General features: G+C 42.9%; 10 protein-coding genes across 24 annotated transcripts in view; 4 read left to right on the top strand and 6 right to left on the bottom strand.

Annotated features, from left to right (window-relative positions):
• Positions 1-3674, bottom strand: part of slc66a1 (solute carrier family 66 member 1) — a 5529-nt gene extending 1855 nt beyond the window's left edge. The window contains exons 1-7 of one of the 6 annotated variants that reach the window (XM_056422972.1): positions 3604-3626; positions 2569-2625; positions 1874-2067; positions 1653-1782; positions 1260-1347; positions 752-906; positions 551-643 (exon numbers count right to left, since the gene is read on the bottom strand). In XM_056422972.1, the coding sequence (XP_056278947.1) occupies positions 551-643; positions 752-906; positions 1260-1347; positions 1653-1782; positions 1874-2067; positions 2569-2586 (678 nt within the window). In that variant the 5' untranslated portion in view covers positions 2587-2625; positions 3604-3626. Of the gene's footprint in view, positions 1-550; positions 644-751; positions 907-1259; positions 1348-1652; positions 1783-1873; positions 2071-2375; positions 2626-3603 lie in introns of those variants that run through there. The other 5 variants (XM_056422975.1, XM_056422976.1, XM_056422973.1 and 2 more) reach the window with 5 other exon arrangements.
• Positions 3675-4022: 348 nt separating this feature from the next.
• On the bottom strand, positions 4023-32606 carry trim33 (tripartite motif containing 33). Of its 4 annotated transcripts, XM_056422852.1 has the most exons (21): positions 31944-32606; positions 27495-27613; positions 26570-26723; positions 26134-26266; positions 24458-24574; positions 24201-24315; positions 23227-23373; positions 22404-22521; positions 21635-22089; positions 20033-20227; positions 17784-17840; positions 17357-17557; positions 16808-16940; positions 16443-16506; positions 15694-15847; positions 11873-12297; positions 10356-10467; positions 10188-10262; positions 8265-8417; positions 6323-6373; positions 4023-4822 (listed from the first exon to the last, which is right to left on the bottom strand). In XM_056422852.1, exons 1-21 carry the CDS (start codon positions 32569-32571, stop codon positions 4598-4600), a joined length of 3831 nt encoding a protein of 1276 aa, XP_056278827.1. In that variant the 5' UTR covers positions 32572-32606; the 3' UTR covers positions 4023-4597. The 4 variants fall into 4 exon arrangements, with proteins under 4 accessions (XP_056278827.1, XP_056278828.1, XP_056278829.1 ...); XM_056422853.1 differs by lacking the exon at positions 6323-6373; XM_056422854.1 differs by lacking the exon at positions 17784-17840 and having other exon boundaries at positions 31944-32605.
• Positions 32607-33339: 733 nt separating this feature from the next.
• Positions 33340-38522, top strand: bcas2 (BCAS2 pre-mRNA processing factor). The gene is made up of 7 exons (XM_056423114.1): positions 33340-33510; positions 34531-34623; positions 34721-34791; positions 37141-37302; positions 37395-37445; positions 37545-37625; positions 37728-38522. The coding sequence occupies exons 1-7, from the start codon at positions 33418-33420 to the stop codon at positions 37852-37854; spliced, it is 678 nt and encodes a 225-aa protein (XP_056279089.1). The 5' UTR covers positions 33340-33417; the 3' UTR covers positions 37855-38522.
• A 16804-nt stretch (positions 38523-55326) lies between these two features.
• otud3 (OTU deubiquitinase 3) lies at positions 55327-61432 on the bottom strand. 2 transcript variants are annotated; one of them, XM_056423029.1, is made up of 8 exons: positions 61305-61432; positions 60201-60497; positions 59445-59593; positions 58431-58543; positions 58201-58323; positions 57908-58040; positions 57088-57275; positions 55327-55914 (listed from the first exon to the last, which is right to left on the bottom strand). In XM_056423029.1, the coding sequence occupies exons 2-8, from the start codon at positions 60404-60406 to the stop codon at positions 55738-55740; spliced, it is 1089 nt and encodes a 362-aa protein (XP_056279004.1). In that variant the 5' UTR covers positions 60407-60497; positions 61305-61432; the 3' UTR covers positions 55327-55737. The 2 variants fall into 2 exon arrangements, with proteins under 2 accessions (XP_056279004.1, XP_056279005.1); XM_056423030.1 differs by having other exon boundaries at positions 55327-55896.
• A 2577-nt stretch (positions 61433-64009) lies between these two features.
• tmem240a (transmembrane protein 240a) lies at positions 64010-76594 on the top strand. Of its 3 annotated transcripts, none has more exons than XM_056422876.1 (4): positions 64010-64379; positions 65168-65274; positions 68955-69163; positions 75261-76594. In XM_056422876.1, the coding sequence occupies exons 2-4, from the start codon at positions 65183-65185 to the stop codon at positions 75413-75415; spliced, it is 456 nt and encodes a 151-aa protein (XP_056278851.1). In that variant the 5' UTR covers positions 64010-64379; positions 65168-65182; the 3' UTR covers positions 75416-76594. The 3 variants fall into 3 exon arrangements, with proteins under 3 accessions (XP_056278851.1, XP_056278850.1, XP_056278848.1); XM_056422875.1 differs by lacking the exon at positions 64010-64379 and adding an exon at positions 64575-64766; XM_056422873.1 differs by lacking the exons at positions 64010-64379; positions 65168-65274 and having other exon boundaries at positions 67291-69163.
• A 1012-nt stretch (positions 76595-77606) lies between these two features.
• On the bottom strand, positions 77607-89519 carry LOC130199406 (ATPase family AAA domain-containing protein 3-A-like). The gene is made up of 16 exons (XM_056422872.1): positions 89248-89519; positions 87410-87486; positions 87195-87296; positions 87013-87072; positions 86861-86930; positions 81168-81333; positions 80946-81015; positions 80639-80794; positions 79963-80019; positions 79703-79828; positions 79394-79518; positions 79168-79219; positions 79005-79075; positions 78733-78900; positions 78352-78460; positions 77607-78244 (listed from the first exon to the last, which is right to left on the bottom strand). Exons 1-16 carry the CDS (start codon positions 89438-89440, stop codon positions 77780-77782), a joined length of 2067 nt encoding a protein of 688 aa, XP_056278847.1. The 5' UTR covers positions 89441-89519; the 3' UTR covers positions 77607-77779.
• Positions 89520-91164: 1645 nt separating this feature from the next.
• Positions 91165-94210, top strand: LOC130199713 (succinate dehydrogenase [ubiquinone] iron-sulfur subunit, mitochondrial-like). Its single transcript, XM_056423433.1, has 8 exons — positions 91165-91323; positions 92322-92455; positions 92537-92622; positions 92704-92840; positions 92964-93080; positions 93337-93438; positions 93638-93760; positions 93853-94210. Exons 1-8 carry the CDS (start codon positions 91258-91260, stop codon positions 93931-93933), a joined length of 846 nt encoding a protein of 281 aa, XP_056279408.1. The 5' UTR covers positions 91165-91257; the 3' UTR covers positions 93934-94210.
• Positions 94211-95476: 1266 nt separating this feature from the next.
• Positions 95477-110703, top strand: atp13a2 (ATPase cation transporting 13A2). 2 transcript variants are annotated; one of them, XM_056423430.1, is made up of 30 exons: positions 95481-95595; positions 95997-98211; positions 99434-99510; positions 99656-99823; positions 100500-100558; positions 100659-100725; positions 100821-100900; positions 101234-101311; positions 101391-101460; positions 101577-101711; positions 101824-101890; positions 102465-102596; positions 103434-103586; positions 103675-103785; positions 103957-104003; positions 104109-104297; positions 104385-104591; positions 104949-105044; positions 105354-105510; positions 105918-106029; positions 106135-106259; positions 106380-106552; positions 107232-107312; positions 107400-107479; positions 107761-107913; positions 108036-108132; positions 109119-109342; positions 109488-109639; positions 109800-109972; positions 110394-110703. In XM_056423430.1, exons 3-30 carry the CDS (start codon positions 99508-99510, stop codon positions 110559-110561), a joined length of 3357 nt encoding a protein of 1118 aa, XP_056279405.1. In that variant the 5' UTR covers positions 95481-95595; positions 95997-98211; positions 99434-99507; the 3' UTR covers positions 110562-110703. The 2 variants fall into 2 exon arrangements, with proteins under 2 accessions (XP_056279404.1, XP_056279405.1); XM_056423429.1 differs by lacking the exon at positions 95997-98211 and having other exon boundaries at positions 95477-95595.
• A 335-nt stretch (positions 110704-111038) lies between these two features.
• Positions 111039-116445, bottom strand: szrd1 (SUZ RNA binding domain containing 1). Of its 3 annotated transcripts, XM_056423434.1 has the most exons (5): positions 116357-116445; positions 115896-116081; positions 114607-114656; positions 113812-114081; positions 111039-112951 (listed from the first exon to the last, which is right to left on the bottom strand). In XM_056423434.1, exons 2-5 carry the CDS (start codon positions 115941-115943, stop codon positions 112840-112842), a joined length of 480 nt encoding a protein of 159 aa, XP_056279409.1. In that variant the 5' UTR covers positions 115944-116081; positions 116357-116445; the 3' UTR covers positions 111039-112839. The 3 variants fall into 3 exon arrangements, with proteins under 3 accessions (XP_056279409.1, XP_056279412.1, XP_056279410.1); XM_056423437.1 differs by lacking the exon at positions 114607-114656; XM_056423435.1 differs by lacking the exon at positions 116357-116445 and having other exon boundaries at positions 115896-116285.
• A 6151-nt stretch (positions 116446-122596) lies between these two features.
• On the bottom strand, positions 122597-132499 carry LOC130199846 (rho guanine nucleotide exchange factor 7-like). The gene is made up of 10 exons (XM_056423657.1): positions 132405-132499; positions 130904-130980; positions 129549-129718; positions 126022-126109; positions 125812-125948; positions 125573-125719; positions 124878-124964; positions 124410-124485; positions 124199-124275; positions 122597-123095 (listed from the first exon to the last, which is right to left on the bottom strand). Exons 1-10 carry the CDS (start codon positions 132497-132499, stop codon positions 122964-122966), a joined length of 1086 nt encoding a protein of 361 aa, XP_056279632.1. The 3' UTR covers positions 122597-122963.
• Between the last annotated feature and the right edge of the window lie 9147 nt (positions 132500-141646).

Below are 141646 nucleotides of genomic sequence, written 5' to 3'. Positions count from 1 at the left end.
TTTGAATGCTACTTATTGGGTACACGTGGATACCCGAGCCAATATGGGACCTCTGAATTGTATCGTTTGGAACTTGTTGCATTGAAAGCACTTTAACCAACAATAGTGCAATACAAAAATATGTGAAATATAAACTGTAAAAATTAAAAATCAGAAAATTCACAATAAACAGTGATGCTGAAGTAATATTATCAGGATACTTATTCTGATAATAATTCATTTAATTAATATCGTGCTTTTAAAAAAGGTACTCAAAGACACTTTACATGTTTCATTCATACACCCGTCTACAGGGAGGAATTCAGGGTTAAGTGTCTTGCTCAAGGACACATCATCTAGGGCGGGGATTGAACCACTAAGCCCTTCATTAAAAGATGTACTGGCTAAGCACTGAACCACAGCCGCCCAATTTGAATTAGCCATGTGTTATTGGTGTTAGTATAAGTATCAGCAAACGACAATAGATAGATAGATGATAGATGTATACTTTATTGATCCCGCAAGCGGGAAATTACAGTACAAAGGAAAGGAGCCAGTCTGACATACTCACATTAGTGTGCATCTGTGGAAGTCTGGAGGAGAGGTAGAGAACTGACGACACCGAGCCGATGGAGAAACCAATCATTGCTCTCGTGGTAAAAGCCTGAAGCGACAAAGAGGCAGACGACAACGTTACACCAGCAAAACAAAAAGCCAGACGATGGGTGTTCACCGCCCTCACGACGGGAACAAACCCACGAATATGACTCGCCTTGATGGGACTGAGATCAGCAGTTGAGAGCAAGGCACGACCTCTGAACCCAGGAAGAACCTCTTCGTGTTGGGTGCCTAATCCGGGGAGGCGGGCGAGGCTTGTGGTGAAGCCCAGGACACAGGCGACACCCACCACGTGCAAAACCCTGCTTCCTGGGAAGGACAACACCTGGGTTCAGCACCAATACCAGGAAAGACATCCAAGCACATTCCTCCAGACAAGGGTCACCGGGTCAGAGGTCACCAGTCGTGAAACAAACTCGGCACCATGAGGCATGTTAGACATCACAACAGGCAACAGCGATAACTCTCGTCCTCCATCTGGACAAGTGTTGGATGATTATCCATCGGCACTGATAAGAGAAGCTTTTTCTTTAAGCAGCCAAGTCGGATCAAACTGATCTTAGAAAAAAAAGCAGCGCCGTTAGTGGTGGCTGAATCAATAAATTAACATGGTACTTATTGTGCATTTGTAAAATTGAGGAGTAACAAAATAAATAACTCACTTTCTAACATCTTGTTCGATATCTTGTAGTACATGTACATGCTCAGCATCAACAGGTCAGCAAACATATAATAAACGGCTGTATATGTCTGGATGACAAGGAGAAAGACACATGCAACAGGTCACAAATAAAGAATTTAAATAACCAATTATTCATGAAAGTCCCTGATCAATGCACACATAATAATTAGCTGATAATAGCTAAAAATTTGACAATTGTGTTTTTTGCAACACCATTATTAAATAAAAACACACTTTTGTTCCTTAAATAAATAATTGAGATTTTCTTTTTGTTTCTGACTTTCAGAACTTCTAATGATAATTTGCTTTTGACATTGTATCCACCAAATGACTGATCACAATGATTTAGAGACATGGAAACATCTCAGGTCACCTGAAGCGGAAGCTGGTCGGCCAAGAAGGAGCCCACCAGGTTGCAGGTGTCCCCTGCCAACCACAGCAGCAGGAACCAAATGGAGATGGCCCGGTCCATGTTGCCCGTTTTACACGAGCTGTAGTACTGTCTGCAGTGAGAAGGACACGTTATGTAACCACAGCATTACGACTGGATGACAGAGCTCTTCCTCCGAGGGGCACAACACACACAATGCTTACGGAAGAGAAGACACCATGAAGAAGACGATGGACAGGAGGCCGAGGTAAACGCTGGCCATGTCCCTCGCGTCCTGCGCGCACTCCCCGAGTCCTTCCCAAACCCAAATGGACCCGTTGGGACAAAGGGAAGTGAGGTTTCCTTGAGTGGACCACCCGAAGGAAACCCGTGCGAGGACTCCGTCTGTCCTCATCGTCTGCTGGAGCAAGAAAAGGGGGACAAATTAAAGATGAAAGTCCTTATTCTACGACTCCTTTGGACTTCAGACACTAATTAATCGATGCTTCCCAGGTGTGGAGTTTTCCGGAGCTTCAACACACATTTGAACCCGCCAGACGATAAAGTACAAAGAGAGCAACACTACGCGGGTTAAAGGCCGTTAAACAAATAAATACAGACCGTTTCTTTCACAATTGTTTTCTGTTACGCCGGTTCGAGCAATACAAAAAAGTGTTGGTGTGTGTGTGTCTTCATTTATACATTCCTCAGCTATAAATAACCCACTTGTTGTTGTTGTTGTTGTTTCACACTGAAGTCACAGAATCACGTTCAAACTAATCGTTAGTTAGCCACTTAGCTAACGTTAGCTAGCAACTTTACCCGCCGACTAACGGTTGGTTGTTCCCTGAGAGGGTCGAAATATAAAAAAAAAGAAATGTACCACACTGGAAATGAGTAAAACAAATGTGTGTCTCGCCTGTGTGGCCGCTGACATGCCGACAGAGTCCCTCGCTGAACAGAAACCTCTCCGACACTGCGGCAAAAAACACAGAGGCAGGCTAGTAAACAAGCCGGGCCCGTGTCCGCGCGCTGATTGGTCGTTGGGGTTGACGCGTCACCGCAGGCTGGTCGGAACTGGGGCACGTGACTTGCGCCTCTACTCTGCCTTTATTAATAATACATCTAAAATTGGCTTCGGGAAATGTAGATTTCGTCAATTTAATAAGTTATGTATCGTACTTTTTTTTTTCAAACGTTGTGATTTTGAGAAGCATTAAAAAGGGAATATTAAAAAAGAGAACAATTTAGTTTTTACGTTTTTTTGCATTATTGATTATTCTAATGACGCCATGGTGATTATACAATGAGGTCTATATGTCTGTAATTGATCTTGGAGATTCATCTCTTTGATAATTCGTTATGATTGGAAGGCCGATGAAAGAAAAAAAACGTATTCTGATTCAAGTTAAAGTCGAGACTGTTAAATAGACGATTTGGACCGTGAACACATGTGTTACGACCGCGGAACAAGCTTTCGTGTGATCGTCATACATCTGTAGAACTGGGAGAGCCGGTGAGATGTTCCAGCAGGGCTCACACACTTCACACCCTCTCAACACATATCTACAAGCCTCGTTAAATTACATTATTTCACAGTAATCTGGTCATTAGTCCCCGGCGGTCATTAGCCCGAGGCCTCCCGCCATTATATAACTAACTTTGCATTTTAGTATGTGGCTGCGAAAAACAATACAGCTATAAGTGATTATACAACACCAGGTAAAGCGGACCTCTATGCAAATTGTCCCACTAAGTGACCGTTGGAGAGGTCGCGATACGCTTTATGCACACATCATTTTTATCAGTGCTTTTCTCTCGTTCAATATTAAGATAATGATGGATAATTATCCTTACAACAAAGGCAGTACGTTTAAATCGAAACTATGTCCCCAGTTATCTTATCTAAGATGGGCAAGCAGTTATCAACAGAAGAAAAGAAAAAACATCCTACCACGAAGAGGCGATCAGATCCGATGTGACTTCTAAGAGCTACTTCCCGACTTATTTTGGAGGCATGAGGCAAAAACTAAACGCAGTCAGCTGACCGTGAGTCAGACTGACCGACTCAGCGCCTTTCTGTAGTCGTCACGTGCTTCTTATGAAGCGACTCCGACCTCTTGCGTAGTTTAATAGGTCAAAAATGTTCCTTTGGAGGTACTAAAAGTTGCAGTGCGTCGGCGATATGTTTTATGAAGTCAGTGATGACTTCCTCTTGGCAGAGTTTACTGCACCATTTAAAGTCCATTTAAATCACTTTAAATTGAACCAGAATTATCTGAGATACCAAGAATATGTGGAAATGTGTGTTGTTGCTCTTGGCCAACTGCTACTTCTCAGAGGCTCCAACTTACTCGACGCCACAATCTCTGGTATATTTTCAAGAACAGGTTTTTTTATTGATGATGCAACCAAACATCTATTACCGTAGGATTACCTTCAGTGGGCTAGATTCTCTTATTTACACAATGCTTCCACAAAGTAATACAAATACTTGGTTTCATTTCAAAGTATAGCTATAATACATTAAGAACTGCGAACCGAGGAATTGAATGGTTTATAAAGCAACGGTCACAACAAATCTACAAATGAAAAAAAATAAAAGAACGACGATAGAAAAAGAAAATGAGCACTCATTTAACTTTACTGCAAAAACAAGTCCTACTTCGAAACAAATATGTACAGGCAGGTTTATTTTTGAGTGTCCGTGAAATAAGGAGGAAATGCAGCTCTTCTACGTTTCTGGCCTCGAGAGTTCTGTCAAAGGCAGACGTCTTAATGTGGTCCACGGGAATTCCTTCCGGGGCGAGGAGGAGACGACCCGGAGCAGTTTGTACAGTGACTCTTGTCCTTTTCCCTTTCGTCCGCTGCCTCAAACAAAGTGTGGAGACACGAGGAAGACAGTTTCTTTTCCACTTCTCGTTTCCTTTTTTTCCGCCAAAGGGTCCTCACTTGATGTGGAGCACCTTCTCGTCAGTTTTTAACCGTTTGCGTCTGGGCTGTACGAAGTCCTCGTCGGAGTCGTCCGTTTCGCCGTCGTCCATCCTCTCCTTCGTCTCCGGGCACTCGGTTACCGGCGTTTCCGGGAAGCTATGCCCTGGGAACATCTCCTGCAACTTCTCCTCAAAGTACAGGCTTACGGCCTTGCCGGATATCGCCATCTCCGATTCCACCTGGAGGAGGCGGAGGAGGAAGAGGAGGAAGAGCAGGAAGAGAGAGGGGGTGGGAGAAGAAGAGGGTAAAGAGTGATATATGGTGGCAGCAGGTGGTGGGGGCACGATTGGAGCAGGATCAATAAATGGGTTGAAACGGGGAGGGAGGAGGAGGGGGATGAGGAGACAAATTAGATCTGGTTAGGACTCCTCGTGGCAGGGTGGCCCCGGCTCAACGTGGCTGTACAGAGCAGACACATCCGACCGCCCCGTCCCACTGTGGCTCCATGAAGCATTTCCACATCATAGGGAAGTGTCACAATATAATTTAGGCTAGCTTCAAATATTTCCGTACACTTAAAAAGGGTCAAACCAGTGGGGCACAAAGTCAATATTTTCTTTTCAAAAAGGTTGTTACATACACACTAAATAAAAATGAAGAGATTGTGTTAACACCAGGACACACACGTCTATTTATTTATATATATATGTTTACTTATATATATATAAATACATATTTAAATATATACATATATACACACACACATATATATATATATATAGACACACGTATATAAATATATATACACACATATTTATAGACACACACATATATATATATATACATACAAACGTATATAAATATATATATACACAAAACATTTTATATATATATATACACACACACAAAACATTATGAATTTAAATTAATCAAATACTATTGAGTAGTATTATACTCTGACATAACCATTTATTCTAAGTCTTACAAACATATATTCCCGTTCTATTAAAAAATGTTCACCATACGATATGCAGTGCATTAATAACTCAGCGCGCGTCTCTACACCACGCAGCAAGCCTGTCCACGCATTGTGATGTACGCAAGTCTCTCCGCTGCACGCCGCGCCGCACCGTGCTCATACAGGCAGCTGCAGACGGTAATGCTTTCCCACTGCGTTGTGACGGAAGCAGAGCCCCCCCCCCCCCCCACCTGTTCCCCACCAGGTAAACCCCGCTGGCTCTGCTGCCATTGTTTGTGCTGCGTGACCCGTTCAGCAGGCTCAGCCGTCCCCACGTCGAGAGCCGCGCGGAGACGATAGATGTCTAGTGATCGGTAAGAGTTTGCGGTTGGTATATAGCGTGTCGGTTTCGGAAAGATACGGGAAATGTGTTCACACAGACGCCGAATCCAACAAGTATTTTTGCCCCTTAAATAAACTGGTTTCAAGACCTTCGCCGCAAATAGCATAATGAATATAATAAACTTGTTTCAAGACCTCCAGAACCTGTAATCTCAATACAGTTCTTACCACCTCTCCTTAGCATAACATGGAAATAGATGAAATTGATTTCTCAGTCGATCTATGCACAATTTCTGTCTGCATTCTGAAACTATACGAGTGTCTGAGTCTGCTGCGCGGGAATATTTTCTCAACGCTAAGATGAACGAACGGCAGAAACATTTCTTGGAGCTTCAGTGGGAGGAGAACGGACATCTGCCCTCGGTTTGAAACGGCTTACCTGCGTATTAATCTGTTTCTCCTCATCATAAACCTGGATTATTCGAGACATCTAAAAAGGGGCAATAACGTTACAACAAACACAGTGAAGCAGCAGGGGGGGGAAGAAAAGAGTTCACAGCACAGGCAGGTTAATTAAGAACAGATCAGAAATCTGTTTACGGCCTGGAGGTGTGCGTCACCAAGTGGATTCAGCAGAAATTAACAGCAAGTAAAGTCTGCACTCTGTCTGCCTTATACGAGTCCTCCACAGGGAACTACAGGCAACGTGGGGTCACTACATCTCGAGTTTCTAATTCTGCCTAGCGACATCAGCATCTCATGGTGATGCACTTCTTTATGATTATACAACATTCTTGAAATGCCATCAACATATATATATATCCTTAAGGAATGTAGTCATTTACACAGTGGTAAAGAAACAGACTGAACGGTGTCTGAAAAAAATTAATATATATAAAAAATATATATACAATTCTTTATATAATATAAGTTAAATATAAAATATATAAAGAAGATAAATATATTGTTAAAGAAAATATATAAAAATAAATAAATATATATATATCATTTTATATAACCTACATCACTTAAGGTTATGCATGTTGATAGTATTTCAAGATCACAGATTATGTGAAGCCATCAAAGTCTTCAATTAACCAGCGTCAAAGCTCTTCATATTAACTTCTGATGACGTTTATGTTATTATGTCAATGAATTGGTACAGAGGCAACTTTAGGACCAATTCATCAGAACTTGTTTTAATGCTAATGCCTGTGAATATTAGCTTTTTGTTTCAGCGTAAACAGGCTCTCATAACCAACTGCTCGACCAACACTGACCCATTGTACGACAGACACACTAAGCCACTATTCATGAGTTAAAAAGAAACACTTCGACTTAAGAAATTAAATCGGTTGCAATAAGAATTGCGCGACAAGTTTTAAAGCCATCAGCTCTGCAAGATGTCACGATAAAAAACAGTCAACCCATCCGGAAAATCTAGACCGTGACATATGTTACCTGAAGAATTACATTAGTAAATAATGACTTAGTCAAACCCTTAAGAATTTATAAATCTAATAACAAGATGTCTTTCTACAAAATAGGTTTCCTTCAGTGAGAACCCTGCTTGCTGTTAATTTGTGAGACATAATGATGTCATATGAACAATGTAGTTGTGCTGCAGCTCAGCGGCATCGAGATCAACACTGGCCCAATAAAGTGAGGTCTCGGGTTTATTCTTATATCGTCGACTTCTTGACAAAAAGAAGCTTCCTCTAGTGGTAGGAAGGTGAAACACATGATCACATACACAGTGTCCTTTACAGCAGATCCCCCGAGGCCACATATCAAGCAAGATGTAAGTACACACGGCGGTTTAATGCGATCATAAGTAATTAGTTACCCACAACAAAAAGGATCAGACACAAATAATGAAACCCACAATACGGTTCCCCCCCCCTCACCACCCCAATGGCAGAATCAAGTAAGCGTGGTGACCCATTGATGAAAACCATACTTGTGATTTGTCGTTGTGATGCAGACAGTGTTACCAGGGTTCAGACCGTGTGATGGAAGCACAGTGACGACACTGTACTCCACCCCCCACCCCCCAACAGCCAATGTTAGTAGTTGTACAAAACTGGACGCACATTGCAGGCCGTAAGCACCCATTCCCACTGTATTCTCCAATGCCAGACTGTATCTCCACATCAGATTAAAATCATATATCTAAGGCCATATATTTGACCTAAAAGCAATAATTCGTTGGGGCCTTAAAACCGGTCAAATGATTCAGTCCACGCTATTCAATTAGCTGGTGGCAATTTAAACTCCGACTCGTAGATCAGTCTAACCCGTGTCTGCATGCACACACGCACACACACACACACAAGTGGATGCCATTCTCCAAAAGCAGGCTCAAGATTCATGCCGCTCACCTCGTTGAAATTTGCACAGTTTGTGAAGACCAGACGCATATCGGACACAAACTCCTGGATGGCGCGGTAGTACTGGGAGCTCCGCAGCTGCAGCCTCCGCTTCACCTTCTTCAGGTCCATGGGCTGCTTGATGATCTTGTAGTAGTTCGGCACCTGGTTAAAAACAAAACCGCGTCAGACGATATTTATGACCGCAGCGGAGGACGTCGAGGGAGTTTGCGTTTGGCTCGTGAGCGACGGAGGGAGGGGAGGAACAAATGGGGCTGGATTCTGAGGACAGCTGGGGTTTAGATGTTGGCAAAGCCGCTCCGAGATACCACACGGAGAATCAGGCCAAGATAATGAAGTGGCGGGAAAACAAACTTTTTGGAGGGTTATCTCGATGCCATGCCGAGTTGGTGTCCCATGAAAATAGGACTAAATGCCTTTTATTTTTATTGCATTCCGAGCTTCAATTGAGGTATTCCAATAAATCGTTGGATATCTGGCATCATATTGTATGATGTCATCTCCCCAGAAACACAAACACGCGCAAACAAAAACCTCAGAGTGATTCATCGGATAAATGCGTGGAGTCTCTTTTGATGGAATCTACTTTCCTAAAAAGAATATAACTCGCCAGTTTTGTTAACACAAATTAATGTAGGTGTGGACCGAGCACACGCTCACTCTCTCGGTGTGTGTGTGAGAGAGTGTGAGAGTGTAAGAGTGTGAGAGTGTAAGACTGTAAGAGAGTGTGAGAGTGTGAGAGTGTGAGAGTGTGAGAGTGTTTGAGTGTGAGAGTGTGAGAGTGTGAGAGTGTAAGAGTGTGAGTGTGTGAGAGTGTGAGAGTGTGAGAGTGAGAGTGTGAGAGTGTGAGAGTGTGAGAGTGTGAGAGTGTGAGAGTGTGAGAGTGTGAGAGTGTGAGAGTGTGAGAGTGTGAGAGTGTGAGAGTGTAAGAGTGTGAGAGTGTGAGAGTGTGAGAGTGTGAGAGTGTGAGAGTGTAAGAGTGTAAGAGTGTTTGAGTGTGAGAGAGTGTGAGAGTGTGAGAGTGTAAGAGTGTTTGAGTGTTTGAGTGTGTGAGAGTGTGAGAGTGTGAGAGTGTAAGAGTGTTTGAGTGTGAGAGAGACCGGGGAGTATCACATGCAAAGTTTCTGCCAGTGATTAATACACACCAAAGCTGTGAGTCATCACTACTACGCAGCCACTGACGCAAAAAACCCTGCAAATAGTCAAATCCTATTACTATTATATGAAACGTTGTTGAATCGATGCAACAAGTGTGTAACTGACACACACCACATATCATAAAAAGCTCTCAAATGTTCCATAAGGCTTTTTTCAGTGTGATAGTTGTAGCTGGAGAGATGACCCAAGCAGTAGCAAGAAGGCTCTTAGCACCTACAGTGCTATAATAACCCCTTAATAGCGATCTTTTTCTAAGACGTGTTTTTGTTCCATTTTTGCCCTTTAATTGATCGCTTTGCAAAATAGAGAGACAGGAAGGGAAGAAGGAAAGCGTACAAAAACGCCCAAGTCATAATTGAACCAGGGACGCCGCGGGCCACAGAGCACGTACCCCTGAACCCCAGGTTACAGGAGACCCTCTCCAACTGTCATCAAAAGTAGGGCTGGATGAAATGTTAATTTTTACAGCTCTTCAACAAGTCCTCTCACAACAGATTTTACGAGTTCATACGATAATGACCCTACCGAGAGCTAACCAGTCAACTATAAACCTCGGAACACAACAAGGATAGACTGCAGTATGCAATAAAACAAATGTAATAATACAAATTTAAAAAAAGTTCAACTTTGAAAAATGAACCTTTCACTTCTGCATAAGAAACAAAAAAGGAAAGAAACAGGACTGAAGACACCATGGCCATCAGGAAGCAGAACAGTGTGTGTGTGTGTGTGTGTGTATCATATGGAGCTACTTACAGAGCTAGAAACAGGTGCCCTGAAGCCCCCACTGAGCACATGACAGAAGATGTGCAGCAGCAGGCGTTCACATTTCTGCAGAGAGAGAGAGGGAAAAAAAAGAAGAGATTATTCGTTGCCTTATATGAATCCCGAGGAGGCCTTTGAAGGTGTGCTGGCTGTACTGACCCTTTGGTCCTCTGGACTCAGGTCCTGCTCTCCTTTGACTTTCTTGCTGTCGTCACAGAACTCTATCTCGGGGGCGGTCAGACTCCGACAGAACGTGCAAAGAAAGTCACCCCTGAGACGAAAAAGAAAATCACACAGGACATTATGTTAACGTTACCTTCAATGACCTGCACGGTCACTTCACTGCAAGCTTAAGCCAAGCGATGAACAGTGCGCCAAGATACTACGCCGGGGCAAGAATGAGCCCGGAACTACAACTTGTTCCTCTGTTGCATCCCATCTGTTCTGCATACAGGATTCCCACCTTCAAAATGTCCCCAGGACTTTCCCACTTTCGGTGATGATCGAGCTGGTGACAGGCGGGACCATTTTTTTATCGATTATATTAACCATTGCTGCCTGAATTTAAATAACTGAAAGTCTGAAAACCAATCAGAAAATTCGGCGCCTACAATTTAGCTCGAATGATGAATCTAGATTGAACTTTTCATACTTTAAGATCAGTTTATCACCAAACTTTTGCCCCTTTTCTGATTATATCAAGTGGAGTCTTTGACGAGGATAATCACACCCACTGTGAGCTACAAAAAGGGAAACATTTCATGTCATTTTACCAAAACAATGCAGCGTTGTGTTTTAAGAGACAATGCCAGCAATGGGAAGAAAAAAAGATTACAATTAGGGGCCGATCACATTAGACGCTTCTTGTCAAAGCCGCCTTTTTGCCAGTAGAGCGGGCCTGCGCACGCAACCGGACGATAAAACTTCGTTTAAAAAAATGGATTCAAGCGGACGTCGCGCTCTTGCCCTCGCTGTGTGTGTGGGATGAGGAGGAGGAAAAATCCCCGGAGGTTTTTGGTTCACGATATATTTATAAGAAAAAGGAAAGAATACCACCATCTATTCCTCGATGACGAGCGCTTTGAGTTGTACTTCCGGCTGAGCAGGAGTCAGTTGGTGTCGTGTTTCGATTTAGAATTATAAAGCTCTTCGTAATGAAATACCGCTGATATTAGTGTCTCGTCGGAGTTTGCCATTTTCTTTTGAATTTCCCGCTGTTCATGCCACACGAAAACAGGAAGGGAGTGGTAAAGTAATAAAGCCCGCCTCTTGCTTGATCTGATTGGCTGCCTTGGACGAGTGACATTGATGCGCTTAACATTTTTGAATATTTGAACTTTGATGCGCGCCTAAAAACGCGACGCGCGGCATTTAAAAGGCGCGCATTAAAGGCGTAGCGTAGGAGAACATTGGTTTTGCTAGCGACGGTGTGTTAAGCTTCCCATTCATCATCATCATCATCATCATCCAACCTACATGTGCAACAAAGTGATTCGAGTTGGGTTCTTCCAAGGTTTCCCTGCGCATGTTATCTTTCCAATCTTTGTGGTTCTTCTTGTGTGCATGTGCATGGTTCCGTATGACATGTTGTGGCAGTGTGCAACAGCAGTTAAATTGTTCTTTTAAAAAAAAAAAAATGCGGCACCAAGACTAATTGAGCGAGACGGATCACTTACGTTGGGAAGATCTTTATGGTGGGCACATGGCATTTCATGTGGAACACCTTGGGGCAGCGGTCGCAGCACAGCAGGTCACCGCCGTTGTTACAAACGGCACACCAGTCTTCATTCGGGTCGTCCTCTTTCCCACCAGAACTGCCCGTTCCGGTCGGTACCCCTTTGGCGTTCGTCCCTTGGTTGGAGTTTCCATTAGTGAGGGGAGTGTCCACCGTGCTGCTGCCGCCGCCGTTCCCGAAGAGTAATGAGGTAGAGGAGGTGGCATTCAAAGAAGAGGTGGCGGCGGCATTGGAGCCGTTTAGTCCAAAACAAGGAGTTTCGGATTGGGGTTCTGTTTTGATGAGCTCCCCTAAAGCCCTGAGAGCGTCTAGACCAGCAGATACAACTCCCATTACAGGAAGGGAGCTGTTCTCCTGACTGCTCATCTGGGGGGGGGGGAAAGAAGAAAAAAGCACAGACCCACACACAAATACATGAGTTGGTTTTAAGCCAAGATAGACAGATAGAGATTTTATATATATATATATACATATGTATAGATACACATATACATATATATACATACATATAAATATATCGATTTTAATGCAAAGTAGCGTGAATATGTGTGAATAAACTTGATTTACAAGCATAGTCTTGTTTTGGAGTAAATTGATTCGTGTGTTTTTCTGTTTTTGCTGTTTGTCCTGGCGATTCGAGAATCGCCATCCCACCCACCCGACTCTGAATCTCAGAGCCAACCCTGTCACAGGTCAGGGCAGCTCTGTGTGAGATGCACAGAGTAAATTCCTGCTGGAAATCACTCTATACAGGACTGTCTCAGAAAATTAGAATATTGTGATAAAGTTCTTTATTTTCTGTAATGCAATTAAAAAAACAAAAATGTCATGCATTCTGGATTCATTATAAATCAACTGAAATATTGCAAGCCTTTTATTCTTTTAATATTGCTGATTATGGCTTACAGCTTAAGAAAACTCTAAAATCCTATCTCATAAAATTTTAATATTTCCTCAGACCAAGTTAAAAAAAAGATTTATAACAGCTGAGTGTTTGTCAAGGCTCAGGAAACCCTTGCAGGTGTTTCGAGTTAATTAGACAATTCAAGTGATTTGTTTAATACCCTACTAGTATACTTTTTCATGATATTCTAATATTTAGAGATAGGATATTTGAGTTTTCTTAAGCTGTAAGCCATAATCAGCAATATTAAAAGAATAAAAGGCTTGCAATATTTCAGTTGATTTGTAATGAATCCAGAATGCATGACATTTTTGTTTTTTTAATTGCATTACAGAAAATAAAGAACTTCATCACAATATTCTAATTTTCTGAGACAGTCCTGTATACAGTCTCTGTTTCGGCGCTCCGTGACGTCACAGCACAGAACCGGAAACAATCGAACGCTAGCACGCTATCAGCATCTGCTAGCTAAACAGCGCATTAACTGTCTTCTCTTTAACTACTACACACTTTATAACTATCAAAATATATCACCGCCAAAGCGAGCGAACACAACACTATTTTATATATGGAGCTTGTGTACGTTTCTCACCTGTAAACACCAAGACAGACTCACTCACATTAATATCTGCGTCACAGTCTGTGATATGCTGGTCTAACTTGTTTGTTTAAGACAAAAATTACGGCGCCAGTCATGGCAAAACTCGCTACTGCCACCTAATGGCGAACACATGTATCGCCCTGCAGCTACTTCAGGTGAAAGCAGGTGAGTTTTAAGTGAACACAAAGCATTTAAAATAATAATAACAAGAAAATAAGGATGATGGGGGCAAGGTACTAACACACGACAATACAATAACAATTCTGACAACAATATTTGCCCTTAAAATGTCCAGGGTGCCACATATGTATGTATATATATATATATACACATATATATGTATTTACATATATATACAGGACTGTCTCAGAAAATTAGAATATTGTGATAAAGTTCTTTATTTTCTGTAATGCAATTAAAAAAACAAAAATGTCATGCATTCTGGATTCATTACAAATCAACTGAAATATTGCAAGCCTTTTATTCTTTTAATATTGCTTATTATGGCTTACAGCTTAAGAAAACTCTAAAATCCTATCTCATAAAATTTTAATATTTCCTCAGACCAAGTTAAAAAAAAGATTTATAACAGCTGAGTGTTTGTCAAGGCTCAGGAAACCCTTGCAGGTGTTTCGAGTTAATTAGACAATTCAAGTGATTTGTTTAATACCCTACTAGTATACTTTTTCATGATATTCTAATATTTAGAGATAGGATATTTGAGTTTTCTTAAGCTGTAAGCCATAATCAGCAATATTAAAAGAATAAAAGGCTTGCAATATTTCAGTTGATTTGTAATGAATCCAGAATGCATGACATTTTTGTTTTTTGAATTGCATTACAGAAAATAAAGAACTTCATCACAATATTCTAATTTTCTGAGACAGTCCTGTATATGTATATATACATATGTATATATTATATACACACATACATGGGTGGATGACATGACACATGATTTTTCTGTAATTAAGTGTGAATGTTTATTTAGATGCATTTTACCACTTAAACAACACATGGTAGTGAAGCATATTATGGTACTTTGTTTTACAATTATGATTTTGTATGAAATATGTTATTTTTTGATTATATTTTATGGTGAATATGCTAAATGTCCTGCGGTGTGACCGTAACAAAAGGTGAAGCATTAAACTTACACATGAACAAAATAAACCAGAAATATCTTGAGCAGCTAATAACTGCCGTGGCATTATATTGTATATACATTATTGATATTAGGTTTTAATATGCGCAAAACTAGTAAATTAGTATTTACAGCAAAATAACTTTCGGAACGCAAATGCTGTCCTGTGGCGTGACATGGAAAATCAGATTTTTAAACGGCAGTTACATGGACAACTATAGGGGTCCTTAGTCAACCCCCCCTACCAGGAAGCCCCCCAGATGTTGGAATGAACAGTGAATGTTGAAAGATGAGTGTTTACCTCTGATTAATTTCACTGTTTCTGTCAGACAATGAATGTGTCATTTTTTGAGTCCTGTAGTGTGACAGCTGTATTTAAAATTTGTAAAAAATATTTTTCTTAAATTAAACATGAGATGAAAGTGAATAATCAAATAAAAAAACAGCTGTGAAAAATAATCATATGCAGAATTTTAATGAACATTCTGAAAGAGTACTTCTTAAACTTTAAACATACCTAATTTGTACTTGAAATCGATAATAGTAAAATATTTAAATTTGTGTCATAATGACATGTCACACCGCAGGACAAATTGTATAAGAAAAGCTTCAAAAATAATGAAATTATACAAAAAAATCAACGGAACACTAGCAGTTTAAAAAAATTCAGCATTTGAACATTATAATTTCATTCAACTATAATCCTCATGAGAACTTTATTTAAAAAAATACTGTTTCACCCTTATTTATCAACTACCCACATATATATATGTATATATATATATATATGTATATGATAGATAGATATTAAGAAGCACACATCTGAATATGCCCACGGCAAATATTAATAGCTTCTGTCATGCACAAATCCTAGTGCAGAGTGGCTGAAAAGGTTATCACAACTCAAAAGCAATATTTACGACTATTTATGTTGTTAGAAGGGTCCAATGTAAACAGTTATCGGGCATATACATTTTTTGCATATTTTACCACGGGCATTTGTCGGCTTTGGGTAAGATAATAAATAACAACATTGTTGTCAACAATGTAAGCGTATCTTACTATTATACTTGTATCGCACTTTTAAAAACGAGTGGGACTACGTATTCATACCATGCAGGCACTCCTCCCAGAATCTTTGTCCCGCTCCACCTTCAGAGACGAGACCGGACAGCTGTAGCTGTCATCTGTGCTGGGCTCTTGCTTCACCCTCACCTGCTCCACCAAAGCTCCACCTCCTGGCCCCGCCCTCCCCGCAGAGCTACAGCTGGAAAAAGAAAAAAAACAAGACATAAACGGAACATGCAGAAAAGATTATCGCAACCGTTTGAACTAATTACAAACCAATAAATGACTAACTGTGACTAATTGCTACGTTCACAGGGATCATAACCGTCGAGCAGTCTTTTTTTTCTTCATTTGGCCCTTTGAAGTTTGATAGTCTGTAAAGTTAGGCAACTAAAACGTCTTTCCTCAGGGGAGAATGTGCATATTTTTAAAATCATATCTCCATCTATTCGAGTTCCGTAGATGGGGTGAAAAACGCCTGCAGATTTTTGCAGATGTTCTCCCCGTTTCTGGGTGGGGCAGTTGCAAAAATCTGTTGCTCTACTGCTGCTTAAAATGCAACACAGACCTCGTCTCCATCCTGCAACATTGGCTCATGCCGTTTCAGAGCCTTTTGAGAGAGTCTCGTCTGCTCGATATTCACTCGCTCCAAATCGCATCGTTCTGACAACTGAACCAAAGTGTGGTCTTTGGTTCAGTTATTGAATCAGCGAACTTGAACTCTGGCCTGTTTATATGTTTTACACAATTTAAACAGGGTGTTTTGTCACTGTAATAACTCCACATCTTCTTACCTGCCCCTACTACCCGTGCTGGACGTGCTAGAAGGTCGTGCTGGCGTGTGGGCATTCGACAAACCTGCAGACGGAAATAAGATGAGAAACAAAAGACGCAGGTGACAATGAAGCAGCAGTGACCAAGACTTATTGTACAAGTCTCATTTAATTACAGGATCTAGGAAAGAGATGCAGGGTAAGACTCTAACACTAAAGACTTCCATGATGATGCTCTGGAAATTAAAAGGGAAATGACTTCTACATCAAAAGATGACATAGCTTTCATTAAATCCAGTGTATAACATCTGTGTAAAAAGTCACACAACATGTGACGGTATTTTACAGAGGTTAATGGGAGTCCATCTCCCTGAGTGTGTGGGTACCTGAAGATCCAGGCGAGTGTGTGGACAGTGCAGGTGAGGAGTTCATGTCCAAGGAGCCCAGAAGATGCTGCGTGCTGGCTGTGATGTAGCGAGACAGGAGGTGTCCAAGGTTGCTGGAACCGGCGTCCTCCAGCTAGGGGAGCACAGAAGCGGGGGCACAAACAAACGGACAAAAACAAATTGTTTTTGTTAATGAAATTTTTTATGGAAACTAGACTCTCAACCAGGGGAAATATTGGAAAACATCTACTCATTCACCACATCAGATGTTGTAGTTGTGCTTCTACACACTTTTACAAGTCAATGGTACCTTTTATAAGTGTATATAAAATCACAACATTTTACAGTATTTCTAACTCAATTCTTCGCGAAACACGTTCAGCCGTTCATCATAATTGGAATCGTGAGATACTTTCAATAGATGTATTTAAACGACTTTTTGTTCTTGAGCATTGTAGACATTTTTATTTTAAGTCTGAAAAGCAAAATCGAAGAAAAAGTGCCAGCTCCAAAAAAAAAAATCAAATACATGGTTAGAACGTGGCGCACCTGAATGGGCGGGATCTCAGGTAGGCAGGGCAGGTTCTCGGGATTGGTGACGGAGGGGATGAGCTCGATGGGACCTATGATGGGGCTGGCGGGGCCGCAGTGAGCATGGGCACCTGCCATACTGGCGCTGGTCGGACTTGTGGGGTTGGCATTATGAAGGGACGCCACCGGGAAAGGGGCCGCGTGGCCTGGGTTGGAATGCTGCGTAGAAAGAGAGAGAGAGACGGAGAAGGAAAAGAAGATCATAGGGAGGAGGGAAGGACGACAGGAGGTGGGGAGGGGGGATAGGAACAAGGACATTGGTCATTTGCCGAGTTTGATCACAAACATTTTGTTGTAGAAAAACGACATGGTTGCATGAACATGCATTTGGGTGACACATGCTGCACAAGACACAAATGTCAAAGTAGGAAAAAAGGTGCCAAACCCCTGATTGTAGTAAGAAACGAAACCTTTGGTGGCTCATCTCAGATTCTATAGACATCTGGACACAAAGAAAAGGAGGCTGGATATAGTGGAGGAGTCTCTTATCTAGTATTGCATGCAGGCAGTACATGTTCATTCTGTACACATATTCAGATGTATATGTATAGATCATTGGCAAAGCATTGCAAAAATAAAAAGGACAGAATGAGGATACAGTACATTTGCACCCTTTTCTGAAAACTCATTTTTTTTTTACATTTTGATTGTGCCGTCGTCTGCGCTCAAGTGTTGGCAATATTTAAATTGTTATTTTATTTGTGCGCACAAAACCTTTTTTCCCCCCCATGTTTGAAAGGTGGCATTACTGCCAAAATCTAAATCTAAAGTATTCAATGCAAAAGTATAATCCTGCTGGTTTTATTCACATTAAAAGACAATTTGCTACTTGAGGAGCATTAGAATTTTTGTAGCACCATGGAGATGTATTTCTGAGTGGGTCCCCGTTTTGTTTCTGGCACACACACAAGGAAACAGTCCTACTGATGGTGTCACACCTGCTAAAGATCAACAGTGCGCAATAACGAAGCCATTATGCTACAATGCGCCAAGGAAGACGTGGAAGAAGACGACTGCAAGCCGGTAAACATGGACGTAAATATAAGGAGGGAAATGCACAACTTTTTTTCTGGAATCTGGGTCGTTACCCAACAATAGGGGCTTCGGTTTCGTCATCGTCATTCTGCTATTAAAGACGAGTTACCCAAACTGAATTCTATGTTACTGCAAATTAAAATGCAGAGTCCCCTTTGCACACAGAATTACAATTTGTCATTTGTCAATGAATTTTAACTTTAATTTGGTCATATTGCAATCAGTCTTCAAACGTGAAAACGGAAAAACAGACATTTTAATGTGTTATTTAATTAAGTAAATTCTTCCATTTCAATACTGGCAGCTCTGAACCTTGTACATGTTGTTGTTGTGTATATTTTTGTTGTGTATTTTTATTCAGTCAATCATTGCAATACAATATTATTATATATATAATATACAAAACAGAAAGACTGCTTATATATGGTTATATATATTCCTATCCTAAATTATTATTATCAAATAAATGAAATGACTCGAGACGGGCACGATTGTTTTAGGCTTATACAAATAGATATTTCACAAGTAGTCAGTCATTAATATCAGTTTGACTTCAGAATCTGCATAAATAATGATTGCTGACTGATAATGGTGTTTTCCATATTTATACACATTTTTACCAATATAGCTTCTTTTTTTTAAAGAATTGTGACCAGTAAACAAATATGTATATAGGAGTGGAACATTTAACAGTTCTGGAGGACACGTACTGGCCTCACCCATTATTTTCAAACATTCTGACATTCCAACATTTCGAAACATACTCTAAAGATTAAAACCCACAATGCAACACACAAACAATCTTGAGAAACTTGCTGGACTCTTACGCTCCAACTGGCCCTAAAATTCTACAGACTTGGTGCAAAAAAGGAAACCTCACTTAACCCTTCTGTTGCCTTAGGGTCATTTTGACCCGAATCAATATTACACCCTCCCCCCGCCTTTGGGTCATTTTGACCCGATTCAATGTTTCATCCTCCTGTTACCTTTATATTTACTAACATATTTTACCCTTTGGGTTCAATTTGACACCAGCAATTAAAACCTCCAGAAAATTCTTAGAATTAATATTGTTTTCCAAGTTTAAGTGTGAGACACTTTATGTTTGTTTGTTGACTACCGAAAGAACACCGACATTAAACATTGAATGGGGTCAAATTAATCCTAAGGCGGGGGGAGGGTGTAATATTGATTCGGGTCAAAATGACCCTAAGGCAACACAAGGGTTAAATGTCTGTTAGTATCCCCAAATTATTTTGTTGCATTCGATAGAAAAGCATGCAAAAACAAATAGTGCAAATACAGTATATTTCTTTCTTAAGGAAGCCGTTTGGCTGCTTCAGGCCAGCCTAACGTTTATGCATGTGCATACATACATACATACATACATACATACGGTTAGGCTGGTCTGCAGGCCAAAATATCTCAAGGACAAAAAAATATATATGTATATATTCTGGGTTAAACAACATTTACATATCAAATAATTTACAGCAACAGCTGTGTTGAGACAAAAAAAAGAAAATCACATATAAAATCCCAAAACATTTCACCCATTCATCCATTTCATAGTGAAACTAAGAGTGTGTTTGCACTGACCTGTCTCTGCAGCTGAGGTTGCATCATGGCAGGATACTGCTGCCCGTTAAGTCTCGGCTGAGCCGTGGGCATTCGAGTCTGCAGTGGACCCGGGAGACGCATATGGTGGGAGGAGGGGTACATGGGGGGGCCCGGCCCACCATTCATGCCCCCGGGCCCTCTCGGTAGCTGCTGCATACTGATGAGCCTCGGAGGCTGTCAAAACCATACAGATAGACAGACTTGGTGAAAAGCAGGTCATTGGACGAACACAACCACGGCAATCTATGCAAACGGCAGGTGGCGGTCATGGTCACCCAATTACAGGAACAAAGCGTATAGGTAATGATGCACATGATGGTTGAATTAAATCGATTCCTTGATCTACGGAAAACAATTAACAATTCAGGCATGAATCCTTTAAAAATACTAAATATTCACTTGTGACTCTCAAACTATACGATTTGCTGGTTTTTCCTTGTTACATCCAGTTCAGTGCAGAAATATAAATAAACTCTCAACAGCATGTTCCCGACAGACGAGTTCTCTATCGCAGACGAACAGTTCATTTCTTTTGATAATAATCGACAAATATTAAATTTCAAGCACTACATCCATGCATGCTCTCTTTAATTGATGTTACGACAGCACAACATATGCATGCCATGTTTTTTGCAGCTTGAATTGAATGATGTCCCTTTAACTGACCGTAGTTCACAAATGAATGACCACACAACGTACAACAAAACTAAGTTAATGAGCTGTTCATCTCCATCTCAGTCCAGTTCAAAGTCTCCGACGGTTTATTTTCCCATTTAAAAATTAATGCTTTAGGAAAATATCTCCATCTGTTTAAGATCTCCGGCGGTCTGGAGAGATATAAGGCAGTGATGAAAAAATAAATAACTAGAACGGGCACTCGGTAGAGCGCATACCTTCGCATATCACAAGATTGGGCATTGAATTATGAACATGTTGGCATTAGTTGCCAATTGGATAGAAATTGACCGCGCTATGGTAAAAAGAAGATTTTGACCTTTTCATGACCTTGGACCCGATCGATCGCAAAATCTAATCAAATGGTCCCCGGATAATAACCAATCATCCAACCAAATTTCATGCGATTCAAGAAGATTGACCTTTTTCATGACCTTGACCTTTGACCCGATCGATCCCAAAATCTAATCAAATGGTCCCCGGATAATAACCAATCATCCAACCAAATTTCATGCGATTCAAGAAGATTGACCTTTTTCATGACCTTGACCTTTGACCAGATCGATCCCAAAATCTAATCAAATGGTCCCCGGATAATAACCAATCATCCCACCAAATTTCATGCGATTCGGTTTAATACTTTTTGACTTATGCGAATAACACGCACGCACGCACGCATACAAACATTACCTTCCGCATTTTCAATGCGAAGTTAATGAATGCTTTAGGAAAATATCCCCATCTGTTTAAGATCTCCGGCGGTCTGGAGAGATATAAGGCAGTGACAAAAAATAAAAATAATAATAGCACTAAGAATAAAAAAAGGTAGAAGTAAGCTCCTAATATCTTAGCGAGCCTCCCGGGTGATCCACTGGATCACACGCCTTCATTGAATGTTTTCCATACCTGCTGCGGACCCATGGGCTGCCCGGCCTGTCTGGCGTGCTGCTGCTGGGACATTTGGGAGGCGATGCGCATCTGTTGCTGGATCTGCTGCTGTTGTTGTTGGTGTTGGTGCTGCTGCTGCTGCTGCTGTTGTTGTTGTTGTTGCTGCTGCTGCTGTTGTTGTTGCTGCTGCTGTTGTTGTTGCTGCTGCTGTTGTTGTTGCTGTTGCTGCTGTTGTTGTTGCTGCTGCTGTGGGTGCGGGTGCGGTTGCGGTTGCGGTTGCTGATGCGGGTGCTGGAGCGGGTGCTTCTGCTGTGCATAGGCTGCCTGCTGCATGTGCTGCAGCCGGAGCTGGGCCAGGTTGATCTGTCCCGGGTGTTTGCCGTGGTGACCGTGGCCTGGAGAAATCGGTGGTCCTCCAATCATCACGCCGGGCTGTTGCACAGGTGGCGGTGGCTTCTCGATAACCAAATTACCTACGAGAAGAGGGATAACAGTAAGCCTAATTTATTGAAATGCAAATGCCCTGGACGGGTGTGAAATAGTCCTTCATTGTATCTAATTCTTACTGCTGTTCATGTCATCTGTAACCCCTATACAAAATATAAGGTACGAATTAATCTGGTCAGTGATGAATATCATGCAGGAATGATGAAGACACACCTTTTAATGGCAAATTCAGACTAATCTTGATTAGAATAAAATCAATAAGAGACTAAAAGTCAATATAAACAGAATTACTGACCGATGAGGTATAATAATAATACATTTTTTTAAAGGCTCCTCTCACCTAGATTCACTACGTTTTTGGCCCAGAAGGTGGGGTCACAGAAGAAGCGTACAACACCGTTGGCCTGGGGCGCTGGCTCCAGTCTAGCCTTGAAAAGCTGGCGGAGCTGGAACAGAATCTATACACACACACACACACACACAGAAAAAAAACATCCTTTGGTTATTGAGCCTGGCTTTAGTGGAGGAACAAATGCCCCATTTGTCAAAATGCCTTTTGGGAGCATTATTCCCACAAAAAAAAAGATAACAATAAAGTTACCCAATTATCCAAGTTGCTGACTGTCTTGTGGTAGAAAGTCAAACACATACAGCACAAGGCAAAACAATAAATATCCTTCCAATACATTTTAGGGGAAAAAAGATGGTTTCGCAAACAGTTATCTTGAAAAAGGCTGATACAGAAGTATACTCCAAACAAAATACCATGTAAACAGATTTCAAGGACGAACAAGAAAATTTACAGAATACTAGCTGCAACCTTACATCTATTCAATTCAGTTTATTTTATATAGCCCAATATCACAAATTTGCCTCAGAGGGCTTTACAATCAGAAGCAAGAGATGTCATGTGTACAGAATGAACAGCTGATTATTGCTGTTCACGCCAGATAGGCCGATGACAAAAGTTATATCGGAACTCAAATGTCCCTCAAAACTAAAAGGCACTAAAAGTAGAGCAATTCTCAGCGGGGACCTGCATCCGAGTGCGACGCTTCATCGTGAAAACAAACGAGCCGCGGTGTGACTTCAGTTTTGTTCGGAGCATCAGAGCTCGAGCAGCTCGACTGCTGAACGTCCACGGCTCAAACGAGGAAACGTACCAGCCTCTTGCTGTAGAGCAGCGCCGTGCTGCTGCCCGTCGTGATGGCCCACTGGCAGAAGCCGAGCACATGGTGGATCTGCTGGGACAGCTGGGTGGTGTCCTTGTGCTGAGACATGAGCCTCAAGCTGCGCTCTTTGGTCACAGTCTGGAACAGAAGAGAGAGAGAGAGAGAGAGAGAGAGAGAGAGAGAGAGAGAGAGAGAGAGAGAGAGAGAGAGAGAGAGAGAGAGAGAGAGAGAGAGAGAGAGAGAGAGAGAGAGAGAGAGATCTGGTTACGGGACTTCTAAAAAATAGCTCGAACATACAAGACAAGTTAATGTTATTACAAAATGTTAGCATGTGCAGAGCGATGGATTCGATGATTAGATTTGATGAGATGAAAATTGAATGATCCCCGCGGGGAGCTTGGGTTATCATAGCCATCGATAATGGAATGCCGCAAAATCAATTTTTAGTAAATAAGCACACAGCAAATGGGGAAGTAGTCCCAAAGTGCATAACAAACCAGATGATGATTGAACTAATAACTCATAAAAAAAGTCAATGTGTGGAAACCAAGAGTCACGGCAAGGCTTTTATAAACAGCTAAGCATGAGGAGGACCACATTGTCATTCTTAATGTGTGGTAACACATTCAGTAACAACAACAAAAATGCATCAAAAGTTCAAGATACTCAATATATATGATCAATAAGAATGGTGCGAGTACACAATGGTAAAAAAAAATAAAGAAATCTGTTGTTGGATGTCCCATCATATTTGTATGGGCAGATAAGTGAAGCTTTTTGCAAACCACGAGGTCAATATGTGGTGTAATTACACCAAAGATGGTGTGTTCCAGTGGAGTTACAAGCCACAGAATTAGCCTGTATGAATGCATACAAAATCTATTGTTTCAAATCCATAACAATAAGTTTACTCATACATTTCTAATGGATTTTGCAGATCTTAGCCAAACTAAATATTCTCTTACCTCCAACTGCTGCAGCAGGGACTTGCCCTTCTTGTTGATCTCATTAATTAGAGTAAATACTGCGATTTTGATCTCGTGCTCCACCTTCTTGTGAGTCTCATTTAGCTCTTTTAACCTGGAAAAACAACAACACTTCATTTAGCCTGGCCACCAATAATAAACACTGGCTGCATGCGTCAGCCCACCGACATGGACATTCACGAGCGGTAAACACTCGCTCAATCTGGAGAAGAGACCGGTAATGACGAAACTCGCACCTGCTTTGCACCTGAGAGACAGAGTAATGGACATAGTTCTTCTTTTCCTGCAGTTTGGCCACGCTGGTCTCAATGATAACTTTCTGGTTCTGGAAAGCCTCCTCTAGAAACTGGTACCTGAGAATAGAGAGGGGGGGGGGGTAACACTCTTTAAGTCACCAACAACTAACAATGAACGGATTGACTGGGATTTTACTAATTACTAATAGGGATTTAAGAGAATCCGAGGACGGAATTCTTCCCTTTCCTTTGTGGTGGTAAGAGCAGTATTCGTTTTCTGTCTCGCTTTCGTTCACCTTGGGAAATGTGAATTAGCCTCCGATTAGATAACTAGTTTGACTTAGTTTATCCTCAGTGAAGCCAGAGTGAGCTTCATCATAACTTGACTTGACTCGTGCAATCTCGTGACTCGCCAAAAATATCTTGTTTATAAAAGCATTATTCACAAGAAGACCAATCAAATGCTAAAGGTTTACAAAATATATATCTTGATTGGAAGTGTGTGTGTGTATATAGAAAAAAAAATGTCATTCATCTCATTTCATTACAAATCAAACTGAATATTTGCAGCCTTTTATTCTTTTTAATATTATTGCTGATGATTGCACAAAGAAACTCAAATATATCCTATCTCAATATTTAGAATATCAGAAAAAAGTATACTAGTAGGGTATTAAACAAATCACAATTAACTCAAACACTGCAAGGGGTTTCCTGAGCCTTGACAATATATATATATACACACACACACACTCAAAAGTTTGGTGTCATTTAGTGCTTTTCTTTGTAAAATAAGGACATTTCTGTATTTTTCCAATGAAGATAACATTAAATTAATCATAAATACACTCTATACATTGTTAATGTGGTAAATGACTATTCTCTGGTTTTTAATGAAATCTCTACATAGGTGTATAGAGGCTCATCTCCAGTGTTCGAATGGTACATTGTGTTATCGCCTTGGAGGGTTAGAAAACCCGTGCAAACCATTTTATGTTAGCACAGCTGAAAACAGTTATGCTGGTGAGAGAAGCTATAAAACTGGCCTTCCTTTGAGCGACAAGTTTGAAGAACAAAATTAATATTTCAAATAAAAATCATTATTTTTTAACCTTGTCAATGTCTTGACTATATTTCCTATTTATTTTGCAATTCAGTTGATAAATAAAAGTGTGAGTTTTCATGGAAAACATGAAATTGTCTGGGTGACCCCAAACTTTTTAACGGTAGTGTGTATATGTATATATATATATATATGCTAGTGAAAACAAATGAGGCAATAAAGTAGTAAATAATAATGAATTTACAGATCATTAAAATTACTCTTCTGCATTGTGGAAGTCACTCTATTGCCTTTTGCGGCTTACACCTAAAGTCAAAGGGTTGGGCTCGCCGGCTTTTTTAATTCTTCACAGTTCATTTTGTTTGTACGCCTCTGGCATCTTGGAGAGGAAGACATCAAACAGCGGGTAGAGTATAAATGCCTCCGTCCATGCCTGGAGCTTGTGCGCCATCTGCGGAGGCTTGCGCTTGCGCTGCCAAGCACGAGTATGAACAGCAACCTCATTAATTGTCGGGATAACTCTTAATGATCACTAACGAGCTCTGGTTATTGGTAACAACACATTTTTGGAAGATTAGCATTCCCGGAGGGGTGTGTGGAGCTGTTGAGCTACCTGTGCTCCTTGTGCTCCAGCAGCTGGCAGTCCCTACAGGTCAAGGTGTCGCAAGTCTCACAGAAAAGCTTCAGTGGCTCCTGCTTGTGGATGGGACAGAAAACGGGCCTCTGTCCTGGCGTAGCAACAGACTCTAAAGACATAAAAGACAGAAGACAGACAAAAATAGACAACGTCAAAAAGACATTTTAGGTTTGCCAAACAAGACCGCAGAAAGCCTCAGAAGGCTCTGGTCAGAGCTTCAGGTTGTATGGTTTCCCCAGCTAGAGTTACGGTCCAAGCAACCAGACTCTGCAGCACTGTTACCATGGCAACAGCCTACCAGCGGAACCACATTCACTGCGCTTCAACTGGGGTTAGTCTTATTTGGGCTTTTGCAGTCTTAGCTTCAATAAAACACGGGTCGGCCCTGTGCGGGGAGGATCGGCCATCTTACCGGAGGCGGCGTCAGCATCCTCCTTCGTGTGGATCTTGTGGTCCTTGGTTATTTTGACCCTCTGGTGGGCCTCCACGCAGGTCTTACACAGCCATTCTCCGCACTCCACGCAAAAGCCGATGGTCCCTGCTTTGTCCTCGCAGCTTGTGCATACCTGGGTAAATTCACACCCAAAAAGCATGTCAAGAAGAATTGGTGCCGACCGAATGCGTGCTCAGATCCCGAAATGTTGTTGCCTCGATATAGACGCAGTAATTAAATGAAGCAAGCAAATGTTAAAGTGAAATGTTTCTTACTAAAGAAAAATGTCTGATGTACAATGGTATAGAGAACTCAATCTGGTATATTAAAGCCTAAACTACCCGTTTACATTTGTGTCTTCATGCTGCACACATTTTAAATGATGGAGAAACTAAACAAATGGTCATAGGTTCTGTAAAACCTGTTGGTACTTTAGAGCATTAGTGTAAAGTGTAGATGTTGTCTGAGTAATGGGTCAAGAGCTGCATGGTGCGTACGCATCAGTGGCAATAACGGAAAGCCAGTGCAATCAAAACAAAAGAAAAAAAGGCACATTCCTATGTTTGGAATAAAGCTTAATTCATGTATTTTACATATTACTTTCGCAAAATACCAGACAAACCTGTGAATATTATATCTTTGAAATACTCTTGGCAGTTACCAAGAAAAATACATTTAAAAAGGTTGCAGGGGAAGCTGGACTACATTTAATTGGTGCACAACCAGGTACACTTTGCTGAACTGTGGACAGAAGACGGTGCTTTGTTGTTGCTTTATTAGAAAATAAAACATCAGAATCCCTTATGTTATGCAGAGACCCCTCCAAACTCCTAAGTGGCCACGCATCGATGCAGAAACCCTCAAGTACCACTTGAAGGCCGCGAGGCCGACCGCGTTCACATACCTGCGCAGACTTCTCAGCCGACGCGCTGATGGCCTCCGAGGTATCTTTGACAAAGTAGTTGTCAATGATGTCGCTCTGTTTGTAGTCCTGGTGGCACACCGAACAGCGCATCACATTTACTAGAAAAGAGACAGAGAGCGAGGGGGACGCGATGTCAAACGAGGTCAAAAAGGTCAAACGCCCGGGGCCACACGGCCGACGCAAATGAACTCCCATCACCCGACGCCTCGTGGAGCCCCCTGAAACGCTGGCTAAAAATAGTCACGCTTCCAACAAATGAGGCTTAATAAGAAGCCCGTTGCACATTTCCTTGAGCTAAATTCCTGTTATTAGCACATTCTTGGCACCGCGGGACACCCAACGCCTATTCCTGGACGCTAATTGATTAAGCGCCCGTCTCCAGAAGATTCAATCTGGTCATCTTCGGCATGCTTATTAGAATATTAGATCACATACACAGACAACGAGGGCTGTTCCACTTAATTGCACTAGTTGGCTTTGTTAATGGGATTAGTTAAAGCACTGCTGTAATTATACATCCACAACAAATCATTTCTTCAGTGCATTAACTGTGCCAAATATTTTCACAAGTCTAATAATGTGCAAAATATTAAAACTTCACAGAAACAAATAAATAATTTAAATTGAGTCAGCATAATATATGTCACCCCTCCCCCTCCACCTCATAAACCCCCCCACCCCCCTTTCACCAGCTAGCTGAGGTAAAAACCGGATGAAGCCAGTTTGAACCAGTTTATACTGGCTTGAGCAGCACACAGCCGGTTTGTGTAAGCTCCAACGGCACGAGCCTCTGAGTGATGGGTTGTGAAAGCAGATGGACTATAGGGTTGTGTTGAGGAACCGACACAGGCCCTCACTACACACACACACACACACACACGTATCACACAGCTGTCACGAGACCATAGAAGCAGATTCACCCCCACTAACCGGTCGGTTTGACCAAACTGGGCTTTTGCTTAACCAAATGTGGATTAACCTAGTCGGTTTGCAAGTGCCGAAGCGTTAAGGCCAGAGATTTGTCAGTGAGCCGCGACCAAAGCTTACACTGGGATCAACGTGGAATAGCTTAAAATACAGAGACTTTTTTTTTTTATCTTAGGGGACATCTCTTATCTTGTAGATGTAACAGATATTTTCACATTTCAACTCTGCTTGGAGTCAGTGTTCAATTTCATTTAATCACAAGATGGAAACAGACCCAAATGTTGGTCCCACCAAAAAGAATATCTGAATCTTAAGTCACATCATTAAGCCTTTTTTTTTTTTTTTTTTTACAACTAAGCTAATATGTACTGCTACAACTATCAGCCCATTTATCTTTGGCATCAGATAAAGCATTCTTCAAGCACACCTGACCGGTACTTCAGGATATACAAAGGGTTGTATCAGGAGGAAGGTAAACAACATGTCCCATTACGAGCTGCTACCATGTCGGACAGAAGTCACCGCAAAAGAGAAGTAGAGTGGAAGGTTTAGTTCACGAGCAGCGGCGTCGTTTCTGAACGCGCCGTTCTCACCTTGCGTTTGCATTTCCTCGTTTAGAACTGCACGGCCTGACGTGCACATCATCATGAGGAGCCTTTGTTTTCTGACCGAGCACCGTGATGCCACCTTTCCTTTGTCAAGCACAGGGTTTAATATTATCAATGCGTAGCTTGGGGAAGTGTTGTCACCGGGGAGGGGTGACAGTTTGTAACCATGTCACTCAAATGCTATAAATCTAATGCGCTAACTTTTTGGAGGATTGGGCCAATATGCTGTGCAGTTCTGTATCATGTGACCCCCCAGTCAGAGTCAACGGTGGCCAAAACAATGTCCCACGTCAAATTCAAATTGCAGGGCCTAGTGCAGTCATCATAACCACATCATCTACTAAGTGCAAATATAAACACCCCCTGTGTATGTATGTATGTATGTATGGATATATGCATATATGCATGTATGTATATATATATGTATGTATGCATGGATATATGCATATATGTATATGTATGCATGCATATATGTATGTGTAATATATATATATATATATATGCATGTATATGTGTAACAGTTTCCTCGAGAAATGCAATGCCGGCTACGATACTGAATCCATCATGAAAACTGTATTTTAAAGCATGTGATTCTGTCCCGTCTGTTTGGTGTAAATCTGCATTTGTCTGATCAGTGTTGATGTGCGTTGTGTGCATCAGTGTTATATATGTGTTCTACACGTTTCTTTTGCTCATATGCCAATTGTGTCTGTCCATACGTCACTGTCTGTCCATCGATGCATCGCAGTTGCATTATGTTTTTGGACATTTTGTCATTTCAGGCTGCCTTCAAAAAATAAAGGCCAGGGATAGTGGATGAAAATAAGCCTCTCTGGCGAATCCTGGCTTACTTGTGCTGCGTTCACACCAAAAGCGTTGATAATATTCACAACGCGTTTGGTGTGAACGCAGCATTACAGTTTTACTGTTGATTGGTGTGCATTGTCCCCGTAAAAACAAACGATTGAAATAAATTATGTTATAACTCTCCCTGGGTGTAAAATATATATAGCTTGGTGGTAGGTACTGTGGGGAAGTAAAGTCGACACACAAAGCTAAAACCTGGAGATTAACAGGAGTAATTTGAGATGTCACCATGAGACAGAGCCCCATTCGTTAAACTTGAAATAGGACACAATTATTTTTTTGTAGACTGCCAGTGCTCAGGTCTGTTTTTAATAGATGTTGGAGTTACATCATCTGGATCACTGTTGCAATAATAAATATTTTTGTGGAGCGGTTCCATATAAACATGAAATGAGACCAGGCGCCTGCAAAACATCGTCCGACAAAAAGAAAGAAAGAAAAGAGTGAATAAGTAAATTAATGACGGTGAAAGTCTACCTTGAAGAGAGAAGCTATGTAAGGACATTTATGGATTTAAATTAAAAAGAGACAAGAAATAAAATAAATATGGTCTTTTTTCCTCAGAGGGGAAGTGAAAACCATGCAAACCATTTTTTATTTGCTTTAGTTTGCTAAGCTTGCTCACGGTGTAACGCTTTTGATACTCCAGTTGAGCTGTTGTTGACTGACTCTTGGGGCTTTTTGTGAAGTATCTGACAATCACGCTATCAAAAAACTGTATCGACAGGGCAGACACGTGCGCACCTTTTAAAAGCCCTAAAGGTGGCAAACACATTGACGAGACAAGTGCATGTACTTAAATGGCACTGTTAATTAGATTGCATTGAATTCAAGGCAACTCATTTTTGAAACCTTGTAATTATGCCTTTAATGGGCCATAGTTATGGTTATGACTACATCCTAAGACTTATGACCTAAGTTCAAGACAAATATGTAGTATAAATAGTATTTTATGCCACAGTCGTATTTTGAGACAACAATTGGATAACATATACATACATATGTATATTCAATTATATATTATATATATACACACACACACATGTATATATACACATACATATGTATATATGATATCTGATTTTTGAAATTTCCCCACTGTGGGACGAATATCATATATATATATACACATATGTATATATATATATCCATCCATTATCAATACCGCTTATATATATACACATACATATATACATATACATATGTATATACATTACATATATATACACACACACACATATGTATATACATATATAAACACACACACACACACACATGTATATATACACATGCATATGTAAATATATACACACACATATATATACAACATACTGTTTGTGTTAACAGGACATTTGGTTTCTAGAAATCCAGCAGAAGTTACTTTTCTACATTAAGTGGCTAGATATATTAATAGTATTGTCAACTCCAGTCCGGTGTCTTCACTGGAGATGAGCTCACTGCTCCTCATAGTTGTTATAACGAGTAGGTTGAGGTGTCTGATCGCCATCCAAATCGCGTCAGTGTCGTGCAACTGTTAATCAACTGACGAGCCACCACGCGTGTAAATCATTACAACAGTAGAAGTGCTCAACAACCGAGAAGGTTAGAAATGCATAACGTGAGTTTACCTCCGAGAGAGAGAGAGAGAGACAGAGAGACACTGTCTTGTCAGCACACACCTGTCAAATTACAAAATTGCCTCGTTGTTGACGATGACCACTATGAAGGGACAGAACGTGCACTGTGCATCTAGCGAGCCACAGACAGCTTCGTCTTCCTCTTCTTCTTCTTCCTCTTCCTCTTGTACTGCTATATACTGACATATACTGACATTCAATCAACTGACCGGTCCGCGTTAGTGTGTGTAACGTCAGGTGTTGAGTTCAGACCAACCCCCCATAGGCGTCAGGTTCAATAGACCGTGTCTAATTGTCGCCGAATATAACAAAATGAACTGTTGATGGCACAACTTTTGACAGACGGCGGTTTATCTTAACGGCGACTGTAATTAATAAATACAACTCACCGATGTGTGTGTCAGTCTGCCCGTGCAGTCCAGGTACCTGCACGCTGATCTGCCTGTCTGGTTGCGGGATACATTTGAGGCAAAAGGAGTGCAGACATGGCAGAAGTTTGGGTTCACAGTCTCGGCTCTGGAGACTTTGTTTACAAACTGCGCACGTATCCAAGAAATTGATGGGAGGCGATACCGGTGTCGCCGCCGGAACCGTCGGTGGGGGGGACATATCGGTGGTCAGTCCGCCAACCGGAGCCTCGGCGGCGGCCACGGTGACCATGGTTTCAGCCGCCGTCGGCTCTTCTGCATTGGTAGTAGCCGTTGGGCTGACGGCGTTGCTAACGCTAACGTCGATTTCCACCACTGCAGCAGTGGTAGCAGCATCCGAAGCAGCGACGGCCGCAGCGACGGCGGGGCTGTCGCTGCCGTCTCCGCCGTCGAGGGTGGGTGTCGGTGTCTCTTCGGCGGTATCGCGGGACTCTGTTTCTTCACCAACCTCCATATTCGATTCTATGACTATTACCGCATTTTCGGCTGTCGTCTCCGGTTGCTCGTTATCTTTCGCCGAGGGCGCCGAGGGCACCGAGTCCGAATTAGCAGACGGTTCCATATCCTCCTCGCCTTTGTTATCCGCCATCTTCCTTCCTCTTTGAACCGCTGCACGCCCTGCGTAACTTTTCGTACCATGGATACGTGTGATTACGTCATGACGTCGACCCGAGAGCTTATTTACTTGTCGTGTGGCAAGTTTACGCTACACGATTTACGTGTATCACTATGTATGTGTCAACTGTTTATGATGTGAGCCACAGGGTATGAATATCTGTAATAAAAAAATATCCGAACAGGGAGTGTGTGAATACTAAATAAATAAATGTGCACATAAGAAAAATATAGAAAGAAGCAAGCACAAACACAGACAATAATATATATAGCAACAACAACAAAACATAATTAGGGGAAAACATAACCTGTACTTTTTTTGCATCTAATTGTCCTCCAAATGTTTATGGGAGAATTACTACTTTGAACTCCTGCCACCTTAATTGTCTGATGTTACTATTTTCAAGTTACATAACAATAATAGGGTATGCACTCAGCATAATGTTGTTATACTATTTAGTGTATTTCATTAGTAATATAAATGTCCAATTTATTTGACAGACACAAAGAAACAAGTTATATATATATATTCTATGCTTTGGAGAAAAAAGCCTCAGAATTGACATCTACAGTAAATATGTTTAAAAAACAGGCCAAAACCTTTGCCAGAGTACAAAAACATACAACTTCTTACATCTTGTCTTCTCTAAGCAGCAGTACCACTCCACGCCACTAGGGGTCACAACAAGCTGCTGGTTGAGACCTTTATTTTGAAGGTTGCGACCGGAACCACTGGCTTTTAGTTAGCTGGGAAGATTGTACTTTTTTGTTGCTTCGAGGGGTATACAGCAAACAAACTCAACAATATAGACTGATTAAAATGGCTGGGACGGCGTCAGTAGCTGGCGAAGTGTTCGTCGATGCGTTGCCGTATTTTGACCAAGGTTACGATGCCGCAGGTGTCCGAGAAGCGGTGAGTGAAAGGGGAGCGAGTTAACCGCAGCGTGGCTGCTAACGTAACCATGCTTAACACGGCACTCGTTGCGATATTTAGACCCATTTTAATGTAAAGTTTGAGCCTTTTAGTTCGTGTACATTTGAGCATACTCGCGAGAGTTAAGTGAAACATTTAACTCACAGTATATCTCGTTAAAGTCCGTGTTTCAGTTGAACGGTAGCTTTGCTTCCTGCGGGGAGGAACTGTAGACCCCTCCTGCTTAGACAATGAAATAGACCCATAACTTTCCCACCATACGTGAGCTGTTCAGGGTGTTTATTAGCAGGCAGGTCATGTGAGGGCCTGGGGTGTATTCATATACTGTTGTTCTTACTTTTCACTCTTAATGTGTTATCGGCTTCTGTCAACACTTCAGTCCATTTCACAACAGTACAACAACGTGTGTGTGCGTGTGTGTGTGTGTGCGTGTGCGTGTGCGTGTGTGTGTGTGTGTGTGTGTGTGTGTGTGTGTGTGTGTGTGTGTGTGTGTGTGTGTGTGTGTGTGTGTGTGTGTGTGTGTGTGTGTGTGTGTGTGTGTGTGTGTGTGTGTGTGTGTGTGTGTGTGTGTGTGTGTGTGTGTGTGCACCCTATGATATCATCTGTATTTTGACCCCTGCATGGTTCGAATGTGCTTATTGGAAGTTGTTTTTGGGTCTGTCAAATGTAATGTACCGTGTAAGGTCTGCTGTAAAAAGGTATTTTCTCTTTTTACAAAATGCTAATTAGCATATTATTAATATCCATCTGTGCACCTAAAATGTACACATCATCGTACCCATAATTCGGTTTTGTGTTCCAGTCTCTCTGAAGCTCTGTTGAATTTTGTTTGTGATCAAATGTTTCAAATGCGTTTCTCCCTGCTTGAGTCCAACTTCCAGTCCAAAATATATAAGAAAACACCTGCACCGCTTGATTGTCAGGCCATTGTAAACACTGGAAAGATGTGTCTTTCTTGTTGGATGCTTTTAAAAGCCCGGATAATCTTTTGTTCTCTAGGCTGCAGCGTTGGTGGAGGAGGAGACCAGAAGATACCGACCTACCAAGAACTACCTGAGCTACTTGCAAACACCTGACTTCGCTACTTTTGAGGTGATGAACGCCCCCCACCCCAGACTTCTAAAACACCCCTTTTCACATCTTAAACAGTGGGACAGATGTAACGACATGTGTTTTTCTTGCCCATTAGACCGAAATCATGAGGAATGAATTTGAGCGTCTGTCTGCTCGGCAGCCCATGGATCTACTGAGCATGAAGAGGTACACACACACACACACACACACACACACACACACACACGCACACATTCATTTAATAGATACTGCTGCGTCCAACTGACTGATAAAGTTATGCCGTCTGCTTATTTGCCTCAGTTAAAGTTATACACGTCGATTTAAAATCAATTACCAAGTGAGGTACTGCAATGTTTACAGAGATGGAAGTCAACCTGCTTTTTAAAAAGGAAATCTAACCCTGTAACGGGCTAGTTAGCTAATTCAGTTTAGTGGAAATGTGCCACAGATTTACAAAATGACGCGCCACAAGCCTCTCGCATCACACTACTAAACGGAATGAAAGCGGCAACTTGTTATTTTAATTAGCGATTCATCCGACAATAATTTACTCGAGTTATATTTTGGTACAAAATGTCAGCAAAGGGAAACACATAATTTTTTTACTAATTGTCCGAAGACCCAAAGCTATTCAGTTTAATATCATTGCAAACCTTTAAAAATGTTGTACTTACTAATTATTAACAAACAAATAATTTTCTAAATATTGAAGAATGGATAATTTCATTAATTTGTTCAGCTCCTGTACGCTAATTGTATTTTTGTGTGGAGGGAATTAAAATGTGAACTATTTGAACACGCGCCTTGCTGCAATAAGAATAGTGAATGTTAATAAATAAGGCAGAGTTTCATGTTTTTAAAATTATTTTTTAAACGTGGTTAATTTGATAAGGGGTAGTCTACATCAATATAAACATTTCTGTAAATGTGCCAGAGTTATTAGCCAAGAGGCTATTTTTGATCCGTAGTCCAGAAAGGCAGACGTCACAAAACAAACCTAAAAGCATAAGATTACACATACAATGTTTCTACAATATTTACTAATGGGTGCACAAACAATTAATAGTGAGAATGGTGAATACTCTTAGCATACCTGCAAACTTGTCACCTTTCGGTGAAATTCACCGTTTTGAACTCAAAATAGGTCATCCACGTGAATCGTGGAGATCCGAAGAGTTTCTGTGTTTTTTGGGGGGGGGGGGGGGTCACCTGGCCCGCTGCCGTTGAGATTGCAGTGAGACGCAGAGAAAAGTGTGAAGTGTTGCTCTTCGCAATAAAACATCTTTGATGGACGTGTCGCGTCTCGGCCAATCAGCGTTCAGATGTCCACAGCGTTTGGGGGTTCAGGTTAGCTTGAATGTTAGCCCGCTACATCTACTCCTGTCACGCTGCACGGTGTAGCGATGCTAACAAAGTACCCGTACGTTAAACACGATGTGATTTAGCATATTTTTAGTATCGATACTTCATTAAGAGAGCGATCAGAGCGCATGCGCTGCTCCGTGTCGAGCTGTCTGCGCACACTGCGCTGCGCAGCTCACAGCGAGAGAAGTGGCGCAGCTTTAGAGACTTCGGCTTAAAAAATAAAAAGATGCCAGAAGTGAAATGTTTCAGTCTGTAAAGTTGTGTAACTCTCCAGCTGCTCATCCTGATGAACTGTGGATCATCTGGTCAGAGACTAACGGCCTCATAGTGATCATCAATGCTATGATGGAACCATGTAGTTTCATTCATATCTGGCTGTATTAATACTCATATTACTGTCATTTGTTAAGTGTTGAAAAAGTTGGTAAAAAGAACCATACAGATGTTTTATTTATTACTATTATAGATAAATATACCAGTCTCGTAATTATGGTACCATATTGTTTGTATGGTGTATTGAATTCTGGTATCGGGTATCATGATATTTATGGCAGGTATGTAATATGTATAGAAGTTATAATATGAGTATCGTGACAAACAGGTATAGACAGAACAGATTCAGGGAAAAGTCCATGAGGACTGTTCAGGCAAAACAAAAGGAAGTTGGTTCATGAATGACTTTAACCATATTATATATAATGACAATGTATATTTGTTATTACTATCATTATAGGGCTGAGTAAGAGCGGAGAACCTTTTGTTCTTAAACTGTTTATTATCATTATTTAGATTTGTGGTCAGAACAATAAAATGACTGTAGTTGTGGTTCTAAAAGCTGTGAGGCTTCAAACAACGTGGATGTGGTGTGGTGACAAAAAAAAAAAAAAGTCACCTGCACCCCCCCCCCCCCCCCCGTTGTCACCTTTTTCACCCCTCATGAGTTTGCAGGTATGTCTTAGACATTGTCAAGTACTAACAAGACATGCAACAAGAAGATTAACCAATTAGAAACAGATAACGCAAATAAGATACGTCGGCGCTCGTTTCTAAAAAGCCAAAGTGTAACGGATAACGCCAACAGTGTTGCTGCAGTTAACTTCACTTAACCGTTTTTAAAATGAAAGCCCGGGTGTTTTTTTTTTTAATGCATTTATTATTTCTCCTGTGCAGATATGAGCTGCCAGCCCCCTCGTCGGGACAGAAGAACGACATCACGGCGTGGCAGGAGTGCGTGAACAACTCGATGGCCCAGCTCGAGCACCAGGCCATCCGCATCGAGAACCTGGAGCTGATGTCGCAGTACGGGACCAACGCGTGGAAAGTCTACAACGAGTACGTGGTGGCGGCCGTTTCTCGCACACCTGAACCCTGTGCATTATCATGATTGAATGCTGCTCATGCGTTGCCTCGTCTTTCTCCTTCAGTAACTTGGCCTTCTTGATTGAGATGGCTCAAAAGGAACTCCAGAAGTTCAGGTGAGGCGGATCACTGGAACACCCCCCGCGGCAAATCAAAGTGTCTGGGAACAAATTTGAACCCACGTTAAATTATGTAACTTTTTTGTGGCCTCACAGGAAGCAAATTCAGGATTTAAACTGGCAGCGAAAGAACGACCAGTTAGCCGGAGGAGCCAAACTGCGAGAGCTGGAGTCAAAGTATGTTGTTATTGAGGAGTTTACAATCGCCGTGCACAGGAATGTGTTTGGCACGATCCCCCCCCCCTGAGTTGTAAACATCCGTGTGTGTCCCCTCCACAGCTGGGTGTCTCTGGTCAGTAAGAACTTTGAGATCGAGCGGGCCATCATCCAGCTGGAGAACGAAGTGACTCAGCTCAGGCAACAGCAGGGGGACGAGAACAAGGAGAACATACGCCAGGACTTCTAGAGCAGCAGACGTCGCCCTCGTAGCGCTGATCTTCAAACTGGTGATCCCTCAATCGGAGAGATGTCATCTTGTCTCCTTAACCTAACTGCACTAGGAAGCGACCGTGTGGAGGACATCATCCAATACCGTTGACGTTCAGAAGGAGTAGTCCAGAAACCTCAGCGACGACACATTTTACCCATGAAATGTGGCACAATGCAGCTTTTGTACTGTCCCTTTTTTTTCTTTCTTTTTTTAAAGGTAAAAGGTGTTTGAAGCCAGACTTTGTATGTTTTTTTTCAACACGATGCGGCATCTTGAAAATGGAGTTTCATTCATATCCAATAGATTACATATTTTACTTACCCAGTAGGCCTTGGTGACGATTGCTCGCGAAATAGAAATGGATTTCATGTCAACGTTACCAAGTTGGTTTATTGGCTTCAAGATGAACTTTCTTGTCGTGCTCCAGTCATACGAGCATTTAATGTCACGGGTGACATTATTCAGGAAAATTGTCATAATCTGGCTTTAAAGCGTAACTCGACACCAGCATGTAGGTTTCCGATCTAGAGTCGCGTGTACATAGGTTGTCAAGTCTGTCGGAAGACAACAATTATCTCAGTGAGCCCCGCCTTGACTTGCTGTCATTTTTTTATTATGTATTAATAAAATTAACATTTCTTGTATTTTCTAATGTGGATTGGATTTTTTTCTTGTCAGAAAATATATACATATATATATATATGTGTGTGTGTATATATACAGTGCATCCGGAAAGTATTCACAGCGCTTCATTTTTTTCCACATTTTGTTATGTTACAGCCTTATTCCAAAATGGATTAAATTCATTATTTTCCTCAACATTCTACACACAACCCATAATGACAAAGTGAAACCTGTTTTTTGCAAATCTGTTAATAAAGAACAAAAACATAACATGTACATACTGGTGTAACATAACAAAATGTGGAAAAAATGAAGCGTGAATACTTTCCGGATGCACTGTATATGTGTGTGTATATACATGTGTGTATGTGTATGTGTATATGTGTGTGTATATGTATATACAGTGGGGAAAAAAAGTATTTAGTCAGCCACCATTTGTGCAAGTTCTCCCACTTAAAAAGATGAGAGAGGCCTGTAATTTTCATCGTAGGTAAACCTCAACTATGAGAGACAAAATGAGGGGGGGAAATCCAGAAAATCACATTGTAGGATTTTTAAAGAAATTGTTTTGTAAATTCCTCGGTAAAATAAGTATTTGGTCACCTACAACTACAAACAAGCAAGATTTATGGCTCTCACAGACCTGTAACTTCTTCTTTAAGAGGCTCCTCTGTCCTCCACTCGTTACCTGTATTAATGGCACGTGTTTGAACTCGATATCAGTATAAAAGACACCTGTCCACAACCTCAAACAGTCACACTCCAAACTCCACAATGGCCAAGACCAAAGAGCTGTCAAAGGACACCAGAAACAAACTGTAGACCTGCACCAGGCTGGGAAGACTGAATCTGCAACAGGTAAGCAGCTTGGTGTGAAGAAATCAACTGGGATCAATTATTAGAAAATGGAAGACGTACAAGACCACTGAGAGTCTCCCTCGATCTGGTGCTCCACGCAAGATCTCACCCCGTGGGGTCAAAATGATCACAAGAACGGTGAACACAAATCCCAGAACCACACGGGGGGACCTAGTGAATGACCTGCAGAGAGCTGGGACCAACGTAACCACGGCTACCATCAGTTACACACTACGCCGCCAGGGACTCCAACCCTGCAGGGCCAGAGGGTCCCCCTGCTTGAGCCAGTACGTGTCCAGGCCCGTCGGAAGTTTGCTCGAGAGCATTTGGATGATCCAGAAGAGGATTGGGAGAGTGTCTTATGGTCAGATGAAACCAAAATATAACTTTTTGGTAAAAACTCAACTGTGTTTGGAGGAGAAAGAATGCCGAGCTGCATCCAAAGAACACCATACCTACAGTGAAGCATGGGGGTGGAAACATCAGGCTTTGGGGCTGTTTTTCTGCAAGGGGGACCAGGACGACTGATCCGTGTAAAGGAAAGAATGAATGGGGCCATGTATCGTGAGATTTTGAGTGAAACCCTCCTTCCATCAGCAAGGGCCTTGAAGATGAAACGTGGCTGGGTCTTTGTGGCAGCTGTCCCCAATCTGGCCTCGGCTGCTGGCTGGTTGACAATCAGTCAGCTGCTCTGACTGATTGGCAATCAGTCAGCAGCCGCTTGTATAAAAGGGCAGCAGAGCTGGAGGGAGAGGGAAAGGGAGCAGACGCGTATGTTTGGCGGTCTGCTCGGTGTGCGGTATTTTGCCAAATAAAAGATGTCTTCCGACAAAATCTCTTGCTGTCTGGTGGATCCTTGGTGCTGGTGGGGGAAACCCACGGGTGGCGGCCTCAGGCCTGCTACACTGGAGCCCAACATGGGGCCCCCTGGAACCCAGCGCCTGGAAAGGATGCGGCCAGATCCGGAGGTGGAGCTGATGGACAGCTTGGGCCAAATGCTGGCCAGAATTGAGGAGATGGGGCGGGCACAGGCGGAGGAGAACCGCCGGTTCCTCAAGGCCTTCCTGGACCCGCCGGCTCTGCGGCCGAACCCCGAGACCCAGCACGCGTCGGAGCTGCCGAGTCCCGGCTCCCCGTTCCCTGGCCCGGCGGGCTTCAGCTCCCCGTCCCGGATCCCAGAGCCCCCACGTCCCGAGCCCGGTCCCCCAGAGCCCCCACATCCCGAGCCCGGTCCCCCAGAGCCCCTCCTCCGCCCAAGCTCTCATGGGGGGGGAGGGGGAGTAGGTTAGGCCGGATGGAGCCCTGGCCTAAATCGGGTGGTGGGGATATGTGGCAGCTGTCCCCAATCTGGCCTTGGCTGCTGGCTGGTTGACAATCAGTCAGCAGCCGCTTGTATAAAAGGGCAGCAGAGCTGGAGGGAGAGGGAAAGGGAGCAGACGCGTATGTTTGGCGGTCTGCTCGGTGTGCGGTATTTTGCCAAATAAAAGATGTCTTCCGACAAAACCTCTTGCTGTCTGGCGGATCCTTGGTGCTGGTGGGGGAAACCCACGGGTGGCGGCCTCAGGCCTGCTACAGTCTTTCAGCATGATAATGATCCCAAACGCACCGCCCGGGCAGCGAAGGAGTGGCTTCGGAAGAAGCATCTCAAGGTCCTGGAGTGGCCTAGCCAGTCTCCAGATCTCAACCCCATAGACAATCTGTGGAGGGAGTTGAAAGTCCGTGTTGCCCAGCGACAGCCCCAAAACATCACGGCTCTGTGATTTTGTGGATTTCTTCCCCTCATTTTGTCTCTCATAGTTGAGGTTTACCTATGATAAAAATTACAGGCCTCATCTTTTTAAGTGGGAGAACTTGCACAATTGGTGGCTGACTAAATACTTTCCCCCCCCACTGTATATGTGTATATATATATATATATGTGTATGTATATCTATATGTATATATGTGTATATATGTATATATATATATATACACTACCGTTCAAAAGTTTGGGATCACCCAGACAATTTTGTGTCTTCCATGAAAAATCACACTTTTATTTATCAAATGAATATAAAATATAGTCAAGACATTGACAAGGTTAGAAATAATGATTAATATTTGAAGTATTAATTTTGTTCTACAAACTTCAAGCTCAAAGGAAGGCCAGTTGTATAGCTTATATCACCAGCATAACTGTTTTCAGCTCTGCTAACATAATTGCACGGGTTTTCTAATCAGACATTAGTCTTCTAAGGCGATTAGCAAACACAATGTACCATTAGAACACTGGAGTGATAGTTGATGGAAATGGGCCTCTATACACCTATGGAGACATTTCATTAGAAACCAGACGTTTCCACCTAGAATAGTCATTTACCACATTAACAATGTAGAGAGTGTATTTCTGATTCATTTAATGTTATCTTTATTGAAAAAACTGCTTTTCTTTGAAAAATAAAGTCATTTCTAAGTGATCCCAAACTTTTGAACGGTAGTGTATATATATATATATATGTGTGTATGTGTATCAACGGGACGATTAAAGTCTCCGTTTGATTCACTCTACAGGTTGGAAGCGACATGCCACGTTCAACGAGTCCAGAAGGCTGAGCCCTGTGTCCGGCTGCTGGGAGGCGAGGAGCTTCCAGACGGACTCTCCAGGAGCTGCTGGACGAGATGCTCATGTCTCCTGTCCTCAGCCTCCAGAGGACGTCATGCTGCTGCTCCTCCATGTTGTCTGTTCTTTGGTTTTGTTTCAATGTTCTCCATCCAGTTAGGAGTTTGGTATAAAAGCATCGTTTCATATACCGCCGGGGTCTGTTACTTACTTTCCTATTTTCTATTTTTGTCAATCAAAATCTTGTAAATATAAATGAGGCATTGCTTTCGTTGGATTATTTAGAGTGAAGATACTGTATGTGTTGGTATTTGATACTGATTGTTGCCAACTGACATGACATGTTGACGCTTTGCCATTTAGGATGTTTTATATTCAATAAAATATCGTTGTGGTCATTTAAGCTATTTTTGGCAAAACACAAAACAAAAATATAATTTTGGGTTTAATCGTTTACCCATTATGAAGATGAAAAATGAGCACTGGCGTAAACTAACAATATATTACTGACATTAATTATTAAGAATCAACACAATAAGTAAATATATAAACTATAACATTGTAGTGCATAAGTCTCAACCATTAAAGTTGATTTATAACCCAATATGAACATCATAACAGTGTTTGCTGACCCAGGAGTTTTAAATAAAAAGACACATTTAGATTTTGTTGGACATATATTCATTAAAATCAGGACAACAATCTAAATACTGTACACAGTTTACATGAACAGACAGGATTCCATGTGACAAATGAAATACTTCAACGTTTTGAGAATAATTATGTCTTGTTGTTCAGGCTGAGGCGTCCGTCTTCTTCTTCCTGGGTGGGCGGGGCGGGGTCCTGATTGTCCTTGTTCAGTGGTCTGCTGAGGGTGACGGGTTGGTTGACGTCCTCCCTCAGCTGGGAGAGAGACAGAGGAGTCCTGCCCTGTGAGACACAAACACCAGAGATGAATACGTTTGAACTGAACTACACAACCTTTACATTGTTGTGTTGAATCTGGCCTCCAATGATGGGATCGTATTACTGATACTTCTGTAGTCTGAGTGAGGGATTACTTACTCACGCCCACTAAAAGAAAGGCAACCGCCGCTCTTCATCTGGTCCTGTAGTCCTTCATCCTTCTCATGTGGTCCTCCCTCGTCATCTTCTTCGTCGTCGAAGTGGATTCCCCCGCCAGGCGCGAGGGAAGGCTGTCTGGCACTTTATCGGTCCTGCCGGGCAGTCGGGCTCCTCCTCTTCCTGCTCCTCCTGGGAGACTTCTGGTTTCTGGGGGGCTGGGGCCGGAGCTTCTTCAGGATGTTCCACAGCTAAAGAGAGGGTGAGAGGACAGGAATACCCAAGGCCAGATCTATCTATCTATCTATTGTCTCTCGGTCTGTCTGCCTATCTATCTATAGCTCTATCTCTCTATCTATCTATCCATCTATCTCTCTATCTATCTATCCATCTATCTATTGCAAAGTATGTTTTCACATACAAAGAATGTGTGGTGGTGCAACATTAGACAATAAAATTCAACAATCAACAATCAACAAAGTGCAAGAATTGTAACATATTACATTTACAGTTGAATATAAAATAAAGTGCACATACAAACCAATAACAGTACTTTAAACAGTGTAGTGTAAGTGTAAAGGGACATTTGTATTACTAACCTGATAACTTACCTGGGGGCCTGTCCGGGTCGGCCCCGTCGGAGTTGGACGCGGGCCATGCGTCGCCGGAGTCGGAGTCGGATGAGTCGGAGTCGGATGAGTCGCAGCTGGCCCTCATCTGGGGGGACACGCTCCAAGACAAGCAATAAAGCCACATACGCCATGTCAAAGTGAATGTCCGCAAGGTTACGTTCCAGGACAAACCTGATGGTCGCAGGGCGGCCGGGAGCTCCAAGGTAGTCTCCACCGGCTGGAGGGAAACATTTAAGGATTCGTCATGCCATGAAATATTTCTGGATTACATTGAGCAATAATAGATTCAGATTCCAGCTGCTAATCAATCAGTTAGCAGGTCAATGTACAACTGTTTAGACTCGTGAGCCACACCTTCCAGACTCGACAATGTTTCATATCTTCTCACTTTCCCCCTATATAAACCTTGAATTGTGCATTGCTCTGATTTCTTACCGCCGAAGTCCATTCCGAAGGCTGCCCCCGGGGGGAGGGGGGGCAGGCGGGGCGGGGGGGGAGGTGGAGCTCCAACGTTGTCGCCACCGGCTGCAGGGAAACATTCAAACAGGATTCGTCATGCCATGAAATATTTCTGGATTACATTGAGCAATAATAGTTTCAGATTCCAGCTGCTAATCAATCCGTTAGCAGGTCAATGTACAACTGTTTAGACTCGTGAGCCACACCTTCCAGACTAGACAATGTTTCATATCTCCTCACTTTGCCCTTTCTAAACCTTTAATTGTGCGACAGGAGGGTTAATTGTTAAATAAATCGTTTATGGGATAGTATTAAGTAAAAGGAGCAATAAAATAAAATAACAGTGTTTTCAATCCGCTACACTAATAGTTAACACATACCACAGATATCCAGCGACTTTTAAGACATTCCGGTCCTCAAATAATCATTTTACATGGAGAAACCTCCACCAAATATGTATGTTTCAAACAGGCCCCTTGACATTGTGAACTGTACAACTATAAACTCAAAAGGTTTCACTGATTTCACAACTGAGAACGTTTTAAATGGTTTTAAGGTAAGAAACAATCACAAAAATGCTAAATATAAATATAAAACTTACCTCCGGGCTCGCCAAACGGGAAGTAGTCCTCCATTCTCCGGCTTCTTCCGCGGAAGAGGAAGTCAGGAACTAGAACGAGATTCAAGGATAGGTTTCAGCTAGCGGTCAACAGCTCAAGGAGTTAGCTTCACAGCTCCGGTCAACAAGAGGGTTCAAGCTCGGGTTGAGGTCAAAGGGCAAACAACGCCGATTGCTGTCATAATACGCAGGCGAAACAACATATAACATAATAATAAATAAGACTAGAGGACGCACAGTGAAACATGGCGACACTGTAACCTCTCTCGTTCATAACTCATTGTTCTCCACTTCACGAGGTGCATCTCAGAGCGCGTGGAGGAGATGCTGGAGGCAGCGCGCGCTCGTGCACTCCCATCAGCAAACAAAGCACCGCGACAACGAGCACAGTGCATTTTAATATTAAATAAATCACTTTAATATGATAAAGTAAAAGGAGCAGATGTGTGTACAATAAGGCCCGTTTCAACGGTCACGACAGAGCAGCTCAGGGTCACGCGCAGGTCAGGTCAGGTGACCGCAGCGTTTCATATGGTTACCATGGTGCCGAGTTTATGCATTTTACAGAGTATATTTGAGAATTCTATAAAAATGCTTCAGGCGCCATCTTTTTTCTGTAATTTCAAAGTTACACTAAGACGTTTTGATGCCTTAAAACACAAATAAAAGAGGTTTCGAGGCTTTGCACTAATTGTTAACACATTCCGCACATCTCCCGACATTTTCAAGACATTCTGCAACTCAAATCTCATTTTACACGACGAATCATCGACTGAGGGTCACTTTTCACAAAATATGTTTTCCTGTCAACATTATAAACCTTTAAACTCAAAACGTTTCACTGATTTCTAAACTGAGAACACTTCTATGGATTTAAGGGGATACATTCATCATAAAAATGCTAAATTAAATGAAGAAATGGTCTTACCTGAAGTTATAGTCCAAGTCACAGCCCGGTCGCTTCAGCAGGGGCTCGTCCTCGGCTCTCGGTCGTCGGAGGGCCTTCCTCGGGGTCTCAGGTCTCTCGTAGTCCGGTTTCCTACAAAAAGACTCAAGCAGTGCAAAAGTCTCAGAGTTTCCTTCACAGGTTTGGGTTCACAGGAGGGTTCACAGGTGAGGTCCGCTCGCGTCAAAGTCCAAGGTGCAAAGGGGAGAATCAGAACGTCCGCGGCCTTAAATACCCTCGGTCCGGTTTCCATGGCATTGACGTGCGTGCGTGCGTGCGATTGAACAATACAGAAAGACATATTAATTATGTCCCCCATGTTTTTTAAATATATATTTGATTCATACGAGTTAATATCATTATTATTATTGTTTTTATTATTATTATTAGTAGTAGTAGTATTATTATTATTACATTACATTACATGTCATTTAGCAGACGCTTTTATCCAAACTGATTATATTATATTATATTATTATTATTTCTCAGTGATCTGTTGCTATTCAGTACAGCTGTATGAGCTGTAAAACCAAAATGGATGCTAAATGAAATATATTATATATTATTATCTTATTATTTAAGAGGGATTATTTACAGTTAAAACATAAATGTCACCATTTGATGCACTGCACCAGCTTGTAGTTTCAGCTATTTAGCATCTGTAGTCTCTTGACAGACCATAACACACATACAACAATAACAGTACAGGATGAGACACACTGCAACAGTATATGTAAAAAGAAAACAAAACAAATAATGTATTCTTTTATTTGGAAATATTGGCAGGTACATAACACATGCAGTAAACATGAACTGATACTTCCATTGTTTATCATCTTTTTGTTGAAATATCAGATAACAAACCCACTCCCCCCACCCCTCCCACTGTATACACCTAGAGTACAGGACATTAAATACATAAACAATATACAAAGATGTCACCTCATTTCGCCAAGCCAGACGTACAAAACACACACACACACACACACACACACACACACACACACACACACACACACACACACAGAAATAGGATATTGTAATTCTACCACTGGCAAATCTCCGGCTCAAGATTTATTTCCCAGGGACGTAGACACATTTTTTCTTGATTATTAAGTATTTAAGAATAAAACTTACTCTCTCTCTCTCTCTGTCATCAATTCCCCCCACATGTGTTTGGATATCTGTCAGGGCATTTATTTGAGTTCTTGTGATAATTTCCTCAAAAGCCCCCTTTTTTATGATGATCAACGCATCACAATGTGTCATGTATTACAATGAAGCCGGATGGTCAGCTCCACCTGAAGAGGCCATTGCAATGAACCACTTGATAACATAGGAGAGCGTTCAGTCCACCTCGTACATGTGCGTCCCCCCACGTGGCCACACGGGGGCGCTGCAGCGTTGAGCTTTCAGCCCAATGCACTGAACGGCTCAGTTTCAATACATCAACAGATTATAAATATGATATATGAACTATTTCTTTTCACCTTTCGTTCTATTATGGTCTGTTTAACACTACATAGGTTACCGTTTTAAATTATACAGAATGAGACTCGTCAGGTTAAAAGATAAGTCTGGTGAATGTGGATTAATCCATCCGTCTTCTGTTTCAGTGACGTCTGAGAAAGACTACAATGAAAATCCACTTTATTCAAGGCCGCTATTATTTGAGATTACCATATTCTGTATTAACAGATTGGCTTGGGGCTGAGGGCTATACAGACAGACTGGAGAAGTTGGTAAGTATTGAGAGACACTTCTCTTCTTTTTTTTACATTCAGACGTTTCAGATTTTGTTACTTTAATTACCGTTTCCCATGATCTAGTTTCAGGTTCATGGTATTGCGCATGGGGTGGGATTTTGGGACAATTTGGGGATAACAACAAAAATATAGACTATTGCGAAACAGAGAAAGTCTCGGAGGCCTGATGCAAACGTATACACGTTCTACCTGCCAAGGCCCTTTGGGGACAAACTGTTTCATTTCACTTCCTTTATGGATGTTTGTCGCCTACCTTTAGGATGGTTTTGATAAATCACACAAATCCTGCATGAATTACTCGATGCAAATCAAATCAAGGCCAATAAATCCCAAAACAGGCTTCTGGAAAACATTGTCATGGATTGCAAATGAAGAAAAAAATTAAGCAGGTTTACAATTTACAGACTGGTCTTTAAACGTGTTTTGCAGTATAATTACTTATTTTTTCTTTTCTCGAGCCTGGTCATGTCTGTGAGATTGTTTTTTTGGGGCTCACAAAATGTGACCAGTTGAAATTTTGGAGAGAAAAATAGGCAAAGATCTCCATGTCAATGTGCTAGCTACAGCTGCTTCAAGCAGGAGTGTTAAATTAGGTTGCAAGATATCAGGATTATTCATTGTGGAATATTTCCATGGGGATTAACAAGACTGGTTTAATTCTGGTAAAATAGGGGCTTGTGTGCAAACTGAGGGTTTAAAGCAGGGGTGTCACACTCATCTTCACCGAGGGCCTCATCAGCATCATGGCTGCCCTCAAAGGGCCGGTTGTAACTGTAACACGGTATAAACTACTCAAACACATTGTTAAATAACTCTCTTTGCATTTGATTCTTGTTTATTTGAGTGTAGACATATTATACATAAGAACATTTCTCTAATATTATAACATGAATCCATTTCATTTGAAACCTTCAAAATAAAAGCACAGGATGTTTGTCTTGAATTTCTTTAAGAAAAGGTAATCAAATGTCTTTCAAGTCATCAGGGGCCACATCAAATGATGTGGCGGGGCGGATTTGGCCCGCGGGCCTTGTGTTTGACACCTGTGGTTTTCTTTAAAGTGATCAACTAGTTTATGTGCGATATCCAACGACAGTAAAGTACAGTATATTACCAGGTCCCTTACATCTCTGGAGGCCTCTGAACGGGGCCTGGTGGTTGGATCTCAATGCAGGTTCTGAACAATAAAGCCCGGCACCCCCGCTGACTCGAACTCGTGCATCGCCAAGACAACCAAACCCTGTTTAACGCTTGTTTAACATACCTTGTTTATTTCTCATATTTGTTTTACTCTTATTATTTCTACTTACTAGAACTGCTCCTACCAATAAATCCAGTCCCCCATGTCCTCCTGCGACTGGGCTTCTGGGGGGAACTGGACTGCTGTCTCCGCTGCTCGGGAGCAGGGTTGCCAGGTCTGTGTGACCAAACCAGCCCAATGGCCAATCAAAACCAGCCCAATATCAGAACTCAAGATATGCCCGTGCCACTGCTTTTAAAGTGTGTGTATGTGGGCGTGTCCCATGTCCATGTGTGTAGTGCTGATCTGGAGTCAGTTGGTAGGATTTGGGTAGAAATAAATTATTTCATTTAAAATATGGATTTTTATTTAAAGATATTCATGTAATTTGCATGCAAAATAGGTCTACCCAAACCAGCGGACAACTAATTCAACTCGCGGCAACACTTCAAAAGTAGCCCAATTCCGCGGGAAAACCGCGGACCTGGCAACACTGGTCGTCTCTCACTCAAAGGGGAACATACGGGGTCTCTTTGCCTCGTGTCCAGGGGGGGGAAACAGCGCCCCCAAAGACTTGTGGCCAAAGATATATCGCATCGGAACTACCATAGAGACGTCTTTGAAGCGAGCATTGTGACGTCACTCAACCCACCAGTTCTAACTGGTTCTGTGCTTTGAAGTCGCCTGTGACGTCACGGAGCAGCGAATCAGACTATGTAATACTCGTGAATTCTAGCAGGCGGCACTGCTCCTTCTTCGGAAGGAGTGGGGCGGATCTGTGAGTCCGTAGGAGGCAGTAGGAGAAAGTTCTAGGGATTTGCCTGCCCTCCCCTGAGTGTCGGCCATTGCCGCCACACGGGGGGGGTTTGTAGGCAAATTTCCTAAACTTTCCCGGGTGTAGAATCGCCTACACCTTCTGCAGGTGTGGGGGGGGGGGTTCGGTTTGAGTCACCTCGTGTGTCTCTGCCATAAGAATCCCTCACACCCCCCCCCTGGGAAGGGAGGTTTGGCGAGATTCACAGAATGGCTTAATTCTAAAATGAAAAAAAGAAATAATATAAAACAAATGAAATTAATAAAAAACGAATTAAATACAGTATATATATGCATATATATATTATACTGTATATATATATACACATATATACACACACATATATATACACACACATATATATATACACATATATATATACACACACATATATATATATATATACACACATATACCTGTATATATATATACACACATATATGTACACACATATATGTATACATTATATATATACACACACATATATATATACACACATACAGTGCATCCGGAAAGTATTCACAGCGCTTCACTTTTTCCACATTTTGTTATGTTACAGCCTTATTCCAAAATGGATTAAATTCATAATTTTCCTCAACATTCTACACACAACAACCCATAATGTCAAAGTGAAAACAGTTTTTTGCTAATTTTTGCAAATCTGTTAAAAATAAAGAATGAAAACATAACATGTACATAAGTATTCACAGCCTTTGCCATGACACTCAAAATTTAGCTCAGGTGCCTCCGCGTGGCCCGGTCGGAGCCTCCCTCGCGCCCCGCCCACTGATGTGACTCCGCCCACGACACGGCGGCGACTTTGTGTCCGCGCACAGCATGTCCGCCGCGTCGTCCGCGTGCACGCGGGTCGAGCCACAGCTACACGCACACACACACTGAAATGGGGCGCGGCGGGAGCGCGCGGCGGGAGCGCGCAGCCGGACCGCAGCCGACGGAGCACCGAGGCGTGGAGGCACATCTGCATGTTCAGCCACTGCTGCATTAATTACGGCTGGAACACTGGCGGTGTGTCGCTGATCTAAGCCCCGCCCACACTTCCACTCGCATTACTCGCAATATCCAAAACCACTGACATCTTTCTGCCTGGCCGGGAGAAGGTTTCGTATATTTCTGTCGTGGAAGGCGGGTCGGGGGTTCCGGGCAATGGATTAAATAAAAGCATGGGTTGATTCTGCCTACTCGCTGGTTTCTTGTCATTGTTTCGGACGGGAGAACAAAGTGTGGGATGTGGTTCGCTGATTAAAAGAAACGTTTTTAAAAAATCATTCACTTTCCATCATTTGCATCGATCCCCTCAGTCGGCTTCGGCCACGGCGAGCTCTGTCTGCTCCTACCGACCTCTTACAGATGCATATTAAAATGCTTGTCCATTATCCGTGTGATAATATCAGTAGAACATCTTTTAGCCGTCGTGACTGAAGGACAAGAGCGTTAACTTCTACTGAGTCGTTCCTATGACTGAGGAAGAAAAGGCATTTACTTATTCACTTGTAATAACAGCTTCCACTAAAGGGACTAATGTGCTGCACTTCATTTTTGGACACAACTGCTTCTCAGCTCCGGCGGCCATGATGCACCTTGTTGTCATGTTCGCTCTGCAGCGGTTGTTGTCTTCGTTGTTTGGTTTATTGTGAAAGGATTTGATTGACGACCTCTGATCTGTTCCCTGTGTATAAGCTGCATCGTGGCCTCCGCACGGACCAGCAGGACCCTTCAGCTTCATCTGGGACCACACAGTGCAATGTGCATTGAAACATAAACTATGAACATACGTATTCATAAAGCTATTGTACATGTACTATATACTTGTTTTAATTGTCACTAGCCGTGGATGTCCTAGAAAGTGTAATAAAGAAATCCAGGAATGTGTTCTCGGGCCTTCCGGTGGCGTGGTGGCGAGAAACTGTCACCTCACGGCACGGCGGGCCAGACTTCCATCCCAGACCGTCTGTGTGGAGTTCAATTCAGTTTATTTGTATAGCCCAATTTCACAAATTTGCCTCAGAGGGCTTTACAATCTGTACACATAGACATCCCTGACCTTTGACCTCACATCGGATCAGGAAAAACTCCCAAACAACCCTTCAGGGGAAAAAAGGTAAGAACCCTTCAGGAGAGAACAGAGGAGGATCCCTCTCCAGGATGGACAGAACAATAGATGTCATGTGACCAGAAGGACAGATTTAGAGTTAAAACACATTCATAGATATGACAGAGTGTATGAATAGTTGGTAGTCGGCATATTCCACGATGGAGACCTCCACGATCCACCAGGCAGTGTTTGCACGTTCTCCCCGTGGCGGCGTGGTTCCCTCCGGTTCTCTGGTTTCCTCCCTCAGCCCAGACATGCAGCTCAGGTGAATTGGACTCAGGTAGGAATGTGTGAGTGACTGTTAGTCCGCCTCTGTGTCTAAATATAAATACGCCTCATTTATATACGTCACTGTGATAAACCCTGCAGGCCTCGGATCGGCTGCAGTTTGGATAAAGGAATGGAAGGAATATCTTCTCTGTGACGTGATCAATAAATCCCTCGTGGACCGGTCTGTGCAGGTTTATACACTTTGGTTTATAAAGCTGGAACATTTGTTTGTTTCTGATCTTTAACAGCAGCAGAACGTCTCCTTCCCCATTTTGTAATATTATATATTATTGTATCATTAATATAATTTATTATTGTATCATTAATATTGTAGCATTAATATTGTTAATGTAATATTATATATGATTGTATAAGTATACAATATTAGTTCCATAATTTTATAGAATGATCACACATTTAGTATGTTAAATTAAAAATCGTCAAAGAACTAGTAACTTTTAGACAAAGGTAAAAAATACAATATCCATCTCTGAATTATAATTATATATAATAATATATATACATATATATTAGGGCTGTCAATCGATTAAAAAAAATTAACTAATTAATCGCACATTTTGAAATTCATTAATCGCGACTGACGGGTTGCTAATGAGCCTTACCTGTGAGGTGGGAGGTCCTTTGTGATTTACTGAGTGTTCATTGGTTGTTTCTTTCGCTAAATGTTGACAGACAAACGGAGACTGTAGTAATTACCCATTCAAACTAATATTATTCATAAAGACAAGCCAATGAGTTCCTGTTGATGTTGACCACGTTACACACACAACAATATACATTAAATACGTCCCATTCAATACTAACATTACGGTGCTAACAACACACAGTGTTACAATGCTAACCAACACAAGTAAAGTAAACTATAGAAGCATTTGACCAACATATACAACTGAGAACCGTTCATTAAGTAACTTCATTGACAAAATGCGGCGTACTTTGTCCGGAAAAGAGCTGCGAAAAGACGCTGCGCGAGGCTCAGGTGTGTGTGCTGCTGCGGGTCGTCTCCAGGGTTGCCAGGTCTGTGTGACAAAACCAGCCCAAAACCAGCCCAATATCAGAACTCAAAATATGCCCGTGCCACTGCTTTTAAAGTGTGTGTATGTGGGCGTGTCCCATGTGTCCATGTGTGTACGTGCTGATCTGGAGTCAGTTTGGTAGGATTTGGGTATAAATAAATTATTTCATTTAAAATATGGATTTTTATTTAAAGATATTCATGTAATTTGCATGCAAAATAGGTCTACCCGAACCAGCGGACAAAAAATTCAACCCGCGGCAACACTTCAAAAGTCGCCCAATTCCGCGGGAAAACCGCGGACCTGGCAACACTGCTCAGGAGTCTCTATTGATTGGCTCCCACATTCTTCCCACTCTATTTGCATGTGCGCCATGTGTACCCTGTTGGTTTACTCACCAGGTGGGTGTACCACAAACAAGCAATACACTTGGAGTACCTTTATCTGGATTGCTATTATTGTCGCCCAGTTTCAGTAGTCCGGCAGGCACACACTCAGTCCGGGAGACAGAGTCAGTACCTAAGACCTTCCAGAAGACCAGACCTTCCTTGCTGAGTGAGTTTTAGCTGCAGCCCTTGATTTGCCTTGCCCCCTTTGAGCCAGGCTTATAGCTTAGGATGCACTGGTACCTATCCTCTCTTTTGCTCTCACTACTCATTCTCTTTTTTTCTCTAATCTTACTTTCTCTGCTTTCTCTCAATCCCACTCTTCACTTTTGAGTCGCGGCTCCTCGAAGTCTTCGAAGTCCTCAGACGGATGGATCCTATGGATTCTATGGATCTGATGGATCCTCTGCTGGGTCCTGGAATTCCTGCTTCCTGCCACTCACTCCTCCCACACTGACCACCCCCTCCCCCCACCCTCCTCCCTCCACCTCCTCCCTGGCGTGGAGGTGAATAATATGACTCGTAACTATGAACTATTCATATCATATTCATATTCATATTGATTCATTAAATCTGTCCTTCTGTACATTGCACATTACATCTATTGCATCTGTGTCCATCCTGTCCATCCTATCCTCCTCTGTCTCTCTCTTCCTTTTTTCTTTTTTTTTTGAAGGGTTTTTTTGTTTTGGGAGGTGGTCAGTTGAGGTTTTTGGAGGTTTTATGTGTATATGTACAGATTGTACACTCCGAGACAAATTTTTTTGTGTAATTTAATGCTATACAAATAAACTGAATTGAATTGAATTGGTAGTTGGGAAAATGTGTCTCCACGTCTCCTGGCTTAGTTGATAACCCCCCAAAAATGCTTCAAGCTGACAAACCTTTGAACGATACTCACGTAGCCAAATGGCTAAAATGAGACTTTTCTTCAACTCCATGTTACACACACAAAAAGAAATGAACGATTCATCCACTCTGTCATACTCATTGAATGGGTTGTAACTCTGTAATGATTCCCTCTAGTCACATGACATCTATTATTCTGTCGATCCTGGAGAGGGATCCTCCTCTGTTGCTCTCCTGAAGGGATCCTCCCTTTTTTACCCTTTTTTTGTGATCAAATATTTTATTGGTTTTCGAGATATGCATGTAAAAGAAAAGATGTACACATTGTATACACAAAGGTACTTAGACAAAAGCTATACAACAAATAAAATAAAGAATAAAGAATATATATATATATATATGTTCTGTTCTTTGGAGAAAAAAGCCTCAGAATTGACATCTACAGTAAATATGTTTTAAAAACAGGCCAAAACCTTTGCCAGCGCTCCTCTGTCTTTTATGCAACGAGGCGGTTTCTTTATTGCGTGATGGTCTATTTTCAGGCAGCCTGTGGGTCATGGACAGTAATGGCGCATATTATCAGGAGACTAATTTAAGGCCTTTTTTGTCTAGAAATCCAAGCTTTCATCTAGTGGATATTTGGAAACTTGCTGAGAGCTGAAGGCCCAATTAGCGGTCAGATAAAAGCTGCTAAACATTGCATGCTAAATCAGCAGGCAGAGCTATCAAAGGCTTTATTCTTTTTTTTAAAATTATCATTCATCTAACTGTTTAATAATTAGTACAAACAAACCGTTTGGTCACTCCTTACTAAATACAAGTTATCTGTATTTAGATTAACTTGGCTGTATACATTAACTTATGGCAAACATTCAACGTGTCCTCTGTAAAACATTGACGAAGCCACTTTGGTGATGTGGGGGTTAAATTCCCAAGAATTAATTTTCTTTTTCTTTTCTCTTGCTAAAATGTCTCATCTCTGGTAACATCCAATTTAAGCATATAAATCTTATTTTTAGCATGTTAATACGCCTTTTCTTTTTCACTGACATCTTAACGAGTCACAAGATGTCCGAAATGTAGTTGACTAATGTCCCTCTAATTTAAAAAAAAACACAAATCTCATCCCGGCATTCTATTTAAAATATTATCTAGTGTACAAAAACACAACAAATGATAATTTAATAGTATTTATTGCCACATTCCTTCCACAGTGTGCGTAACAAATCATTGATCATACGTCATTCTTTGCGAACCCAGCTGCACGAGATTGCCCACGCCGTTGTGATTTCAAGCGAGATGTCCGGCATAGAAAAATGGGAAAGGCCAAAACACGGTCAAAACACTGAAGGTCGTGCCCTTTCACTGTCTTTTGCAACTCTCTCTCTATCTCTCTCTCACACACACACACACACACACACACACACACACACACACGCAAGTTTGCAGGCACCGAAACTATAGGGTTCTCTTGAGGAAAAGTCATCCGCTGTGACCCAATGACTTTTTTTTTTAAAGATGTGCAAAAACAGCGCCAGCCACCGGTAGCTGGAGTAACAGTAGGTGGTTTTGGCCACGCCCCGGTCTATATGCTGAGAGTGTTGAGAGCTGGTACTAAAGTAACAGCCTCTGGTTGGTTCTGGTCCTGGCTCCCTTTAGTCTGGAGAAACTTCTGCCGATGCCTGTCCTCCTGACGCTTCTTCTTCTCCTGCCGCTGCTGCTCTTTCCTCTGCTTGTTCGATACCTGAGAGTGAGGATGGGAAAAAAAAAAGTGTTTCTATTTGTCATTTCCCCGTAATTGAGGAGCATTTTTGACCAGAGCCAATGCAGAAGTGCCCTAAACCTGCATACTTTCTAATGGACTCTGATTATGAAGACATCTATGAGAAAAGGACTCTACTTCTCTGTGAATTTATTCCCCTAATAAACATTGTAAACATGAGTTTATAGTCTCAATCACTAATTCCAATTCTTCCATGTTTATTTAGTAAAGTATGGTCCCATTTAGAGTCAAATACACCATCAAGCAGGATATGCTGTAGGGCGGGGCTACCTGGTGATTGACAGGTTACGTCCACAGGTATATCAAGGCAGTTTGTAAACCATTTGGCAGTAGGGCCGAGATCCCCCTAGCGACGCTGGCACTCAGTGGCACTTGCCAGTAGTTGCCACAGCTACTCAGTGGCACTTGCCAGCACTTGCCAGCAGATGCCACTACTAGTCAAAAAGTGCCACTACTAGTCAAAAAGTGCCACAGCTAGTCAAAAAGTGCCAGCAGACGGAGGGTCGGCCAGGCGTGTCTGCGGCATGTCTGCGCAGTGACGAGTCTGCGACGACTCAGTGACAAGCTCCATTAAAGTGCCCGGACAGCGGAAGAAATCACTTTCATGATCACAGAATGGAGGAGCTGCGGTTTAGCTAGATAGATAGCTAAAATAGCTAGATACACAGATGGATGTGTATATATATATATATATATATATATATACACATCTGTGTATCTAGCTGTGGCATCTGCTGGCAAGTGCTGGCAAGTGTCACTGAGTGCCAGTGCTTAAACTTTAGACTAACAGTGGCATCTCCTCAAAGTAGAATTTCATGGAGGTATAACAGTATGACATGGTAAAAAAATTTATTATATATATTTTTTTTATTAAAGAAAGGCGGGTACATTATACATATCATGGTATACAAGTGTTATATATTACGAAGTGAAACGTAGTAGTAGCAAAACAATATTCAATATAGTACAGCAGTATTGTACAGCAATATCGTATTGCATATTGTAAGTAAGTCTAAAAAAATACATTATCTATGCAAGTCTGTGGCACTTGCCACTGAGTTGTCGGTGCCAGTGATTGCACTCGCTCTCTCTCCCATTTGGTTGAATTGAAAATAAAAATGGACTTGGATTGCATTAACAGGAGAGTTCTACCTTTGGCGTGTGTTCGTTGCTGCCCTCTGCTGGCGGTTTGGGCTCTGTGCACTCCGTGGCTGAAGCTTGGCAGGCTGAGCAGAATCCGGAGGCGCTCTGGCCCTGGCAGGACTGGCAGAGCACGGCGCCGACGAGCCATTCCGCGTTGATGGTCGCCGCGCTCAGCTGCAGCAGGTTCTCCTCGTCAACTGGGCCGGGAAACACACATCGAACACATGAGTACGCACCGTCGGTGTGATCGGACCAAACCTGGCAACGTAAAGCAACCAATAGGAAACCTAATACATGATGATTATAAAGTCTGTAAAACATAAAAAATAAAAGTCCCTCTTAGTTTTTGTTATGCCCTGACAGTAAATGGTAACTGGACCTGTACTTGTACAGCACTATTCTAGTCTTCCGACCACACTAGATGACATCATTCACCCAGTCATATACTTATGGGAGGAGCTACGGTTCCATCTGCAGTAACTAACATTCACACACAGTAAGCACAGCTACAGGAGCAACCTTGGGGTGAAGCGTATTTCCCAAGGACACATATTACATTACATTACATGTCATTTAGCAGTCGCTTTTATCCAAAGCGACTTACAAAAAGTGCATTCAACCTAGAGTACAAACTAAGAACAACAAGAATACAGAAAGTAACATTTCCTCAACATAGTCGAACTACAAAAGTACCATAATAAGAGCCATTTAAGTGCCACTGAAGTACACATAGCTAGCGGAGCCGGGGATCGAACCCGCCGACCCTGTGATTGAAGGACGACCCCGCTCACCACTGAGCCACGGTCCAATTATTCAAGTGTGTTCTGACCGTGGATTCCTCGATTCCTGATGGAGCTCAGGATCACGTTGTCCTCCTCCGAGGCGGTGGGTGAAGGGTTTTTCCTTACGTCCCATTGGCCGACCCCAAACTCACGCTGCCGGGCTTGTGAATTCTGAAGATTCTGGGAACGGCAACAGCGAGGAACACATCTGTAAAGGTTGCCGCTTCAACAGGTGTAAACACGACAAGATGCACTTTTGAAATTTAAAAGAGGTGGACTTGGAATTTACTGAATTGGGGGTGTTTCCCCCAATAGCTTATGCATTGAATGCCCATTATACCTCTAGGCGGAGCTGAGCAGGACTCTCAGCGTTGTCCCCAGTCTGCCTCACGCTGTCATAATGGTCTCCGTAGCGGTAAGCGATGTGCAGCTCTCTGCATACCTCTTTCTCTGCGCCATTTATCTGCAATAACAACAGCACATGTGAACTGAGCGGCGTCGCGAAAGTGAGTTGGAATTCAGCGTTCCATTATGTGACAATCGTTTAAAAAGTCTTCGCTCCGTCCGTACCTCCCACAGTGCCGTGTTGAGCTGATGGATGACCACTTTCACCTGTTGACTGCGAGCAAAAGCCACAATAGCATCGTTTCCAGCGAAGGTCCCGGGCTGAGAGAGGTTGGACACTGGGCGGGAAGAAAGAAAGAGCAATTACTTGCGATATAATCTGTGATCAGACATCTTTTCTTTTTCTTCTTAAACTTACATTTGTTCTCCTCACTTGTTTTTTATTAGATTTTTCGAAATGGATTATAGATAGCAGTGGTCCTTAAAACAAAGCAATGTTTATGTGCATCCTTCAACAACAGTCACACACACGTCTACTCATTGTGACCAATTCAAGCAAAGAGTGACTTTCTTTGTGTTTTATTTTATTATTTACAAATTATTTTTTAATCCGTCAATTCACAATAAAACTAGAACGGGCACTCGGTAGAGCGCATACCTTCGCACATCACAAGATTGGGCATTGAATTATGAACATTTTGGCATTAGTTGCATGCCAATTGGATAGAAATTGACCGCGCTATGGTAAAAAGACGATGTTGACCTTTTCATGACCTTGACCCGATCGATCCCAAAATCTAATCAAATGGTTCCCGGATAATAACCAATCATCCCACCAAATTGCATGCAATTCGGTTTAATACTTTTTGACTTATGCGAATAACACGCACGCACGCATACAAATACACGGCGATCAAAACATCACCTTCTGCATTTTCAATGCGAAGGTAATAATTTGAAAAACAGCAAACAGAGGAATGTCAGGAAAATATCACAATTTTCTTCATTCCTTGGTATCGAACCCCCGGCTGGAAACCACTGACATTGCAAACAGAACAGAGCCACCGGGGGTCCCTGCATAGCTGCTGCTCAACATTGTCTCAACATTGGACTTAGCGTGTACACAAATATGACAGAATATGAGGCATTAGTAAAAGTATTCTATCTGATCCCAGAATTTTATTGTATTTACTTTGTTGATTCACTCCCCCCCCCCCCCCCAGTGGGTAATTTCCTTACAGTGTTGTGAAAAGGGAACGTCGTCCTCAACAAAGGGTTCAAAGTCTTGTCGATGGGACGTCATAAACTGGACGGTGTCCTGCCGGAGCCGCAGGTGACCCCGGGAGTGACCCTCTAACTGGTCGCCGAGCGCTCTGAACAGGCAGTTCCTGCAAGAAACAAAGGACAGCGAGTGACTGGTATGTCCTCACACGACTGCCTACAGTTAAATGACTCAGTGTCGAGATTCGTGGCCAGCATGAATGTTATGATGTGGTTAAGTAAAGGGCTTGTCTTCCACTTGTGCGTTCACTGGAGTTGGCATCAGCTGGCAAGAGAAAAACAATGACTCAAATCCTGAAGAACACAAGGCTCCCAGACCTTCTGCAGCATGACTGATAGATGCAAGAACAATTAAATTCCCATCTTTTTAAGAAGCTTCCCCTGGTTGTTTTCATATTGTAAATGACAAAATGCTGCCGTTATTATCAGCTGGGGAAGACGAATCATGCCTCAAGAAAGTGACATTTGCCTCTACTGTGCAGCCACCGCGCAACTACGAGCGCTTTGCAGTTTAATTGTTATTGAGTGTGGGCACAGAGGTTAAAATCATGTTTTTCCTCGTGATAAGACTGCTGTCTCCATCTTAAAGCGTTCTGTAGATAGTCAAATTAAGGAGACGCGTGTTGCAGTATCAGTGATGGCGGTGGTTAATACAGAGGGAAACAGAGCACACGTGGACCTCACAATCTTGTTTTGTTTTTTCGTGGCTCTTACCCATCTCCGGGGACTTCTCTCAGCCGGAGCCCCAGGGCCTGCAGCTGATTGGAGAAACTGACAAACTCCGCCGCTTCATCGCCATCCTGAGGCCGGTTCCTGCGGTCCTTCACGATGGCCCTGCGCGCCGCCCGTTCGTCCTTCTTGCGTTCCAGTTCACTCCTCTTGTTGCCGCGTCCAGGTTTTGCCGTCTGCTTCCGAGACATGTTTGCTATAGTCGTCTCTGCGGGCCCACAACTCCAAAATACGTCTTCTTACAGGAATGACCTGGCGCCCGCATCAACCGCTGCCAAACATCTGGAGACAATTTTAAAAAGACACAAAAACAGGAGTGAGGTTTTCAGAATATTTAAAAGAGAGGTCATGTTTTCTTAGGACATCATAATATACCAAGTTTGGTATTTAGTCGTCTCTGAAGCTGTGATTTGAAAGAGGTGAATTCATAATCTCTCCCTGATGTTAAGACAAACTTCTTTAAAGACTCTTGATACTTTAATGCTGGGATTCTTTGACTTATAGCTTGCTGCTGTATATCTTTGTCTGATTCTCTGGTGCATACTGACCAAAAAAATAACCCTTTATTATTAAGCCACAACTTGTAGCTTGGTTCACTTTGCTAAATGACGTTCTCCAAGACGTGTTTCGATGAAAAGCACATTGTCTGAGTAACAAGAAAGCGTAGGGAAGTGGTTTAGGTGTCGATGTTTAACTAATTAAATACTGCATTAAAAACAAAAGGAAAACACATCATTTATTGGAGTATTTCACACTTACGGGATGTTTTTATGTGTCATGTACTTTATCATTATTACTGAAGCTACGCTGAATGACAATAAGACGAGTTTCGCTGTAAAGCTATCAAACATTAACTACTAGTGAATAGTACTGTCGATAACTATTAAGCACGTTAGCTGTTAACTAACGAGTTCTGGCACTCGTTATAGCTAACGTGAAGTTCCACAGCTAAGCTAATGCTAGCAGTGAGCGTTAGCTCGCGAGCGTACAGCGGCTGGATGTTACGTAACACATCCCGTCTCGGAGCTTGTCGTGCTCAATCTGTCGTGAAAGACTAAAACACTTAACCGTTAATAGACGGGTGCTTACCTTCAACGAGCTGCGTTCTGCAAAAATATGACTATGTTTCGAAAATGTAATCTTTTGGCACAGGAGATGAATGTAGTGAGTGTAGTGTCGGTTTTTGTTTACAACCTAGTTTCCGCATACGTCTGTCTGTGTACGTCAAAACGTACGGAAAGGGGAATGGGCCAAACCGCGAAGGCAACTGCGTCTAACTACTACCCTAAATAATACACGTTTTGACACATCATTAAATCTATTTGTCTATCTATCTATCTATCTATCTGTATATCCATCATTATATCTAGCAGACACTTTTATCCAAAGCGACTTACAATAGGTGCATTTAACCATGAGTACAAACTCAGAATAACAAGAATCAAGAAAGTAGCATTTCTTCAAGAAAGCCAAACTTCAAAAATAACATGTTATGTTATTTTAAGTGCCACTGAAGTGCTTTTTTTTTTCAAGGTATAATGGGAAAAGTGTGTCTTTCTATCTATCATTATATCTATATATCTATCGAGCCACCCATCCATCCATCTATTCATCCATATACTTTACTATATTATATACTATAGTTATAGTCATCATATATTTCAGATGTGACTCAGGACAAAGTAGGAGGCTCAGTTACAAGTTTCAAAGAGATGTTGCTTCTGAAAAACCCCTCCACACTCGGCTCTCTTCGGCTCTTCGAAAATCTGCTCCTCCACTCACTCCTTCTGATGACTCCACACAGTTGGTGAACATAATGCGGGGGAGGAGTGGGCTGAGAAGCAATAAACAGAATATTTGCTCTGAAAAAAAGACATACTGAGACCAACAAAATAGCCTCAAGACATAAAATTGCACCAGAAAATCAAAGAAAACAGTAAGACTACTTCATAAACCAGAAAAAGTACAAATCAAATTATGAATGTATCCAACCAATCATCTGCCGTCACAACCGGACACATATTTGCAGACGTCAATAGGCGCATTTGTGCTTTGTGCATTTGTGCATTCAGCAATCAGCGTCAGTCACCTCGGTCCGCCGACACAATCCATCATTTTTACCGTCGGCCTTATGTTGTACCCTTATGTAAACTGATTTCACAATGTTATATTAATGACTGATGTCCTGGAGTCACTTAGAATCTTCACCTTCACCTTCACACCGTAGCAGTGTAACACAGTTGTCTTTAGCTTGAAAACAAATACAATCTTTCCAGTTTTTTGGGGTGGAAATATTGGTATTTTTAATGTAGGAGAGCAGGAGGTAGACAACACTTCTAGGGGGCTCTCTACATTTTCTGAATCAGTGCAGTGCACTATCTGCAAGAAGGTATAGTGACTAGTAATGTATCTTTTCCAGAAATGAGGTAATTTGATTCCTGGGGCTTTTGACATATTACAATGTTTTGCTTTTTTAATGCATGTTTGGTGACATTTATCTCGACTTTATTTGCTGTCGGTCTCATGCTTCAGTGATTGGAGGACCACTTTTAACAAAGAAAATGCTGACAGTCAACTCTAACTGTAAAGCTATATACACTTTCAAATTTGTGATTTGGTTTGAAGTCTTTTTCATAATCTTTACATTATCCCCCATTCTACCCCTTGTAGATTTTAATTAGAGGCTGATTTCTTCACTGGGGGGAGGTCGAAGGGAAGTAACACTGTGTGCCTGTGGGGATGACAGCAGATGCTTTCTGTATAAGGGAAGTTTTGTAAAGAATACCATCCGACTGTGTTGTTGATTATGGTGTCACAATGTTTTCATCTTAGTACAACAATCATGTAAAACGTTATGATTTTGAGAACAATTCAAAAGAAAAATGCATCCCACAGCAGCTGGCAAATGCCGGCTGCTGGGTAGTCGCTGACCATGGTGCTGAAACAAGGTCCATTACACACATGGACAGAAACATTTCTCTGTCGACGCCTTGTTTACCTTGTTTAGGCCAATTAGTTAGGTCTAATGGAATCCATGCATATGGACGAGGTTGGACCATCATTTATTTTTACATTTCTTCTGCAGCTTCAAATTTAAATGGATGCGTTTGGCCTGAATACATAAAGGTATACGTTGGTCAAGATATTCATTCTTTTAAGTTTTACGATGATATGTTTTGGGATTGAGGTTTAGAGTGTATATACTTTCATGTATATATAATTAATTTTTTATTTCATTAAACATGCATGGATAGCATATATAAGTAAACAGCGTGAATGGCGCAGAAACTGAAGAGCTGCAATAGAAGAGATGTAAAAACAAGGGCCTGTGTGTGTTTGCCTGCGCGCGCGCGTGTGTCATAGTGGCCGTATATACTGAGCCTCTATGGAGAGAGAAAAAAATGAGGTTGAATCCTCACTGAGAGTCACCATTCTTGAAGCCCTCCAATGCATCTGCAGGTATCCACTATCACATATTGAGATAGAGGCCGATGCCACAAAGGCAGTTTGCAGATTCCCCGTCTCACACCGCCCACTGCTCTCTCTCTCCCTCCCTCTCTCTTTCTCTCTCACGCTCACACACGCACGTGCACAGGCACCGCCGCGCACGCGCACTATAGAGGTGGGTGTGGAGATGCTGGTGTAGCCGCTGCTGGAAGGCAGGATGGGATAATCATGCGTGTCTGGCTGCGGGCTTGGTTGATGCTGCTGCTGCCGTTGCTGGATCCGGACTGGACTCGGGGCGCAGGGTGGGTCTAGTTCCCGACTGGAGCTGCATGCATGGACACCTCGTGCCGATGGTATCAAGCATTCTCAGAACGACGAGGCCGATGACCGTGAGAGGAGTCGGTGCAGCTCTTTGAGACATCCAGGCGAGAGAAATCGACCGTTTTCCTGCGGATGGAGGACGGCATTGGGCGGCATTAAAGCGCAGAAGCCCCGGCTTGGAATAACTTGGGAGGAGGAAGGATATCGAGGCACCCTGGAGAGGATCTTGTCGGGAGCCCATCGCTTTGGTTTCTTTATGTTCTTGTTCAACTGGGATAGAAATAGACACGCACCTGGAAGAACGGCTCACTTTTGCACGCGGTAATTAGGACAGGACTGCCTCCTTTGGAGCCGCGTCCGACCGACCGACTAACCGTGGTGGTGGAGGAGGAGGAGGTGTGTGTGTGTGAAGGGGGGTAATACTTGGATGGAGAGGGCGCAGTGAGGGGCTGTGAGAGCGGCTTGCCGTGTGTAGGAGGGTTCGGGGAGGGTGGAGGAGAGGAGGGCAGGGGGTGGAGGGGGGGGGGGTAAGGGGTGGGGGGGAGACCGGGCAGGGTTCTTTTTTTTTTTTGAAGGGACAGGGAGCCAAGAGAGGCGCGGCGGCTCCATGAGCGGCTCCTGTCAGGACAGAGCGCCCAGAGCCCAGCCGGAGCGTCTCCAGCGCCGCGGGTAGAAAACACCCGGGCAACAAACAAAAAGGAACGGCGGCCCAGTTTGCAAGTTTTGATGCATATGATCACAACCACCATGATTTTTATGATTCTTGGTGCTTCAGTTGTAATGGTAAGACATCTTCGCCCTCCCTCAGCCACGATACGTTTTTTTTCTTCTTCTTCTGTAGGCGAATAATTGATCCGATCGTTGCAAATGTGCCATTAAATGTATCACACTTGTGCCACCTCACAGCAAGCCTATACACCAATGACATGTGGAAGTAGGTTACCCTATACTTATCATTGCCTGCTGTCATAAATAAATAATCTAAGTCCGATTGGAGGTAAAGAGTCCCCCCTCTTAGAATCGGGAGGATCTGCCGAGGCTATATGTCCTCTCCTTTTTTCTCTCTCTTCGATCCGATCTGTTGTTGTTATGTATCTTGATGGAGAGAACACGTCGCTGTCTGTAGGAATAGCCCGTTGCCCATTGCTTGACATGTCCCAGCTGACTTGCATGCTTCTTTGCAGGCGATAGCCTGTTTAATGGACATGAACGCACTACTGGACCGCTTTCACAACTACATCTTACCGCATCTGCGAGGGGAGGATCGCGTCTGTCACTGCAACTGTGGAAGGTAAATGCCATCATCATTCTCGTTTTCGATATTTATTTTCCGGGGTAAATACGGCGGTGTGGGGGTATTTATTGTGTGTGTGTGTGCGTGTGTGTGTGTGTGTGTGTGTGACTCCGACCGTCAATTCTTAATTGTCGGAAGAGGCCTCGAAGATGTCTTATATCAGCGCGGCATATTTCCATTGACGTTTTAATATGTGCTCTAACAGACGCGGTTGGTCGCGGTGCTGCGTGTGTGTGCATGTGTGTGTGCGTGTTTTAAAATATATATATATATATATTTAAAGAAAACACATTATATGGAGCTTCTAAATAGAAGGGCTGCGATGATTTTCGGCTTTGCAGCATCCACGAAGGTGTGCGTCGGAGCCATAAATAGGTAATGGTCTCTGAGGCCGTTTAAAAACAATCTGAGCATCAAGTGCGCTGCGCGCTTCACACAGGCCCTCCATGGTGGAGACAACACACACCTGCTGGGTTTAATACGAGCATATGAGTGGAGTGGTTATAGGGGCTGAGGAAGAGCTATGTGTGCACGGGGCCGAGGGCACTATAACCCGGGCTACCTGCTGTTTGCTTTTCTCGGTGAGAGTATATAACAGCAGCAAGACACTCATTGATAAATTAATCCGGATTTAATCAGCAGTACTGTGTCTTTTCATACAGCATGCAGGCTCAGGCTCTGTGTGGATGAGCAGAGACACAAGTGGGCCTCTGTTTTTTCTTCTTCTTTCTTTTTGGTCTCAAGTCAGTGCCTGAGGGTATATGGCAACAGTGTTGTCAGCTGGCACGATTTTAAGTAAGAGTCCTTTCATCCAATAGATTCACACCTTTATTGTCCTCAGGTGTTAGATCCTTAGGTGTGATCCTCATTGACCCACGTCCTGCAGACAACCTGTTTAGCTAGTGTGTGTGTGTGTGTGGGGGGGGGGGGGGGGGGGGAAGGAAGAGAGAATGTCACCATGGTGTTGGTGCAGGCTGAACAGATGCACATTAAAATAAAACAGCAGTGTATGTGCATACTGCAGTGAGGGGTTGATGTAGTTGCAGTTTCACCAGCATTAGGAGGCCAGTTCCAGTGTGTGTATGTGTGTGTTTGTAGGGGTGTGTGTGTGTGTGTGTTTTTGATTTAGCCTGTAAATTCAGAAGTGGGTCATCCTCAGGTGTTCTCTCTGTGTGTGCCTGTCAGAGGGGGGGGGGGGGGGGGTCTGATGGAAAAGTTTGGAACGCCTCTCGGTGCACGCCGACGGATGGGATGTGATATATACAGACTGGCCAAGGCCAACGAATACGTTTGGAGCCAATATATGTGTCACAAGATGATGTATCACTGAGCGTCTTATTCTGTAATAGTTTGGCAATCCTTGCTAAACTGCTGAAGGGGGCGTGGTTATGTATGTAATGTGAGATATGTACATAATAAAACAAGTATAGGGCATTATCAGCAGCAATTAAGCACTGATTTCAATAATTATCATTTCTATTTGTATTTCTCCAACACAAGTTTTAAGCCAGGGCTCCAGGCGCTATACATGCAGTCCAATCGTTGGCCCTTCCTGTTAGTTTCCAGGTGACCGAACTCACACGGTGTCTTTTGCCTGACCTGGAAACGGAGAAAATCTGTGTTTTCACGCCTAACAGCAGAGAGAGCGGGGGCGACCCGAGCCTGTGGTGGTTTTTTCACTTGCCTGACCCCCCCCCCCCCCGTGGAGATGTCGTGACGCCCACAGCGATCACCTTATCAGGCTCCAGGACACGGCCGGGTGTCATTTGTGCTCTGACTCGCTGTAGCTCCTCTGACTGGCTCTGTGGAAGTCTGTTTTGGGTTGTTTTTTTATGCCCCCTCCCCTGATTGGTGTCATGCTGTTGTGAGGGGCTGCAGGGTATAGTTGTCCTAAGATGATCTAAGTCTGACAGAAAAAAACGGAATTGTTTAAATTATTTCGCTAGAAAGAGAAGACACACACACACACACACAGTGGTGGCAGGGTGCAGGTGAACAGGACTCAAGTCAGTTTCATGCAGGCAACATAACACCATCCTTTATTCTTCAGGGCAAGGAAAAGAAACCAGGAGAAACATTTTGGCTTATCTTTGCACATAGCTATGCTTTTATTTATTTGAATTTTTCATGTTTTGCCGTTTTTCCACCTCAGTGGCTGCCAGGTTTGAGTCATATGACTTTAACAGGAAGTGTGATTCCCTGTGTTTCCCCACTACTTCTTCTGTCAGACACGTGAGATGAGGTTTTCCCTCCCTGCGTTCAGTACCAAGGGCTGTGGGTGTTACTGCTCTGCACTTCCCAGAGATCATCTGCCAATGGAGGGTTTCCTGTTAAAAGAAGTTGCTTTCCCGTAGGGTGAAGATGTTTCACTTTACCGAAACATCGGGAAACTGTCAAAAAACACATCCAGTGCATCTTAGAACTTAAGCACAGCTAGCTTTCATCAATTACTTTTTATAGCATTCAGAGATAAGCAAAGCAGACATTTATTAAATACGGCATCCCTTCAAACCTATTATGGGTGTTCCCAAAGTGTGTGCGCAAAGGTGTGTCTTCCAGCAGTTGAATCTCTGCTTTTCACTCCCAGAGTGTGTCAGACACCTGCTTGGTTGTTGGATTGTATAATTGTAGTAAAAGTATATTGTCAGTGCTGGACAGTGAATGTGAGGGTCTGGATCAGTCGCTGTTGATATGCAGATTAACGGCGTCATCATGCATGTTGTCCCTAAACTGCGATGCAAGAGGGTGACACCTTTACGACAAACATCCGTTGTCTTTTTAATTTGCATTCCACCAGCGTGACATTTCCATCTCTCTTGTCCCGTGAGATGTGAACACCTGGTTATCCACAATCACACACCCTGTGGATTTGCGGATAACACAATTACAATTGGATTCATATCGAGTTCTTTAATGTCTCCAACTTTGAACACATTTGAAGTGGCCGTGTAGTAAGAAGCTTGTTATGTCGTTATTGCTCATTATGAGGTATCTCAAGACCCGTACTCGCGCAGTTAATGAGTTTTTGGATGATGTATTTGTCTTGGCCAAATTGAGTCAAATCACCCAGAAAGGATTTTAATGGGCATGTATTGCTATAATCTGTGAGGATATTGGAGTAAATGTCTTTCTTAAAAGCCCCATAACAGTAGTCTCGGAAGGAGATAGTGGAGTGTTTGCTTATTCTCATTTAAAGAATTTAAAGGCTGTGAGCAAAAGTCTCCTGAAACCTTTTCAGCCGCAGCTGCCCTAAAGTGCCCGGAGACACCCGAGGGTCCTTCAGAGGACTTCGGGGGGGAGTTCCGGTAAAATGTGGATTAGTGCAATTTGCTTAAAATTCATAAAAGAAAATCCCTGGATATCATCCACGTTAGGATGTGTATATAGAATATAAAAATACCATATAGACCGTTCTACCACCACAACATACTCAGTTACCAGATCTCTTTGGAGCACTCGTCACCATCATCATCAAACCACCAACAGAATATACAATATATGCCGAGCAGCATTGAAACCATGCTGGCAGCCCAGCAGCTTTTTCCTTTAATTCAACACCCATCTGTATGTGTCTATTTGACAGATAAGAAATGTCCATTTGAATCTTTCATTCATAAGATTATATGTTGGCTAATACTTCCCATTATCTATCTCTACCTGCCCGTTCTCCCCCCCAGGCATCATGTCCACTATGTAATCCCATATGATGGGGACCATTCCTTGGTGGACTCGTCGGAGAACTACTTTGTGAGCGAGAGTGTGACCAAGCAGGAGATGGACTTGATGCTGGGGCTGCTGCTGGGCTTCTGCATCAGCTGGCTGCTGCTGTGGCTGGACGGAGTCCTACACTGTGCCGTCAGGGCCTGGAGGGCGAGCCGCTACTACGGTAAGGCGGACGGACACGTGTCTGCTGCAGACACACATGAACGCAACTCAAACAAGAGCTCGGCGAACCCTACATCGTCATAACATCTTCATTTGACAGGTGAATTAACAAAGTATCTCTGGTTTAAAAGCAGGATGTGTGTGTCTGTATCTATCCGCCATGTATGTCTCCTATAACATTTAATTTTATACAAATACTGGATAGAGAATATTTTGACAAACAAAAATAATCAAACTGCTGACTTGCATTAAATTCCCTACAGATGTTTACTTGAATACGTCATTTTAAAGTTAATTTTAAATACTTACAGTAGCGTCATCGGCTCATCGCTGCACTACAGCGTATTGATTGCTATGCCCTAACAAATTAGTTTTTAGCCCGTTAGCTAAAATGTTGTGATAACATTGAACAAAACAGAATAGTTCATGTCCTTGTGGCAGCAAACTATATAACAATATCATTTTATTTATTATTAATAATACATTTTGTTGGATCACTTTTCAGCAAAGGTTTGGATTGAATATCTGTGTTTCTGTTCAGGTTGCGTGTACCGTAGTATTGTGCTCAGGTAAACCTCGGAAGGTCTCTTTGGGCCCACGGCAAGACGAAAATAGCAAAGCAATGCAGTCAAGTGAAATATATTATCAATAGTGGTGGAAATAATGATGATGATGCAGTCAAACCTCAATGAGAAGACCTAAAGAACGGCAAAATGGCAATTCCCTAAATTCATATTCGTGATGGGGGCATTAGTGGGAAGATAACTTGAAATTTGGAAGTTTATGTTGTGTTTATTTTTAACAATAAATAATACACTTTTGTTTTACAGCACTTTAAAAAGAATGATGGACTTGGTATTTAAATACAAAAATTATGGAAAGATATTGTGAATAAAAGATAGAAGAATGGGGAAGGATTTAAAAGGGGACATTAACCTATTCTACAGCGGACAGGCAGTCTGTGAAGGGTTTGGTAATGCGGTCACTCGTCTTGGAGAGCGTGATTAGCCTGGGAGCAGCGATCTGAGTGGTAGTGCACTGTAGCGCGTTGATATTTCTCCTGAAAAAAAACACAAGTGCGTCACCACAAACAAGCTTAGCGGTGATAACCTTCTCCAGGACTGCAAATTAAGGAAAAAATGAAATTGTCTTAATGGTTTACCCTAATTAAATAAAACACAAACACCACTTCTATTTTGCATGTATGATGCATGTACTTGAGGCACAGAACCTTCACTTTAAGGCGGCAGTTGCCATTCGAATGCCTAATCGAACCCCTATACCACACCCTACCGGCACAAACCAGTAGCGTGCCGATAAGGTGTATTAGTCCTACTCAACGAAGCCAACAGTAACTATTCGTACAATCCTGAAAAGAGAACCTAATCTGCCTAAAATCACTTGGACCACGGGCATGCAGGGCCTTTAATAACTCAACTAACGGTATCACTTCAAGGGTAACTGCACGTCAAGCGCGGCCATTGGGAACACTGGGTCTGCGCTGTGGTTCAGTGGTTAGCACTGTCATACCACATCACAGCGAGAGGGTCCCTTAACTCTCTGTATGGAGTTCAATTCAATTCAGTTTACTTTATATAGCCCAATATCACAAATTATCCTCAGAAGGATTTCCAATCGGTCCACATACGACATCCCTGTCCCAGGACCTTTCACGGGGTAGAAAAGGGAGGAACCCTTCAGGAGAGCAACAGAGATGGACAGAAGCAAAAAATGTCATGTGTACAGAATTAACAGCGTTACAGAGTTACAACACATTCAATGAATATGACAGAACGTATGAATAGTTGGTAGTCGGCATTGACCGCACGAGTTCCAGTACATGTGCGCTCATTGCAAGTTTGCAGGGGGATTTCCTGCTTTAGTCCGTGAGAATAAGAAGATAGCGTTCATTTATGATGCGTCACGTATGGATTATATTTCCGGGTTTGCTGAAAGCCCCAGATAGATATAGGTATATAAAGTGTCTCGGTGTGGATAAGTGCACAGCTTGTCAGTTCACGTTCCGCTGAAGCTAACGTGAATTAATGTGCAGTGCTTGATGAAAATGTGTTCCGTCATGAGAATAGCTGGCCAAGAAAATACATACAGGACTGTCTCAGAAAATTAGAATATTGTGATAAAGTTCTTTATTTTCTGTAATGCAATTAAAAAAACAAAAATGTCATGCATTCTAGATTCATTACAAATCAACTGAAATATTGCAAGCCTTTTATTCTTTTAATATTGCTGATTATGGCTTACAGCTTAAGAAAACTCTAAAATCCTATCTCATAAAATTTGAATATTTCCTCAGACCAAGTAAAAAAAAAAGATTTATAACAGCAAAACAAAATCAAACATTTGAAAATGTGTTTCCAGGTGTTTCGAGTTAATTAGACGATTCAAGTGATTTGTTTAATACCCTACTAGTATACTTTTTCATGATATTCTAATATTTAGAAATAGGATATTTGAGTTTTCTTAAGCTGTAAGCCATAATCAGCAATATTAAAAGAATAAAAGGCTTGCAATATTTCAGTTGATTTGTAATGAATCCAGAATGCATGACATTTTTGTTTTTTTAATTGCATTACAGAAAATAAAGAACTTTATCACAATATTCTAATTTTCTGAGACAGTCCTGTATATACGAAGACATACACACACAGCAGTTACCGAGACTGGGGTTGGTTCGAACCGGGCTAAAAATAACAAAACGGCGATCGATAAATGACTTCATTGCTACAAGTCGTGAAAGCCACATTCCCAAATATAGTGTGCTTAAAAAAAAAAACTAAAAGTGCGATAGTTGCTCCTTCATTTCCCATCTTCTCTGGGTAGTGTATGTAAAAAAATACATACACTACCGTTCAAAAGTTTGGGGTCACCCGGACAATTTCGTGTTTACCATGAAAACTCACACTTTTGTTTATCAAATGAATTTCAAAATGAATAGAAAATATAGTCAAGAAATTGATGAGGTTAGAAATAATGATTTATATTTGAAATATTAATTTCGTTCTTCAAACTTGTCGCTCAAAGGAAGGACAGTGTTATAGCTCCTCTCAGCAGCATAACTGTTTTCAGCTGTGCTCACATAAAAAGTGTTCAAGGGTCTTCTAAGGCGATAACACAATGTACCATTAGAACACTGGAGATGGGCCTCTATACACCTATGAAGAGACTTCATTAACAACCAGAGAATAGTCATTTACCACATTAACTATGGAGAGAGTGTATTTATGATTCATTTAATGTTATCTTTATAAAATTTGTAAAAATCGTCTCTTTGAAAAATAAGGACATTTCTAAGTGACCTCAAACTTTTGAACGGTAGTGTATATACCTCCCCGTCTCCCCCTGACAGACGCATGTTCTTGAAGTGCAGGAGGAGAAGAGTGCGTCAGATGTAATGAGACGGAACACGTGGCGTTCGGTTTTCAGCCGCCATTTGGCCTGTGCGGGATGCTCGGCGGACGAGCGAGCGAAGCAGATATGTGACACACGTGCGAGATCGTGACACAGCAGTGTGAAACCCCCCTCCCTCCCTCCCCAACCCCACCCCGCAGGCTGGCGCTCGTCTGAATTGACGACGCAGAGGATTCTTTGATGAGCTCAGGATTAGCATCCTGGAATTACGGTGTTTTTCAGTTTCTCGCGGTCATGCGGGTTTCACAGGCTTTCCCCACCCAACCGGGATCAAACTTGAGGGGGGGGGGTGAGCCGCTAACTGGGTTTTTACGCATTCTTTTGGCACAAATATAGCTAGATGCGAAAGATACTGAATATTGCAACACGGCTATACTTTAAAAATAGGATTTGGAGTTTGAATATTCAATCTGAGCTCTCAGGGGTCTGGATCCTCAGGATGAAGGATACCGATAAAGGGGATATGTGGCACGGATACTTGGAGCTGCCATGGTAACGCTTCTCGGGGCACTATGAGGCCATGTTATTTGATTTTGTTACCAATATGTTTGGGTCTTTCTATATATAAAAAACACCATATGCTGTATGGATTTCTCCCCCTCGATGTTTCAACGAGCTGCTCAGGGGCTCGATTCGTACGAGCTGTGATCGTTGCGGGCCGCTGCTTCGCTCAGAGGCATGGAAGCTTCTGCAGCAGAGTAAGATGCATCATCAGAGAAACACACCCGGAGAGGAGGGAGCATCCATATGCATCAGCAGCAGTTATAAAGTGTGTGTGTGTGTGTGTGTGGGGGGGGGGGGGGGTATAGGCTGCTTCTGCTTTTGTGCTGGAAGGGAATGCCCCTTTTCTCGTGTGTGTGTGTGTGACGTTGATGCTAGTTCGAGCTTGTTTAGCCTCCCAAGATGAGGAGTGAAGGTGAAGCTGATAAGAGCGGTGTGTGTGTGTGTGTGTGTGTTGGGCGAGCAGGATGGAGATGCTGTCACATCCCCACCCCCACGAACACACACACACACTCTCCTCCAGAGCTATGAATAGAATGAGGGAGAGAGAGCAGCTGGAATGGCAATGAGAAACACACACACACATTGTACATTGAGATGCACATTGATTCCCATTGCTCCCCCCCCCCCCTCCCCTTAATTCCATCTCTTGCTCCTCCCTCTCCACTTATTGAATCTACTCCTGGCCATTTCCTTTTCAGCGCTTCCCGCTGCAACTCTCTTCCTCATCTCATCGTCGATGTCAGAGTCTCTCTAGAGTGCAAAGACACAAAAACTATCTTTAAAAACAAAAAGAATGGAGACCAGTATGATTTGGCATTCAGCACCCCCCCCCCCTCCTCTAAAAGAGCATATCAGTTATGCCTTTCGCCTCCCATTTTTCCTCCTCGCGTAACCATTTCTGCCGACTCCATCCCAATCCTTTTATTCAAATGAGGTAAACCCGTCTGTTGCCCCCTTTTCCTTTGGATACCCTTCAGAGCAGTCCTTGTGGACAGCATGCCCATTCACAGCTATAAATAACTCCCTCTTTCCCCATCCCTCCCTCCCCTCCACCCAGCGCCTCACCCCGCATCCCCAACTCCACCCTTCGTCCTCCTCCTCTCTCCTCTTCCTCTAGCAGGGCCATTTGCTTTACTGGGTTTGCAGTCTGGGGCTCTCCTCTCATCCCCCCCCCCCCTCTCTCTCTACCGTCTCTGTGGGCCTCGCCAGCTCCGGTTCATAACCCGACAGGCCCGAACTGTTCCCCTCTTCCCGTCACACAGCTCTCCTGCTTTTGTCGGCTGCTAATCGGATCGGTGCATTTGGCGCCTCGGCCACAATCTCACCTGTAAATAAAAACAATTAAAAAACAGTGACGCCCCGGATGCGGTCAAACATGTACAGGAGCCAAGAACACACAAATAAGATCCAGTGCACTTGAAGAGATTGATGCCAGTTACCGTTCTCATGCTCATTTTAAATATATATTTTTTAAATTTCACGTAGCCTACCCCCATTTGAGAACCACTGGCCTAGACCTAAAGTAATATTAGGGCACATTAACTAGGACATAATCAGAACTCCCCCAGTTCAATTCTGCGTGGGACCTTGGTTGTACCCCCCCTCCCCCCCTTCATGCTTCCTGTCCGTCTGCCAAAAAAATCTGATTAAAAGGTGCTTGGAATCACTTTGGTACGCATTCAAGGCCGTATGCCAGATCCTTTTACAGTGTATGTTTTATCGTTTTGCGTGTGTGTGTGTTTGCGATGTCGAAAAACAAGAGCAATATTGTTGATTGGTCAAATACATCGGCAACAACTTTGCGTCAAAGGAACCCGCTCTCGGTCCTTCAATGAATGCATTTTTACTTGAGAATGGAATATTCTTTAGGCTCATGGATGTTATATTCCATTCCCATTTCATCACGTGTGATTTTGATAGTTGTTAGCTGTGATTCCATGGTCTTTGCATAAATCAATAAAACCTCAAGGTACCGGCTTCCAACAGTCGACCAATCGAAGGGGCGACCCATCCATCAGGGGGTTTATTGCACCCATCAGATGTGGATGCAGAGCAGCATGTCTAGTGTTTGAGGGGAAAAAAGGAAAATTTCACCGATTGGTCGCACACTTTAAACGCCCGCCTTCCTCTGACCGCGCTGACGTCTCTTCATCTCTTCTCTCCAGATACACCGTCCTGGTCATGGCTGCCCCAGTTCTGCAATCTTCGAGACCTCCGTCGCCGAGCCCAGCTCAGACAGCTGGAAGACTCCAGCGGCAACATGGTGCACATCAAGCAGAAGCTCTACCACAACGGCCACCCTAGTCCCCGCCACCTCTGACTCCAAAACACTAAATAATGATAAAAGAAAAATACCCCCATTGACCCCCTTCCTCCTCTCCAAGACCCCTTATCTCTTCCCAGACTGCCCCCTTGGCCAACTGTTGCCTCACAGACCCTGCAGGGGAAACTGCCCTCCCACTATTCATAACATGGCCCCCCTAAACCCCCACGACAGGACTTTCGTAGGACTAAACCAGACCCCTGTCGGCACTTAAAAAAAGGGAAAGAATATCCCAAAATGGAGCAAGATGACGATTATTTGTTGCCACTGAAATCTCGTCTTATGTCCGTGTCCACCGTTGTGGGAGGAGGAGGAAGAAGAAGAAACATTTTTAAGGGTGTTTTTTTTTTTCCTGTATAGAAACATTTTCTGTGTTCATTGTTAAACTTGGCATGCTCTTTTAGAACAGGGTAACATGTGGGCAGCATGTGGAAGGGGGGGTGGGGGGGGGGGGAGGCGAGACAGGTGTCATGAAATCTTTTCCTTTTCACTATCGGGTGGGAGTGGGACTTTGTTGGCGTGGGGAGGGGCGCACTAGACTGCTGGGTGGGAGGGTTTTTGTGATAGTTAGATAGCCGCTTCTGTAAATAGTTATGAATACAGGCAAAGGGGATTTAACAGTCTTTAAAAAAAATAAAAAAAGGGGGGGGGTGCGTGGGGGGATTTCTTGTGTGAGTCGTTTGTCAATAGGAAACCTAACGATGGGCCTGTGTGGTTAGACCTGTAGGGACGGAACTGGAAGAAGACGAGTCTGTTTGAGAAACTGGATGTGAAACCGTGTGACTTCTGCAACAACAACAAAAAGAACACAGATTAATTAGCTTTGTTACTTAGTGAGTTAACTGAATGTATTCATTTTTCCTGTAAATATGTGAGGAGGAGGGGAGCGTGTGCGGTTGTGGTCGGGGGTTCTCTTTGCTATGTTATCATTAATTTAGTCGACGCGGGAGGAGAAATAAATACCAGCCAAGATGAGTTCACACACACACACACACACACTTTCTTTATCCAATTCTTCACTTATCAAGAGCATCCAGCCTATCAGCAGAGGGAACCCTCACCCAGCCACCCCCACACGCCCTCCCCTCCCCCCACCCCCCCCTCTCTGTCCAGACATTGCTGTTGTGAGGATGAAATGTCTGTTTTATTAAAAGTGCCGTTGGAGCACGCCAGTGACCTCTGATGTTTGATTGTGTCTCTCCAATCACGCGAGCGAAGACGAAGGTGAGAACGCGCTCTCACGCCGACGGGGTGACTCCAGAGCGCCGGCAACAGGCAGATTATACAGAGAGGTCCTGTTGACAACTTCAGGCGGGTTTTGTTAGGATTCTAATAGCGCTGACTAGCAACACTTCTGAAATGACTAACTATGGCGACGACACGCCGGTGCGACGGCGTGGAGCCCTCCACGGTCGTCTGCCGCCACGATGCAACGCATTCCGGCGACACCGATTTACGAGAGCATTTCCACCTTCGTCGGGCGTCCTTTGGCATGATCCTCAATATTCTGTGAAAATATCAAAGCCCAGCTGACGGGAATAATAACTTATTATTGATGTTTCTCTGAAGTATCTTTTAAAGTAATGATTAAATCAACAAAATGTGCGTGAAACAACTCGAGTTGACATCTTTAAACCGTTCGTACGTCAGATTATATATATGTTCAAATTACAGCGATATACAACCTCACATCTCAGAAGCAGTGAACGGTTAATAAATGACTTTCTTTGCGATATTTACTTCCCAAAATGTTATAATTTGTTATAACATGTGCACGAGATAAGATCAGACAGTCTCTAAAGCATCGTGTTTGTAAAAAAACGGTATGGCAGCAGTTGGAGACAAAAAAGGCTGTTTACTGTGTGTGTGTGAGACATTGTCAGACCTATAGAGAAAGACAATAAATCTACATTTAAATGACATATTCTGGCAGAACCCAGTCATTCTATGAAAAGGTGAAACACATATCTGTCAAGGGCAGCAGGTCTCAAGTGCTCTGCGACAGGGAGGAAATGTCCCCGACGAACGCTTTAGCAGACACGCGGTTGAACTGTTGCCAGTGTCGGTCAGCAAACATGCAGGAACATCCTGTTCAGAGGGCGCGTTCTCTAAATGTCACCCGGCCACAGACTATGAAAATGGCAACGACGACCAGACATTAAAATAAAAAATGTTTTAAAAAGCGGAATGAGGCGGTCCACAAGTGTTTTAATTCAGACTATACAGGCCGCAATCCAACGATTGCCTCGCTGGCAGTCACAGTACTTGGGTTCCGCACATATTGTGAGAAGAGTAGACAGAATTTGCTGTTAAATGTTTAACTATTACAATAGCTCGTCTTTCATCGAAGTTTTCAAGCGATCATTTCGTTGGACCGGGTTTGTCATCTCCGCTCTGCTTCTTCGAGAGCGGCTTCTCAGTCGGACCGGGCTCAGCCCCTTCGGCGCCGGGAGTCTGGGGGTCGGCCGACTTCTCTGTAGTTGGACTCTCGAGTTTCTCAGACGGTTCCGACACGACGGTTTCTGCATCAACTTTGGTTTCTATGTTGGGAACCGCCTCTAGAGGGAGGGCGGCCGCTTCTGCCAGGGCCGCGTTGCTCACAAGGACTTGTTGCGCCGTCGGGGTCGTCTCTAGCGAAGCCGCTTCCTGGGCCGAGAGCCCTGTCGCCATTCCCCTCGGGAGGCGGACGCCGACCTTCCCGGCCCCCTCACCTGCTTCCATCAGCAGCCAGTCCATTTTCTGCGCGTGCTGCTTGACGGCGTCATCGACCCTCGCGTCGATCATCGCTTCGGTCAAAACTCCATCTTCGGAAGAGTATGCGGCAGCCTTTCCGGGAATGGGGAAATTAAATAATTAAAAAGGGGGTTGGCTTTGTTTTTGTATTTTTATTGATGCAGATTTATATTCTGCGGCAACAAAGCTGCTCAACTCACCTGCCAGGCCACACCGAGTTTGGAGATTTCCCGACCGGACATGCCTTCTGCTCGCTTCGCGATGTCTGAACACTTCTGGCCGTAGTCGAACTGAGTCAACTTCAATCTCCTGTCGAGTTGAAGCACAAGAGGTGTGCAGGGTAAGTGAACCGAGAGCTTAAACTCACTTCTTGCCATCGATCATCCATTTCAACTGGCACTCCCCGAGGACCGAAACACCTTTTCACGAAAAGCAATAAGTAAAGAACCAGATGCCGCTTTGTTTTCAGGACTGAATAACTTATAGAGACCATTACGCAACTGGAGCGAGCAGGTCAACCACTCGGGACCGGTGCCACGGAGCTGCGGTTTGAAAGTGTAAAATACAACAAGTGGACTCACTGTCTCCCTGTAGTGGCAGGACCCAGCACGAATTTGTCGAAATACATGCGCACCAATCGTTCCCTCTCGTCCAGACCGGGCAGCGCAAAGTTCACAATCTCATCAATGCGGTCGTTGATGGCCCAGTCGAACTGTTCGGGCTGGTTACTGGCAAGCACCAGCATGAACCTGAGGAGAGAGGATGAGACGACTTAGACCTGTGGCCTTTTCAGTCACGGCTGATGACCTTTTCATGCCCGGCCGTGCACAATAAATAGCGTCAAGACACCGACTTGTTGCTCTGCTCCCCGGTGCGGTACAGGAACGCATTCAGGGTGGCTCTGAGGTCCTCGCTGATTTTCTCCTGCAATGCAAAAGAAAAAATCATGACTCATGAATATGTGATTCAAATGCAGGGCGTCATCACCATGCATATGGCACTGCGGCTGAACTCACTGTGGATCGCTTACGCAGGAACGCATCGGCTTCATCTACGAACAGCAAGACGCTGCGGAGAATCAGAGGAAATCAAAGAGAATGTGCAGAAGAACAGCAGCTCGGCAGGCGCTTTAACACGACATACAGTCCGCACTAGTTAACGATCACGGTCAGCATCCAACGGCTGATGCACATTCTGGGACCGGTTCATTGAGTGTTAATGGAGCAAGTGAAAGAGCCCTACCCTCGCCTGCTGGTGCTGGCCCAGTCAAACACCTTGTGCATGGCAGTGACTCCATCGCGCCCCAGGGGTGCCACGTCGCCACCGGTCATGATGGCGTAGTCCATCCCGGAATGGAGAGCTAGTTTCTGGAAGGCAACGGAAAGAACTTTGTTCAAAACGGATGACAGAGGTGCAAAAATCGTACAAATAAGATCGTAAAAATATCAAGTGACAGCTAGAAAATATTTTAAAACAGGACTGAATCTCTAATGCATTAAAGAAATCTATTAAAGAAAATTAAAAAAAGGGGGTGTTTGACCCCGGCTGTACCTTGGCGAAGAGTGTTTTTCCAGTTCCGGGGGGTCCGTACATCAGGATGTTTCGGTACAAGCCTTTATTCTGCCGGGTGTTACGAGTGGCGATGGCAACGTCCCTCACACGCGCCTCCAAAGAAGCCTGTGTGAGCCACAGCACGACGACAGCATTCAGCATTTGTTTTATTTTTTACAGTCATAAAATAAAAAAGAGTACACGGACGTTGCATTCAGAAGGTATCCATGCGACAATAAGCCACAGAGTAAATGACTCACACTGAGCACCACGCCCTCCAAGGCGTCCTGCGGCCTGCTTCTCAGACGCTTGGTAGTCTAACAATGAGGAGAACAGAGCGAATTGTTTCATTTCAGCAACACACTTTTTAACGGTCAACCGCTCGGCCGTCACAGGAATTATGTCGGAAACCGTACAAATGGAATTTCTAATCATCATTTAACACTTCATTATCGGTGAGTGACTCTTCTACTCGGCTTAAAAACAAATTAAAATGTTCCGTTTCGTGTCTATCATACTGAGACGTGAGAAATAACCAAAAGCAGTCCTGAAAATAACTTTCATCATTCAGCGCACATCCGACCCGCTGTTATTTTTAGCAAATTTTTCACGTTATCCTCTAGAATTCTCCCACATTCAGTTTACTGGGCAGGATTAGCTGGATAAACTAAATCCACTAAAATTATTTCTTGAGAGAAAATGAATTTGATGCGCTGTCAGCTGTTACGGGCTAATCTGGGTTTCACTGTCATTTAGGAGCAGCAACAAAATAATCAAATAATCCAGATGCGGTAGGTATTTATTTAAGTCTAAAAAAAACTGCCTCGTTAAAATATACTATTGACACACACTCTGCGTGCATCCCGTTCATTGTGCGGAGGACCGCATCCACACAACGAATGGTTCAAAAAACGTGAAACCGGAACGTAGTTCCACCTTTATCGGGTGTTTGATGGCCTCAACGACGGTTATCCTGGAGGTCTCTCGGACCAGCGAGGGTTTGCCCAGGCGAGCCTCTACGTATCTGCCGGCCACCGCCGTGGCGCTCCTGGCTGAATACACCCCCGCTGCCAACAGGGTCAACCCAGCGACCTGTGGGAGGGACAGGAAGAACGTCTTTACAAAAAATGCATCGTACGGCATATCAAAATGCGGGAACGCAAATGTTCCCCATAATCCTCCACAGTCCTCCTGTGGTTGGAAATGTGACAAAAATGCGAAGACCGTTCCGACGTGGATTTACCGTGGCGGTGAGTTTGTCCCAGTCAGAGACGAAGGCCCTGAACCCCTCCCCGAACACCGCTCCTGCCGTCCTGCCGGGAACAGAACACAATTATCACGCCGGTAGCCTCTGCCCGCTCCCCCCCTGGGATCTTTACTCTTACAGGTGAGAGAGCGGCGCGAGGAGATAACGTGCCAGTCACTGAGGATTTACGGGAAGGTGGAAAGTAATTTTTTCCCTCACTTTATAGATTCCAGGACAGTTTGTCTGTGTTCGGCAGCCTTCAGGCGGATCTGCTCCCGGATGAGGTCGGCGTTCTCCCTCTCCACCTGGGCGTGGGCTTTGGCCTCCGCTTCAACGCGAATGAGGTCGTTCCTGCATCTCAGCTCCATTTCATGTTCGATGGTAGCTGAAGGGGGTGGGAGAAAAAAAAAGAGGCAGATATTAATAACTATGTGCTGGTTATGACCACTTCTGACAGGGCTGAGAATTTGACCTACTTTAATCAGTGTGGTTTAACTCAACCACCGTGTCAGAACTCGATTGAACCGATTTAAAAAGACACATCTCTTTTGAACTACTTCCATTATTCAATTCAATTCAATTCAGTTTATTTGTATAGCCCAATTTCACAAATTACAAATTTGTCTCGGAGTGCTTTACAATCTGTACACATAGACATCCCTGCCCCAAAACCTCACATCGGACCAGGAAAAACTCCCAAATAACCCTTCAGGGGGAAAAAAAGGGAAGAAACCTGGAGGAGAGCAACAGAGGAGGATCCCTCTCCTAGGATGGACAGATGCAATAGATGTAATGTGTACAGAAGGACAGATTTAGAGTTAAAATACATTCAATGAATATGACAGAGTGTATGAATAGTTCATAGTAGGCATATTCCACGATGGAGACCTCCACGATCCATCAGGCAGATGGCGGTGGGGAGGAGGAGGGCGGAGTCTCAACAGGACAGTGGCGTAGTCATGAGCAGGAATTCCACGACCCAGGCGATCCATCAGGCAGATAGGATCTATGCCGTCTCATAGGGTCCGATGACCCCATGAGACGTAAAGTCAAAAGGACTTCCGGGAGAAAGCAGAGTTAGTAACGTGTGATTGAGAGATGAAAATTCATCCTTAAGGAGAGAAAAAGAGGAGATAGGTACTCAGTGCATCCTAAACGTCCACCGGCAGCTATAAGCCTATAGCAGCATATCAAGGGGCTGGACCAGGGCAAACCTGATTCAGCCCTAACTATAAGCTCTGTCAAAGAGGAAGGTCTTAAGTCTACTCTTAAACGAGGTGACTGTGTCTGCCTCCCGGACTGAAATTGGAAGCTGGTTCCATAAAAGAGGAGCTTGATAACTAAAGGCTCTGGCTCCCATTCTACTTTTAAGACTCTAGGAACTACAAGTAGTCCCGCATTTAGTGAGCGTAGCTCTCTAGTGGGGCAATATGGTGCGACAAGCTCCTTAAGATATGATGGAGCATCACCAATCAAGGCTTTGTAGGTTAAGAGAAGAATTTTAAAAGTGATTCTTGATTTTACTGGGAGCCAGTGCAGAGCAGCTAGTGCAGGAGTGATGTGATCTCTTTTCTTAGTTTTAGTGAGAACACGAGCTGCAGCATTCTGGATCAACTGGAGGGACCTAAGAGATTTATTAGAGCAGCCTGCTAATAAGGAGTTGCAGTAATCCAGTCTCGAAGTAACGAACGCGTGAACCAATTTTTCTGCATCTTTTGAGACAAGATGTGCCTGATTTTTGAAATATTACGTAGATGAAAGAATGCAGTCCTTGAGATTTGCTTTACGTGGGAGTTAAAGGACAAGTCGATCAAAGATAACGCCAAGATTCTTTACAGTGGTGTTGGATGCCAGGGCAATGCCGTCTACAGAATCCACATCACCAGATAATTGATCTCTGAGGTGCTCAGGGCCGATTAAAATTACTTCGGTTTTGTCTGAGTTTAACATCAAGAAGTTGCAGGTCATCCATGTTTTTATGTCTTTAAGACATGCTTGAATTTTACAGAGTTGGTTGCTCTCCTCTGGTTTTATCGATAAATATAGTTGAGTGTCATCTGCATAACAATGAAAGTTTATGGAGTGTTTCCTGATAATATTGCCCAAAGGAAGCATGTATAAGGTAAATAAAATTGGTCCAAGCACAGAACCTTGTGGAACTCCGTGATTAACGTTGGTGGTTATCGAGGCGTCATCGTTTACAAATACAAACTGAGATCGATCTGATAAATAGGATTTAAACCAAATTAGTGCCGTGCCTGAAATGCCAATCGACTGCTCCAGTCTCTGTAACAGGATGTCATGGTCAATGGTGTCGAATGCAGCACTAAGGTCTAACAAGACCAGGACAGAGAGGAGTCCTTTATCTGCTGCCATTAAGAGGTCATTTGTAATTTTCACCAGTGCCGTCTCGGTGCTGTGGTGTTTTCTAAATCCTGATTGAAATTTCTCAAATAAACTATTATGATGTAGAAAGTCGCACAACTGATTTGCGACCACTTTCTCAAGGATCTTGGAGAGGAAGGGGAGGTTAGAGATCGGTCTGTAGTTAGCCAATACCTCTGGATCCAGAGTGGGCTTCTTCAGGAGAGGTTTAATAACAGCCACCTTGAAGGAGTGTGGTACGTGGCCTGTTAGCAGAGACACATTGATAATATCTAATAGAGAGCCGCCAATTAAAGGCAAAACGTCTTTAAGCAGCCTCGTCGGGATGGGGTCCAAGAGACAGGTAGACGTGTTTGAAGTAGAAACCGTTGAAAATAATTGGTCACGGTTGATAGGAGAAAATCCCTCCAAATATACACCAGGGCATACAGCGGTTTCCAAGGCCATTCCACTTGAGGACAGATTGGCACTGGTTATGGGCAAGAGATTATTAATCTTGTCCCTAATAGTTAAAATCTTTTCATTAAAGAAGTTCATAAAGTCATTACCACTAAGGTTTATAGGAATGCTCGGCTCCACAGAGCTGTGACTCTCTGTCAGCCTGGCTACAGTGCTGAAGAGAAACCTGGGGTTGTTTTATTTTTTCTATTATTGATGAGTAATAGGCTGCTCTGGCATTACGGAGGGCCTTCTTATATGTTTTAAGACTATCTCGCCAAACTAAGCGGGATTCTTGAGATTAGTTGAACGCCATATGCGTTCAAGCTTCGTGACGCTTGCTTCAGTTTGCGGGTCTGAGGGTTATACCAGGAGCAAACCTCCTCTTCCTCACTGTCTTCTTCTTCAGAGGGCTATCGAGTCCAGTGTCATTCTCAGAGAGCCTATGGCACTGTCAACAAGATGATCAATCTGGGACGGACTAAAGTTAGACCAGGAGTCCTCTGTTATATTGAGACGTGGTATCGAATCAAATACAGAAGGAATCGCTTCTTTAAATTTAGCTACAGCACTATCAGTTAGACATCTAGTGTAGAAACTTTTGACTAACGGAGTACACTCCGTAGTATAAATTCAAAAGTTATGAGGTTGTGGTCTGACAGAAGAGGATTCTGTGGGAAGCCGTTCAAATGCTCAATGTCAACGCCATAAGTAAGAACAAGATCAAGCGTGTGGCCAAAGCTGTGAGTGGGTTTCTGTACTCTCTGACAGAAGCCAATCGAGTCCAACAAGGAGATGAATGCAGCACTAAGGCAATCATTATCAACATCCACATGGATATTAAAATCTCCAACAATAATAACTTTATCGGTTTTAAGAACCAAACTTGATATAAATTCTGAGAATTCAGATATAAACTCTGAATATGGACCTGGTGGCGGTACAGAATCACAAATCGAATTGGCTGTAGTGTTTTCCAGGTTGGATGTGAAAGACTAAGAACAAGGCTTTCAAATGAGGTGTAGTGTAATTTTGGTTGAGGATTAATTAATAGGCTCGATTCAAAGATGGCTGCTACTCCACCTCCTCGACCGGTGCCTCGAGGAATGTGAGTATTAATATGACTTGGAGGAGTCGATTCATTCAGGCAGACATATTCTTCATGGCTCAGCCAGGTTTCAGTTAGGCAACATAAATCAATGTGATTATCTGATATTAAATCATTCAGTAACACAGCTTTAGATGACAGAGATCTAATATTTAGGAGACCACATTTAATAGACCTATTTTGTTGCACTGCTGAAATAATTGTGTTAACTTGTATAAGGTTATTGTGTACGACTCCTCTTCTGCTTACTTTTGATTTATTTAATTGAAGTGGCCGTGGGACAGACACAGTCTCTACTCTAAAGTCAAGGGTGGGTAACTGCTCGAATGGAAGAGCAGAGAAGGGTGTTAAACTACAACTCTGCTCCCGGTTCCTGATCTGAACCCTGGGTTGTCATAGATTAAGTCCGTGATCAACTTGGTCATATTCGCAGAAATGAGACGCGCTCCGTCCAACGTGGGATGAATGCCGCCTCCTCATCAGATCAGGTTTTCCCAGAAAGTCTTCCAGTTGTCTCGTAGCCCACATTATTCGCTGGGCACCACCTCGACAGCCAGCGGTTGAAAGGCGACATCCGGCTATCCAATTGGTCTGTCTGCAAATTTGGGAGAGGACCAGAGAAAATTACGGTGTCCGACAACGTCTTGGCATAAGCACACCGATTCCACATTAATTTTAGTGAGTTCCGAGCGGCGGGCTCGGGCATCATTACCACCGGCGTGTATTACAATCTGACTGTATCTCCGCTTATCCTTAGCCAGCAGCTTCAAACAAGACTCCACGTCGCCCGCTCTGGTCCCCGGGAGGCACACGACGGTGGTCCGCGGCTTCGCTATTTTCACGTTCCTGACTATAGAGCTCCCGATAACCAGGGTGTGTTCCTCAGCGGGTGTGTCGCTGAGCAGGGAAAACTGGTTCGAAACGTGAAGTGGTTGGTGCACAGCGGGCTTCTGTGTAGACTTACGACTCCTGCGAACAGTTACCCAACCATCCGGCTGCACGGTTACCGCCGGGGCACAGCTAACATGGAAACCCTTTGCACGCAGCGGGCTGTTAATATAGGATATCCATCAGTCTTATGGTGGCCTATATCTGACTTAAAAGTAGTCACAGTTTTAAGATAAGATAGATGGCATTTTCTAACTTGGGACATAAATCTTTCAAATAAAATTGCAAACAAATCGACTGTTTTATATGAGCCGCCGTTTCATAGTTTATCGTCTCTTATTCTGTTCTATTGACGTCTGCTCCGGCTTTATTTCTGGTTTCCTTTTTATTTCTGGCCACACGGACGCAGCGGAACGAGCTGTGAACAACGACACAGACGTATCATTTAATTATGTTATTTGAAGAATGTGTTGGCAGGCAGTTGCCTTTGTACATATCCTGCAGACTCTATACTCTAATATTTCGGCCTCTTAAGCAGATAAATGTCACCTATCAGCACAAGCTAGCCTCTGATGTAATCTGTCTGAGCTGTGCAGTCCTGGGCAGTTTACTGGAGCTGCCTTCTGGTAATGGGCAGTGTGAGTTAACCAAAACAGAAACGGCGAGGGCTGTAAAAAAACAAAAACAATGAGCATAAAACTCTGCAGAGCTGAGTGATAATCCTCTGTTGGTTCTTCAGTCAGATCTAATTTTTTCTTTTTTTTAAAACTCTTTGACTCAAAACGAATGTCTATTAAAGATCACATTCATGATCACAATAAATAGAGTAATGTTAATTCTCAGCATCTTAAAACTGGGTTGTGTAGCTGTCTTGCAACACTTGCAGCCGGGAGTCTTTAGTGAGCGGAGTCATCAGTACTGATCGACAACCTTATTGACACCTGCAGACATATTATGGTCATTCTTTGCTCTGGAGCTGTACAAATCCCACTTATTGCATTTGTAATTCGGGTAATAAAAAGGAGTTTTTACATGGCATTATGAATAAATAACGCGTAAATGAAAGCAAGCGTTTAATTTATTTATATTTTACCCTTTCTCATGGACTCTTGCTTCACAACAGAGTCTTCTTGTTTGCGAAGGTTCTCCTCATTGATAAATTGCTGTAGATACAAACAAAAAAACGTGTGATAGATGCTGCATTCAGGTTTTAATTTCAATAAAAACTATTTTTAAAAGTCGTACCTGTTGCCTGAGCTGATCATCATATCTCTGTCTGGCAAGTTTGTCTTGAAATTGTGCCCTCTGGAGGAGATGAGAAAAAAAGGAACGACCTTAACAGGTAAACTATTGTTGGTGGAACATGTGTTTTAAAATCAGAAGAGCATTTTATGTGTGTGTGTGTGTATAAAGTGTTGATTCCATACCGCCTGGTTTTGCTTTGTCTCCTCTGCCAGCGTTTTGCGTCTCTCTTCGCCCTGAATGTGGAGCTGCTCGCCCTTCAGCTGCTCCACGGCCGCCTCATATTCCTGTTGGGAGAGACTGGTTTGTGTCACGCTTGCCGTGGCGCCGCGGACTCAGCAGTGGTCGCCGTGCCGACCACGCAATCACACCAAGAGGGTCTTTTGAAGGCATCACCTACTTTCACTTTACTCTCATGCTCCAGCTGAACGGTCTGCTCCTGCATACGAGCCAGGCCCAACGCTTCTTTGGCATATCCTGTTGAATTTTTGAAAAATAGAAATACATAAAACACTGAGCGGTGCTGCTTTACATTACATTACCTTTAGCTGACGCTTTTATCCAAAGTTTTTTTTGTTTGGCTCAGAATGAGCCATTTTTGTCTACGTATTGGGTTGGGGTCCTCTTCACGGTTGCTCCGCCACATTCTACGGTAGCCCAGAACGGACAAACCCAACACATGAGCCCAGGGCCTTTTCTTACATTGCCAGAAGGTCACCGTACAGCCCTCCGACAGGGTCGGCAGAATGGGTATTCAGTCGGCTGCAATCTGTAACCTCACCACTAGATGGCACTAGCTGCTACTTAAAAAAATGAAATATTAATTGATTACATTTCATTTAGCTGACGCTTTTATCCAAAGCGACTTACAATCATGTCACATTCATATGCCGTAGATGCAGCTACAGGGAGCAACTCAAGGTTCAGTGTCTTGCTCAAGGACACATTGACTAGGGCGGGGATTGAACCCCCAACCCCCTGATTGACACTCCATCATTCAACTATTTAAAATCGTGAATCACCGACACAAGACACAATATAGTTACACTTTTTGGGTGTAACATGCTTGAAACTTTGCTTGACTGACTGGTTTAAAAAAAACTAATAGACACACCCCCACACAGTGAACAGCAGTGAGCATGTGTGTACATTGTGACCCGAGGGGCGTGTGACGTATGGGACAGGTGACGGGGCTGCGCTTGCGCGAGGGGGACACTTTCGGCGTTTCTCAATTCAAAGTACACAAGTACAGACTTGTGTTCTTTTGGAGTCTGGACTCCGGAGGACGGTCTTTCTGCGATTGGAACAGCAGCTGACTTGATGACGTCACCACATCAGCTGTTCTTGCTCCTGGGTTTACTCTAATTATTCACTGTAAATTATGTTTTACAGTCAAATAAACAAAACATCCTAAAATTACATTCCGTGACTCAACAACAGTAGTATTTATAAAAAGTCAACTGTCAGTAGTTTATTTTCTCCTCCGCTACTGTTTCCGGTTGCTGGTGAAATGCATTCTGGGATATATGCTGGCCAGAGTACGCACAAATCTCCTCTGATGCATCCTCCGGAAAGTGGGAGGATCAAGTCACATCCGGGTGTTTTGACCGTGCTTTGCGAGAAGCGAACTTTGAATTGGAACATGTACTCGGGCTGCGACTGATGACGTTTCACGAGTCACAAGTAGAGGAAAGTACGCACAAGTACGCATATTGAGAAACGCCGTTTGTTCCATCTGTGCTCACTGACCACGCCCACCAAACCTCCGTAACTTTGGGGAAACTGCGTGGAGGTCAAACCGCTTTGCACGCGCACAACCGTGTGCAACTTAAGTATTTAACAGCCCGATTTCTTGCAATTTGGTGCATGTTGTTGCTTTTTTCTTGCCTTTTCTGACTCAGTCGATACACGGCACATTACATAGGAGTATTGCACCTTTTTAAATGTCGAATATATCAAAATATATATTTAGTGCTGCTAAATTTGTATGAATGCCGAATGAAAGAAAATGTTACAGTTTCACAGTCACACAACAGATATTTTAAAAACTGCAAATGTGCTTGTTTAAAACGTTCAGTTATACATGTTTTGCGTAGACATCGGCGCGAGGGACTCTCCTCCGAAAAGAACATGACACAACGTAAGAAAGTGTGGTACAACAGAAGAAAAAAAAACCGGAATAACAGATATATAATGAAAGAAAGCATTTGTATAAAAATGCAATACAATTGTACGCACGTGATTTGTCGAGGTCCTTTGCAGCTTTTGCAGCTCTCTCCAGCCCCGTCGGATCAAAGTTACTCCACTTGTCCCCGGGTTTGACTCCCCCCGAGCCGCCGCCTCCCGGTGCACCCCCGGTCCCTTCGGCACCGGCCTGCTCCTCCACCGGCGGAGCACCGGAGCCCCTTCCCCAGCCGAAGAGCCACGACATGCTGCTTCGGTATAGCTTTCAAGCAACAGGCTGCACGGGCTGCACTTTGTCTCAAAGTCTCCGCTCCTGTGGCGGTCGAACTGAGCCCATGCTTATCCTTCTTCTTCGTTTTGTTTAATGGTAGCTGCCAACTACCGTCAATGGTCCACTACCGCCACCTACTGGAGTGGGAGTTCCTTTAAGACTTCAAGAGAAGAATAAAGCTATAGCTTCTTTATAAAACTCAGACAACTGGCTTTATATTGTCCTTACTTGATGCTGAATATATTCTTAATATTAAATACTCCATCACCATAACTCTTTATTTAGCTTTCTTTAACTTATAGTGTTTAGCTTTCTTCTGGCAGTGACAGATACTATGATCATCCTCTGAATTCACACAGGCCTGATGGATGTTCAAACTGCAAGCTTTTTAAAATGTAATCTTGTGTGCCCCTTACCTCAGCCTTAATCTGGTTGTTTGCTCTGGAGTTTCTTTTCATATTTTTAAGATCAGAGTGGCACCAACAGGTGAACGAAACATCCGGCCACAGCTGATGAATATGAACAGTCCTGCAACATCTTCTATAAAGTGAAATGGAAGAAGGGAGGATTAAGTTATGCTCAATCAAGGTAAAGATTGTTGCACAAGATTACGCATTTGTTTGTGTGATTGATCTTGTTTACACTAATATGATGAGGGGTATAGGTTATTTTAAATCTGGAGAGCCAGTTGTGAGTGTTACATTTCATTGAACATATTGATCATTGAATGAATATAAATCTGCATGAGTACATTAGTTTTCCCCTCGACCTTCAGGTTCATATAGCTCATTGTGCATCTCTGCCTCAAGTAGATAATGCATATTGAATGTAAACAGGCCAGCAGTCAGTATATTACACTGTACTACATACATAAAATGGACATAGCGTAATCACACAGAGTGGCTCTATCTCTTTTATGGACCATTTTAAAAGCAGCACGTATCAAAAGTGACTGTTGATTTTATTTAAGATAGAAATAAAGTGATTAATTTGCACAGAAACTGTTCTATTGCTGCAGAAAACCATGCAGTGACGGCATATTGCATACATAACATATATAACATACAAATGGATGGGTCAAGGACATGTTGAGTAACAATGTCTGAGTTTGACACAAGATCTAAAGCACTTCATTAAGATGGGCCTAGAAATTACATATTGAGAAATAGAATACCTCAATTGCACAGTACAACATTCAGAAAAATATATTCAGAAATAATTATGTTCACTCAGCTCAAAGGAGAACAATTGTGAAATATGGTCAAATTAAGGTTTTAAAAACATTTTGATCACGAATCTCTTTAAATTAAGTGTACCTCCATAGCAATGCATGTTGGTTTTCTTTTTTATTATTATTATGGGTATATAACTAACCCTCGTCTACAGCAATGAGGGTTGCGAAAGAGGCTCTTACGTATGGTGCCTTCAGGTGCTGTCGGATATATATGATACTCCCATACGAACTGTACATTTAGGACCCAATTAAGTGAAACGTATCTTTCTTTTATACAACAACTTTACCATTCTCATAATCATGCTGGAGCTTCATCGTAGTCTCCACCTGCAGCACACACAACGACAACAACACAATCTGCGTGCACGTTCGTGATTTGGAGTATCCGGATGAAAGAGCTGCGTGCGGAGCTCGTGAAGGCAACACTCGCTCTGTACTCCGACGTGCGTGACGTCACTCCAATGCACGCACAGGGCAGGACTTTGAGTGGTTTTGTTAGTTGCGGCAAGAGAAGACAAACAAAGTGAGCCCTAGTCTAGTCTTGGTCTAACTTTGAAATATGTCGGCGGTCGGCGGTGCCTTGTATCGACATGTTTTGGCCGTGAGGAACTCCGGCATGATGGTGGTGAGTACGACGAGTGTAGCTCGGGGTAAAACAGAGAAACGCCTCACGGGATACTTTTAGTAAACACGTCTTCGTGTTAATCTCTTGACTGTTGCGTTTGCGTGCTATAGGCCATTCTGAATTTAGCAACACAGTCCACAATCATTATTGATAGAGACTTTATGATACATGCTAAGTTCAATGTATCCATTGTCCATGAAATCAGCTTGTTTTACAACCCGTGCACTTAAATTGTTCCACATGGTCGTGAGAATTAAACAGATATCTGTTTGTCCTGACTGCAAAACATTTAGCCTTAAGGCTAAATCAAATACAATGTTTTGCAGTCAGGACAAACAGATATCTGTTTAATTCTCACGACCATGTGGAACAATTTAAGTTATTGTGCTGAAGTCCATCTTTCATGGTTCTGAAAGTCAGTTAGGTAACTATAAAGACTGCTAAGTGATGTAACGCGTTCATGTAGTTCACCCGAGCTGCCACTAGGGGGCGTCTCCATACCTTCTTATGGAAACAAAAAGAAGAGAACATATTATTAGACTATAAACTGGCAATATGATGATCATAATATATTTAATAATAATATGAATCTAATTTAAGCTTCGAAATGTAGTTTAATCTTATCTTAGAATTAGATATATATTTTTTTACATTTATTTGTGGTTGTGATCTTATGGTACAATTTTTTTTCTTTTTTTAGTTTGCATTAGTTTGGCTCAATTCTACTGCAAAGCAGTTTGTTGCTGTATTTTGCACAAAATACTGTATTAAAGCAAGTAGTATGTTCTGGTGTCGTAGGTTCAAATAACCAAGTGCTTCCCATTTTGGCCCAGAGTTCATAGGAACGGCTGTTAAGTCACATTATGGGGTGTTACTTTGTACATACCTCTTTTACATCTCTTTATCTCTCACCTAAAAGAAAAATGCTTTGGTGGATAAAAGAAGAACACACCATAGGATTAAAACATTCTTATTTGTTTTTATTATCTATGATACAGATGGTACGGCATGCTCAGACGGCCGCTGCCCCGGCACCCAAAGCCCGTATCAAGAAGTTTCAGATTTACCGATGGGACCCAGACACCGCTGGAGACAAACCGCGAATGCAGACATATGAAATTGATCTCAACACGTAAGTCGTAAACCGGGTCCCGTGAACAGAATATTGTCTGGCTGTGCTTTCCTCTAACGTGTTGACACCTTCCTGTTATAGTTGCGGCCCAATGATTCTGGACGCCCTCATTAAGATCAAGAATGAGATCGACCCCACGCTCACATTCAGACGCTCCTGCCGTGAAGGTAAGAAACAGATTCAGCTCGCCCACCGTTTCTAGACCTTTTGTGGCGGATATGTCAGTGACCCGTTGCTTGTTTCTTCAGGGATCTGCGGCTCGTGTGCCATGAACATAAATGGAGGCAACACGCTGGCATGCCTGAACAAAATTGACTCCAACACAAGCAAGCCCTCAAAAATCTACCCGCTCCCACACATGTATGTGGTCAAAGATCTGGTGCCTGTAAGTGCTGCACAGTGTGTGCTGTTTCTCCTCACATGAGTCACATGATGGTGCATTTATTGGTTGTTTTGAGTAATGACTCCTCCTCTCTCTCTCTCTCTCTCTTCATTTGATTTCCACCAGGATATGAGCAACTTCTATGCCCAGTACAAATCCATCGAGCCCTACCTGAAAAAGAAGGACGACACTCAAGAAGGGAAGGAGCAGTATTTCCAGTCGGTGGAAGACCGGCAAAAACTGGTAATTAACAGTCTCGCCGTCGGATCGACCGAGCTCCGCACGAGTCACACAGCCAAAACATCTTTACTCCCGTATTGGAGGTCTTTGTATCGCAGTCACTGGTGTCATTTCATTGCAGAGGTTTCAGCCGGCCAGCTACAGAATTGACCGATTGACGATGTATTGCTAGCGGGAAATATTGAGCAGAAATCATAATTTGTAATGATCGCACAGTGATGTATTTTCCCTTGGATTCACAGTCTTCTTAACCCATCAGGACGGCCTGTACGAGTGCATCCTGTGCGCTTGCTGCAGCACCAGCTGTCCCAGCTACTGGTGGAACGAAGACAAATACTTGGGACCTGCTGTCCTCATGCAGGTGAGTTTTTGTTTCATATTTAGTTATTAAGATACACGTCCCAAGAGTTCAGAAATTTGAAGGAGTTTAGGTTTAGGGCCACACTAGGGGGCCTTTGTGTACCTGCAATGCTCATTTCAAACCAGAGAGAGGCGAATAATGTGATTTCATGATGGAGCAAACGATGGACGCCAACTGTGCTGTTATTGTTATCCCTCAGGCCTACCGGTGGATGATCGACTCCCGCGATGAATTCACAGAGGAACGTCTGTCTAAGCTTCAGGACCCCTTCTCTCTCTACCGCTGCCACACGATCATGAACTGCACCAAGACGTGTCCAAAGGTACCGCAAAAAACGCTCTCGCACACGCTCACTCGCGGATTTAATTGAGCTTTGCTTTCTCACGCGGTCTGTTTGGCACTCTGCTCCTACAGGGACTCAACCCGGGGAAGGCCATCGCAGAGATAAAGAAGATGATGGCCACCTACAAGGAGAAGAAAGCAGGGGCTTCATGAACGTGTGAAAATTCAGATCCACTAATACAACCTAGAACAAAATTACTCTTAAAGGGAAGAGAAGAGCAAATCAAGGAACACTCAGCACCTTTTCATCATTTATATTACATTTGGAGGAATGTGAATAGACGTGTGCCAAACAGGATTTGATGAGTTAGAGGCTGCTGGAAAGAACTGTTCAAACAAATATATTTGGTGTGGTGCAACAAGTTGGGAGATGCTAATGGAACTGTAAATATTCAACTATGTGTTTATTAAAGATGTGCTAGGCTCATGATGGAAACTACATGTTTTTAAGTTCAGAAAAAAACCAACTACTCTTTTGTTGACTTTTATTGCAATAAACAATATTGATAGATAGATAGATAGATAGATATATACTTTATTAATCCCCAAGGGGAAATTTGTCGTAACAGTAGCAGCACCAATAAACTAAACACACAAGAATAAAATCTAAAATGTAAAAAACAGGGATGAAAGATATAGAAGTATACAAAGTAAAATATAAAATAAAATATATATGTATATATACAACATATATGCATACACAATACTAATGACAAATTAAATTAAATATTAAATATAGACAGTGCAAAGTGTGTGTATGTGTGTGGTGTAAATAAATGAAATGTGTGAAGTGCAGATCAACATAGTGTAAATATTAAGTTATTATTGTAGTTATTGCACTATGATGTGGCAAGAGGTGATCTGTTGTAGAGCCTCAAAGCCGTCGGCAGGAATATTCTCCTGTTTCTGTCCTTGTGGCAGCGGAGCGTGAGGAGACGTTTGGAGAAAGTATGCAACTAATGGGAAATTTTTTGGGACAAAGTTTCATTGCAATGTGGTCACTATATTTATTTGTTGGTCTCTGGAGAAATTACTGACGAGCTGCATAAATATATATAAATAGGGATTCTACGATAATAAGGTTAATACAACATATGTTAAATACATTATTAAATATAAAGCAAATGCACTGCAGAGGCAGTACAAACACCTGCCGAAGGAATTCTAATACTGTTTGGCAACCCAACAGTTGTCCTTTAATAAATGACATAAGAAAGCTTCAAAGCTTTAATACATGAGTTAATGGCATAGGTTTATTATTATGAGCAATTTTCAAAGGATGCCTAGGTTTCGTATATACAGAGTGTGTTTCTGTGGCTTTACACAGTCCTATTGGGAATTTGTAGGATATAGCAAAAACATCCAAATGAAAACTACTGCAATCAAACTTCTGTCTGGATTTGTTATTCTTTATCGGGACAAAATAAAATTATACAATTTGTTTTACATGTAAATAAAACCGATTTGCTGTAGGAGGAGCTCAGAAATGTGTAAGCACTGCGGTTCTGCAGTAAGCAACACGCACACACACACGCACACAAACACGCACACGCACACACAAACACACACACGCACACACACAGAAAACACAGGCAAGCAGCAGGCTGGCACCAGCCTACCGGCGTTTCTGCACTTTGGAACGCATGCGACTATTTTGGACCCCGCGACTCGCCGTAGAAGGGTATTTAGTAAGTTAGCTGTGTTGGGGTCGATTGGGGAAGCGCGTGCGTCCAGCCAGAAGACACATTATGCTGTCAGTTTGTTCCCGAGGGTGATGTGGAGGCAGTCATCGTGACCGGAGGATGGAGAAGCACGGTAAGTGTGCTTTATGGTCGAAGCGAACACGGTTTGCTTAAAAACAACAAACACAGTGCTGCTGTTTTCTTTTTTTTGGCTGTGCAAATGTCGATTAGCTGTAAGGTTCAAGGTGCAATAACGAACTAATAAACAGCAGCCATGTAGACTAACCAACACTGTAGCTTCTAGCAAACTGGTGTTGAATCTAGTTAAGTTTAAAACAATAACCATTAGCCAATCAATAAGGAGAACTAAGTGTTGATCTAAGCAACCAATGCACTGTCCTGTCATGTGATTATTGATCTCAGATATGTGCTTCACATGCAAACGTGCTCTGGTGGAGTTTAAAGGGTAATTTCACCTAAATTACACACAAATAAAAGATAAAAACAAACATGTAATCTCCTTCTGACCTCTAGGGGGCGCAGAGCGACGCAGAAGTGTGTTTTGTTCATTGCACAGCTGCCAGCGAGCTGTCAAGTCTCTGCTTCCTCCCCATCACAATGGAGGCGGGAAGCACCTTTTCATATGCGATGGTCCTCACAGCAGCAGGGAAGAATCACATTTTAAATGATCTGTATATTCTCATAATGAATCACTTGTGTTGCATCAAACAGCTGTTGTCTGTGGAAGGATGTAGTGACACAACGTGTACCTGAGCAGAGGATGGAGTCGCTCTCCCTCTGCTTGCATAGTTTGCTCAACCGGCGACATGTTGAGAGCCGTTTAGAGACAATCGAAAGGCCCTCGGATCTCGCACATGCGCCGCATACCTCACTACCGCCTCGCGCACTTACTAATACAAACACTACAGTAACTATGACGTGTCTCAATTGGAGCTTGAGCGAGGAATCCGCCTTCAGCTTCAGGATCGTGTCTATGGAGGCCGCCGATTATGAAATGGTTGTAGTGACGAAGCCAGGTACCGTAGGGGTCACGGGGTCAGGCTGGCCCCGCCAAACTGTAGAGAGAGCAGGCTGTTGGCATAATCAGCTCAGATGACTGTCTTGTGTCTTGTCTAGCCATGTGTGCAGAGTCTCTTCCCCTTTTTTGACAGAGGTTTTGTGCTATGTAAAGATGAAACTGAAAGATCCGACTTTCTTTGGGTAAGCCACAGCTCATTGGCCACAGCAGGATTCATAAAGTCCTATTAGTAGGGATTTGTTCCTCTTTTTTTAACATTGAGTTATTTATTCCTGTATGTGCTGACAAGGCCTTGAGCTGAGGTTCTTCCACGAATTGGAAGTCACTTGAAACCGGCTGGAACGCAAATACCACTTTTTGGACCTTGTGTAAACAACAGTGAGATCTTGTAAACAGTCTAGCGCCGCAAACTATGACAAATGGCCCTCCTGGTCGAGATCGGCCTAGTTGCAGCAAAGCAAGCATGTGATCAGTCGAAATATCTCACATTTTGTTACAGACGCCTTGATTAGCTTTAACACGATGCGATACCAGGGTCATGTGTTGTCTACTGTGACAAAAACGCGTGTGTGTGTGTGTGTCAACACAAGATCTACAAGTAGGACACACATGATATGAACATCTGTTCTGGTATCTTTCTGCAGATTGCATCCAACTGAACATTCTTTTAACACCAGTTTTTAGTTAATAAGCTGTATGGCTCTTGCGGAGGTGAAATCAGACACGACTTAAAGGAGTAGTCTGTTGGATTTGAGGGTATAGTCTACTGACTGAAATGGGATATAATATTCATAAACATCTTTTCATTCGCGTATAATCGCCTGAAAACTAAGAATCGGCGTGTTTTTGTGTTCGCTCAGAGTGAGACATTTCTGTCTACGTATTGGGGCGGTGTATATGTTGCTCCGCCCAGTCTACGTAGCCCAGAAGGAACCAACCCAACCCATGGCTCTATCCCGAGAGCCCAGTGCCTTTTTTATTAAGTTGCCAGAAGGCCACCCTACAGCCCTCCGACACGGGTCGGCAGAGTGGGTATTCAGTCGGCTGCAATCTGCAACCTCACCACTAGCTGCTACTTCTTAAAAAATGACATGAATTTATTACATAAAATTTAACAAATGATTTTTTCCAAAACGACTTACAATCATGTTACATTCACATAGCTACAGAGAGCTTAAGTTTGTTGCTCAAGGGCACATCGACTAGGGCGGGGATTGAACCGCCAACCCTCTGATTGAAGGACAGACCTGCTAACAACTGGCACACAGTCACCCTAATTGACCAGTTTGTCTGCCTTTTCTGGTTTGTGTCGTATAAACAGTCCACTGATAGGCCTATGTACTTAACTCCTACTTATAGCAGAGTCATTAATCTTTTAGTTCTTTGTGTAGTCAACCGTTGCCAGTGTGGAAAAAAAGTCATGACGTCTCCTTTTATTGACATATGCGTCTTAAGTTAAACTCCTCCACAGAAATGGCCTCGGGGTAGGGGGGAGTGGGGGGTTCGGATGTAAACTGATGAGGTGCGAAGTCAGGTGTCTTCTGCGCGAGACACGTGTACAGGTGTAGAAAAAAAGGAGCAGCCGCATCAGCAGCCAGGTGGAATCACTCAGGTGTTACCGGAATGCGGAGAGAAGAGAGAGGCTCCCACTAACTAACCCTCTATGCTGGGGACGGATATAAAGTGTTTAGTGACGGCCTTAAGTTGACGGTAAGCGCTTTTGTTCTCTCTGAAATGTCTTTAATTAGAATTAAAAAATTTGCTTTTCTGCGGAAACGAAAGTGCGAATAAGGTTCGCTTTTTAAAGCTGAACAAACAACGACTTCACTCGACTTTGTGGGATTCTTTCTCGGTTATTGTATGCTGTTAATACGTGTCTTTATTGTGAGATTGCAGCAAACGTGTAATACTTTATGGGGCAGTTTACTCTCCTTCTGTAGCCATTAAAAAGTTAATGTTTGTAACTACGATAACGGCGTCCGCGGATCTACGGTCAAGTGAGCCGCCGCTGGAAATGTAGTGCGCCTCTATTCCTGGTGTTACGGTACCGAGGTACGGCCCTCAGGCGCGGAGGTAAACCCTTATTTAAGCAATGATGTGTCCAATTTGAGATAAGTCAAAAACATCATTCATTTGGTCATTATATGAGATACAATTTGAATAACTCATGTTGTTACAACATTACCGGACTATTTTTAATAGTACAGTAATGAGTTCAATGATTATATTCATAATTTCACAAAATTATATATGTTCTAACTGTTATTAAAGTAGATAAAGATCCGTAAATGTTATAACCTTTTATGGATCTGCCTTCAAAAAAAAGTTCGAATATTTCAAAATTGTTAATATCATAAACTCTGTAAAATCCCATGAAAATAACCGTGGACATAGCTGAGATCCTCCTGAAGAACAATCTAGTGTCATTTCATATACACTGTCAAGTATCTGCTTTAAAATGTTCAAATATTAGGAAATTATGAATATCAGAATTTCTTTTGAGCTAACTTTGCCTTTTAATAATGAATTGTACAAACTGTCCACTAAAATCTCAATAAAATAACCATGAATATAGCAGAGGTCCTTCTGAATAACAATCTAGGGTCATTTTGAGGTACACGTTTAATTATCTGCTTTAAAAGATGTTCAAATATTAGAAAATTATGAATATCATCATTTCTTTTTAGCTAACTTAGCCTTTTAATTTTCACAAAAACTGTACACTAAAATCTCATGAAAATAACACTAAAAATACCATCCATGACACTGAGGTCATACAAAACAAAAAGGTGGAATTTAAATCAAGCCACATGGAAAAAAGTGTGCAACATGGACTCGACGAGAGCGTTGCAGTGTGTGCTGTGTTTGCATTGACATTGAGGATGTGCGTTGTCCTGCTCGGTTCATATGGAACATTGTCCCCGTCCTCTAGGTAGTGCGGCCGGGTCGCAGAGCGGACTCCCCTCACCCAGTCCGACAGACCGCCTCCTCAGTCCTGACTCGTACATGGTGAGAAACGTCCACTGTCTTTTTTTTATTTTTATGCTAAACCGACCCAACGGTGGAAAACAGTGCATGTGTGAGCTGATGAGCTCACCGGCACGATGGGAATTAGAATCCGACTGCCCTGTGTCGACTGTGTTTGCCCCACCAGGACGTCCAGGGCTATAAGTGGGTGCGCTGGCGGGTGTGGTTGTGTCGTCTGGCCGCCGCGCTGTCCTTGGGCCTCCTCCTGGTTGTGTTTCACTGGCGCCCGCGCTTCGCCGTCCTCGCCCGCTGCTGCTCTTGCCCTCTGGCATTGGCGGATATTCTGCTAATAAGAGTGAGGAAATGAATGGTCCATTTTTCTGTGTCTTTTCTTCTTCTTCTTCTTTAACAGAACCTGTGCTGAAATGTTAGTCGTGAAAGGCTGATGTCCAAAAAGCTGTTGGTCTTTTTCTGAATAAATCCTGCAGACATCGGCATGAAAATAAAAGCCTATATATATATTTATTTATTTATTATTTTTTAAAATAATTTTTGTTTTTGGACAGTAGCTTAATTTACAAAGTTTACATCAGCACATGTGTAGTATTCAATATATATATACCATCCAGTTTTTCAAATTAAGTAACATTGAACATTTTGGGAGAGTGTACATATAAACAGAGAAATACATCAGACAAGGGGGAGACTAGAGTGAGAGAGGGATAGAGGTCGGAGAGGTTTCCTAAACTAGAGCAGCGTTACAGGGTATATATATATTTTAAAATAGAGCTTATAATTGCCACTAGTCAAGTTGTAGTAAATACCTATTTCTTGCTTCATCAGTTTTTTAACAGGTAAAAGTCATCTGTTGGATTCACTGGGCAGACTGTCTCATTAATATGCTATAATAAGTATATTTGATTCCATACTTTTGCTTTGTATCTGTTTGGCTCTGTCTCATTAGAATAAGGGTCTTGGTCGTGCCTAGTTTCCAACGGTCACCAGTGTATCCGTGTCATTTGTTCCGTCAGGACAGCTTTGCCCAGCATCATGTGGTGGAGGTTTTCACGGAGGAGGTGGAGGACGGCAGGTCGGCTTCAAATCCCTTTTCCTCCGTCAGCATCGCGTATCCATGGGAAACGGTGTGCCGCCTCTACTCACTGGATTTGTCCCTTCTGTTTTTTTCTCAGTTTGGAGTTAATCGGCGAGCTGGAGGACAATGAATGCAGGGATACGGTTCAGCTGCACACGGCGGAGGTGAGGAAGAAGTGAACGTTCTGGCAGAACAATGCGTCGAGGGATCTTTTCTTCCAATGCTGAAAGGGCCTGTTGATGTTGTTGTTGTGTTCCAGAAAAATCTGCTGCGCTACTACCTGTTTGAGGGACTGCGCTACATCTGGCTGGCCAGGAAAGGAGCTTTCTGTCGTGTCAGGTACTGAAAAGGGGGGGGGGGGGGTCTGTACACATCGCTAGACGGTGTAATTTGAGTGTTCATTGCTCTATATGATGTTATTTTATGACGAGACCTATATTTGCTCATAACCTGTATGTTTATTGCTTTTATGATGTTTTCGTGATAACCTCTTTCTCCCTGAGTGATGGCTTGTATAATCTGGCCACAGGGACTACGGTTGAAATGTAGCCTTAGCTAAGACTGACACGTTTACCCCTGGGTTGATTGATGTGTACGGGCCCTGTTCAAATGAATAAATGAAAATAAATATTGTAATTGCGTTGAATTCTTCCGTCTTTTTTTCGTCCGTAGTGTCCTCAATGAAAACTGGACCTGCAACGACCTGTATGGTTTCCAAAAGGGCCTGAGTCCCCTGGAGCAGAGCTTGAGGTAAAGGAACAGATGCGTGAATGGGGGGAATAAATCTGAGTGCACTGCTGAGCTATTCACGGGACATGACTTCTTTCAGGAGACGCATGTATGGGCCCAACCTTATTGACGTGCCTGTGAAGCCTTACGCAAAGCTGCTGTTTGAGGAGGTGAGATGGAAAATCTGTCCGTTTCTATATAGAGCCTGGCTCCGATTAATTAGTTTAATTTCTGAAATTTTCAAGTGATTTATTTTGATCTCTCTTTCGCTCTCCACCTTTTTTAGGTCCTCAACCCGTTCTATGTGTTCCAAGTGTTCAGCATCGCCCTGTGGATGGCCGATGACTATTATTTTTACGCCGTGTGCATTTTTATTATCTCCGTTTTCTCCATCGGCCTCTCGCTTTATGAGATCCGCAAGGTATGTGTGTGTTTGGGGGGGGGGGGGATGCTTCATCTGACCATACTCTGTTGTGGGTTCAGCTCAGCGCATGGATAAAAAAATAACACGATGCAACCCCTTCGCTCCGCAGCAAAGCGTCACTCTTCGCAACATGGCCCAGTTTGTCACAAACGTCACGGTACGGAGGATCTCGGGAGGTGAGCTCTTACGAATGTGCCCTTCGTTTAATGTGAATTTCTCTTTTGCGTTAACATGAGTCCGGCAGAGGAATGTGTAGGCGCCGTTTCATGGCAGAAATATACATATATTGGTCAAATGTACTAAATGACATTGAAGTTGACGCTCTTAACTGTGTTAAGAGTGTCCCAGTCCCGGCTTGCAATGGTTTAATATGTGATGTCCGTATTGAACATGGTTTGTTTATTGAAATGTGTTATATTCATATGTGCATTTTACTCTGAGTTTTAAATGATGAATATGCTTTTCAGAGAAAAAAAGAGCGCACATTTGTGAAAAAGTGAACGCACCTTAACTGAAAAGACATGCATGTTTATTCTTTTAATCAACCTATAGTCTCTCATTCATTTGTGTCATTTAAGGTTATATACTGTATCCTTTGGAATTCTCCTTGTTGGTTTAAATATGACTTTTTCTAAATTGTTCATGTATACACCAAGATTTCACAATGTTTGGTCATGTACATTTGGTTTAAAGTCCTGGAGATCTACTGGTCAACACGTGTATGAACCGTGTCACTTGTGTGTTCTTCAGCGGAGGAGTACGTGAGCTCGGAGGAGCTGGTCCCCGGCGACTGCCTCGTCATCCCTCCAGAGGGTCTGCTGCTGCCCTGTGATGCCGCCCTGCTGGCCGGGGAGTGTCTGGTCAACGAGAGCATGCTGACAGGTGATCAACCGGCACTTACGCATGTGTAATAACATATTTGGGGGTAAATACCCAGTATTTTCACTCAGCCATGTTTACAGGAGGACGACCGACACCGACTGTCTTGGTTTTGCGTCTCTTTCCAATAAAAAGCATCGTAAAACCTTTCTTCCATCTTTAGAAGCCCGCGAGTAATTACAATCTACAGACGGGAGATTGTTTTAATGTGGAAATTGATCATTGGAATTGTTCGTTTGAAGCAGCCTGTCATAGAATTTTATGGCAAATTCTCCTTCTCACTATTCACCTCCTCCTCCTTCATTCTAAATAAACTTCACTCAGATATGTCATTTATTTTATTAACATTTTATATTAGTTTCCAGTGAGTTATTAATGACTTTATACAGTTGCTGCTATAGAAACAATATTTAGTTATATGTAAATCATAAATAACTTCCAATCCCTTTCCTGAGTTAAAAACAAAAAAAAAATTATTTAATCTTGTAGAGAAACAATATTGACAAGAGTTTTCCTTTTTAGTTGTACTAAAATCCTAAAGATCCCTCTCCCTACCCTTGGAGGGGGAGGGTTGAGCTGAGGGGTGTTTAAACCACGAGTTGCCACTAAAAACAGACACGCGGTTATTTTTTCTTTTTTAAAGCTGGGGATAAACCCTCCGGCTGATTTAGAGTCACAAGTTCTATTCAAGATGGCCGCCCACATGTGAGGGGTTGAGACATGAGCTTTATTGCCCCCAACTGAACCCACTGTTTGCTTTGACTTGGCAAATGAAACTGTGCAATTGTATTCAACTGTCGTCTTCCTCTTTCTCCTCTTCCTCCTCGCCACCGAGTCCAGGTGAAAGTGTCCCGGTGCTGAAGACGCCCCTGCCGGCCGGTGAGGGCCGGTACAGCTCGGAGACGGAGCAGCGCAGGCACACCCTCTTCTGTGGCACCCAGCTCATTCAGGCCAAAGGGTGCAGCGGCGCTGTCGCCGTGGTGACGAGCACCGGTGAGTCGAACTTATAGTATTACTTATAGTATTACTCATGTTATTACTCACGGCATTACTTCTGCTCCGCCCCCCCCCCCCCCCTCAGGGTTCTTCACAGCTAAAGGCAGCCTGGTGAGCTCCATTATGCATCCTCAGCCAATCGACTTCCGCTTCTACCGAGACTCCGGCAAGTTCCTGCTCATCCTGGGTTTGGTTGGTAAGCGCTTTTTAACGGTGACCTGCAGGATTCAGTTTCAGGACTGTGTAGAGAAGCTCATTGTGTCTGTATTTACAGCGAATTCATTTCATGTATTCTAGTCTTTCTGACCTATTATTTAACCATTGAACATGAATGAGCTCTTTCCTTTATTTGTCCTTCTCTCTTCAGCTTTTTTTGGCACCATATACAGCATTGTAATCCTCTACCTATCCAACGTAAGTGCAAGGAACAGATATATCTAGATAAATATAGATATATTTGGCATGCCAACGATAAAGAAAGTGACACACTGCCGCGTGTCTTGATGTGTGTGTGTCCAGGTGACGTGGCTGAGCTTGGTGATTCGGAGCCTGGACGTCGTGACCATCGCCGTGCCTCCTGCCTTGCCTGCCGCCATCACCACGGGCACCATCTACGCCCAGCGGCGGCTGAAGAGCCAGGGCATCTTCTGCATCAGTCCGCCGCGCATCAACATCTGCGGAAAGGTCTCCGTCTTCTGCTTCGACAAGGTGAGGGGGGGGGCTGCACTCATTGTCCGCGGAGAGCTCGTCGTGGTTGAAACGTCCCTTTCATCGGAGCACCGTCGTGTTCTCCAGACAGGGACTCTGACGGAGGACGGTCTGGACGTGTGGGGGGTGATGGAGGGGGGATCCGCCGGGTTCTCCGAGCTGGTCCCGGACCCCGGACGCCTGCGCTCGGGGCCCATGCTCTCGGGCCTGGCCTGCTGCCACACCGTGACGCTGCTGCAAGGACAGCCCCTCGGAGACCCTCTGGAGCTCAAGATGGTGGAGTCCACTGGTTGGGTAGGGGACTTTGTTTTATTCACTGCGAGGGTGTCGATAAAACCATACCGGCGGACTTACGGAACCCTTTTTGTTCTTTAACGAAAGAAGCCAAAGTTCTCTGACTTTAAATGTCTAAACACGCGTATCCGTTCGACAGCTATGATATTCTAAAATGTGCAGTTAGACTTCAAAATAATGTGTAAGTAAATGCCAAAATGGACAGTTTACCTGAATTATTGTAACTTTAAAAAGCATCTACAAGGACATTTTTGTCTTTGCACGACCCCGGTGACCCCTCATGACACTTCAACTTCCGCGACAACATGTTAATCTGAATTGCCCTGTTTACATTTTTACATGTATTTATTTGTCCAGACCCTGCAGGAGCCGGAGGGGGATGGGAAGGTGCTGGATGCAGAGTTCGGAGGCCACAGAGTTTTGGCTGTTCTGAAGCCTCCGACTCGAGGGACTGTGAGTGGCCCTTCTCTCATATTGACCAATCGGTAGGACTCGTTTGTTGTTTACGTCGAATCCCGTTAACTGTGGTAGAACTGTTGCAAAGCCCTTAACCATTTTCGGCAACCTTTTGTGGTGAATGTGTGAAATTACTTAATTTAATTTACTGAAACCTAAATTTAAAAATAGATGGAGAAAAGTTTCTACATCTGCAGTTAGTTTGTGTTACCTCTGCCCCCCCCCCCCCCTCCCGACTGTTCCAATATATCTGTCTGTAGTTTCCTGTTATCCAAAACTGATATTCCTTCTCTCATTTCTTGTCAGTCCACCAGCGAGCCGGTGGCCATTGTCCGGAGGTTTCCGTTCTCCTCGGCCCTGCAGAGGATGAGTGTGGTGACGGTGGCCCGCGGGGGACACTCGGCACTCGCTTTCATCAAAGGATCCCCGGAGATGGTGGCAAGCCTCTGCCGAGCAGAAACTGGTCAGCGACTTGTGATTAATAATATAATAAGAATGGATTCAATAAATATAAATAAAATATACAATATATATATATATTATATGTGTGTGTGTGTATATGTATATATATATATTCTGAGAGCGAGAGAGGCCGGAACACTTTTCCAATGTAAGTCTTAAAGCCACTAGCACAACACAGGAGGTCAAAAACGGTTTCGTCCGCACCTGTTCTCATTCTCAGGCAATCACCTATATGCCTTTTAATGTGAATGTGCCGCCCTGTGTTCAAATGTAGGAACTGCATGTCCCAATTCACCTGGTGTTTCCCCTTAAAGATGGAAGGAAGCAACAAAACCACATTTTTGGCTTATATATGTGTGTGAATTAAATTAATTATGCTCTCTACTCTTGTACATTACTTTCATACAGTGCCAGCTCAGTTCTCCAGTGTACTGGGCGGCTTCTCCAGTGAAGGCCTGCGAGTCCTCGCGCTCGGCTATAAACCAGTAGACGGGAGCACTGACTTGAGGGCCATTGAACGGTGTGTGTGTGTTTATATTTAATTTTTATGGACTCATTTTCCTGCACCTGAAGCGTGCTGTGAACCCGGTCATGCTGAAATGCGTCCGCTTGTCTTTTTCCGCAGAGGGGAGGTGGAGAAGGACATGCGGTTCCTGGGCTTGCTGATCATGAAGAATCTGGTAAAGCCAGAGAGCGCCGAGGTTATTAATATCCTGAAACTGGCAAACCTCCGCAGCGTCATGGTCACCGGTGAGAGATCTCTTTGCACTTCCTCTTTTGTCTCTCTTTATCATGAAGTTTCAGTCGTCAACTTTAATGCTGTCCACCTCATGTCAAATCTTTTCTGTTTGTTTGTCCTCATTCCCAAAGGGGACAACATCTTAACAGCAATCAACGTAGCCAAAGGCTGCGGGATGGTGGATTTCAACGAGACGGTGATATTCGTCAATGTGACCCCCCACACTGCCCAGTCCGTGCCCAGCCTGAAGTTCAGCCTGGATGAAGGAGGGGCCAATGACGACCACACCCCCGTTCACACTCGGGTTGGTCCCGCTTCATGTTTTTGAAGCCTCTGGTGTCGATACATCTGGGAGGATGGGAGTCATGGTTCTGGTCTCTGAGGAGGTTCTTGTAGCGACTTTCACCCAGGGAAGTTTGGATTGTAGCAATACTTGTTCTACTCTGTTATATATTTTTTTTAAAGCTCTGGAACTTGAAAGAACAGTGATGAGAGTCTAACCTAATAAAACATATATTTTTAATTCTTTCATGATTATTAAGTATTAAAAAAAAAAACGGGTGCTGAACCGAAGAAGACGTCGGGAGTCGAAAAGTGATAATCAAAAGTATTTAATCAAAAGGATTACCAATAGTTGATAATAACAAATAACTGTTCAGATACAGAGAATGAGTCCAATTGCAGTTAACCGTCTCTTGCTCCACCTAAAAGAGTGTCTCAGCTTCATCAGATAGTTCATTTTGTATCGTCCCGGCCCCCCAGGGGAGATAATCACTTCTCATTGGTTACATTGTCCTTTTCCTAGTTCGCTCATTGGCCGAGCCGTCTGGCTGTTGCTTTAGTAAATTGTCTTATTCAACATGATGTAGCTCTCCCGATGGCACACGCACTGAGCATTCATGGTCTACGTTTGTAAACCGGGTGCGTGGTGTTTGGCTGCTGTTGGTAACGCGTATTCTTTCTTTTCCTTTCTCTCCTCTCAGGGTGGTTTTAACTATCACTTGGCTATTAATGGCAAGTCCTTCGCTGCCCTCTGTAATCACTTCCCTGAGTATTTGCCAAAGGTAATGTATGCCACGTTATCCCAGCGACTGAACGACAGTGCACTGACTCACTCGACTAATGGGCTGTATTTCAAAATGCCTCTGCAGGTCTTGCTGCGAGCCACCGTGTTTGCGCGCATGGCTCCCGACCAGAAAACCCAGCTGGTGAAGGAGCTGCAGAAACTGAAGTGAGTTCCCGCACAAATGGCGAAGGATGGGCGACACGCGGGAGGTACAGAAGGAAAATACCTCCCCCACCCCCTCCCCATTCATTTTAAATAGGGGCTGATGGATAAGTCAAACAAATCCACTGCCACAAAAAAGGGTGTATAGGTTTTCGGTCCATGTAGTGGCCATGAGAGGAACTGCATCTGTTATTTAAGGGCTTTCTGGTTGGTGTTCATTATTAATGTCTAATCCCTCGTAGTCATGTGTATACTTTAACCTTCCTTGACTTCCCTTACTCCAGCTACCGGGTGGGCATGTGCGGGGACGGGGCCAATGACTGCGGGGCCCTGAGGGCCGCTGACGTCGGGGTTTCCCTGTCCGAAGCCGAGGCGTCGGTCGCGTCGCCGTTCACGTCCAAGACGGAAAACATCAGCTGTGTGCCGCTGCTCATCAGGTGAGCGAGGAGGAGGCATCAAGAAGGCCCGGAGGAAGCACCTCAACCAGAAATGTTTGTAGTACGTTTTCTGCAGCAGAATACATAATAATAATAATAAGTTATTGTGTGTGTGTGTGCAGAGAGGGTCGGTGTTCTCTGATCACCTCCTTCAGCCTCTTCAGGTACATGGCTCTGTACAGCTTCATCCAGTTCTGCTCCGTCCTCCTCCTCTACACCGTGAGTCGCAGCTTTTTCAAAGTGGCTCTTGCCGATTCTCTGATTGGACAGCGGCTCCGGTTCGCCAACCGCGACGCACATTCCAGAGGGAAAAGACGGCTGTCGTCGTGATGATGCTTAAACGCGCTCCACAAAGTTAGCTCCACAGGTAGCGTAGGCAGCAGACCCTGGAGATGTGTTACATTAGTGCAGAAAAAAAAGAGATAACAGCAGTGTATACAGGCAAAGCTTTACTCATTAGAAACCATGTTGATTTAACTACCGTTATTCATCAACCACGCAGGATTATGGAAAGAGACTTATTAGATATATTGTTTATTTTCTCTTCAACATTGCAAGCATAACGACTTGATGTATTTGAATCCAAAGCCATGTTTTTGCACCCCTGATCGCATGGCCTACAGAACTTAGTGGTGTGTGTAAGAGCCACAAGTGTATTATTCGCTAGATCAGAGTTTCAGGAAAGTTTTCTAATTTACTTTCTGAATCACGGAATAATTTATGTTCGTGACAGACGCTCCCTGGATGTCGATGTAATGACGTCATGACAGCAGCAGGCGGAAAGCCACGAGCTGCATTAGGCCCTAGAGAGAGCACATCGTTTTTCTACCGTGACGTATCGTAACATTCCTCCACATATCGTAACATACTGTAACTTATCGTTACATAGCGTAACATACCGTCATATATCGTTACATACCGTAACTTATCATTACATAGCATAACATACCGTAATATACCCCAACATACTGTATCATATCGTAACATACTGTATCATATCGTATGATCGTAAGATAGTTTATTTATTTTGTATATGTAGTTTACATTTTTTTGATACATCGAATAAAGACAAAAGGAAAAGAAGGATAGGATCTCACGTTATTCGCGTAAGGAAAAGGAACTCAATGTGTCTGCAGCTCTTTAGCGGCTTCACGAGGAACCACGCCGAGGGAACGCCACTACAGTGTGTGTATGTGTGTGTCCAGGTGAAGACGAACATCGGTGACCTGCAGTTCCTGTACTGCGACTTGGTCTTGACCACGTTGCTGGCCATCGTGATGGGGGGGGGAGGCCCCGGCAAGGAGCTGCACCCCTGCAGGCCCTCGGCCAGCCTGCTGGCCCTGCCGGTTCTGGGCAGCCTCCTCATCCACGCCAGCTTCATTGTTCTGGGCCAGCTGGCCGCGTTCTTCATCACCACCTCGCAGGACTGGTCAGTTTATGAAAATAAAAGATAAAAAGCCCCACAAAAGGGCTTTTTTAAAATTTTGATTTCGAATGTCCGAAAGAAACATTTTGACGTGCTCTAAAACTCCCCCGTTCCCCGGTGGATTTCTTTTCTTTTCTCTTCTCTTTAGGTACGTTCCCCTCAACTCGACGGTGTTTGGCGCCGCCAATCTGCCCAACATGGAGAACACCAGCGTGTTCTCACTGTCCGCTTTCCAGTTCATCATCATGGCCGTGGTGGTCACCAAGGGCTACCCACACAAGAAACCTCTCTTCTACAACTGTGAGTCGTCCGAAAAGTTCCCGAGGAGGGTGACTTTTGTATTTTGGGGTGGAAAAGGACGATCCATACAGACCTGCGCGCACCAAAAAAAGGCCACGCTGTTCGTGAAGATTAAGGACATTGAATTTAGAATTGTTTTTCTTCCTCCTCCTCTCTTCAGGGATCTTCCTCTGTGTGCTGCTCGTCCTCTTCGCCGTGACGTCCTGGCTGGTGTTGTATCCCGGGTCCGTCGCCGCCCGTATCTTACGACTGCACGACTTCTTCGACATGGACTTTAAAATGCTGCTCGTCGCCTTAGCCGCTCTCAACTTCCTCATGTCTTTTGTCGCGGAGGTGAGCGAAACGATACTCTGGACACTCGTTGATTTACGTGAGGGAAGAAGAAAAAATAGCTGGTTGGGGCGTGCGGCAGTATGTGATGCTGAACTTTGAAACTCAGTAATATTCTCCTTCATGCAGACCAGTTGCTATTTTGGAGATTCATTATCCTTCTCAATGTCTGTGATACAAAAAGAACTATTGTCATTAGTGGATCATCTCTCATTTTTTGATTCTATTTTTTATTAAGACAAGACAATATATAGACATAAAACCTAGAGGACGACAAAACAGTGGACACATCATAAAGTCAGAGTATTGTGAAAAAATAAATAAAGGGAAATACGTGTGCGCGAGTTTAAAACATTTTTTTACATTTTATTTCTTTTATCGTTTTGTGATTCATAAACCCTAAAGTTGTTTTCACTCCCCCCAGGTGCTAGTTGACCGGGGTCTCCTGAACTGCTTTCGGATGCTGCGTGGGAGGCGCCAGTCCAAGAAACAGTACAAGCGCCTCAATGTCCTCCTGTCTGAATCCCCATCATGGCCGCCCCTCGATCAGACCCTGGCCCCCACAGACTACTCCGTCATCCAGTGCAGCTAACAACCGCTCGCCTCTGTCGGGCATTAGCCGGAAAAGTGCCACCTGAGCTATATCCACTTTTTAGGTTTTTTTTTATTTTTTAAATCGACAATGTAGTCATGTTTACCTTCAATAATAAAATATATTTTTATGTAAACTTTCAGCCTGTATGTGTTTGAGAGATGTCCGTTTTCACGTGTGATTCAGCAGTGGGGTCTCTGACGGACCAGAGAGCTCTGCTGACTGTGCATGTTTTTAGTCAGTGTAGCCAAATTACCAAAATGTATTTCCTGACCGTTGCATGGCAGTTTGAGATGTCAAACCTGTGCAATAGTCTAAATGGAATTTAGATTGCGGCGCTAAATTTGCATTATTTTACAATAGTTACTTTAGAGTATTCATTGGAACCACCTTCAACCACTTAAAGCTCCTCTGGATGAAATCCCCCTGCCTGCCAATTAAAAGTAATAAACATCCATCACAATGAAATACTTTAGGTTGTTTTTTGCAAATCATTTTATTAAATCAGTATTTACAGGCAGTTTGTTGCCTCATCGGTCGACTGCTCTGCTGCTTTATCTCCTGAACTGAAATATCTTAACAGCGTTGTGAATTCCCCCCTCTGATGAATTCAATTACTTTGACCGACAGTAACAAACAAGATAAACTTTTTTATTTATAAGAGCTTTTCTATTTATGTGCACCACTGAATATGGCTTTATTGAGATCTCATCTACTGGGAACAATGGTCCTGCTCCACAAACAGCGTCTCCATGTTCCATTTCAGCAGAGGACCGCCGGTTAGCCAACAACCACACGGGGTGACGTTCACGACCAAGTCAGAGACGAGCAAAAAACAAACTGACCCAGCATTCACTCATTCACTCAGGGATGTGGACATCATTTCAGTTGCATCTCGCTGTGGCGCACTGCTTCTAACAAAAGTGCCAGATATAGGGACCCTTGCTGCCGTTTTGAAGCAAATCGAAAACCCGCCGGGAAAAATACAATCTTAGTTCATTTCATTAACGCGCACCTGAGTTTCCTACATACGGCGAGAGACGAAGAAACGAGAGCGCTGCTGACGGGGTGGAGGTACGACCGAGGCTTGTGGAGCACAGCAGTAAAGACATCCACTAAACTGACCGCCCCCCCCCCGCCCTCTCTGCACCAGTATCACATGAGAGTGGATTTTGAAATGGGATTTTGGTTCAATTCGATTTAAATACTGCACCGACATTGTTACCATATACGAAAAAGGCAGAAACGCTACTTAAAAACAGACTTGTATCCACGATCTCCTTTGAATTGTTTTACTATTTAAATATAAATAATGATGCGACAGTCCAACGAAGACAGCTGAAAAAGCTTAGTTTAAATTTAAAAAAAGAGGAACCGTAAACATATACAACTTGACCCTCAGCTTTTAAAAACAAATGGTCATATACATATTCTGGGTTTACTGATAACGCTAACGACTCTGTTACAGGGCGGGCACCGGTTTAAGTACTCAGCTTTGGCGGCGAGTTTCCGCAGCAGACCTCACGCCACAATCTGCAGCCCAAAGAAGTCAAACCAAAGCTAAATATTTTTAAGACTTTACCAAACAAAAAGATGAAAAATATGAATATTTACTATTTCGTTAATACTGCAGATGCCGATCAAAATGAATACCGTTTAAATGAACAGGTTCTTGGTGGTGTGTGTAATGTAAAGCATGTCCATCTGCACTCAAGATATCAGAGCATCCCTAGGAGATAAGACAAGCGAGAAAACCAAAAGGGGGAGAGAGAGAGCGCGCTAACGTCTGAAAATTTAAAACACATGATGTCTGGTATTATTACAGGGGGAGAGGCCCGATTACCAGCTCATCTCATTTCGCTATGGCGCGTCTCTTCTCCTCCTCTCGGCCATCCTTTGTCCAAGTCTTTGCTTTCTGCCTCGCAGACGCCCTGATGCGGAGCCGCTGGGCACTGGAGGAGGAGGAGAGCGGTGGAGGCGTGTCTTAAAAAGGGATCATCACAGTGAGTCCAGAAGATGTCCATCATCACAGTGTCAGACAGACTGGAGCACGTTTCCATTCAACGTCTCCTTGGAGCTCCCCGCCAGTTCCACGCGAGCGTCAGCGGGAAGAGTCGGACGGCAGCCGCACTGCCGTCCGACTCTTCCCGCACAATGGAACGGAAGGAGGGAAGTTTTTCCACAAGATGGGGCCGTCGTTGCTCTCTGGTGACCTTGATCTCTCTCTCTCTCTCTCTCTCTCTCCCCCCTCAATGGCTGGGCGACCCCAGGGCCACGCTTATCTGTGCTGTCGGAAACCGTGGGTGCCGTCTGGACCGTCTGGCTGCCGGACGCTGTGACTGTGTGATCGGGTGTCATCTGAAGGCAACGTAGAGTTATTGCGACCTGCCCTGGAAGAAAATCAGACCAACCGGGAACACATTAGCAGCAGCACTTTTAGACGCGCCGCTTTAACGGCTCACAACTCGTTTCCAGGTTTCCACACCGTTGTTGTTTGCAATGGATGTTATCGTCTATTGATGTTGTGGCTGCACAACAAACTGCAGTAGAAGACTCTACACTTTATCATGGACACTTTAACCTGCTGAGAATACACTTTAATCCCCATTTTGTTTATACATTTTGTATTCCTCTGTATATTTAATATTTTACTACTGCTCTAATGTGCACCCGCTGCTGTGATCCTGCAATTTCCCCACTGTGGGACTAATAAAGGAATATCTAATCTAATGTTTTTCTCCTGAATTTTCCTAGTTACAAGATCTCTGAAGAAGAAAAAACATTCCACATGAATTTAATTAAATGGTTCCCTCTTGGTTTTAGAGAGATGGCTTCAAGATGGTGTTTTTAGTTTTTCTTTCTTTTTATGTAAATGTTGGCACAAGTCAGCACTATTCAAATCTAACTGAGGACAAACTAAAATATTCAGTTAAATAAATGAACTATTATTGAGTTATTTTCTGCAAAGCTGCAGAACGCTTTGTGATTATTGTTAGGCTCCACCTCAAGTCAATCAAAATAAAGTAGAAAAAAAACAGGCTTGTTTATAGTGTTCATACTTTTGTTGTTGTTATTTCCTCCAAATAATTAAAGACTGAAGTTTACAAGTAGAACAGATCCAACGAACACATTGTGAATCACAGATCAAATCAATTTGAAAATAAAAGTAATAGATGGCACTGTGCCTTGGTGATGGACACATTTTCTCTCCCCCTGTGCTATGAAACAGTAAATATTTGTGGATTATTACCGGTCAGTGTTAGGTTTGTCCTGAGGCGTCTCATCTGGGCAGGCGCTGCCTAGTATTCTTTTCCTGGCCTCGGCGTACTCCGCCTCGCGCTGAGCCAGAGACTTGACCTGCTGCGTGGGCCTGTTCGAATTCGAGGGTGAGCCCGACGACCCGTTGCTCGTAGGCCGCTTCAAGATGCGTATCCGAGGTGGGGGCGCCGCTGCTGGAGAGTCGTCCTGTATCACCATGGTCGTCCTCAGTGGCGATCGGGAAGAATTGTTACAGGACTCCCTAGAAACAAATCCACGGGAGCAATTAGTGACAAGACAGACAGGAAGAGGCCGGGAACTGCGCGTGTGCTCAGTACTGCCTTTCTGTATGATTAGGATACACACTTCAATTCATTGAGTTAACTTGGATCGCCTAAATTACATTACATGTCATTTAGCAGACGCTTTTTTCCAAAGCGACTTACAATAAGTGCATTCAACCTAGAGTACAAACTAAGAACAACAAGAATACAGAAAGTAACATTTCCTCAGCATAGTCGAACTACAAAAGTACCAGAATAAGAGCCACTGAAGTGCTAATCTGTGTTTTAATCCAGATATAGTTGGAAAATAAGTATTTGGCTTTGGCAGAACACCTGTATAGTCAGCTGGAGTGTGACTTTTAGTACTGGTCAAACAAGTATTTTGTTTAGGTGTTTACTTTTATAAATAAGCAAGATACAAGGGCAACACTACTTTGTTTTTAATGAAAATTGTCACAGATTTAGGCGAGTTTTTTTCCCTACCACCTATAAAAACGACTCACGTTTCTTTCTGTCTGATCCGTAGCTTCTCTTCTAACCGTTTTTCCATTTCCTGTTGAATGGGGGGGGGCAAACATGTATTCATGAAAAACAAACATGGTCCGACTGATTTTTGGGCAGCGAGAAAAGTGCGGCAAGTAGCAAGCAAGTCGGATGGATTCGGTTACAAGCTATTTATACACGTTTATACACAGGGCCGCTGCAGAGGGGCAACGGGGACATTAAAACGGTTCGATGAGGATCGTGTTATAGAGACTTCCAACGCGAAGAGGTTTTATTAAAAAAGGAAAAGTGAACTTCAAACTGTCACGTTCATGCTAATTTCCTCTCGCAGCCGCGTTAACGGCGTCGCGAGCCGCAGACATTCCGCACAACTCCACCGACTAAGGGGTTAAATTTATTCAAATGTTACCCATTTAAAAAAGAAAAGAAAAAGTGTGGGGTCGTAAGTAGCTGGTCCCCGGAGAAGCAGTTGGCAACATGGCCGAAATTATTGCCCCACAACAACTTGGAACAGGAAATCACCAAGTTAATTGAGCAGGCTGTCATTACACCGTAAGACGTGTTGGATACAAGCCAGGCTCAGAACGAACGACAACCCAACGTGGAACCGATAGTTCAGCTAGCTCCCGCACACACTTCGCAAAGTTACTCATCGTGACTTTTTTTTGACGGGGAAATGTCGACCCACCAAACCGAATCGCGTCGCTGCTCGTCGTCGTTCACACACCGGTTCGGTTCTCGCGGGGACCCGCGTGAATGTTTAATATGAACGTTTTAAAATGTTCAATATGATATTAGAGTGGCTCGTTGAAAAGGCGCAGAGACGCGTGTCACGTTTGTACTTGTGCGGATACGTTAAACAAACATTTAAGTGCTCGTGTTAGCTTAGCTTAGGAGCTCTTCACTTCGTGAGTTTAGCATCTTGTTCCTACAACCGGTCCGTTAGCGGGGTCGCCGTTTGGCTAAAAAAAAACAAAAAAAGGGGCCACGTTTACGTCATTTCACCATAAACGAGTTGGAAGTATTAAATATCCATTTGGCTCTTTGACGACCGTTGGTTAAACTTCACGTTAAGCTCGCGAGCTGTAACGTTGCTTGACGTTAGCTCCGACCAAGTCTCGCGAAGCTAACGCTAGCGTTAGCCACATTGTTGGCCGGTGGGAGTCGCGAATAAACACAAATAAACCAACGTTACGAGAACTTCTCAAAGTCGCCGGGGAAATACAAAGAAGCTCGCGGCGGTACGTTCGCCTTGAGCCGGTGGAGCATCGTGCCTTTTATCATTTACCCCACTGTCGGCGGCTTCCTCCCAACTTTCGGCGACCTCCTCATCCATGTTTCATTTTGCTCAGGCGCGCAGTAGCTGGACGTCCTGGGCCACTCCGGGTCCGCCTCTCCTCCACTGCCCGGGCTTTGACATCACGCTGACGGGTTGCCCCGCGGCATGATTGCCCCCTCTCCACACAGCTGGTTACTTTTACGTGTCGGTAAAGTGACAGTGAACAAATTACGTCACTTTATTGAAAAAGTCAAAGACGCATTTTACTTTTCGCTCTAAAGATCAGATGTGTAAACTATGTGAACTACCAGCGACTGATTCCTTATTTTTTTAATTTATCAAACTAAATACTTTACGTATGCTGTTTCCATCAATGATAACGTTGTTTGTAACAATGAAATAAATCAACATACAATACATGAACGTCATATTCCAGGTCTTGAGTCACTATCTAATTGTATAATACATACCTGCAAACTTGTCACCTTTCGGTGAAATTCACCGTTTTGAACTCAAAATAGGTCATCCACGTGAATCGTGGAGATCCGAAGAGTTTTTGTTTTTTTGGCTCACCTGGCCCGCTGCCGTTGAGATTGCAGTGAGACGCGGAGAAAAGTGTGAAGTGGTGCTCTTCGCAATAAAACATCTTTGATGGGACGTGTCGAGTCTCGGCCAATCAGCGTTCAGATGTCGACATCGTTTGGGGCAGTGTTGCCAGGTCCGCGGTTTTCCCGCGGAATTGGGCTACTTTTGAAGTGTTGACGCGGGTTGAATTGTTTGTCCGCTGGTTCGGGTAGACCTATTTTGCATGCAAATTACATGAATATCTTTAAATAAAAATCCATATTTTAAATGAAATAATTTATTTATACCCAAATCCTACCAAACTAACTCCAGATCAGCACGTACACATGGACACATGGGACACGCCCACATACACACACTTTAAAAGCAGTGGCACGGGCATATTTTGAGTTCTGATATTGGGCTGGTTTTGTCACACAGACCTGGCAACCCTGGAGACGACCCGCAGCAGCACACACACCTGAGCCTCGCGCAGCGTCTTTTCGCGGCTCTTTTCCGGACAAAGTACGCCGCATTTTGTCAATGAAGTTACTTAATGAACGGTTCTCAGTTGTATATGTTGGTCAAATGCTTCTATAGTTTACTTTACTTGTGTTGGTTAGCATTGTAACACTGTGTGTTGTTAGCACCGTAATGTTAGTATTGAATGGGACGTATTTAATGTATATTGTTGTGTGTGTAACGTGGTCAACATCAACAGGAACTCATTGGCTTGTCTTTATGAATAATATTAGTTTGAATGGGTAATTACTACAGTATCCGTTTGTCTGTCAACATTTAGCGAAAGAAACAACCAATGAACACTCAGTAAATCACAAAGGACCTCCCACCTCACAGGTAAGGCTCATTGGCAACCCGTCAGTCGCGATTAATGAATTTCAAAATGTGCGATTAATTAGTTACTTTTTTTTAATCGATTGACAGCCCTAATATATGTGTATATATATATAATTATAATTCAGAGATGGATATTGTATTTTTACCTTTGTCTAAAAGTTACTAGTTCTTTGAGGATTTTTAATTTAACATACTAAATGTGTGATCATTCTATAAAATTACGGAACTAATATTGTATACTTATACAATCATATAATATTACATTAACAATATTAATGATACAATAATATATTATATTAATGATACAATAATATATAATATTACAAAACGGGGAAGGAGACGTTCTGCTGCTGTTAAAGATCAGAAACAAACAAATGTTCCAGCTTTATAAACCAAAGTGTATAAACCTGCACAGACCGGTCCACGAGGGATTTATTGATCACGTCACAGAGAAGATATTCCTTCCATTCCTTTATCCAAACTGCAGCCGATCCGAGGCCTGCAGGGTTTATCACAGTGACGATATAAATGAGGCGATTTATATTTAGACACAGAGGCGGACTAACAGTCACTCACACATTCCTACCTGAGTCCAATTCACCTGAGCTGCATGTCTGGGCTGAGGGAGGAAACCAGAGAACCGGAGGGAACCACGCCGCCACGGGGAGAACGTGCAAACACTGCCTGGTGGATCGTGGAGGTCTCCATCGTGGAATATGCCGACTACCAACTATTCATCCACTCTGTCATATCTATGAATGTGTTTTAACTCTAAATCTGTCCTTCTGGTCACATGACATCTATTGTTCTGTCCATCCTGGAGAGGGATCCTCCTCTGTTCTCTCCTGAAGGGTTCTTACCTTTTTTCCCCTGAAGGGTTGTTTGGGAGTTTTTCCTGATCCGATGTGAGGTCAAAGGTCAGGGATGTCTATGTCTACAGATTGTAAAGCCCTCTGAGGCAAATTTGTAATTTGTGAAATTGGGCTATACAAATAAACTGAATTGAACTCCACACAGACGGTCTGGGATGGAAGTCTGGCCCGCCGTGCCGTGAGGTGACAGTTTCTCGCCACCACGCCACCGGAAGGCCCGAGAACACATTCCTGGATTTCTTTATTACACTTTCTAGGACATCCACGGCTAGTGACAATTAAAACAAGTATATAGTACATGTACAATAGCTTTATGAATACGTATGTTCATAGTTTATGTTTCAATGCACATTGCACTGTGTGGTCCCAGATGAAGCTGAAGGGTCCTGCTGGTCCGTGCGGAGGCCACGATGCAGCTTATACACAGGGAACAGATCAGAGGTCGTCAATCAAATCCTTTCACAATAAACCAAACAACGAAGACAACAACCGCTGCAGAGCGAACATGACAACAAGGTGCATCATGGCCGCCGGAGCTGAGAAGCAGTTGTGTCCAAAAATGAAGTGCAGCACATTAGTCCCTTTAGTGGAAGCTGTTATTACAAGTGAATAAGTAAATGCCTTTTCTTCCTCAGTCATAGGAACGACTCAGTAGAAGTTAACGCTCTTGTCCTTCAGTCACGATGGCTAAAAGATATTATACTGATATTATCACACGGATAATGGACAAGCATTTTAATATGCATCTGTAAGAGGTCGGTAGGAGCAGACAGAGCTCGCCGTGGCCGAAGCCGACTGAGGGGATCGATGCAAATGATGGAAAGTGAATGATTTTTTAAAAACGTTTCTTTTAATCAGCGAACCACATCCCACACTTTGTTCTCCCGTCCGAAACAATGACAAGAAACCAGCGAGTAGGCAGAATCAACCCATGCTTTTATTTAATCCATGCATTGCAACCTTTTTTTTTCATTCTTTTTATTGTTTTTTCTACATAAAGTTGTATGATCTACAGTGCTATCCAATAGACTGCAAAGAACAAGGAATCCATTAAAATAACATTTGACTTGTCTTGTGAAACTTACAGACAAGTTGGCATTCTAAAGACATAACCCCAAAAAATAATTGTCTTGAAGACCCTTTTTTAAGTTAGTTTGTGTTTTCCTTTCATACCATAAAAAATATAACACGTAATGAGAAAAGAACCCACTGTTTCCATTGGTCCAGGGCTGTTTAGAATCTACAGTATGTGTCAAAATAAGAGTCCCGAGTCGGGACAGTGACCCGCCCGGAACCCCCGACCCGCCCTCCACGACAGAAATATACGAAACCTTCTCCCGGCCAGGCAGAAAGATGTCAGTGGTTTTGGATATTGCGAGTAATGCGAGTGGAAGTGTGGGCGGGGCTTAAATCAGCGACACACCGCCAGTGTTCCAGTCGTATAGCAGCAGTGGCTGAACATGCAGACAGTGTTGCCAGGTCCGCGGTTTTCCCGCGGAATTGGGCTACTTTTGAAGTGTTGCCGCGGGTTGAATTTGTTGTCCGCTGGTTCGGGTAGACCTATTTTGCATGCAAATTACATGAATATCTTTAAATAAAAATCCATATTTTAAATGAAATAATTTATTTCTACCCAAATCCTACCAACTGACTCCAGATCAGCACGTACACACATGGACATGGGACACGCCCACATACACACACTTTAAAAGCAGTGGCACGGGCATATCTTGAGTTCTGATATTGGGCTGGTTTTGGGCTGGTTTTGATTGGCCATTGGGCTGGTTTGGTCACACAGACCTGGCAACCCTGCTCTCAGGTCACAATAATAAGTTGGCATCTTTCAATCGAAAGTGTGTCCTTGTAGACCACGGAGCATCATTTTATTGTGCAAGTTAGACAGTTTGTGGGTGTTTCCCTTCATTTTTAAAATTATTTTTATCCAGGCATTCTTTAAGGTTTAGTTTACGATTTGGAATTAAGCTTTATTTTAAATATGTTAATTATAAACCATTCATGAAGGTGTCGTATAAGTTAGCACGACGCCTATACCATTTGACGCTTTCATTCACATACAAATGCTACGTTTAAAATAAATAATACATTCTGGTCCTTGGGAATAAAATAAAAAAATCTCATCTATAAGCAAAAATACTCAAATAAGTTGGTGAAGTTATTATTTTTTTAAACAAGTTTATATTATCCTTATATGCTATAGGTCAAATATATTGCATAGCATGTTGACTAATCAAAGCAAAAACAAAGCTACTTATTAATTCCGATGCATTTTAACACGTTGCTGACATCATCGTAAAGATTCGATAATGTTATATTTTTCTAGACTGACACGCGCACACTGCACACGTCTTGCAACACGCACACGTGTCTATAAACACTTGTTCGATGTTATACGGCCAACATGACTGTCTGCCTAGTGCGCGTGCACCTGTCATTGTTCACGGCCTCATCCGCGCTCACAGCCTCTGCGACCCGTGAGCGCGTGCTGCTCCCGGGTTTAGGGGAGATGGGCAAAGTGAGTCCCTGACATTTCTAAGTCCACATTAGTAATCATTTCTCAAAATCATTAGTTATTTTTCATTATTTCTTTTCTTTCGTCCAAGTTTAATGAAATAACTATGTTAAGTTAAACATACATACGAATATATAAACAAATCACTAATATAAATTAGTAATTGATCATTAGTTTAATTTAAGTAATGTCTTTAATAAAATACACTATTTTATTTAAAGATTGTATTCATTTTTTCAAGAAAATTGTAGAGAAGAAAAGAAAAAACAACAATAAATTGTGAACACCAATGGGATTTATTTTGTCAAAACATTGCACATTCATACTTATGCAACATAAACTTCAAGCAATTTTAAAATAAGTACCTTAGAAATTAAATATTCTTTTAACTACAAACAGTCTTTGGTGATAAATCAGGATTAAAACCATGTGCCACTGCAGAAATACAATCCTAGCACTGGAATGTATATATTTGCACTCAGACAGGTAGAAAAAAGAGACACAGCAAAAACATTGTTAAATGGGAACACCTGGGAACACCTTACATTGTGTGTGCTGCGCACGGCACTGTCCGACAGACCCCCTTACAGAAACGTAGCATACCAAGTTATCTCTGCTAGGATCAGTGCACTACACTTTTTCAACTGATTAGTGCAAACAACTAAATATATTTAGTAATGACACAGTTGTTTGACAAAACATGGAATTATAAGTAATGGCCATTTAAAAGTTTAAGCTGAAATAAAATGGGGTTTACAGTGCAGAGCCATCAGGGGGGCCTGCGTTGTGCTGTACTATCAAAGTGGCCTCTGAGCTGACAGACAGCTGGCTGTCTTCTGCAGTTGTTGGCAAGTGAAGTGTCATGACGTGTCAAGCCTCTCAAAGGGGCCACAGGTATCTGCAGGTCAGCTGTGACAGGAGGCTCACACCCTTCACACCTGTAGCAGCAGCTTGTGGGAAATCAATGGCCTCAATCCAAGCGGTGCACTTGTTGACATCGTCAGATGAATCACACTGGAGGTTCCCAAATGGTTCATCTTTGAAATATACTTACCATGCACGAACAAAGAACGGCTCGAGCAATACTTAATACATATTATAGAACAACTGGGTTTACCTTTTTCTGCAGTTCTTAAATGGCAGCGGAGCATATGGACCAACATCCAAATAGAAAGGAGCTGCCATGTGTTATTGAGTCTTATTGGCTTTTAACTGACATCATTAGTCAATTATTTGTTAATTATTGCTAAAACCAGCTCCTCTTGAAGGTGCTTTCTTAGAACGTGGTATATGTTGCACAAGGACATTCAAAATGCACTGAGGTTGGATGTTTTGCAGCCCTCAAATGAAGTCAGCCATTTCCAAATTATGAATCATTATAGATCGCAATAAACATAAAGAACGCACACAATTTTGTGCACATAGGTTTTATAGCCAAACTAACCTGTTCCAGTAATATCCAATCCATACACGTTATTTGTCTTAACAGCTGGGCGTTGTGTCCTCCCGTTACAGGTGTGGTTTCAGAACCTATTTATGTCTGCGTTGTGAGTTGTAATTTAATTGTGTATTTATACTCCTCTAGCTGGTTGTTCTCTAAGGAGATTCTGATGTAAATGAGCTTAAGTGCAGATTGCTTTTTGTATAAAGAGTAGAAAATGATTAATTTACTATTATGACTAATTTATGAGAACAAAGATTCAACGGGTGTTATTACATTCCATAACTATAACGTTTTCTGTTTGATTCCTTTCTAATAGCAACATATAAATACTGTAATACACTGGATGTTTACCAGATATCTGCACACTACTGTAAATGTTTAACCTTTTAAATAAATACAGATACTTACCCGTTTTGTTGTTGTGTTGAATAACAAATCTTAAGAGTTTTAAATAAAAAGTTTATTGTAAAGAAAAATATTCAAACATGTATTTTAAAGTAAAAGACATCAAAAGTAAATATGTACAGCTGCTTCAGAACTATTTCCATCAGTAAATAAACTTTAATATCTCTACAGACTAACATTTCTTTTAGCTCTGGCCTTAAACTGGGTCATGACCTTGTTTCTGAGAAATAAAAGGAACTAAATCCCCGAACTAGCTTCATATTGGGCGAGAGCATTTCAGCGCCTCCCCGCTGCCGTATCTTCATTTTGTGGCACAATTATACAAAACAGTCGTTCTGTACATACTCTCTACATGTCGTTTCAGACGTGTAATAAAAGTCGAGCTTGTTTCACATTCCCACGAGTCAGCTGCGGCCGGTGATGTGGCGTTGGCCGGCTGGCGTCACGGCTTCCTGGGACTCCTTCCTGCTCCTCTGCAGCTTTGGCATGAGTGGAGGTGCGCTGCGACTCACAGGAACGGGGCGGTTTCTGTCCGGCTGCAGGTCAAAGAAAACAAACTCGTTGGTGCAAAGTCGATTCGCATGTTGAGGTATTCGACGTAACCGCGGGCACTTGTGAATCTTTATCGGCAATAAAACCTTTTTTTCCAGGATTAAGAAAAGCATTTATTACCTTCGCATTGAAAATGCGGAAGGTTATGTTTTGATCGCTGTGTATTTATTTATTTATTTGTATGCGTGTTATTCGCAGAACTAAAAAATTATTAAACCGAATTGCATGAAATTTGGTGGGATGATAGCTTATTATCCGGGGACCATTTGATTAGATTTTGGGATCGATCGGGTCAAAGGTCATGGTCAAGGTCATGATCTTCTTTTTACCATAGCGCGGTCAATTTCTATCCAATTGGCATGCAACTAATGCAAAATGTTCATAATTCAATGCCCAATCTTGTGATATGCGAAGGTATGCGCTCTACCGAGTGCCCGTTCTAGTTTTTTATCTAGAAATACGAGTTTCTCTCAGCATGAAGAGTCACTCATGCTTTGCGAGTGTTAGTTGAGAAAGTTAACGTTGACCAATGGAACCATAGATGACTAGGAGGAGAGCAGAAGGTAGCTCCGTTAGCTAGCTCGCGTGTCCTTCTCCAGAGATGGCGAATTGGTCTCCGGAGCTCCAGTCTGCTCTCCTCCCGGCAAAGAAGTAGCAGCCGAGGAACTAAGAACGTCACATGCATTTGGCCGCTCGGGGGCAATAGAAACCCACAATTACACACAACAATGGCCCACTAAATGGACTATGTTGTGTCCTTCTCAACCTCATGTACCCATCCACACACCAATGCAGTTCAATGCAAGGGGTTTGCAGGAGCAACTTGGGGTTCAGTGTCTCGCTAACTGTGAACCCTGTTGTTAATTGAGGTCCGCTCTACCTCCTGGACCCCAGCCACCTCAATCTTCTACCACCTTCTAAGTTGCACTGAACATCTTAGTTGATAGAAACTGTGTTAGGGGAAGACAGGTATTCTGCTAGCAGCTTGTAAAAAGGCTATTACGAAAAGATTGCACACGATAGAACCACCGTCACAATTCTTTACCATTGTATATTCATTAAAAGATGTCAGACAGCACAGTCTAACCTGTTGTAATTGAAACATCCAGTTCCGATAATCCTCCTCACAGGTACAAGAGACCTGCAGGGGCTCCACCAGCTCACCTAAAACACAACAGTTATGAAATTACTTCTTCTTTTTTCACTGCACTTAGTTTTTTGGGCTATAATCAAATGCTACATTTAGTCAAAATAAGTAAATAAGTATTAAAGTCAGATGTTCGCACAGTATAGGCTACCTGTCAGCTCAAACTCCAGCCGTCCAGGCAGGGCGAACCTCTCAACTGCTTTGATGCTGTGTCGGGGCAACCTCCCCTGATAAAGATAACATGGAAGAAATAGAAACACTTTAAGTTGATCTGAGTTTTCCTTTCACAATCACACGACTGCAAAAGAAAAAAAAACTACCGAAGGCAGGTGTGTGTGTTTGCACCGCTATCAAAGTGAGGACCATCGTGGGTTATTAAGCTTTGTAGTGAGGACCAAAATGCAAAGTGAGAACATTTAGGCCGGTCCTCAATTTTTGGTGTTACACGATACTGTTTGGGTTGAAGCTGAGGCGCGGGCGTGTGTGTGTGTGTGTGACAAAATGTTCTACCCATGCTATATGTTAAATTATGTGTAAAGGTTACAGGGACACGTAGTTATGCCATTGTGGTTGACGAGGTGTTATTCTGGATTTTTCCCATAGAGTCATTTTCCACTACCTCATATCTTATATTCAGACGCTTGTTGTCAACTGACAGCAGCAGGACGTCTTGAGGGAAGAGAACCATCAGTCTCTCCTGGAGGCCCTGAAAGAACCAAGCCAGGTCACTGCTACTGTTGGATTAGCCGTTCAATACTGACAACACACTATGTCAAATAATGTTTCCTATAATACAGGGTGTTTACTTATATTTATTTTAATGTGCCACAAGTAGCAAACAGTTTATCACAACTTGTTACTCTTATATTTTGTCCATTATTAAAATTGGTAATAATTAATAAGTATTATTAAGTATTTTATCTCATTTGGCTTTATTATGATGATATACACCGAGTTTACAATGCTATAATGAATTGAAACGATGCCCAAATAGCACAAATAAGACACAAGTTGTAGTCAATCTAAATAATTATTTAATGTAAATAAGTAACTTTAAATAAATGATGGACCATAAATGAGAGCAGCCACGTTGTCTTGCTTAGAAGAAGTGTTTTATAAAAGGAAATGTGGTCTTAATTTTCAGATAAGTATTATTTTAAATGGTGGTTGATCTGCCATCAGGTGGTAATTATGGAAGGCCGTAAAGGAAAAATAAAAATCTCTTCGGATTACTTGGCTGTAAATTTGATCTCCAATTAGTTGATCCATTCTCATTTGCAGATTCTTAAACCAGTGTGACAGAGTGTGTATTACCCGTCTCTGTGTGTTGATGATGTGGACGATGGATATGTACCCCGGCTGACCCATGTGCTGTATCGGCGAGCCCTCCCACTGCCAAATGGGAGCTTGCAGTAAGTACTTTTTCAGTTCTTCTCTTTTCCAATGCTCATCACAGGGTAACTGGGAAATAAATCATAATAAGATATGATCAATGTATTCATTACGATCTAACTTAAAGTGGAGTTGTAACCAGAAGTACAGAAGTTAATTACAAGATAGGAGAGGGCGCAGTGGGAGGGACTCATGGGTTGAGCCATTGACTTGTACTTCCTGTCTTCTATGTGTTGCATCCATCTCTGTAGCTCTGCAGCGCTGGCGCATATGAAGACCTTGGAGTCCACCGTTGGCCCTGGAGGAAAGAGGGGACGACATAAAGTCATGCTCAGTACTGTACACCGTGTTTTCAGTTTCCACCGACTCACCGCTGATCTCAAACATGTGCGGCGAATGTGGCGCTTTAGGGTCCACGGAGACCGCTTCCAAGGAAAGTCCAGAAAGGGGAAGGATGCCCTGCGAGATAGGAAAACACAAGCTGTCAGAAAAGTGATGTGCCACATATATATATATATGTACTTATGTGTGTGCATATATATATATATTAGTGCTGTGAAAAATAACGCGTTATGATTAAATTACAGGATTAATTAGTTAATTTTTTTTAACGCATGCGCTGAATGAGCTTCCAATCCGTCTGTTGTTGGTCGTCTCTACAGCAGCATGTCATTTCTGTCTCTACGTGTCGCGTTAACACGACTCCGATCTCCGTCTCGCGTGCCGCAGAGCTCAGTCACTTGCACCCCCCTCTAATTTTATGAGATAGGATTTTAGAGTTTTCTTAAACTGTAAGCCATAATCAGCAATATTAAAAGAATAAAAGGCTTGCAATATTTCAGTTGATTTGTAATGAATCCAGAATGCATGACATTTTTGTTTTTTTAATTGCATTACAGAAAATAAAGAACTTTATCACAATATTCTAATTTTCTGAGACAGTCCTGTATATATATATACATGCATGGGTGGATGACATGACACATGATTTTTTATTTATATATATATATTCATATACATTGGGGCAGGGATGTCTATGTGTACAGATTGTAAAGCACTCCGAGACAAATTTGTAATTTGTGAAATTGGGCTATACAAATAAACTGAATTGAATACGGAAACGAGCAGAGGGAATAACGGGAGGCTCACTCCACCAGCTCCCAGCCTGAGACACAGCAGAGCGGACGGCATCGTCACCCACAGGACACGTGCTTTTTCAACAGCTTCTTCCCTGCCGCAGTCAGACCGATGCCAAAACAAAACTAGTACACATTGAAAAATGTGTAAACAACAACCCAACACCACCTCAGCTCGCTTATGTGCAATATGTGAAACATTACTCTTACTATGTGCAATATTCTAATCTGTGCACTATCTCCACCTCTCAAAATGTGCAATACCCCAAAATAACTCTCCCCCTTCCCCTCTTTACACAAGCCAGCAACAGCACTCAGGGCCTATTTATTAACATTTCCCTCTCCTTATGTTTAGAACCTGTTTTTAAAACTGTATTTCATAGTGTACATACTACCACCTTATGTATCGTGTGTTTTTATATTTTTCTTATTAAAGTGTGTTTTTACCTCTCGACTGGGAGAGCCCTGCACAATAATTCCAATGTGTCTGGACTGTTGGTCGATGCACAAATGGAAAATAAAAAACCTTGAAATCTTGACTCAATGTTCCCACTCATGCTGTATTGAGGCATTTTATATATAAATTTAAATGATGATTAAGTTACTCAGAAAATTTAATTATAAAAGCCTTAACCGAGCCAACAGAGTAATACAAGGTATTGTTCTCGTTTCTGGAAACATTGGAACAAGTGTTTGTATGTTTCGATGTTTTAACTGCAGTGATTGTACCTGTATTGTAGAGTATTTTATATATTGTTGTTGTATTTGTTGCTTTATGGACTCATGAGTCTGGAATTAAATAAATATATCATTTCTCAATGGCTCAACATGCAGACAGGAAGCGCCTGAGGATTGAACCGTGAACCTTGTGGTTAAAGGATAATCCTCCTCTCCGCGTCTCGCCTTCTGAAGAGTTGTGGTTGCATTTCTTCAATGATTTATTTGTCTGATCTATCGTAATGATTGGCTCATTTCTTTCTCAGTGGGAGCATGTCGAAACGTCGATTAGTGCCACCTCGCTCTGCAGAAATAAGGGGCGTGTGCGTCATTTAACCTGAACAAATAACACAAAACGTAGCAGCTATGATCGGTCATGCTCTACAGATCGACAAGAATGAACTGATGAGCGACGGCCTCACAGTTCAAGGTGAAACCTTTTTGAAGCTATGCCAAAAATTAGAAAACTTAAAACTGATGCAATACCTCATTAGGCTTTAAATTGTTGACTGCTAACTATTGAATGGAGAGAAGTCACATCTAACGCGTCTTAGCCAAGGATGGGAAGACAAGCTTTATTAATGACAGAATTGGACCACAATGCATCTTTTATACTGTCTCACCTGAATGATAAGCTACTGGAAATGCAACGTATTAAATTATGAAGTTAAAACATTGTGTACAATTGACATTCTAATGCCATACGCTTTTCATTCATACATTTATAATTCTCATAGTGTGCACAGTTTGACGGCAGGTTTCTGTAACTCCAGAGTTCGTACGGTCATGAAAAACCTGGAAAAGTTATGGAATTTAAAAATGGTTATTTCCAGGCCTGGACAAGTCCTTAAAAAAAATGTAATCCCAAAAGGTTGGGAAAAGTGATGGAAATGTGTTATATTCACATGTTCATTTACGCAGTTTGATTAAAAGAATAAACATTTATATAAATATTTATTCTTTTAATCAAACTATTGGGTACTCGTGTATACACTGAGGTTTCACAAAATCTTTGTTCATGGAAATTTGGTTTAAAGTCATGAAAATCCGTTTGTCAACATGTGTGTGAACCCTGTGGGGTGTTGTCTCCACTTCAACGTGTCACGATAACACATTAAAGGGGTTAGACTCAAAACAATGAATACGTGTTCATTGTACCGTTTGTTGTACTGTTGTCAGGTGTGATCAGGTGTTGTCACTGCCCCACCAGATCCACCAGATGACGCTGTTGTGCAGAAAGCTCAATACATTCGTACTTCGCGGCAATATATATATATTCTTAAAACAAAAATGCAAAGTAGCGTGAATATATGTGTGAATAAACTTAACTCAAAATACTGCCACCTAGTGGCGAACACATGTATCGCCCTGGAGCTACTTCAGGTGAAAGCAGGTGAGTTTTAAGTTAACACAAAGCGTTTAAAATGATAACTAAATAAGGATGATGGGGGCAAGGTACTAACACAATACAAATAACAATTCTGACAACAATATTTGCCCTTAAAATGTCCCATGGTGCCACATATATATATATATATATATAGGAGGAAGGAGCTTCTTCTGTTTCAGGAGCAGCGGCCTCTGGATGGAACTGAGGGAGAAATGTCCCTTTACCTCCAGTTACAACAGCTTCATCAACGTTTCATTATAATGTTTTACTCATGGTATTACTCATGGTATTACTCATATTACTTAGAATATTACTCATGGTATTACTTATAGTATTCATTATGGCATTCCTTATAGTATTACTTATGCTATTACTTATGGTATTCCTCATGGAATAAATCATGGTATTTTTGTAGTTTGGCTTTCTTGAAGAAATGTAACTTCCTTGATTCTTGTTGTTCTGAGTTTGTCTTCATGGTTGATGAACTTATTGTAAGTCGCTTTGGATAAAAGAGTCTGCTGAGTGACATGTGATGTAATATAATGACATGTAATGTAATTTAATGTTTCCATAGAGGAAAAATGACATTAATTTTGTCCACAAAGAAGTTGCCTCTATATCTTTTGGAGACATGACGTATGATATTCCTTCTCACCGCTACGTGTGTGTTCACCCACTGTTGGCCGATGCGCGCCTGAGGCCGGCCGTGGAGCATCCTCCCGTTGGCCTGTCCGTCCTCCGTGTCCTGCAGGTTCAGTCTCCAACCGCCACGTCCTCCTGGCTCTCCAGCAGAGAGAGGCCTCTGCCTCGGGACAGAGCCGTGGGCTTACGGACCCACATGGGACTCTCATCTCACACCTGGGAACAGTCACAACGGTGCCTCAGGTCGATCAACAGCCGATGACATCTGAGGGGACGAAATATAAAGTTATTCTCTGTCTGGAGACACTGGGGTGTCCTGTTATACACCTTCTATTTCTGCATCTTTCTTCTGTGGAATTCTGCTATCATAAGTTGCTGTTCCTGAATTTTTAAGGACACCATGTGTACTTTCCGCCACTTTATTTGAATGTTCAAATCCCCCAAAAAACTAACTTAAAAGTCCCACATGTGTGAATTAACATTGTGTAACAACATTTAAATTCTGCTTACATGTTCCTGCATCATTAAACAATATATGTCAAATATACCTCTGACGGAGGCTATCATATCATATAATGAGTACTTTTTGCGGCTATGCTTATGGAAACAGGACTTGTATTTAATAATGATTCAACCCTTACGTAATAGTTTTTAAAAACTAATTATCAAAATGTCCTCCACCACTGACATATGATGCTGTTTTAGACCCGTCTTTCTTTTTATTTCCCACAGATTCATCCGTCAGCCAGAGATCTCAACCAGCTGTCTGTGTCTTTCTCCTGTTTACATAGTGATAACCATGTTTGTGATACCCCGCTCACCACTTATCAAAACGCCGTGTGTCTGTTCAGTATTTCTAGGAAACAATACAGGAACCGATGGTTCACGTCATCTCTGGTCCCAAAAATATTTTTCATATTTAATATGACAAATATAAATGTCATATTAAATATATATATATATGATATTTTCAATGCCTCGGTCCTGAAGCCGATCCACGTGGTGTTTGTGTCTCAGCCCTGCCCTCTGCTGACTCATCTCTATGGCAGCAGCATGTTCCCCATGTGATTTAATCAGGGGGCCTTATGGGACGTGGAGTGCATTATTTTCCGACGTCCTCAGCCTCTCTTGGTTAAACAATCACCAAGGCGACTGTTGTCTTAACGTCGCCTAGCACAAATTATTATTTCTTGCCTTCCTGGATGAATGACGAGTCCCGTTTGATTGATGTCATTTTAAAAACCGAAGCCTTCTAAATAAACACTAAATCCAGTTAAACCAGCGTTGTGTTGTTTTTGCATCTGGATGCTTCGGATGTCTTACTACTGCACTAAAGGTTAACGTATGCGCGGTGTTTGGCCATTTTACCCTCCTGCTGGGCGAAGAAAGCCTCCCTCACTTCCATGCAGAAGGTCTTGGGAATAAACTCCTGCATTTTCAGCTTCCTGTGAGGTGCAAAAAGAAAGAAGCAAAGATGGTTCACAAATGAATGGCATTGTGTCTTCAGCTGTTTAAAGAATATGTCACGAGGTGATTAGGGTGGACCCAAATGCACGACTGCAAATAATTATCTTTACCGAGAGAATAATCCAGAACAGAACACAAAGAAATATATTGACTTATCAAGTCACACATGAGAGGTTGGGCTGGAAACACAAGACAATCTGGCTCCACCGGGACCTCTCCCGCCGCACCTGATGCTTCTACACACACACACACACACACACACACACATAGAAGTCATGCACGCACACAGTCACTCATTATAAGGGTTACAGGTACCGGAACCCAAAAGCACAACTCGTAAACAGGAATGCAGGAGGAGGATCTTTTCTTGGAAATTCAGGCAGGGTCAAAACCGGGTGGTCCATCAAATAGGGCAACAAATGCAAAAAGGGGCAGGCAAAAATCTGAAGTCGGGTCGACAGGCAGATCAGAATTAATATTTCGGAATTCGCTGGAGAGTTTGGCAACAACACACAAGACAATCTGGCAGAGGACAAGTGGAAGTGAGGGAGCTAAATAGTGAGGGACTAATGAGGGGATGGGCTGCAGGTGAGAAGGGCGTGAGGACCAGGTGAAGGGAATGAGGGACTAACGAGGTGATCAGAGGCAGGTGAGAAGGGCGTGAGGACCAGGTGAAGGGAATGAGGGACTAACGAGGTGATCAGAGGCAAGTGAGAAGGGCGTGAGGACCAGGTGAAGGGAATGAGAGACAATCAGGTGAGGATGACAGGATCTGGAATGACAGGAGAGTTAATGAAGCAGGCAGAGTGAATATAACTATGAAGGTGGAAAAGTCGTGACACTCATACTCACACAAATTCATATGCTTTGTCACTTTGCATTTAGTGACAGGACTCGGGCAACTGTGGGTCAGCGGACACATTGTGCGTATCACTGAGGTCCAAAAGAAAAAAGTGTGAAATGCATCTCCTTCCTCGTAAAAACATTTGAAGAAGACGTTAGAAACCTGCGATCTGAACATTCACATTAATTTCTTTGTGCTTCAGTGCGCCTTCCGCGGAATTGAATGAAGCCTTTTTTTTTTTTTAAAGCACACATGTACAGTGAGTGGGCGACTGTGGGTCGGTGGTTACAGGTCCTTCTTCCAATCAGGGGGTTGGCAGTTCAATCCCCGCCCTAGTCGATGTGTCCTTGAGCAAGACACTTCACCCTGAGTTGCTCCCTGTAGCTGCGTCTACGGTGTATGAATGATTGTCGCTTTGGATGATAGCGTCAGCTAAATGACATGTGATGTATATGTGAATTGCATTTTGTGTAATGCTGCGATAAAGGGTCAACATATGGAAAAGACAACAAATGACATCACACTTGGCGTCCCCGCCTTCCCCGACACACACCTGACCCTCTATCCCGGAGTTCCCGGTTGACAGACATGTGGGGAAACCCCTCTCTGGCTCTCTCCTCCCTGTGGACCGGCTCTAGTCCAGTTTCCTGCATGCTACCGCTCGTCCCCTTAAGGAAACCTCCGCTGCCTCCTTCTCTGCTTCGTCCCCTCGTTGCTGCTCCTCTTCTGCCTGGACTTCGCTGCAGGGCTCCACGAGACGACGTCTCCTCGCGCTGGTGCAGATCGCTGAATATGATTTTTTTGTTTTGTTGCTGTGCAGTGACACTGTAAACAGACGTGGAGACCAAGGAATACAATGTTTGTTATTGTGAGTCGGAGAGCACTGAGGAGTTTGGGAAAAGAAGAAAATAAGCAGTTTACCCTTCATTAACAGTACTGTACTGGCCAGGTAAAAAACAACTGTCGTACAGGTGTGTGTCTCCTCAGTCATCATGTGGCAGCTCCCTTAACTTTACATCTGGTGCCATCATCGGGTTGAAAATGTGTATTTGGCCACGATTTTGACAGAAATACCTGCAACACTAATGATAATACCACATCCTCCTTTTGAGATAATTAGCAAATGTTAAACATGCACATTATTGTGGTGACCCCCCCCCCCTAACCCTAACCCTAAAAAAAAATGTTCAGGCACACTGTCCCTAAAACTCTCTGTATAGTTTTCTTTTGTTTATTCTGACATATAGTTGTGTCTCATCCCCTCATCCCCTCATCCTCTCATCCTCTCATCCCCTCATCCCCTCTCCAAGATAAACACATATATTCACTTTCTGTAAACCAAGCCTATACCCTTAACTTGTGTAACGGCCCCACTGTGACGATGGCCCTTAATGCAGTGTCACATTAATATTACATTTGACAAACCTGGGAAATCTTTTTATTTATTTATATAAGTATATATATATATATATATATACTTATATAAATATATATATACTTGAAAAGAACATGGCAGGGCCGAGACCAACAGCCAACCCGATCGCTGAAGGACAGACAGAGGAGAAATCAAATGGTGTGTCAGCAGTGAAATCCACTGAAACCCGACTCTGGTAACGGGACCCCCGGCAACAGTTTCAGCAGCAGCTCAAGAAAAAAATTAAAATAACGACTCAAGATTATGTATCCCACGCCTGCCCCACCTCTAAGTTTAGCTTCATTCAATATTAATTGCCCGTTCGCCTCTGTTGTGTGAACCCGGCGGTAACCGGAGAGCAGAGGTGTCAATCAAAATGCATTTGCTATCGTTTTGCAGGGTCTAATTTCCTGACACCAGAGGCAAAATAATCATTTCTCCATAGAAAAGGAGTAAAAAAGGCTTAATTATGTCCATGGTTCATATGTTATGTAGATATAACGATGTCCATCTTACATTGTATACTGATTGTCTTGCCCCATATCTATAGACAATCTGCACCAGCGCGAGGAGACGTCGTCAAGAGATCTTGGCAAACTCAGCACTTTATTTTTCCTCTGTATATTTAGTATTTTTGTTTTAGTATTTTGTATTATTTAGTATTGTTATTGTGTTTTGTGTTTTATTTTTATTTTCTCTTAATGCACCCACTGCTGTGATCCTGAAATTTCCCCACTGTGGGACTAAGAAAGGAATATCTAATCTAATCTAATCTAATCCTTTGCTGCATTTCACACACTGACCCGCAAAGCCTGAATGGTTATCTACAGGACTGTCTCAGAAAATTAGAATATTGTGATGAAGTTCTTTATTTTCTGTAATGCAATTAAAAAAACAAAAATGTCATGCATTCTGGATTCATTACAAATCAACTGAAATATTGCAAGCCTTTTATTCTGATTTATTGCTGATTATGGCTTACAGCTTAAGAAAACTCAAATATCCTATCTCTAAATATTAGAATATCATGAAAAAGTATACTAGTAGGGTATTAAACAAATCACTTGAATTGTCTAATTAACTCGAAACACCTGCAAGGGTTTCCTGAGCCTTGACAAACACTCAGCTGTTATAAATCTTTTTTTTTACTTGGTCTGAGGAAATATTAAAATTTTATGAGATAGGATTTTAGAGTTTTCTTAAGCTGTAAGCCATAATCAGCAATATTAAAAGAATAAAAGGCTTGCAATATTTCAGTTGATTTGTAATGAATCCAGAATGCATGACATTTTTGTTTTTTTAATTGCATTACAGAAAATAAAGAACTTTATCACAATATTCTAATTTTCTGAGACAGTCCTGTATATATTAAAAGTTATGCTTCAAATTCTGAAGGAAAAGTGTAGAGGGCTGTGTGATCACATGATACATTATTACTGCTGTATCTCTCTCCTTTTGGATATAACATAACTTCTGATGAAATTTGATTTGATTAAACGTAACACTCCCAGACACTATCTTATATATTACGGTTAATGTGAACCTCAGTTTATTTAAACTCAACCACCTGAATCATTGCTGGAATCATTATTTTTTTATGGCAAGACATCATCATGAATCATATTGTCTCGTGCCAAATCCAGTGGCAGGTATGCAGTTGAGCAACATAGTGTTTGTCTGCCCGCATTGGGAAATCTACTTATCATTTATTCTGTCTCAGTGATTTGACAGGGGAGGAAACACCCAGGCCAAGCCACGGTTGGCAATTACGCATGATCTCCTTTCTTCCTCCCAACAGTCTGATAATTGACAGGCAGGGGTGGCTGCCTCTCAGACCCAGCCTCCATGCAACCGTCTAATTACACACGCAGTAAGGTAACCGGGAGTGACGCAAAACACCCATCTCCTGTGGGTTAGGGGCGCATTTATAATTGTATGTTATATTTCGGCACCTTCCTAAAATAATGGCCGACGTCAAGAGTGGAACATTTCTTCTTTTTTTTTCTCCAAAAAAGTCACAAGAAAAGAAAAAAGATGACTTGAGCCATTATTGTAGGACATTCCCCAAAATGACCCAAATCAGATTCTAAAAAACACTGAACTCCTGTAGGTTATGGGCGCATGTATAATGTTATGTTATATTTTCGTCACCTTCCTAATATAATGGCCGAAGTAAATCTTTGACAAAAAAAGAAGATTGTCTCCTCATGACGATGTTCCACCTCTGGTGAACATTTTCCTACGTCCTCTTCCTCCTCTCCTTCTACCCTTGAAGAATAATGGCCGACGTCAAGAGTGGAACTTTTCTTCTTTTTTTTTACAAAAACGTCACACAACAAACGAATAAAGATGACTTGAGCCATTATTACAAGACATTTTACAATGCATGTAGAACATTTCAAGCAGATTGGGCATTGTTATAACGTATGAGAAATTAACTGATTTCCCAAGATGCACAAGCTAACACAGCCAGTCAGATTCTAACTTTTAACAATAACCCAAAAACCACAAAGTCCCCGTCTCCTCATATGTCATCGCAAAAAAAAGCAAACTGTCGGCGCCATCGAACCCCTCAAGTATGTGCCGTTACTCTCGTCAAGCAGAACTAAACTTACAATGAGGAAGCGGCAGCCAGCAGACAGTCGTGTACACACACACACACACACACACACACACACACACACAGCTACGTGAGAGAGAGAGCTTGCTTGGCAATGATGCCAGTGCAGCCGCAGCACCCCAGTTATTAGAAGCGGGCCTCCCATATTCCTGTTTAACAGAGCTTTGTGTGGAGCCAGTGTTTGGCCACACCTTGATAAAGAGCCGCCATCTGATAGACACACTGTGCAAAGGGCTGCGTAGGTGAACAAAGGGAACTGGCTTGTTTTACAACCCTGTCGACCTCACGGTCCGCCATCTGCCAAGAGTCTTTGTGAATGTGTGTGTGTGTGTGTGTATTTTGTGTTGCTATCTGTATGTTCCCTTTTTTTGTCTTACATATTACACGGTTAAAATGTTAATGAATACCGTTCCTATTTCGACGTGATCTCCGTCTGCCAATCGATCAGAGTGTGTAAATGTGCGACTTCTTTTACTTTGGATTTTCTTTGAGTTTCTGCTTTGGAACTCGTCTCATGGTCTTTTTTTTCTTCCGTCCATGGCGTCCACCTCTGCTCATGCTAACAGGCCAGTGCGTCTGCTATTCACTACAAACAAACCACACACAGAAGAAGAAAACGGAAGAAAAAAACATCGCTACATCCTCCGAATCGTGGATCGTTTGCGGAAGTGTTTTTAAAAAAACAGAAGAATGTGTTTCATCAGAAAGAAAAACGAGAATCAATATATATCTTTAGACGAGAAGTACTGTGTGTGTCTGTGTGTGTGTGTCAGGGCGGTTACACCATAAAGTGTGTGTGTGTGTGTGTCTTTGGAGACTTGCCCAATCCCATGTCATCCCAACCGCCTCCTGTACCAGGAAGTGCTCAGCAATTACAAGGATGCAGCCTGCAGCAATGGTGTCCCCACACAACCCATTATTTGGAGGGATTCTCCTTGTCAAGGTGTTGTAGTGGAGGGAATGGAGTTAAGTTTCGATGAAAAGAAAGGCTCGGCTCAAATAGGGTCTCTCTGTCTCCTGCTATTCATGTCTTCCGTGCAGAATTACACCGTAGTAGGGGGTGGGAAGGGGGGCGGCGACATTTTGTTCCCAGGGTCTGTATTCACGCCGTCCCACTGGCGATGAATGCAAGACGGAGACACAAAGACGTGGAATTTCACCGAGACTGGTCGACAACATGTGAAAATGCTTGTGCCGTATGCACATTTGTGGCCTCGGATTAACACTTGTCTCGAGGCAGAGTTGTAAAAATATTGAAATCAAATACACGCGGCGTCTATGTTGACCTTGTACGTCTGCGAGTCTTCTTTTTTTTTAACCCTAACGTGGCTCTAAATCTGAGTGCTGTTGAGGGTTCACGGTTGAGACATAAACCCATCGAAGTGATTCATAATTTAGATTTTTTTTTAAGGTAGCTTGATATTTGGAAAAGATGTGGTTTATGCAATGTAAAAATCCCTGACATGGCTCTGAAATAAAGACTCGATGTTCTCCCATGCAGCTTCTGTCATCATGAGGGGAGAAAAGCTGCCTCAGTCCCGCCCAGCTGAGCCTCCGTGGTAACTCCTAATGCAGAGAAACAAACGTACGTGATGCGCATGGAAACCTCCTGGATTATCACATTCATTATGTTGCTTACGCCTTCCGGAGTTATGAAACGACACACAAGAGGAATACCGTTTGGATTTGAAGTGGAAAATGACTCACCGATAGCAGACTTTGGCACGGACGCAGCCGAACGAGGCAGTTGATGCTTCAGGTTCACTAAGCCTTAAAATACAGCAACTAAGTGCTTGATGCAACAAGTGCTGGTGCCAGTCAACACTTCAGAAATCAGTCACGTCAGTCGCGGTGAAATGTATCAACATATCATGACAGCGCTGGGGAGGAAAAACAATATCACTGACACAAATGGTTAGTTGTCCACGCTCCTGGAAGTGTGTGAGTGCTTATCTGCCATGGATATGTAGGCCTCAGTTCATGTGAAGCATTCATTCCCATGCATTGTTTCAATGTTTAATTAACAATCAGTGGCCATGCAGCTTTGACATGTATGTGCTTTGGTTTTCTTAGGAGTGTAACTGAGTACCTGAGGGGAGTCCATTCAACTGTTTTGGAAATTCACCAGAAAAAACGAAGAGATGGCGGCCGACTGTGTCGAAGGTCCCGCTCAAAATGACATCAGAGAGAATATTAGTGCTGATGCCTCAATATCTTAATATACAACACAAAGCTAACACACCAAGTGTCCCAAAGAAGGCTAAAGTCAAACCTTTGACAAGACTTGTCCAATCAAGTGGTTGTTTGTCATTTCCCCCGTTGATTTCAGCTGAAGCTAACGTAGCCGCTATTAGCGTCAGGCTAGCAGCTTACGCGGACTACCATCTGTAAAGTGGCAGACGTTTCCCGGGTCAATAAAGAAAGTGATAACCATCCTGTGTAGTTGTTTTTTAGACGGGCTTGCCCACTCCACACAGCTGTGTATTGGGGAAGGGAAGTTTCTTTATCCACCATCTATATTTTCCTTCATTCATTCCTTATGGGTCATTATGAGACAGAATATAACATACTATAATAGAGGATATAAGTATCTCATTTTTAATTAAAAAGTGCCAGCACCACCAACAGCACACCACTTTTTGCATTAAAAGTAATAAAGACGTTGATTTTATGACGATCCGTCTGAATGTTTCAGAAAATTGCCAAATGGGATCTGTTCTTCGGGACTGAATATTTGTACCTACATTGCTAATATGTGTGCTGTGTCTTGACTTTTACGCTATAAATGTATATACAATATGTTCCAAGCAGTGAAGGGATTTTTACAAAGCACAGATTGTCGTAGAGCTCACTAAAAAGCATAAAACCTAACTTCAATGTGGCAATGCTTCCGTCCGCACCCATAGTCATATAACCAGGTCCAATCCTCTGTAACTGACTGCAGACCGCCAAAGGAGTTCCCAGCATGAGTGTGTGGCAGCTCCTGAGATGGAATGTGCATCAGCCCAACTTGCAGGTATGTCACAGCCGCTCAGCCGCTGCGCTGCTCCTGTTCCAGCCCAGCGAAGGGACTCGAGCCTCCTCATCCACAGCCGGCAGTCGTGCAGGAAAAGTGGTCTGACTGCACCAAGCATGCACAGACCGGTGCAGGAATCCTCTGCAGGCACTCTGCCAGTGAGGAATGTGATTCTGCAGTGTGACGTCACCGAGGGGGGAGGAAGTAGTGGAGTTACGGTCGCCTGTAGAGTGTTTTTGTTTGTATGATAATGACGTTTTAAACATTTTTTTTTACTTTAGTGTCTTTCTGTGCTGCAATGTAAAACCACGAGCATCACAAATCAAGCATTGGACCGACAGGGGGAGGGGGGATGAGTGATTTATGTTTTGGGGAGATCATTAATGCAAAGTAAAAGTTGTATTTTCTAATAAGGCAATTTCCAGTTTTTTGTTATAAACACATATCCAGTGATTGCAGTTGATCTGCACTGGTGGTGATGGTGTCCATCTTGGCAAAAAGTAAATGCTTCACCTTATCTGATGCCAGTTAAGTAAATAAGTCATCCAGTCAGCTTTGTCTACCGGCTCGTGTTAGTATAACATTTCTGAATAGTGTGGATTTGTTTCATTTTTCTCTTTGCATTGTATAAATGCATTTACATCAGAATTGTTCACAATAATTGTTTGCGATTAATTTTATTTTTTGTATTATTATTTTTACGGCAGCAAAATGGCACAAAATGATAAACTTGTTACTTAGTCTGAATATGTTCAAGATACCTGATGAATACTAAACTCAAAACTAAACTCAAAACAGGTCTGCCCAGCATTCACACCACTGAAAAAAAGTGTTTGTTCCACATTGGATTTTGTTTGTGTTCTTTTCGTAGTAGACATTATAGGAAAAGCCCAGGTGTTAAAAAACCCATTAATGATGACTCAGTGAGCCATGACAATATCTTCAGCCTTTTAAGCATGGATACACCTGTCTGCTTCAGCAATGTGTTGCTAACCTCCGGTCAATAGGAAAACAATCATTTAAATACTCGAGGCCTACACACACACACACACACACACACACACACACACACACACACACACACACACACACACACACACACACACACACACACACACACACACACACACACACACACACACACACACACACACACACACACACACACACACACACATGTATGTTTCTCTGCATTGTGGTTCCTCAGATAGATGCAATGGTGTGTTCACAGTCCCGTGAAAGGCGACTCTGCTGTAAACGCCATGAGATTAATGATTAAGAAGCCTTTTGTCTTCCTCTCAGAATCCGTATCTTTATTTGTATAAGCTGTTACAGGAAACCCTTTTCATCACCTGTGATTCACAGAAATGACGATGACTTAAAAAAAAAGAAAAAGACTACTTCAAGGTTAAGATATTCAAATTGCAATGCTTGTCAGGCACAATTTCCAACAGAAATGGGATACGAATATTTCTAGGAATAACAAACTATTTGTGGAAAGCTAATGAATGTAAGTCTCCGCAGCACGGGCGGCCAATGAGGCCCCGGGGCCTGTTGTGTTTAATGGCTAAATGGCTTTTTGTGTTTGCGTTCTAGCTGATAAAATCAGAGCTGCGTTTAACCAGTCAACTGAACCCCTGAGCTAACAGGCCTAATTAAACACCGTAGCCGTGCTATTGGCTCTGGATGTGTGTCCGTTGCAGAGAGAGAGAGGGGAGATAACAGTGCTCAGAAAATGGAGGTAAAAAAATGGGAACAAATTAAAACCCTTCCCCTGTAACTCTGTAATTGCGAACCACAATCTGGACTCAGAGTGTGGTTTTCAGTCGGCGAAGGCAGCCCAACTGTAAGTGGCCCACGGACCTGGCAGTGAAAACGAGCCTTGTGCTCCTCGGTTTATCAAGCTAGCCCACTGTGTAGCGCCATAGACCGGGACACAATGAGGGCTTAGCTGATGGAGGTGGGTGGGTGGGGGGGTATGGGTGGGGGGGGACCTCATGGGTAAATTGAGGCATTTAAAAAGAAGCTCTGTTCGGCAGTAACCCGATCCACACCTGACTGGGGCTCGGCATTCCGGTCTGGCTGAAGGGAGAGTTCACAATGACCAGAGAAACTGCCACAAAAGGGCCAGCAAACAGGAGATGTGATTTATTTTCTTTTTTAAGTTGAAAAGGGAAAAACTGATTCTGAAAATATTTCTTTTACGAAGAAAAAAAAATGAACAAGAGAGGCATTTTTTAAACATTTTATCCCATTTTATTGAATCTTTTCTTTTGACATTACATGAAATGATATCTCAGTCAATACAGGAACATAGTGAAGTATAGTACACAGTGCATCGGAGATAATGAGGTCTCAAAAAGCTGTGTGCATTGTTCTACTGTACGTGGAGACGAGCCAGCTTCCCCCCAGAAGGAATTCAGTTATTGCGATAGGAGGAAGAAAGCAGATCTTTCAAACCGATAAATGTTACAGCATTTTCTGGAATATGTTTGCACTCATATTAACATTCCTGATAGAAACTAATTTGTCCCCCCAGAAAAACCTGAACCTGGACTGCTGCTCAGTGGAGAAACTTTGACTCAAGTCACATGGAAGGAACCCAGAGAAATCAATCAATCTTCCAGTGCAAGGGTCCTAGTTCCAGTCATCACCATGCAGCCCCATCTGCCACGGCTATAAATATGATGATGTGCTTCCCTGCGCTGCCCTTTGTCAATACACACCGCATGTCAGATGCACAAGAGCGA

This window comes from Pseudoliparis swirei, chromosome 9 (genome assembly GCF_029220125.1).
Source record: "Pseudoliparis swirei isolate HS2019 ecotype Mariana Trench chromosome 9, NWPU_hadal_v1, whole genome shotgun sequence".
Classification (NCBI taxonomy): domain Eukaryota; kingdom Metazoa; phylum Chordata; class Actinopteri; order Perciformes; family Liparidae; genus Pseudoliparis; species Pseudoliparis swirei.
Note: the sequence above shows the minus strand (reverse complement) of the source record. Positions and strands in the feature narration are given on the sequence as shown.

Coding starts and splice junctions, on each gene's coding strand:
- trim33 (XM_056422852.1), bottom strand. CDS start 32,571: ATGGCGGATAACAAAGGCGAGGAGGATATGGAACCGTCTGCTAATTCG. Junction 27,614..31,943: donor GCAGACTGACACACACATCG/GTGAGTTGTATT, acceptor TCTCTTTTCTAG/TAAATGTGATGCGCTGTTCG. Junction 20,228..21,634: donor AGCCCATGGGTCCGCAGCAG/GTATGGAAAACA, acceptor TGGTTTTGACAG/CCTCCGAGGCTCATCAGTAT.
- bcas2 (XM_056423114.1), top strand. CDS start 33,418: ATGGCTGGGACGGCGTCAGTAGCTGGCGAAGTGTTCGTCGATGCGTTG. Junction 34,792..37,140: donor GATCTACTGAGCATGAAGAG/GTACACACACAC, acceptor TCTCCTGTGCAG/ATATGAGCTGCCAGCCCCCT. Junction 37,303..37,394: donor GCGTGGAAAGTCTACAACGA/GTACGTGGTGGC, acceptor TTTCTCCTTCAG/TAACTTGGCCTTCTTGATTG.
- otud3 (XM_056423029.1), bottom strand. CDS start 60,406: ATGTCTCGGAAGCAGACGGCAAAACCTGGACGCGGCAACAAGAGGAGT. Junction 58,544..59,444: donor CGTTCCCTTTTCACAACACT/GTAAGGAAATTA, acceptor CTTCCCGCCCAG/TGTCCAACCTCTCTCAGCCC. Junction 57,276..57,907: donor CAGGAATCGAGGAATCCACG/GTCAGAACACAC, acceptor TTCCCGGCCCAG/TTGACGAGGAGAACCTGCTG.
- tmem240a (XM_056422873.1), top strand. CDS start 68,776: ATGCCGAGCAGCATTGAAACCATGCTGGCAGCCCAGCAGCTTTTTCCT. Junction 69,164..75,260: donor GAGGGCGAGCCGCTACTACG/GTAAGGCGGACG, acceptor TCTTCTCTCCAG/ATACACCGTCCTGGTCATGG.
- LOC130199406 (XM_056422872.1), bottom strand. CDS start 89,440: ATGTCGTGGCTCTTCGGCTGGGGAAGGGGCTCCGGTGCTCCGCCGGTG. Junction 81,016..81,167: donor ACTGTCCTGGAATCTATAAA/GTGAGGGAAAAA, acceptor TGTTCCCGGCAG/GACGGCAGGAGCGGTGTTCG. Junction 79,519..79,702: donor GAAAAACACTCTTCGCCAAG/GTACAGCCGGGG, acceptor GTTGCCTTCCAG/AAACTAGCTCTCCATTCCGG.
- LOC130199713 (XM_056423433.1), top strand. CDS start 91,258: ATGTCGGCGGTCGGCGGTGCCTTGTATCGACATGTTTTGGCCGTGAGG. Junction 92,623..92,703: donor CAGACGCTCCTGCCGTGAAG/GTAAGAAACAGA, acceptor TTGTTTCTTCAG/GGATCTGCGGCTCGTGTGCC. Junction 93,081..93,336: donor TGGAAGACCGGCAAAAACTG/GTAATTAACAGT, acceptor TTAACCCATCAG/GACGGCCTGTACGAGTGCAT.
- atp13a2 (XM_056423429.1), top strand. Junction 100,726..100,820: donor TTCAGCTGCACACGGCGGAG/GTGAGGAAGAAG, acceptor GTTGTGTTCCAG/AAAAATCTGCTGCGCTACTA. Junction 107,914..108,035: donor TGTGTGCCGCTGCTCATCAG/GTGAGCGAGGAG, acceptor GTGTGTGTGCAG/AGAGGGTCGGTGTTCTCTGA.
- szrd1 (XM_056423434.1), bottom strand. CDS start 115,943: ATGGATGAGGAGGTCGCCGAAAGTTGGGAGGAAGCCGCCGACAGTGGG. Junction 114,082..114,606: donor CGGATCAGACAGAAAGAAAC/GTGAGTCGTTTT, acceptor ATTTGTTTCTAG/GGAGTCCTGTAACAATTCTT. Junction 112,952..113,811: donor GACAAACCTAACACTGACCG/GTAATAATCCAC, acceptor ATTTTCTTCCAG/GGCAGGTCGCAATAACTCTA.
- LOC130199846 (XM_056423657.1), bottom strand. CDS start 132,499: ATGCAGGAAACTGGACTAGAGCCGGTCCACAGGGAGGAGAGAGCCAGA. Junction 130,981..132,404: donor CGGGAACTCCGGGATAGAGG/GTCAGGTGTGTG, acceptor TGCACCTCACAG/GAAGCTGAAAATGCAGGAGT. Junction 125,720..125,811: donor ACTGCGCCCTCTCCTATCTT/GTAATTAACTTC, acceptor TTTATTTCCCAG/TTACCCTGTGATGAGCATTG.